We start from the raw sequence: 144,179 nt of genomic DNA, 5'->3' as shown, positions 1-144,179 counted from the left end.
TGCGAGTCCTCATTTTGTAGGTGTGTCAGACACAATAACACATTTGACCCAGGTTATACCCTTCTTGGGGCTTAAGCAAGGGTAACAACAGTTAAATCAGGCAAATCTTGACAAAATGAAGGTCTTTAGATTCAGTTATTAGTGCCTGCACATCTTGGGGTTTTTTGTTGTTGACAAAATGTCTCAAAATATAAAGTTTCAACATTTGTGTAATTATATTACTGTTATTTAATGAGTCTTACTTCTCAAAATCAATGCACAAATTGTCTGACCTTCACTAAGCAGAATGATGTGTGTGCAGATTTTGACCCTTGAAGAGTTTATATTAATCTGCATTAATATAATTGCATCTGCAATCTGCAGTTGAACTTAGAGATTCCTGCCGCTGTCATGTGATTCAGTATGATCATCAGGCTCAGTCTCGACTCTGAATTCCAAGAGGCAGCAGCATGTCTCCTTGTTGAATGTCTGCTTTGAATTTTGGGTTGTTTTTTTTTGTTTTGGTTTTTCTCCTCTGCTACTACCAGAAGTTGTCTGCACCACACCAGGGCCTGTGCTGCTAGCATAAACCAACTGAGCCTCAACCAGGGCCTGTGCTGTTTTCTGAGGCCATCTGCACCGCACCAGGGCCTAGCTAGACCCATAGGCACCACACCAGGGCCTTTACTGCTGTGTAATCAATTACTGTAAATGTACATGTTATCAGGAAATGATCAGACGGCAGAGGGTTTTCAGGAAACACTGTTAAATGTTCAGTTTCTATTTCATATGTTAAAACAAGATCTAGAGTGTGATAAAAGTGGTGGGTGGGTTCTTTTACATTTTGAGAGAAGCCAATTGAGTCTAATAACAGATTAAATGCCATGTTGAGGCTGTCATTTTTAGCATCTACATGGATGTTAAAATCACCCACAATAATTATTTTATCTGAGCTGAGCACTAAATCAGATAAAAGTCTGAGAAATCAGACAGAAACTCTGTAAGGCCCAGGTGGACGATAGATGATAACAAGTAAGACTGGTTTCTGAGTTTTACAGCTGGGGTGGGCGAGGCTAAGCATCAGGCTTTCAAATGAATTAAAAGTCTGTCTTGGTCTTTCGTTAATTAATAGGCTGGTGTGAAAAATTGCTGCCACACCGCCCCTCCGCCTGTGCTTTGCGATTTCTGGTAGTTAGAATTACTCGGGGTGTTGATTCATTTTAACTAACATAATCATCCGACTGCAACCAGGTTTCTGTAAGGCAGAGTAAATCGATTTGTTGATCAATTATTAAGTCATGTACTAACAGACTTGGAGGAGAGCGCCCTAATATTTAATAATCCACAATGTTTTACTCTTTGGTTCAGATGTGGATACTGTATTGTTCTTTCTTTTTTGATTTTTTTATGTTTAAATTGTTTTTGCTGGTTTTAGTTTGTTTTGTCTGTTTGGGAGCTGACACGGTCTCAGTGGAGATGGGTTTTGGGGGTAGCAGGAGGAGAGAAGCTGCAGAGAGGCGTGTAAGACTGCAACTCTGCTTCTTGGTCCCAACTCTGGATAGTCATATTTTGGGGCTTTAATAAATTTGTCCATATTTCTAGAAATGAGAGCTGCTCCATCCAAAGTGGGATGGATGCCGTCTCTCCTAACAAGACCAGGTTTCCTCCAGAAGCTTTGCCAATTATCTATGAAGCCGACATCATTTCTGGGACAACACAGACAGCAATTTAAGGAGAAATGCAGCTAAACAGGTCACTCCTGGTCTGATTGGGGAGGGACCAGAGAAAACTACAGAGTCAACATTGTTTTGGCAAAGTTACACACTGATTCGATATTGATTTCAGTGACCTCCGATTGGCGTAACTGGGTGTCATTACTGCCGATGTGAATTATGATTTTACTGAATTTACGTTTACCCTTATGTGGTGGCGCGAATGAGGAATAACCGGGACGGTAACTAAGATGTTGACAACGCCACCTGGGGAGGAGTTACACCCAGGAAAGATATCTCTAGCCAATGTAAGTGTTACACTGGCAACCAAAGCCCACAGACTTGTTATTAACGGCAAAGGTGAGGCAGGTGAATTTTACAAATCAAGGTTTATTAAGAAGAACTACTAAAAACATAGAATTATAAAATCAAAGAGGCACCTAAGGTAGCAGGGTTGAGGACGGCAAAATAGTTAATTAAAACGACCAGACTCCCTACCACGATGCTACCCTAAAACAATCACAACATGATAAAGAGCAACTAAACAAAATGGTGGAGACCGGCCACTTGAGGAGGCAACCTACAGGGAGGAGTGCCCAAGGGTGCCACCAATTACTCACCCATGTGATTTCACTGCAGACCTCACTCACACTAAGCGGTGCAATCTACCTATGCCCGGTGTGTACACTCGCATGCATCGGGAGGGATTCCACCTCACGTGCCTAGCCCCTCAACAAGCAGCCACACCTCCACTAAAGCAATAAAAGAAAGCATAAAACATTAAACAGATTAGTAAAAGATCTACATAAAACAAATACACCCCAAATTACTGTTTGTTATAAAAGCATTGCGTAACAAACAAAACAGCATATGACAAGACAGCAGTAGTATAGTGCAAGCCTGCAACAAAAGAGGGAAACAGTTGTCAAAGTCCACCCTACTATGCCACGTTATGATGAACACAAGAGTCCCACTTACCACTCTCTAAAGGGCAATACTAAACTGAGTAACTTTCCTGGAGAGATCTGCAGCGCTTAACTGCCTAATGCTCGCAGCCACCTTGGATGGACAAGACTACCAAATGACTCCTTCTGGTAGTGAAGCGCAGCTGTTTCTTATAAGCCTGCTAATTGTCAACTGGGAAGGTGTGGATGTTAGTGGTGCGTTTGTGGACATCATGTAAAATCCTACCCCAGAATCTACTTCACTACACTTAGCCAGCAGTTTTAAATTTCCTTCAATGTCGCCTGCTCTGGCCCCTGGAAGACAATTAACTATGGTTGCCGGTGTCTCTAGCTTCACATGTCTGAGAACAGAATCACCAATTACCAGAGTTTGACCCCCAGACGGGTGTGTCGCCGAGTGGGGAAAAAGCAGTTAGACACATGTATGAATTTGAGGAATGGACCCAAAATGCAGACACAAAGGAACGTGAAAGAAAATTTTAATATTAACAGAAAGCAAGCTGTTTATTAAGGCTGGTAAAATAGGCAGAACCAGCTTCCAGTTTGGATTCGGGAGACAGACACTATCTCTACTTTTAAGATTAGGCTTCAAACTTTCCTTTTGCTAAAGCATATAGTTAGGGCAGGATCAGGTGACCCTGAATCCTCCCTTAGTTGTGCTGCAGTGAACGTGAGCTGCCGGGGATTCCCATGATGCACTGAGTTTTTCCTTTCCAGTCACCTTTCTCACTCACTATGTGTTAATAGACCTCTCTGCACTGAATCATACTTGTTATTAATCCACAGCATGTCTTTATCCTGTCTTCCTTCTCTCACCCCAACCAATCACAGCAGATGGCCCCGCCCTCCCTGAGCCTGGTTCTGCTGGAGGTTTCTTCCTGTTAAAGGGAGTTTTCCTTCGCACTGTCGCCAAAGTTCTTGCTCATAGGTGGTCGTATGATTGTTGGGTTTTCCTCTGTATCTATTATTGTGCGATCTACTGTACAATATAAAGCGCCTTGAGGCGATTGTTGTTGTGATTTGGTGCTATATAAATAAAATTGAATTTAATTGAATTAAAAGATTACAAAACAAAAGGCAGAAGTGAAGCTAAACAATAACCTAACCTGGGGACAAACCATGAAACCTGACATGGATACAAACATACCTGGAACATGGAAACGTGGCACCAAAGACAACAGATGACCTGACACTGAACAAATGAGGACAGGACTTACAGTGGCTTGCAAAAGTATTCGGCCCCTTGAACTTTTCCACATTTTGTCACATTACTGCCACAAACATGAATCAATTTTATTGGACTCGCACATGAAAGACCAATACAAAGTGGTCTACACGTGAGAAGTGGAATGAAAATCATACATGATTCCAAACATTTTTACAAATAAATAACTGAAAAGGGGTGTGCGTAATTATTCAGCCCCTGAGTCAATACTTTGTAGAACCACCTTTTGCTGAAATTGGATTCCATTAAAATTGATTCATGTTTGTGGCAGTAATGTGACAAAATGTGGAAAAGGGGACGAATACTTTGCAAGCCCTTGTAAGTACACAGAGAGACAATGAGGGGATGAGGAACAGCTGGGACAAATCAGACCTAACAAGACAAGGGAAACAAAACTAGACTCACTGCATATAGGACAAGGACTTTCACAATAAAACAGACATCACAAGGGTAATCTAATAAACAAATGAACTTAGCTAACCTAAAGAACTTATAAATAAACATCGACATCCAAACAAACTAAAACTTAAAATGCTGGGTCAACAAACCCAGGAAAGTGACAGTAAAATCATTTATTATACACATTATACTTATTTTCTTAAATTGCTTATCTATTATCTGTATTTTCACTTGAGGGTCTAGGGGTACTGCTCTTCTTTTCATGACAAATTAGGACATGTTTATGATAACACACTGACAATATCAGGCCAATTTTGGCATTACTCCATCAGTGAACAGCATGCCCATGCTAACTTAAACTAGACCAGCAAGCTAACCACATGTGTATTTAAGTGTTACTTAAGAATAGGAACCAAACAAATTAACGGAACGAAATTAACTGTAACAGCAGTTTGCAAAACACTGTGACACTTCTCAAGTGTTCCTACCTCAAATACAGCGAGTGTTGCTGTGTTTTTGTTGTTAAATGGACGAGGAGAGCGCGTGGCTGGTGAGAGGATGCGGCATTTCGTCAGTGGAGCATAGAACGACGTCTGTGATTGGACAACAAGTGAGTAACGCTGCATCTGATTGTTCGAAAGCCTCAACCAAAGAGCTGCTGGTCACGGCAAGATACAAACTCGCCGGAGCTCTGAGTGAACTGCACATCCGGGACCTTGAGCACTCAGCAGAGATTTGTCTTGACGTATGTATTTACCTTTGATATCCATGACTCGACGCACATTTAGCAAGGTAAAGTTGTATGTTTAACAAGCTAATTAACGCTAGTTAAACGGAACTAAAACAATACACAATCGATTTGAACAAACTGTGTGATGAATGATGATAAATGCTAAAAATTACTTAAGATTTATCTTCAACAATAGATATTAGAAGTTTAATTTAACTGTTTTAAATTCCCACTGGAGTTAAAGGGACCTGTGGCCTTGCACGTGCTCTGCATCTTCAACTGCACAGACAGTCAGTCTAAGCTCTTTTTAAGTGTAGCTAACTGCAACACACATTTTTTTCAACACAAGATATGTTTGGGGGATTTAAATGTTAATAATAATGTTTTCGTATTTAGCACAAACCAATAGGGTCTGGGTCTCTGGCCCAGCGTTTCTGACGTTATTCTAAGGTTTTGAGTTTCTTATGTTTAGTGGCGGGTTAGTTGAGTTTGGCTTAACGTTATTAACATTGTTTTAAGGAGTTTATGTTAGGGTTGTATATTACAACGTTTGTATTTTCATGCCATTTTCCTGTTTTATTTTGAAAGAGTCTGTTGTGTTCAGTTCATTAATCTCACTGACCTGTTGTGTCAATAGAATCATTTGTGCCAGCTACTTCCTGCTCTCCTTCCATCCTGTCTCAACCTCCAACAGGAAAGTAGAAGTCCTCATATGGTAGGACCAGTGATTGTAGTGTGTGTGTTACACTGTCCTCATATTGTTTTAAGCTGTGAAGGACATGAGTGTGTTTCAGTTGCCTTCCTCATGTGGTTGGATCAACAACTCTAGTGTGTGTTACACTGTCCTCATATTGTGGGTAGCAGAACTGTACAGTGTTAAGTTTCTTTAGAATCTGGTATAAGGAAGTCGGATCCTTCTGTAATAATGTTCACTGATACAAATATGATCTGTAGTTAATTATCTAGTCGGGATTTATACTAGAGAATGTTTCTGACGTTATATTGTTGTCTTTTGTTGCAGACACCAAGTGCTGAGGTCCTGTCTCAGCCTCATACTTACCCACTTCATTCTTCCAACAGGTTACACATCATATTTTGTATTTGGTATCAAGTATATGTGTCAGATGGGCCTAGTGCATAAATGAAATGCACTTTAATTGTATTAAAACAATCAGTTTCAGTCAAAGTTAACCAAAATCAACATTAGCATTAGGAGAAAGTAATTGTCTATACCATTTGTTAGTCCAAACTTTCCGTAAAGCATCAGCGTGATCTTTATTCTGACTACATTTGATATTTTTGTCCTTTTACACATGTTTTTGTCCATTTAACCTCCCGCTGATCAGTTTACATGATTTAATTTCTGGGGAAATAGATGCCTTTAAATCAGTGTTGGGTTTGGAGCTTTTATTGACAACAGCAGAAGAAGTTAGAAGTCAGGAACATGAACTCTACATGTGTTCAGTCGTCATGTCCTCATATTGTTTTAAGCTGTGAAGGACATGAGTGTGTTTAAGAAGAAGTCCTCATATGGTAGGACCAGTGATTGTAGTGTGTGTTACACTGTCCTCATATTGTTTTAAGCTGTGAAGGACATGAGTGTGTTTCAGTTGCCTTCCTCATGTGGTTGGACCAACAACTCTAGTGTGTGTTACACTGTCCTCATATTGTTGGTAGCAGAACTGTACAGTGTTAAGTTTCTTTAGAATCTGGTATAAGGAAGTCGGATCCTTCTGTAATAATGTTCACTGCTACAAATATGATCTGTAGTTGATCATCTAGTCGGGATTTATACTAGAGAATGTTTCTGACGTTATATTGTTGTCTTTTGTTGCAGACACCAAGTGCTGAGGTCCTGTCTCAGCCTCATACAGACCAATCGGTGAGTGACATACCCACTTCATTCTTCCAACAGGTTACACATCATGTTTTTGTATTTGGTATCAAGTATATGTGTCAGATGGGCCTAGTGCATAAATGAAATGCACTTTAATTGTATTAAAACAATCAGTTTCAGTCAAAGTTAACCAAAATCAACATTAGCATTAGGAGAAAGTAATTGTCTATACCATTTGTTAGTCCAAACTTTCCTTTAAGCATCAGCTTGATCTTTATTCTGACTACATTTGATATTTTTGTCCTTTTACACATGTTTTTGTCCATTTAACCTCCCGCTGATCAGTTTACATGATTTAATTTCTGGGGAAATAGATGGCTTTACATCAGTGTTGGGTTTAGAGCTTTTATTGACAACAGCAGGAGAAGTTAGAAGTCAGGAACATGAACTCTACATGTGTTCAGTCGTCATGTCCTCATATTGTTTTAAGCTGTGAAGGACATGAGTGTGTTTCAGTTGCCTTCTTCATGTGGTTGGACCAACAACTCTAGTGTGTTTACACTGTCCTCATATTGTGTGTAGCAGAACTGTACAGTGTTAAGTTTCTATAGAATCTGGTATAAGGAAGTCAGATCCTTCTGTGAATAATGTTCACTGCTACAAATATGATCTGTAGTTGATCATCTAGTCGGGATTTATACTAGAGAATGTTTCTGACGTTATATTGTCTTTTGTTGCAGACACCAAGTGCTGAGGTCCTGTCTCAGCCTCATACAGACCAATCGGTGAGTGACTTACCCACTTCATTCTTCCAACAGGTTACACATCATGTTTTTGTATTTGGTATCAAGTATATGTGTCAGATGGGCCTAGTGCATAAATGAAATGCACTTTAATTGTATTAAAACAATCAGTTTCAGTCAAAGTTAACCAAAATCAACATTAGCATTAGGAGAAAGTAATTGTCTATACCATTTGTTAGTCCAAACTTTCCTTTAAGCATCAGCGTGATCTTTATTCTGACTACATTTGATATTTTTGTCCTTTTACACATGTTTTTGTCCATTTAACCTCCTGCTGATCAGTTTACATGATTTAATTTCTGGGGAAATAGATGGCTTTACATCAGTGTTGGGTTTAGAGCTTTTATTGACAACAGCAGGAGAAGTTAGAAGTCAGGAACATGAACTCTACATGTGTTCAGTCGTCATGTCCTCATATTGTTTTAAGCTGTGAAGGACATGAGTGTGTTTAAGTAGAAGTCCTCATATGGTAGGACCAGTGATTGTAGTGTGTGTTACACTGTCCTCATATTGTTTTAAGCTGTGAAGGACATGAGTGTGTTTCAGTTGCCTTCTTCATGTGGTTGGACCAACAACTCTAGTGTGTGTTACACTGTCCTCATATTGTTGGTAGCAGAACTGTACAGTGTTAAGTTTCTTTAGAATCTGGTATAAGGAAGTCGGATCCTTCTGTAATAATGTTCACTGCTACAAATATGATCTGTAGTTGATCATCTAGTTGGGATTTATACTAGAGAATGTTTCTGACGTTATATTGTTGTCTTTTGTTGCAGACACCAAGTGCTGAGGTCCTGTCTCAGCCTCATACAGACCAATCGGTGAGTGACTTACCCACTTCATTCTTCCAACAGGTTACACATCATATTTTTGTATTTGGTATCAAGTATATGTGTCAGATGGGCCTAGTGCATAAATGAAATGCACTTTAATTGTATTAAAACAATCAGTTTCAGTCAAAGTTAACCAAAATCAACATTAGCATTAGGAGAAAGTAATTGTCTATACCATTTGTTAGTCCAAACTTTCCCTTTAAGCATCAGCTTGATCTTTATTCTGACTACATTTGATATTTTTGTCCTTTTACACGTTTTTGTCCATTTAACCTCCCGCTGATCAGTTTACATGATTTAATTTCTGGGGAAATAGATGGCTTTACATCAGTGTTGGGTTTAGAGCTTTTATTGACAACAGCAGGAGAAGTTAGAAGTCAGGAACATGAACTCTACATGTGTTCAGTCGTCATGTCCTCATATTGTTTTAAGCTGTGAAGGACATGAGTGTGTTTAAGTAGAAGTCCTCATATGGTAGGACCAGTGATTGTAGTGTGTGTGTTACACTGTCCTCATATTGTTGGTAGCAGAACTGTACAGTGTTAAGTTTCTTTAGAATCTGGTATAAGGAAGTCAGATCCTTCTGTAATAATGTTCACTGCTACAAATATGATCTGTAGTTAATTATCTAGTCGGGATTTATCCTAGAGAATGTTTCTGACGTTATATTGTTGTCTTTTGTTGCAGACACCAAGTGCTGAGGTCCTGTCTCAGCCTCATACAGACCAATCGGTGAGTGACATACCCACTTCATTCTTCCAACAGGTTACACATCATGTTTTTGTATTTGGTATCAAGTATATGTGCCAGTTGGGCCTAGTGCATAAATGAAATGCACTTTGATTGTTTTAATACAATCAGTTTGAGGAAAAGTTTCCCAAAATCAACATTAGTATTAGGAGAAAGCAATTGTCTATACCATTTGTTAGTCCAAACTTTCCTTAAAGCATCAGCTTGATCTTTATTCTGACTACATTTGATATTTTGTCCTTTTACACGTTTTTGTCCATTTAACCTCCCGCCGATCAGTTTACATGATTTAATTTCTGGGGAAATAGATGGCTTTACATCAGTGTTGGGTTTAGAGCTTTTATTGACAACAGCAGGAGAAGTTAGAAGTCAGGAACATGAACTCTACATGTGTTCAGTCGTCATGTCCTCATATTGTTTTAAGCTGTGAAGGACATGAGTGTGTTTAAGAAGAAGTCCTCATATGGTAGGACCAGTGATTGTAGTGTGTGTTACAATGTCCTCATATTGTTTTAAGCTGTGAAGGACATGAGTGTGTTTAAGTAGAAGTCCTCATATGGTAGGACCAGTGATTGTAGTGTGTGTTACACTGTCCTCATATTGTTTTAAGCTGTGAAGGACATGAGTGTGTTTCAGTTGCCTTCTTCATGTGGTTGGACCAACAACTCTAGTGTGTGTTACACTGTCCTCATATTGTTGGTAGCAGAACTGTACAGTGTTAAGTTTCTTTAGAATCTGGTATAAGGAAGTCGGATCCTTCTGTAATAATGTTCACTGCTACAAATATGATCTGTAGTTGATCATCTAGTCGGGATTTATACTAGAGAATGTTTCTGACGTTATATTGTTGTCTTTTGTTGCAGACACCAAGTGCTGAGGTCCTGTCTCAGCCTCATACAGACCAATCGGTGAGTGACTTACCCACTTCATTCTTCCAACAGGTTACACATCATATTTTTGTATTTGGTATCAAGTATATGTGTCAGATGGGCCTAGTGCATAAATGAAATGTACTTTAATTGTATTAAAACAATCAGTTTCAGTCAAAGTTAACCAAAATCAACATTAGCATTAGGAGAAAGTAATTGTCTATACCAGGGGTGCCCAATCCCAGTCCTCGAGAGCTACTGTCCTGCAGCTTTTAGATGCATCCCTACTCCAACACAGCTGAATCAAATAGTTGGATTACCAATTCGGCATGCCATCAAGTCTGGCAAAGGCCTGATAACGAGCCATTCATTTGATTCAGGTGTGCTCGAACAAGGACGCATCTAAAAGCTGCAGGGCAGTAGCTCTCGAGGACTGGGATTGGGCACCCTGGTCTATACCATTTGTTAGTCCAAACTTTCCTTAAAGCATCAGCGTGATCTTTATTCTGACTACATTTGATATTTTTGTCCTTTACACATGTTTTTGTCCATTTAACCTCCCGCTGATCAGTTTACATGATTTAATTTCTGGGGAAATAGATGCCTTTAAATCAGTGTTGGGTTTGGAGCTTTTATTGACAACAGCAGAAGAAGTTAGAAGTCAGGAACATGAACTCTACATGTGTTCAGTCGTCATGTCCTCATATTGTTTTAAGCTGTGAAGGACATGAGTGTGTTTAAGAAGAAGTCCTCATATGGTAGGACCAGTGATTGTAGTGTGTGTTACACTGTCCTCATATTGTTTTAAGCTGTGAAGGACATGAGTGTGTTTCAGTTGCCTTCCTCATGTGGTTGGACCAACAACTCTAGTGTGTGTTACACTGTCCTCATATTGTTGGTAGCAGAACTGTACAGTGTTAAGTTTCTTTAGAATCTGGTATAAGGAAGTCGGATCCTTCTGTAATAATGTTCACTGCTACAAATATGATCTGTAGTTGATCATCTAGTCGGGATTTATACTAGAGAATGTTTCTGACGTTATATTGTTGTCTTTTGTTGCAGACACCAAGTGCTGAGGTCCTGTCTCAGCCTCATACAGACCAATCGGTGAGTGACTTACCCACTTCATTCTTCCAACAGGTTACACATCATGTTTTTGTATTTGGTATCAAGTATATGTGTCAGATGGGCCTAGTGCATAAATTAAATGCACTTTAATTGTATTAAAACAATCAGTTTCAGTCAAAGTTAACCAAAATCAACATTAGCATTAGGAGAAAGTAATTGTCTATACCATTTGTTAGTCCAAACTTTCCTTTAAGCATCAGCGTGATCTTTATTCTGACTACATTTGATATTTTTGTCCTTTTACACATGTTTTTGTCCATTTAACCTCCCGCTGATCAGTTTACATGATTTAATTTCTGGGGAAATAGATGGCTTTACATCAGTGTTGGGTTTAGAGCTTTTATTGACAACAGCAGGAGAAGTTAGAAGTCAGGAACATGAACTCTACATGTGTTCAGTCGTCATGTCCTCATATTGTTTTAAGCTGTGAAGGACATGAGTGTGTTTCAGTTGCCTTCTTCATGTGGTTGGACCAACAACTCTAGTGTGTGTTACACTGTCCTCATATTGTGTGTAGCAGAACTGTACAGTGTTAAGTTTCTATAGAATCTGGTATAAGGAAGTCAGATCCTTCTGTGAATAATGTTCACTGCTACAAATATGATCTGTAGTTGATCATCTAGTCGGGATTTATACTAGAGAATGTTTCTGACGTTATATTGTCTTTTGTTGCAGACACCAAGTGCTGAGGTCCTGTCTCAGCCTCATACAGACCAATCGGTGAGTGACTTACCCACTTCATTCTTCCAACAGGTTACACATCATGTTTTTGTATTTGGTATCAAGTATATGTGTCAGATGGGCCTAGTGCATAAATGAAATGCACTTTAATTGTATTAAAACAATCAGTTTCAGTCAAAGTTAACCAAAATCAACATTAGCATTAGGAGAAAGTAATTGTCTATACCATTTGTTAGTCCAAACTTTCCCTTAAAGCATCAGCGTGATCTTTATTCTGACTACATTTGATATTTTTGTCCTTTTACACATGTTTTTGTCCATTTAACCTCCTGCTGATCAGTTTACATGATTTAATTTCTGGGGAAATAGATGGCTTTACATCAGTGTTGGGTTTAGAGCTTTTATTGACAACAGCAGGAGAAGTTAGAAGTCAGGAACATGAACTCTACATGTGTTCAGTCGTCATGTCCTCATATTGTTTTAAGCTGTGAAGGACATGAGTGTGTTTCAGTTGCCTTCTTCATGTGGTTGGACCAACAACTCTAGTGTGTGTTACACTGTCCTCATATTGTTGGTAGCAGAACTGTACAGTGTTAAGTTTCTTTAGAATCTGGTATAAGGAAGTCGGATCCTTCTGTAATAATGTTCACTGCTACAAATATGATCTGTAGTTAATTATCTAGTCGGGATTTATCCTAGAGAATGTTTCTGACGTTATATTGTTGTCTTTTGTTGCAGACACCAAGTGCTGAGGTCCTGTCTCAGCCTCATACAGACCAATTGGTGAGTGACATACCCACTTCATTCTTCCAACAGGTTACACATCATGTTTTTGTATTTGGTATCAAGTATATGTGCCAGTTGGGCCTAGTGCATAAATGAAAAGCACTTTGATTGTATTAAAACAATCAGTTTCAGTCAAAGTTAACCAAAATCAACATTAGCATTAGGAGAAAGTAATTGTCTATACCATTTGTTAGTCCAAACTTTCCCTTAAAGCATCAGCGTGATCTTTATTCTGACTACATTTGATATTTTTGTCCTTTTACACATGTTTTTGTCCATTTAACCTCCCGCTGATCAGTTTACATGATTTAATTTCTGGGGAAATAGATGGCTTTACATCAGTGTTGGGTTTAGAGCTTTTATTGACAACAGCAGGAGAAGTTAGAAGTCAGGAACATGAACTCTACATGTGTTCAGTCGTCATGTCCTCATATTGTTTTAAGCTGTGAAGGACATGAGTGTGTTTAAGTAGAAGTCCTCATATGGTAGGACCAGTGATTGTAGTGTGTGTTACACTGTCCTCATATTGTTTTAAGCTGTGAAGGACATGAGTGTGTTTCAGTTGCCTTCTTCATGTGGTTGGACCAACAACTCTAGTGTGTGTTACACTGTCCTCATATTGTTGGTAGCAGAACTGTACAGTGTTAAGTTTCTTTAGAATCTGGTATAAGGAAGTCGGATCCTTCTGTAATAATGTTCACTGCTACAAATATGATCTGTAGTTGATCATCTAGTCGGGATTTATACTAGAGAATGTTTCTGACGTTATATTGTTGTCTTTTGTTGCAGACACCAAGTGCTGAGGTCCTGTCTCAGCCTCATACAGACCAATCGGTGAGTGACTTACCCACTTCATTCTTCCAACAGGTTACACATCATATTTTTGTATTTGGTATCAAGTATATGTGTCAGATGGGCCTAGTGCATAAATGAAATGTACTTTAATTGTATTAAAACAATCAGTTTCAGTCAAAGTTAACCAAAATCAACATTAGCATTAGGAGAAAGTAATTGTCTATACCAGGGTGCCCAATCCCAGTCCTCGAGAGCTACTGTCCTGCAGCTTTTAGATGCATCCCTACTCCAACACAGCTGAATCAAATAGTTGGATTACCAATTCGGCATGCCATCAAGTCTGGCAAAGGCCTGATAACGAGCCATTCATTTGATTCAGGTGTGCTCGAACAAGGACGCATCTAAAAGCTGCAGGGCAGTAGCTCTCGAGGACTGGGATTGGGCACCCTGGTCTATACCATTTGTTAGTCCAAACTTACCCTTAAAGCATCAGCTTGATCTTTATTCTGACTACATTTGATATTTTTGTCCTTTACACATGTTTTTGTCCATTTAACCTCCCGCTGATCAGTTTACATGATTTAATTTCTGGGGAAATAGATGGCTTTACATCAGTGTTGGGTTTAGAGCTTTTATTGACAACAGCAGGAGAAGTTAGAAGTCAGGAACATGAACTCTACATGTGTTCAGTCGTCATGTCCTCATATTGTTTTAAGCTGTGAAGGACATGAGTGTGTTTAAGTAGAAGTCCTCATATGGTAGGACCAGTGATTGTAGTGTGTGTGTTACACTGTCCTCATATTGTTTTAAGCTGTGAAGGACATGAGTGTGTTTAAGAAGAAGTCCTCATATGGTAGGACCAGTGATTGTAGTGTGTGTTACAATGTCCTCATATTGTTTTAAGCTGTGAAGGACATGAGTGTGTTTCAGTTGCCTTCCTCATGTGGTTGGACCAACAACTCTAGTGTGTGTTACACTGTCCTCATATTGTTGGTAGCAGAACTGTACAGTGTTAAGTTTCTATAGAATCTTGTATAAGGAAGTCGGATCCTTCTGTGAATAATGTTCACTGCTACAAATATGATCTGTAGTTGATCATCTAGTCGGGATTTATACTAGAGAATGTTTCTGACGTTATATTGTTGTCTTTTGTTGCAGACACCAAGTGCTGAGGTCCTGTCTCAGCCTCATACAGACCAATTGGTGAGTGACATACCCACTTCATTCTTCCAACAGGTTACACATCATGTTTTTTGTATTTAGTAATCAAGTTTATGTGTCAGTTGGGCCTAGTGCATAAATTAAATGCACTTTGATTGTATTAAAACAATCAGTTTGAGTCAAAGTTTCCCAAAATCAACATTAGCTTTACTTCTTTGTGAAGATCTTAGGAGAAAGAAATTGGCGTACCATTTGTTAGTTCTAACTTTCCCTTTAAAGCATCAGCTTGATATTTATTCCTACTAAATTTGATATTTTTGTGTTTTTGTGTTACATTGTCCTCATATTGTTTTAAGCTGTGAAGGACATGAATGTGTTTTTGTAGCCTTTCTCAATTGGTAGAACCAACAACTCTAGTTTGTGTTACATTGCTCCTTTAAAGTGCTCCAGTAGAAAGCAAGGTTTAAGAACATTTTGTATTCACATTATAAACTATAAACTAGAATATTTTCTATCTTTTCTTGCATTCACATTAAGATATTTTCTTTTGTTTCCATTTATGACAGCTGGGAAGGTGAGAAGCAAGTGGACAAATGATGAAGTAAAGGTTGCTGCAAAGTACCAGGTAAAAGGAATGTGACTGCTGCTTCCAAGCAGAGCCGGCAGCTCAGAAAGGCAGAGACTGGGTTGCCATAAAGTACTACATCCACAACAGGATCATTGCATTAAAAGAAAGATGCAAGGAAAAAAAGAAACAACCAAGAGAGATACTTTGTTGCTTCCACAGTTATGTCAATATTGTAGTTTTCTGTATTGCATTGTTCTTACTCATAAATCTGTGGTTTATGCTGGGTGCTTTTTTCAATTAAATGATAAGAAAGGCAGATAATGTTCCACGTTTTTATTGACATGAACATTCACTACAAAATGAATTAATGCATTACAATATTAAGACTTAAAAAGTAGACTGACCACATTTGACCTATGTCTTTTTAAGTCTCTACACAGCTCATATTTACTGTTTTATTAACACATAAATGTCTGATATTTCTGTCAGAAGTTACCCGACTGGTGAGCATTACTATTGTGCATCCATGCCTATTATATTGTAATCTCAAAAGGAGCCAAGCTTAAAAATACAGAACCTACCCTTACCTGGTCCTTATAAGTCATATATACTTGAAAATTATGTGTTTCCATGGGCTTCACAATTCACCTAAACATGAAATATCAGTGTGTGACCTTATGGTACTCATAAGTCACATAAACCTGACAGTGTCCTCACAAGTAGCATTAAATTCAGGTTTGACCAAAATTTCACCCTAGCCAAAATCTCAACAGATGGGCGTGTTCCTGGAAGCATGGGTCAAACTTTGTGTGATTCCCATGCCTCTAGGACCTTCAGAAAGGCACGTTCCCATTTGTCACATTTTTGTCATAGGTCCTGATATTTCACGAAAACACGTATGTGTGTGTGTGTGTGTGTGTGTGTGTGTGTGTGAGAGAGAGAGAGAGAGAGAGAGAGAGAGAGAATTTCTTATAGTGTGAATTGCTTTGAGTGGTCATTAAGACTACTAATTACTAGCTTTGGCATATTAGTTAAACTTTAACTTAGACTTTGAGGTTAAGTTATTCTACACCTAACAAGGCATTTTACATGCATAAGAGTAAAAAAAAAAAAAAAAAAGAACAATAACAAATAAAACAATAATTAAACCATCAAATCTGCAGACATATTTGTTTTGATAGCTGTAAATCTACATATTGATTTTTCAGGTATGAGGCCATTTTGAAATGCTTAACAACTGTGGGACAGGGTTGCAGTGGCAAATGGGGTTTGGAGAGCAAAGTTTAAAAAAAAATTATCATGAATGAAGACTGCTCATGCTGTCGTGCTAACCTTTATTTCACTAAAATTAGTTTTGAACTTTGTCTTCTGTAGGGGTGCACACCAGAAAAGCCTTAGAACCACTGACACAGAAGCTGAACTATTCCAAGTCACTTTTGTCAAAATCATCTGGCAGATATTATAATGGAATGTAATTTGATGTTTTGACTTTCTAAAAGCAATTTCTGCTCATGATTACCTGGAGTAGCGCGCCAGCACAAAACTGACCAACAAGGGTTTGATCTGATCCCAAATGGCATTAAAGTCAAAATACAATCTGGGATCAGAACTGATAAGACCCGGTTAAACAAATGTCCCTTCATCTTGGATGTATTAAGATTTAGCTTTAGGTAAGACCACCATCTGGTTCTGACTACTAACACAGATACACACTTCTGATAACGTCCTATAGAGAAGAGAGAAATGTGGATATCGACTACATTCTTTAAAAATTTGTAATTGGGTGTTTTTATTATAATGTTATTTTATTTTATTTATTATTTTTTTTTAAAGGAAAAAAAGAACACATAGCCAAGTAAAATAATAGTACCTGGTTATCCCGAGTACCTGAGAGAGAACATTAAGTCCTGACCACCTTGCACAAAGTGACAGGCCACGAGAAGACAACTGTTCCCCCTCAGGCAGAGCATGCATTTCTCAGCAGATATGTATGTTTACGACTTCTTATCACATTGTCCTTCTCACAAATGTTCCCTCTTTCTCGCTCACAAACATACATTCCTGTCTGGAGAGCACTGCCTGAGAATCATGCCAGTGATAGAAGAAAGAAAATAAAATCGAAGAGGACTGGGAGTTACAAGCGAACATGGGCAAACACCAAACATGGAGACAAATAACGGAGGCCCAGCTCTCACTGTAAACACAACCACCCACCACGTGCAAACACACACACACCCACACACACAGATGGATACAAAAACAGGAAAGCAGAGCTAGCACATGCTTTAGTGATGAAATCATTTGTGAGAACTAACAGATTGTTAGAAAAAAGAGAAACTGACTTTTTTTCTCAAGGCATGGATGGAAAACATGGCCGTGTGTGTGTGTGTGTGTCTCTCTCTCTCTCTCTCTCTCTCTCTCTCTCTCTCTCTCTCTGCTTGGACAAAAATGAGAGCACTGAAGGAGAGATGAAAACAGGTAGAGTGAAAAAAAACAAAACATAAAGGACACAGAGGAAGGTCTGAATCCAAAGAGATGCACCCCGCCAGGAAATAACTTCAGAGTCAGCAGAGACCCAGAGGATCATCAACACACTGTGTACATTTCTAAAGCAACTACACACACGACACATACCGTACATGCACACACCATTTATTTCTAGGGTTTCAGCAGGGAAATAAAACTGTTCTTGGTTGTATTTCAGTAAAAATTCAAGATGGACACAATCAAGCTTATGTCATAAATTCATGTGACTGCTTCCCACAAAATATATCTTGCAAAGAAACATTATAATCTGTATGTATGTGCTTATTAGATGCGTAACAGACACACTTGGTTGGTATACGTGTAGGAAAATCTGCTCCTGACTTTAGATGAACATGTTTTGTTTCCCAGATCAAACTTTGTTGACCATTCAGCAAAGAGTATGACACAAAACTGACTCATGGAAACCAGCAGTGGTCTCACGGAGATCGTAAACAGAGACTCTGGCAGCAGCACGGTGCGCTACCAGACATGCTTCTTGTAGCTCATGATTCCCGGTGTCTCTTCCTTCTAATATTAAAAAATGAGTACAGTAACAGCAACACAAATCACATCAGATCTAATCTTTTCAGATCTAACTTTGTCCACTTCCGTGTATCATCGTAATTCAGATGAAGATCTAATTTTCCTTTTTGCATCACACTCAGTCTAAACCACTTTTATTTTTAGCTCTCGATTAGTTTACTTGTTTGTGCTCTAGCAGCTGTGGAGCAAAAACACCACTCCACAGAAAAGCCATAATTTTATGTCTTTATCATCCATGCAAGTTCATTGGCTTCAATGGTATCTTCTAATGACTTGTCTCTAAAACTGTAAATGTTGGTTTCTGTGGCCTCAGTGTTTTTTCCTGTACAATAGCATTACTCATGTGACGTCTTTCAGGCCTGTGACCAGTGCACACTGGAATTTAATACTGTGGCTTTATTTTAAAAAACAAAAATGTGAACACCTAGAGGAAAAATATCTGGTGTTGCCACTGACTGTATAAAAGTTTTCTACAGTCATTGGGTGTTAGCAAGAAACCTGAACTGTGCACCCAGGACTGCAGTTTGAATGTTGCCTACAAGACTTCTAGTTGACAGAGGAAAAAGTGACAATTGTCTGTTAAGAGTCTAATTTTTACACAAAATGTTGGTGTTTTCCCACACAATAAGAGAAAGTAGCTGATCAGACATATGGTGTCAATCTAATATACTTACTATTTTTGAGTCAATTTGTCATGAACGAGCTGTGTGCACACACGAATTGAACCCAAGTGCAAACTCACCAAAACGAAACTTAAACTCAAAAGGGCAGCTTTATTTGCTGAAATGGAGGAAAAGGCGATACAAACAATACCAAACTAAACTGGGAAATTATTAAACTCACACGGGGAGGCTCACGAGGAAACACAGCCAAGAGGGAGGACGCCACACGGAACTGAGTGAGACGCAGACATAAATACACCGAAGGATAACGAGGGACGTGGGAACACACGGGGAACACAGCTGACACTGATAATCATAACAAGACAGGACAGGAGCAAACAACGTGACGTACACTGATGGGAGACTATCAAAGTAAAACAGGAAGTACCCAGAGACGCAGACAGGAGGCAGAGAGAGAACATGGGGAGAGCACAGACCTAACGGGCTGGGAAAGGAGGGGAAACAAGGCATAAGAACTGACCGATACACGGAGGGAGACACAGGGGGTAAGGACACAAGGGGAAATCTAATAAACGACATCTAAACAGAATAACCTAGGAACCCTTAGAATAAGCAGTAGACCTAAAACATAATAACACCAAATGACAAAAATACAGGAAAACACAAAACACCGGGTAGAAGTCCCGGGACCATGACATCAATTATCACCTAAACAACAAGCTATATCATTTTTTCCTGTCACTGGAAGAGCTTGAACGTGACAGATGAATGAACAGACAGCACACCAGGTTCTACATATTTGTGACAAACATGTCTTGAGAAGACAAATAAAGATTGGGGTGAGTTGTTTACATGTCTTTTCAGCTCTAATGCAGCACAAAGCCAGGAGTAAAGACCGGCTGGAAATCCAGCAAGCTATCCATAAGTACTGATCAAATTCAAATCCAAATGTCACTGAAAATCAGCTCATATTTAAATTCCATTGTATACCGTTGTTCAGATATCCAGAAAATGAATGTTTTAACAACACGTGCACTTTTTGAGTTCAAGTTTCTATTATGCTGTCCTCTTTTTAATTGGACTGAATTAAAAAAAAGAGTCTTTCATTTGCAAAATCATTTTCATACTGCATCTTAGAGAAAATATGGCCTTTGGGTTACACATGAGATAACTATTTTACTATCTTACTACTTTTAAATCTGTCAACGCCTTTATTAAAGTGTAAATTGCTGTTTAGTGAGGGTAGCGCATTTGCAGTTTGGTGCCATTCTGAGGATGACCCATCTATCTGCTAAGAGCTCTGCTGTCAATGGAGGCAATGCACAAAGTATGTGATACAACCAGTCTGTGGGCTGCTGTTGCTTGTGCTGTTTTGGTCCATCAGCAAGTTAGAACATACAAAGAGATGAAGTAGAAACTAGTGTTAACTAAACAACATTTAGCAGATGCAAACGTCATCCACTTTCAGCGACACATAGATGGAATTCTGAAGCACTGCGCGTGAGCATGTCTGGTGTGGATGAAAACCCTCCTTACTCGCTGTATGAACGGTAAGAAGTACTGAGACGGACACATTTTGAGGGACATAAATTGCGCTTAGAGTGAGGATCCTACCAGATCTTGTTGTTTGTTTTAGCTGATCATTGACCGAACTGCAAAGATGTTCAATTTACAAATATACCAACCACATGAAATCACTGAATTGTAGCATATATCAATTCACAACCACAAGTAACTGACTTCACATTGTACAGTCACAAAAATGGGTTTTGTAGTAGGGAAACATCTGTAGGTAAAAGGCAGATATTATCACTTGAGGTCTTCCCTTGCATAGCGGGGTCTTGCTGTCCTAAGTTGGATAACTGTCTCCACCAATTTTGAAACCAAATGTCACCCTGACTATGAAACAGAGGAACATTGCATGCTCATACAGTAAAAAACGTGTCAATCAAAAGGTATTCTCATCCTAAAGCACATCCAGGTTTATGTTTCTACGTTCGACCAAGTCTAAGGACAGCAGTCTAAGCAGATGTACCCAGATTTCCGTCTCCCTAATGACTGAATCTTCTCTTCTGGGAGGTCACCAGTTTGTCCCTAAGCCAGCTAAGATATGGAATCTCTCCAGCATTTCTTGGTTCTACCCTGTAGCTTCCTCCAAGAAGGATACAAATGAAAAAAAAAGAAAGAAACTCATCAGGAAAGGATCCAGGAGGCATCTTAGTCAGATCCAACCACCTCAACTGGTTTCTTGTAGGTTGACCTGTAAATCAACAACCTGACCTTCATGCTCAATTCTCTCTTCACCATAACAGACGAGTATATGGTCCATAACAGTGCAGAAGCCAAACCAATCTGTCTGTCAATCTCCCACTCCGCTGTTCCCACACTCATAAACAAGACCTTGAGATATGAAAGCAAAAATTTACAACATGTTGTATAAAATAAAATAATGGATTCAGACTATAAAGTCATCGGGTGTTTACTGAGGTCTTAAATTAAGCTAACTATAGAGTTCTACAATCGTACTTCTTTTTCCAACCAGAGGAGTCACTCCCTTCTGGCCAGTTTGAGTCACCTCCCACCTTCTTCCTAAATGGGGTGGTGTCTCCAGAGATCAGGTTTATTTCATAGCATTTTGTGGAGTTTTAATTAGACTAACATCTTAAGATTGAAGAATCGGGGTCGGTGCCTTCAGCTGTTTTTCACGTGTTGACACACTGAGCTGTTTTTGCAGTGTGGAGTTACGGAGGGCAGTGTCATGGCTTCATGAAGGCATGTTCATTTCTATTCAGTTTCATTAATAAAGCACCAATGTACAACAACAGTCACCTCACACCCCCTTATACTGAAAGGTAAACATCTAAATTATAACAATAACCTGATAGCAGAGCCTAGCGACACTCTGAAGAAGAAAAAAAACCCTCACTTTTAGTAGAAGGACAGTTAATGATATGGAGTTGCGTGTAACTAAATCAGGATTGAAAAGAAGGTGACAGAGAGGAAATGATATGATTGGGCCTTATAATTTCTCTCCAGTCATATGTGCCTAGCCCATATGCTTAGATGGGGTGCACATGCCTGGATCAGCGACATTCACTTTACTTGTTTTAATGTGGTTGCTGATAGATGACTGATGTTAAATTCTTCAAATGATGGGAAATTACTTGAAAATAACTTAAATTAGTCCTGTCTAATCTATAGATGGAGTATTAGTGGAGCCCACAGTCCCATTGTTATTGTGATGTCATAAAAACGGACCTTCATCTCTGAGAAACTGCTACGGCCTCAGGGAGGACCACATGGGGGACATTATTCATGTAACACACCTGCCAATCCGGCTGCGTGTGCGTGTGTGCATGCGTGTGTTATGCCCTTGCATTCTCTCATCATAGCAGGATTAACTCCCACTGGACAGATGGCAGTGTGATGCTCCTCCTTCCCACGCACGGTTTGTCATAGACACACACCAACACAAACACACACTCAAACAAACCACAGCTCTGCACAGAACGGTGGCATCTTCAGTAGACGAGCTGTGTCATCATTACGCCACACTGCCAGAGGCTTAAACACACGTAATCACACACATACACACATGGACTGAAGCCCATGTCAGCAGATGATGACTCTGATGGCAAAAAAAGCACTCTATTCTGTCTCCACTCTGCACGTCTCTCACTAAAACACTCGTGTGGTTGTTTCATCCTTGAATGGCTCCATTCTCCCAGCAGGATTTATATTTGGAACTCCCTTTGCGACTGTGACTATTTATGCATATTTGTGGCTATAATTTACTGTAAACATGATGAGTGTGTTTTAAGATTTTGGGGGCTTTTTTTTAGAATAAGACCCTGTTTGTTATCAAATGCATCTCCTAAGGCAATCAAAATGTTTTCTTATATTATACTTTGTGTTCTCGATAACGTTCGTCCTCGGGTCAAATTCACTAAAGAGGCTTACTATAAAAACAAAAAACAGAAAATCTGATGGCAGATATAAATGCTATGATAAATCGAGACTGGCAGAATTAAAATGTAACTGCAATGAATATTTTGGAGTTTTCTTGAACTGAAATTCTTGCCAGCTGCTGGTAGTTATGGCATATGTTTATTTTTTCTTTTGTTGTTTATTTGTTTTTGGTGTGTGTTTTTTTTAAGTTGAATATGTCGGTACTTACCAAACTATAAAATAAAGTGGTAACACTGATGCCAACTTAAAGCTACAGAAAAGTGTTCATTTTATCACATTCAGGATATTTAAGAAAATGTAATATGACATATTTTTAATATACTTAATTTACAGAAAACAATAACTGGACAGGTACGGTTTTATAAAATAATAGATACTGTTATTTTAAGTGAGATGGTGATACCTGATTAGGAATTTTCATCTTCAAAATATTTTTAATGCACTTAAAACATCGTGTTGTCTGCATTTTAAAAAAAAATAAAATTTCTTTGGCAACAAAAATTGCCAAATTCAGTCTGTAACAACTTCTCTACAAATTTATTTAAAAGGGGCATTCGTTTTAGTTTTAACAGTTAAAGCCTGATCCTCGTATAGAGGCGTCTTGTGTGATAATGGTTAAGCTGGCCATAAATAATGTGGCTGTGCATTGTCTAGACTGCAGCTCAAACAAGCAGTGCTGTTCTATTTCACAATCTACAACAATCTGGATTGGACTCAAGCTCCACAACTTCATGGGCTAAAAAAGATGTACCTAAAATACCAAGAAAAGAAAAACGCAGTAATAGCCACTTGGGGCTGTTTCGAAAAGTAAGTCAGTTACAACAGACTCCCATTAAAGCACAAATTAACATGGTTACAGTCTGGTAGGAAACCTTTTTTTGGGACTCTAAAGGCTCATTTCTTCCTTCCTAGTAACAGCTGATAACTGGTGGATTTTTTTTCTTTTTATGGTATTAACCAATCAGCCACTTCGGTTTTTTTAAGACATGAAACATAAACTCTTTTTACCATCGGCCTGACGGTGGGACGATTTTACAGGCACTCTTTAACGACCGTAACTCTGTTACCGTTTGTGCTACAGAGAAAACTCAAATGGTTTCAGAAAGAAAGAGAGGAAAAGAGATGTTCTGTATAAGGATAGTTGTTGTATCACAATAGCACAAACAATTCACAAGGTACTGCTCACTTAACACACAGACAGAGGAATCAGCTGGACATAGTGTGTGCTTTATATTTCCATAACTCCTCAACCATTTTGGGCTAGAGAGAAAATGTAAATGGTTCAGAAAAAATGAGAATTATCTTGTAATTTTACAGCCACAATTACAACATAGGTCCAGGCAGTCTGTGTGATACTTGGGTGAAAAAGATTTAATAGGGTTAAGGCTGCTTTTGCTGTTCCTGACATGAGTAGCTTTAGCCACTAGCTGTCTGCCAGGCATCACCTCAGCTAATTTTATTAACTGGAACTCTCGGCCACATTTGTGGCTTTTCTGCACTCAGCTGTGCTGACAGACAGTCCAAGAAGGAGTCAGTACTCGAGCTGCGTCATCAGTCCATGGATGCACCTTGCTAGCCAAGCTAGCTAGTCACATGATATTGGCTACATATATCTTTTTTTTTTTATCTCCCAATATAAGTTAGAAACACAAAAAGCTCTTTAACAACACATTTCTACATATGATATGTGGAAAAAAGTATATAAGCCATCTTACAATGCTGTGATTGCAGCCATTCCCCAACTCTCTGTGAATGGTACTCATGGCCATTGATCAGTGTTCTTTGATCAGTGGGTTTTGGTCAGTGATTGTTGATCAATGGTCATGGGAATTTGCATAATTATGATTAAGGAACTGACCTCACAGCCCATTGTTCCTTCAGTGGGCTGGTTTCAGTCATTATGCAAATGTACTGTTTATAAGGTTTGGGGAAACCTGCAGTCAGCTGAGACTGAAGAAGTCACTTGGATGAGTGACGATACGTTTCTCCCACAAAACGCTACGTCCAGATGAACAGATTCAACTTTTGGAGATTTACTTTCCTGGATGATTGAGAATGCATCAAGATATATAAGCTATGGTATTCAGATCCCTTAATTTTTCAGCTTTTTTACTATGTTAGAGATTTATTTTCAAAGTTAGTATAGTTCAGTGTTTGCTGATTAATTCATAATAAATAAAATACTGTTTTTTGCCAATGTACATATTTTACTTTCACAATGGATGTGTCCTGAATCCAATTTACTCTATACTGAAGAACGAGTCATTAACTTATTGGAAAGTATCTTCAAATAGTTAAAAGATCTTTTTGACAACAGAACCTATGTTGTTCAGACTTGGCAACAAGATTTCATGTCATGTTCAGACTGAACAAATTCCCATGATCATGATTTAAATTCTCAGTTATCACTTCTATGGATTTAGCTCTGTTGGGCCAAACTTCTGAACCAACAAGGGAAATGATATTCATGATATTCATACTGCTGCACACAGAAGTGATGTGCAGAGCTGAACGGGGACCATAATGGACTCCAACATCACGTAATAGGATTTCGGTGCCACTATGATATAAAAACTGCGCTCACAGTATTAGTTGACAGATTAAATCAGACATGAAGTGGAGGGTTTTAATCTAAAGCTATAATCATTTTTTATAGAAATAAAAATAGCATTTTCTGCATGTATAGTTTCACTAAATATAAGTGCAATATTGTATTGTCATCTGATCGGCTGCCGTCTAAATTTGGAGCAAAGCATGCTGTATTTATCACACCCAAGCCTGATAAACTGACTGAGTTTGCTCCATCTGGCTCTACAGCAGCAGCATTATGGGTTTTTTTCCTCCTCTCTATCAATTAGTACCATCAGCATCTTTTTTCAGACCTCCCTGTTACATCTCTGTTGGGAGATAATGGCTTAAAAATGTTTGATCAGTGTGAGTTCATTTCTCTGTGGCCTCAAGTCTTTCTGGCTGCTTTCACTTAACATTCAAGAGACAAAGCAAGATTAATGCAGCAGTTTATTCTAGCAAAACCTTGGGCAAAAAGATTTACTTTGATGTGCTGCATTAGACAGTTTGCTGGTGAAACTGCCAGATGCCACTGTTACGCAGGTCTACAAGTGTTTCACCGCCTCCTCCTTCTAATCATGAGGTTAATCAAGGATAAACAGGTAACATATTTAGTTTGAAGAAATCCTTCTATTGAGAGTACTCTTTCATTGCAGCATAGTTCTCCTTTGTGATTTATGATTTACTCCTGCTGATTGTGCACTTGACTTAAGGAGACTCTTCAATTTGGCATTTGAACAGTGCTGAAAACATTACAAAAAATAAGCATGGGTTGTTTTTCAAATGTTTCCTGTTGCTGACAGGAGCTATGACAGATGAATACACAGGCAAAGCGCTTGATTTGGACATCGTACACTCGGCTTTCATCACTGAAATTTTAGTTGTTTTCCAAACTATGGTATTATCGAATACAATGTGGTTGTTTATTTCTAGGGCTACTTTTCTGAACTGCATTGACATAAGCAAGAGTTTCCTGGTGTGGATGGATGGGTCTACTAACCCTTATTCTTATACTTTGAAGTTATGGAGATATTGAGGTTTGGTGCTAAACTACAGGAAGTGCTTCCAAAATTAACATAAGGAGGATGACTACCTCTGCATTTCCTAGAAGAGTATTTTGTAGTTCTTCAATGGTTTCCATAATGTTTCTGGGCACAGCTGTCCCCCAAAGATCAGTTTGTTCAACTAGTGTGATAACTGCACAGTTAAGCAAATCATGCACTCTAGGAGTCTGTCTGTAGTGTGACCGTTACAAGTGTCTGACCAGGGATCTGCTACCTCTGTAAAAATCCTCTTGTTAATTAATTACCAAATATGTAAGGAAACAGTGTGTCAACACTTCCCCAGCTGAGCTTCAAGAGTGCATAAAAGAGAAAGTGAGCAAGTGCAAGAGAGCAGCTAACATAAACTGATGTGCACTCAGGCCAGATTTTTAAGGCAAGGTGAGCACAGTCCAGCAGGAGAGTGGGGAGGAGGGATAGTACAAGGCAACCATGCTGAGTGTGAGTGCATCCTTACAGTCCAGTCTCAATGTTTCTACCAGCAGACTGCGGCTGATGTCAACCAAGTAAATAAATAAATAGCAATACCCACACCGAACAGCAGAACAGACACCTAGTAGATACAGGCCAACACAGAAATAAAAAGAAAGAGTATGTTTCAGTTTAACAGAAGGACACAAGCACAACTTGTGAAAGATAAGTACTTTCAGCTGTGGCTTTATTTCCCAAGGCATTGCCATAGGGTACTTCATTGTTTGATTTGGCACAAATTTTATGCCAAATGCCCTGCATGCCCCAACCCTCGAGTCTCCTCCAGTCTTGGGAGAGACACTGGGAGTGTACTAGCTTGTGACCCCCAGAGGCTGGGTTTGTGTCTCAAATCAGGGATCTTTTTTTTTAATGTAAGGCAAACATTTTTAAACCACTACACCTTAGAGCCAGCACTGGTGAAAATGGATGTTAAACATAGTTTCTTCTACATTGGAGAGCAGCTGAGCATAGTATTTCCCCATTCTGCTTGGCTGCCTCTTTAAACTCTGTGTAGTAGCACCAGCTCTCCAACTATTGTGGGTTCTGTTTTGAGTCACCCTCCAGTTTACAGCTGATCTCCAGAGCAGAACAAGAATGAATACGACATAAAGATGAAAGATTCAAGACAGCACGAGAACCACAAGAAGAGCAACCTGATCAAGCTGTAGGAAAGTACTATAGGGTGAGGACTGGACCTATTTGGTTGGTAGTAAACTTGGAACAGAACTTTCAAAATAAGAGCTTAAGGATTGGCCAACAATTTTACAATGTTGACTTGAATAGATCTTGTCCTTTAGTTTGATGAGTTCTTTCACTGTGATAGAAAGCTCTGACATAAATAGATTCCTCTGTCAGTGCGCCCCAGGGCAGCTGTGGCTACAATGTAGCTTGCCATTGCCAGTGTGTGAATGTGTGTGTGAATGGGTGAATGACTGAATGTAGTGTAAAGCGCTTTGGGGTCCTTAGGGACTGAGTAAAGCGCTATACAAATGCAAGCCATTTTTACCATAGATTACTGCAAACCAACACAAAAGAAAACAGTGTGTGTTTAAAGATGTTATAAAGCTTCACAAACTTCAAATATACTGGAAACTGTAGTGTTGTGAAATGTTTAAAAAAAAAACATTTTATCAAAGGAAATTGGATTTTAAAGTTAAGTGTTTCTTTAAGTATGCTTTTGTGTGCTGTAGGTGGGGAAAAAGATGCTATCTAGTTTGTATCAAAAGAAAAACAACAAGAGAGGAGAAAAAAATGAAGACAGAGAAAATACCTTTTGAAAACAAAGAGTGATACTGTAAACCAATAAGACCAAACAGAACACATATGCCTTAAATCAATAGAAAAGCAGAGCTGTCTCCCTATTTCTCCTTTATTGGATCTATCTATGTGGCACAGTACAGAGTGTGTGTGTGTGTGTGTGTGTGTGTGTGTGTGTGTGTGTGTGTGTGTGTGTGTGTGTGTGTGTGTGTGTGTGTGTGTGTGTGTGTGTGTGTGTCATCCAACTGCAATCCAATGGCCAGTAAAGCTTTAGCTTTATAGAGCATTTTCAAAGCAGACCAGCGATATTGAAGCACAGATCCCTTTCTCTCTGCTCCCCTGTTCTTCAGTCTGTCCTCACTATAGATGCAGCTGATGACACAGTGAATTCCATTAGCTAATACAACTGTTTGGAGAGAGCATTCCTGTAATACAGGTTGTTGACAAGGAAACTTATCAACAGCTTGTTCATAATACCAGGAAGCAACCTCAGTGTCTTTCTGCTCCATTACTAGATGATTTAGAAATGCAAACTTTAACATAGAGACACATTTTCACTTTACAAATTAAAATTAGAAGTCTTTTTTTTCAAGATATCTTTTTATATTTCCACGCAAAACCTCCAAGGCTGGAAAATGAAGATAATGTTGAAATACTGAAAACTGCAGTTCCTCAAATAGCCACTTTAAATTCCCATAGATTCCCACATTAAAATGTTTCAATAGTTATTTTTCCATGTTAAAATAACTGTTGAAATAAGCATTTTTACACCCTGATACATTTTTTCCCCATTCATAACAACTAGACTCTTTTATTTGGATATTGGTGAGGTTTAAAGTTTGAGTCCTGGCAAGTATGTTGCTGTCTGCTAGACTTCATCTCCATAACTAACTGGATCCCTTGGAAGTATGTGACAATATGACGTCTGTGCTCCAGTCTCAGAGTGAAACTCTGGGATACTAATTATCTGCTATTTCCCACTAATTGGCAGGTGTACCCATATGCACCCATATGCTTTATAGATGCAGCATGCTAAGCAAGGTTTGTTCCACTCCACTCCAATTAGCACTCCATCCTTTAAATACTTCTGACTCCAAAAAACACATAGAACAAAATAGCTACAGTCTAACACCTGACACAGAAAACAATAGGTGCCATTGTGGTGGATCGGTCCATCTTTATGGTACAAGCTATAGAATATATACACAGGGCTAGTTACAGTGCATGACAATGAGGCTTGCTTCTAGTGGTCAAAGGGAGGTTTTGAAATCCATCCGTCCATTTTTATTTTAGACATTAATACCATATTCATGCGAGTAGGATGGGAAGATTATTATGTTTAGAAACTTGTTGTCAAAGGTCACTGAACACAGTCACATCATGAGCAGCCTGAGTCAGTGGTGCCCAGGCATAGGCCTGCAAATGTACCCCACTCCCCCACCGCTCCAGTAACATCAAGACTTCATGGTCATTTTAATCCTTTTCTGACATCAGATGTGTAACATGAAAGGATTTTATTTTGCTCTCTCCTGTTTTCTGTCATGCATATCCTGCTACACTGGTGGATGCTTCTATCAAACATGGCTGAAGTTTCATATAATTATTTTAGGATATGTGCAAGTTGATGCCAAATGTCTGAGCTCAGTGTTCAGACTATTTTTATTCTACTCTAGCCTCTGTATAAGATCAGTGAGAGAGGATATCCCTAATGTGGATATATCACTGACTGTAAGCTATTCACCTGCTATTCATACCTGCTATTTAAACTTTGTTTACAAGGGGCAGCCAATCAGGAGACAGTTGGTTAAAAGAGAGTGGGAAAGGAGCAAAGAACAGCTTGTTTCATACAGTGGATGAACCAAGGGTCAAACATAGATAAGGATTATTTTTGAACTGTCAGTCATGCAAAGCAACTCTAATTAAGCCCATACCTGCAACAGGATAAAGAGAGCCACAGTAGGCACTTTTTATCGCCACCTGGCAGTAGAATAAATGCTGTATAAAGCCCGAGATGCAGGCAATTTTTTCCCCACATGTCACTTCCCACATAGTTGTGTCCCCATTATATGTAACGACCTCCTATGCCATTAAATCACCATCTTCAGTGTGTTTATCAGTTAATGCCACCACCTGCATTTAAGATGTGCCGTGTTTAAAAGTCTCGCTTCACGGCTTCTTCCTAATGAAAAAAACATCCATCATTTTCATCTGTTTGCATTTCTTTCATATTTTTCATGAGTTAGTGTCTCTGTGCGATAAATCTGTCTTTCCTTGTGGTTATTTAGGTCTCCTGTGGTCTACGGTCATTTAGGATATAGTGAGTGAGCCGTTTTCATTTGTGTCTTTATTGTCAGCAAATCCCAATTCATGCTATTTATGTTTGCTCTTTTGTTGTAAACTGTTCTCTTTGTTGGTGGTCATTTTAGCTGTCTTTTCTTTGTATCGTTTAATCATCTCTTTGTGGTCATTTATTATTTTCATCCATTTGCTTTTTTTTGCACCCTTTTGTAGTGAGCTTGTGTCTCTTTACAATCATTATTTCTTTCGTCATGGTCATGTCGGTCTCTCTGTACTCATTTGAGTCCCTTTCTTGTCTTTTAGTGACCCTTTGTAGCAAACAGTCCAAACCGATGCAATCTGCTGCAGGGACCTCCTGACACCTTAAGTCTCTGTTTAGCAAGCCCTTATTAGTTGTATAGTTGTAAAGTGGTCATGTAAGGGTTAAACATGCTGTAGACTGATAGCTCAGAACTATTATGAATGATACGCTTTCACTTCATTGGGCAATTTGATGGCACAGCTGTTCTACCTTTTTAATCGAGCACTCCCATCATTTCCCATTACTTGTATATAAGAAGCACTCTGTTTTAGTGAATGATATCAAGCGGATGCTAAGAAGAAAAGCTCATCCCTGCGGTTTTGTGTTGTCCACTGCTCTTGCAACATTCATATTGATTGAGGAATCGATACTGTCCTCTAGAGAGAAAATACCAGACTGATATCCTGCCATTTCTTCATCCATACTCAAACAGAGCAGGCTGCAGGTGACCGTGACAAGGTATGCTTGTTTCTTCTGGACGATATGAGGGGTGAATATTGCCACAGAGCAAGGAGGGAGAGGGGATCTGACCATTTAAGCTGCTCTCAGGCAGAGAGAGGGAAATATCTGTTCCAAGTTTTTTTTTAACAATACCTAAAGCAGTTTTTCTAAGTCCAGCATGAAACACCTCCATTATAGAAGACATTTAATCTGACATTTGATTAAGTTGCCTCTTTGTCACGTACACACACTCCCCGGGAAGGCTTATCAGAATAACTTTCTGTAGCTGGAAGCATTTTGCAGAGCAATTCAGGCCTAACCTGACCTTGACACGACCTGACCTAGACATCAGTGACTATACTAGTTCTTGTGTACTTTTATAAACAGCAAACACATTTTTCTTTTCATATAAAATGTTTAACTTTTATCATCATGCATATGTGATGTGGGGCTTCCATATTGCTATAAAAGTCAAGAGGGAATTAACCAGTTGAACAGACAGTGGGTGGAGTGACTTTTCCCCCCAGTATCTGCTCTTTGCTGTGTAATTTCCCTTCCAAATGTCATTCTTCACTTTGCTCCACTTATTAGAGGTGTCATTACATGCAATACCAAAAGTGATTTTTATGATAAAATGTGCATGTACCATTGCCTGTGTTGGAAACCTTTAAAAACTTTTTGCTGAACATAGATGCAGCATAAGATCAAAAGATTAAAATAAAAACGTTGCAGTCTACTACTACTACATCTTTAATGCATTAAAAGATAATGTGCTAAGAAATACAATGGTACAGATTATGTTTCTACACCTAAACTTCTCAGAAGAGATGCTTTCATATCTATACATAATACTGAATGAGTTGTGGGGCTGGAATTTCTTTACCCTCTCTGAATCTCCACCTTTTCTCCTGTTAGGGTTTCCCAGTGAAACCAGACTAAGAACATGTATGAAGATGAAGATATCAAATGATCAAGTCAGCCCACCTGAGACAGGTGTGCCAGGGACCTACTCTGGTGCCAGTTCTGGGCAAGTGACACAAAGAAAACCACACGGTCCCCATGAACCATATTTGAAATTACTGCATACTCTCTTTTTGCATGCATGCGCGCAGACACAAATATGTCCCCACTCGGATGTATTATTAAACTTAACTGTTGCTGCAATCCTTTCTAGAGTACACACTAGCACTGTGTTGTGTAGTTGTACCATCTTCTCCTGCTTGCCTGTAGCTGAGCAGGTGACAGTGGTTTGTACTAATTAGTGCTTCTACAAAACAATGCCTATTCTTTTCTTCTTTTTTTCGGGTCAGGCTTGTGTCTTTACAAATATGTTAGCAGAACCCGTTCAGACTCTGGAGACATTAATCAGAACTTAACACCTTAAGTCAGCTTTGTTTAAGTTTTCTTAAGAAGTGTGGTCACTTCTTACTTTTTCACTTACTACTCAAACTCACTCAAATTTCAGCTTTGCAACCAAATCAAATTTGTCTCAGAAAACATCACAGGCAAGGCGTCAGCCGTGCAATGGCTGAATCACTTGGTTGATGCCAGCTGAAGGAGACTCGGGTGTGCAGCTCTAAAGCAGTGACCAGTCTGATGTCTGGGCTTTAAAATTTAATGTCCTCCTTTTAGAAATATGTTTACACTCATGCAGCCAACCAAACAAAGCTGTGTAGTACATTACACTCATGCATAACCGTGACTTACTATTGTAGATTCCATGTAATATTCCTGTGTACTGGTTTTCGATTGCACCAAGACAATTAAACTAACTTCTACCATTTTTTTTACATAAAATATAAATGCATAACCTCAGGGTGTTCAGTCTTTTTTTTTTTTTTTTTTTTGCTTTGGCATTAATTTACCCTCATACACTCTAACAATAGAGCCAGGTATCATCCACAGTGCTTGGGTTTACACGCAGGTGAACATTTTACACTTAATCCCTGAAGAGTGAGATTAGTTAACTAATATTACAAGATGTAGGAACCAATACAGATCTTAGACCCTGCATGTTTTGGCCTTTGATCACCACAACAGTGATATGAGAAACAGTACAACAGGTACGATTTGAACTGTAAATTCTCGCAAGCTGTCAATCCCCAACTTACTTGAATCTTCCCTGACAGTGCTGGCACTGATCCCCGACCCAGCCGTGGTCACACACGCAGGTCCCGTTGATGCACTTCCCTGAAAAACAGCTTTTATCACAAGACTTGGAGACCGAGGAGGCTTCCGCGTGGACCACGAGATGAAGCATCATCAGTATTCCCAGGTATATTTTTAACACTTCCCGGGACCTGCTCTGTGAAGACCTGGTCCAGGTGAGCAGACGTGTCTCGCTAACAAGGACCATGATGGACGCGGACAGACTTGTTTTTTTCCGAGGCTGCAAGCTGAGAGAAAGCGAGCCGTCACGTTAGGCTGTGAGGTGATGTGTTGTCATGAGCTGAGGTGTCACTTGGCTCAAGCAGCTTACCTGTGACGCCTGTGGGAAAGGCGCAGGAAAACAGCAGTTACGCTGTCAGAACATGCCGAGCTGCGGGAGAGAAGCTGCGGGACGGGACAAAGAGGTGAAACTTTGATGGAAACTGCTCCGACGTTAAAAACCCCGTGAACGCATTTCCTCTCGTAGCCTACTCATCCACTTTGACATCGAAAGCCCCCTTACGCGCGTCCAAGCAACTCTTCCAGATAACTTCCAGTGTGCAGTTTCCAATGAATACACGCGATCGTGACCGGATGATGCTCTCTCAGCGCGGAAAAGCTGTAATCCAGGAGATAAAATCAAACCACGGAGCTCAGACGACCGTGCGCTCCTCTCCTGCTGGATGTGTTCCCAGACAAAGACGCGCCCTCCCCTCTGCCCGGGTTTGTTCTCCTCCGAGGATGCGACAGCCGCAGCTCCCCCCGGATCGTCGCTTCTTCTGCTTCTTTCTCCTGCCTGCTGCTCTCGCTCTTCAGTCCGCACAGCTGGTTTCTGACAGGGGGAAACTCCAGCACAAAGCCCCGAGCATGAGCAGTACGGCCACGCGGTTAAAGGGGCAGTTCCCTTTAAACGGCATGCAGCAGAGACAAAGCCGGTGACATTCGTCTGCAACACCGTCTGTCTCAGCGCGTTTTTACACCTGAAGCGCATGTTCGAGGCGAACAATGAAAGAAGGAAGAATGAAGAAAGACATTTTGCACAAAGAAATATTTTCCCTTTACAATAATTATCTCTATGGGATGCATACCTAGACTTTTTCCTTACCTAAACCTATACCGAGAGATAGAGAGAGACCGTTATTGTATTTCCAAGTCAAAATGATGCACCATGTGCTGTACTGTAAGTAATCAGCTAGGATGGGTTTAGGGGTTCCTTTACATTTATTTCTATTATTTTTCTTTCTTCCATTTAGAAACTTAATTCTTGTAGCTTTTTTTCAGTCTCACTGATCACTGAGAGCTTTGGCTATCTGCAACTACAGCAAACTTCACCAGTAAAACAAAAACTGCACATGTTGGGAGGAAAACAAGGAAAACCCATCATCTTTCTGTATTTTCCTGACCACCAGCTGTCTCCTGATATTCCCTCAGCAAATCTAGAAGAAGCGTTGTGAATGTGGACCTTTTTGGCCCTGGACATCATGCAGAATGACCTTGATATCCAGCAATTAGGCCCCCAAGAGTACATTCATGCACACTGTATAGACCACTAATGTATATGCTGTATGATGCATATGTCAAAACAAAATGCATGCCTTGTAAAGGACACGTTATCACCCGAAGCATTACCCAGTGAGGCTGCAAGTCTGTTATCCATATGATTGTCTTTCTATTATTTCTTGTGTCTTTTTCTTGATGAAAAAAATTAGCTAATTTTCTGGTTACTCAAAAAGCTCTTAATTCTTTTCAGCAAAATCCAACACTGGCTGTTTAGTTTTTCAAGGCTGAGTAAATTCAGCCATAAAATCAAAATCCAATTTTGTTACTCATTTTCGACAGAAGTTTTTCACGCACGCACACACTGGCGCCTTCACAGAAACTTATGAGAAAGGGTAACCACAGGGAATGATCGCTAATAAAACTGCAGCAAAATGGTAATTTCTTCTAGAACAATTGTCCCGAGACAAATTGGAGACAGCATAACAACCCCCACCGAATTCATTCTAGCAATCACTGGTTCACTTTATTGCTCAAATAGTTATTATCTATGTAACATACATTTCAAAACCAGCTGGAAACAGTAAAAGATGTGAAATCCTACAGTCTTTCTATTTCAGAGATCAATCAGTGTTGATTTAAAGTGCAAAATATCTACAGTTGAGAAAAGATCCTTTCAAATAAGAAACTAACCTCTTTCTTTCTACCTAAGCTCTCGGTGCATTGGTTGGACACATTTGGATGCATCTGAGTCGATTCAAAGACAGATATGACAGCAACATTAAAACCGGACTGACACAACAGAGGCCTAATTCCCCAAACTGTCTGCCTGATTTATAACTTTATCTCACTCTGAAGGCTTTAAAGACACAAAGATGTTCTTTAGAGCCAAGCGGTGCTTTTGAAAAACAAAGCCAAGATTTGCATCTGGGCTCCCCGAGGGCTCACAAAAACCATGCAGCAAGCCAAAAGACGATAATCCTCAAACCGAAACATTGACTTCTCTCAAGCAAGATATTACTCTGCTGCAGTGTGATGAAAAGAATCACACTGTTTCAACTTGAGATATTGGTTACAGCAGTTACATATGTGTGTAGACACCTGGTGTTTAACAAGGTGAGTCTCAACACTGCAGTGAGTTATTTGAATCCAAATTTCTTCCAAGCTACAAAAAGGGACGGCCAAAATTTGCCAAAAAAATGTATTTAATGGCTAAATTATACTAATAAATAAAAGCTAAGGGTATTCTGTGTTCAGGTGTGTAATACGCAAAAGCACTCCAAGTCATTACTAACTGTGCAGCTTTGTGAGTCTCTTTGATCTTACAGTTTTGGGGTTTACAGCTTATTTGCTGCAAGGTTCGATCTCACTGCCCTCACCAAAAAGCTGTTTTCTGCAGGAGCACGTAACTATTTAACACAAGCTCTGATAGATCCACTGCACGCTGTATTCCTGCACAACAAACAGACAGGCAAAGTTAGCAGTCAGCAGATGATGGAACAGGAACATCTACAGAGCGCGTAAACGGTCATAAATTACTCTTAATAATTAGTGGAGAATATAGATTTTACAAGCAGGTTAATAAACGTCAAAAACCCTGCCTGATTAAAATTTGACTGTAATTTAGTTCAAAGTCTTTTCAGGCATGTACAGACAGCTTCTCTCAGCTGTTTTTAGCAAAAAAAAGTCCCTTTGTGACCACTTATACTGTGTGCTCAGCGATTTCACCATAAACCTCAAACGTGCAGAGAGCAAGTGTATCAAACTGACCTGAATTTCATGTGAAAGGATCACGGCTGGTGATGAGATTCAGGTCATGCTGCAACAACTGAGGAGTGGGTCACACCAGCACATTCTTCTTTCACCAGCTGTACCCCAGATTTTCCTCCCTTCAGCTTCACCCACTTCCCAAAAATAAAAAAATCAAGTTGAAGAGTTGGCCTTCTGACACAATGGGGGAGATCCAACACAGATCTCAGACGCACAAGTCCAAGAGACATAACAGCACTTCCAATGAGAGATCTAAAGATAAGATTGGCCAGATTTAAGTAGATATTTTTATGGACCTGGACTTTTTGATCATACCTCATGTAAAGCATGGCCACCCCATGTCACCAATGTGATTGTGGGCTACTGTTGTTGGCTTTAGCACTAGTCTGTGTGACTTTTTTGTAGCCACAGGTTATTGTATATGACCATACAGTCTAATGTCAACATCTACATCAACAATGATATAGCAAGCTAGCTAACATAGCAGCTCAGCTGACCAGAGCAACAGGGGTGTCTACATCCCAGCATCCTCCATAGTAACTGCAGGTGTAGTTTGATACACAGAAAATAGTGTCTTTACAAAACTTCTCAGAACAAGAGTTCATCTTTCCCCCAAGTAGCCAAAATAAAAAAGAAAGCAGCTTTAAATTAAATAAGTCTCCCACCTGAAAGATCACCAGATTTGCTCCTACAGTCTGAAACGATTTCTTTTAGCATTCCTGAAGCAACAAAAAGAAATGTTTTCACTTTAGAAATGTGACCATGGAGGAACGTGGCACAAACACACCTGACTTTCAACCATGAACTGGAGTTCAAGCTCATCTGTGACCACAGTTAAGTTTTGCTTTCACTCAGTGTTGCTTTGATTTTCACTTGCTGCTTTTTTAAGTTCGGGTATATCAAGGAAAACATCATATTTTGGGTAAAAATGATCCTTTTCATGACATTAAGTTCTTGTAACACTGATGTGAGAAACTTATTTTATCAGAGGGTGATCATGATGCTCCTTGTGATGCATTACTTATGGTCCAGTATCAGTGTCCACCTGTGTAGTACAAACATTTTGCTGAGTGACACCATGATGATGCTTGAACAAGACAAGGAGAGACTGTCAAAGATCGAAAAGCACACATGGACTTCAGCTATTACAAATAAGTCATTCACATAATATTACTTCTGTCTTCTTGAAAGGGTCTAAAACACACTATATGGACCTACTACCTATACATGCATACGACCTAGTTTCATAGGTGAGTACCGTTACCACTACACACACACATACTGGTGGTGGCAGGTGTCTATAAGGAAGTATAGGCCAGGAGTAAAGGCTACAAGCACACATTTTACATCCTTGACAACGGGCTTATAAATAAATCTCTGTTAGGTCAAAAGCTCAAATTAGCACCAATGTAACACGACCTTACATGATGACATTTACAAATATCATTAATGCAAATATAACTGATGAAATATTACTTGGAAATGTAAATAAAGCAACCTCTAAGACAGTGAGCTCAGAAGAAATCGTTGAGTCTGAGAACCTTACTGGGTGCAAAAATGTCCTAAACCTAAATGATAATTACAGTAAGTTGACACATAAGACAGCTGGTGACATTATCGCACCAGAACAGCTTGCAAACATCCATTTAGAGGCTTTTCTGGAGCTTTTTTCTTATTTCCTATGATCCCCATAAGCCATTCAGGACTAACATTCACATAAGTGATACTTACCTCAAGACTTGAAACTGTTTAGTCGAGGTTAGGAACGGATCCGCACACCAAGGATCCAAACTTTGGTGTGCGGTGTTCACTGATTTACGAAATTTTAAAATTAAGAAAAACAAAAGAAGATGACTCTGAAAAAGATAAGTGAAAGCCTGCAGTGTTCAGCAAAAACACCGAGCATATCTTACAGTGTAAAAGATCCATCAGCTACATATGATTGGGACTGGTTTTATATGGGTTTGATACTTCACACTAGGCACATCAATCAACAACATTAAATGATTTTAACAGCCTATTTAAAAAAAAAAAAAAACCACTCAAATTCATTTCTAGTGCCTTCGGGTATGTAAAGAATACATTTGGCTCAGAAAGAACTCTTATTTGGACTTGGTTTTATCTGAGAGTTGCAGGTATTCCGGCAGCCAGCCATTTCTTGCGGAAACAGCTGTTTTATTGCAGGCTGGTTTTTCCCTTTCTACACCCCTCCTGGGACACGCAGCACTACCTCCTGCTCGTAGCAGAGCACCTTGCTGCTGCTGATGCTTCTGCTGCTGACATACACTTATTTCTCTGCCCCAATTTCGCAACTCTATTGCCAGCAACAAGACCATCTGCTTTGCTTCTAAATTAGGGAGAGTATTTATCAAATGTCTTCCGATGAGAATACTGATCTGGGTTCTGTTTCGCCTCAGAAGATGAGATAAATGACAAGGTCAAGAATATGGGGGTGTGCACCTTTTTCCATATCAATATTCATTAACTTTCTAGCAGGACATGAAGTAGAAAATTAATTGTTTGTCACAGTGCGGTGTCAGGACTGTCAATGTTGTAACTTTAACTAGATGCTTTCATCCCTGGTGGTGTTTCTGAGTGAATAAATACAAATGAAAGTTACATGTCATCATTCTTTTAAAACATTTCTAGGCTGAAAGGCCTAAAAACGCAAACTGTCACCTCTGTGTTCACATTTCATGGTTTTAAGCTACAAGGGACTGCGAACGGTGGTGTTAAACCTCACTGTTAGCCTGTGGGAAATTGGTTTGGCTCGTTGTTATTCCTGCTGCTTGAGTTGAATCCTATTATAGATCGTTTTTAACCTCCCCCCAAGGGCCAAACTAGGATTATTGATTGGCTTACACAAAGAATCCACTTTGAGGGGAAAAATGAAAAAAATAAATAAACCAATATTGATTTTTGACAGTTTGTTTATAATTAAACAGTGCAATAACTAAGTGGTGCGGAGGGACGGGGATGAGTAAGGATTATGCGGACATGCAGGATAGAGAGAAGGTGCATCCAGCCTATTTGGTTTGCTGCCCATCAGCTTCCTCTCCGTGCTCATATTAATGTTTTTCACTACCAGCTGTGGGGTGTGTAATAACGCAGATGTGCCTCAAAAATGGCTACAGATTGAGAGCTACTGCAGCCATTTCACCGACATAAAAAAGAAAAAAGACACACTAAAACACACACTGACGTACAGCGGGAGGGTGGATGATAAAAAAGAAAGGGGAATTATATTGTCCTTGGGAAGAGATTATAAAAACATTAGAAATGTTGATTGATGTTTGGTGCCCCCTGGTGTTTAGTAGCTGCTAAGGCAGGTTACATAGAAATTTAACAACCAGATCGGTGAAAAATTAATTGTTTAATTTGGAATCAATTATTCTAAGCTCAAGGACAAGGTGAAGTTATCAGTGCGTGATTTGAAGCTAGGATGGTGTCCCTGTGTTCAGTTTCAGCCCTTCTAGCCATCACAACAGTGTAACGCTCCCTAACATTAACAAATACAGCTGGTGCACTGACCCGACACATTACAAACATGGACTAAACATTTATTTTCTTGTGAAGTCTTCAATAATATGTTGGTTTTCTAACTTGGCACTCGGTCCTTGTGAGCTTTGAGAACTCCCAGTATAAAGATTTCAACACTGATATATATTTTTCAGCTCAGAGTCAGACTCAGACTCAAGATTGATAGAGGAACACAAACAATATCCAGTTGAAAAGAATAAAAAATAATGATACAGAAGACACAGAAGGGCTTAACTGGAGGCTGAGTGGGGTTTTCCATCCTGCTTAGGGCTCCCAGAAGATGTGAGAAAGTCATGATTGACTCTTTGTTTAATCTCTTTGTCCTTCTTGAAAAATAAACGCATGACAAAAGACTGTGAAATCATGGATTTAGGACATCTGTGACTGAGTGTGTCAATCATTTGGAAAATGAGAAGTGAAGACTTGCCCTGTAAATATGATATAAACACATACCACTCTGAAAAACAAGGTCATAAACTGTAAGAAAATGAGATTAGTTTCAACTAGTAATTGTTTAATTTCATTTCAAAATCAAATTTCTCAGTTTCTCAGAAAGATTGCTGTTTTACCAGTAAAAGTAGGTAAGTAATGGAGAAACTGACTTATACGACTACAGGAAGGGAAGAACAACTCAGAAAGAGATGTAAACATCTTTATTCAATTTTCTTAGATGTCAGGGTTTTCGTGTTTCTGAAAGTAGGAGTGGCAGGCAGAGTCTTCAGCTATCAGGCTCCAACCAACTCTCTGTTTAGCTTTGGCAGACAGACTGTCTTTGCTTATAAGACTATCTTAAAACTTTCCTTTTAGATAAAGCTTATACAATATTGGCATGTTTTATTATTTTTAATGAATTTATTATTTATCATTCAGCTCCCAGCCTCCAGGAACCATAGCTGGATAAGCAGTTAGGGAAAGGATGGATGAACTGTTACTGGAGATGTGAATTTTTATGTTTGGAATATATGTCAAATTCAATAAAAACAAATTAGTAACAGTTCCTACAATTATTCGGAACAGTTTTCCATCTTTCTACAGTCTACCGTTTCTCCTCTCTCCTGTTGAGAACTTCCTCTCTGATCCATAAAAAGAATTTTCCTTTCATTCCTGCAGCCACTTAAAGTGGAAAAATGTTCAGGACAGTTATTTTCCTGTAGCCATGGGGATGTTACTGTCCTAGTGTGACCATAGTTACAGTTGTGATGAAGAGCCTATCCACTGTTGCCAAGCCATGCTCGTTTGATTTAGATCCGGCCGAGTGAGAGGGGAAAGAGGGCAGGACGTGGCCGGAGTCCAGGGGATTTCCTGTGCGTGTGATTGATTCCTATCTGCAGAGCTCAGAGACACATTGGCTGATGTGCTTAATGAGAAAACAAGTTGGAGAAGTCTTCGACAGAAATACATTGTTCCTTTTAAACAATGATGGAAAACCACAGAAAAGAAGAATATTAGATTCACTGCTGCAACCACCGACCACAGTCGTTCCTCTCTGCAGCAGCTGAAAGATTCATAAAAGGAAGCTTCAAACTCTTTTCTACAATTGGAAGACAAAATTGTGTTTTCACATCTATAACAATATAGACTGAGCTTCCACCAAGTGCTCGCTAGACACAGCAAATAACATCTTTCTGCAGCAGTTTAACTGCTGACATTCCCACATATTTGCTTTCAGTTGTATGTCTTTATACACTCAAAGCATCCAAAGTATCTGGATGATGATTGATTTCTTTCGAAGAAACATTTAAAGCTTATAGTTGTCTTATATCTTCAAAGGTTTGTCAGGTCCTCATCACTTTGCTAATAATCCAAATCTCTGTTGATCCTTATGTATCATCCCTCTCTATATATGTAGTAATATTTTACCTTATAGTTCTTATTAATGGTTCCTTAGTGTCTGGACTTTCTTTTTCCTTTGTTAAAAATTAAACAAACCACAAGGCCAGATTCTAATATAATATCCACGTGTCTGGCCTTGTTGTGGCTCCATCCCTTTTTTTTTTTTTTTGACTTTTTGCAGTAAAGTTGCCTTAACATTAGCACTGAATGGAATCAAATGTTACATTAATGTTAAGCCAACATTAACAGCTATTGGTAACATGAGTAACAATGCACTTCTTTCAGATCAGAGGTGTCAAACTCATTTTAAACCGAGACACACACATAGCCTAATTTTATCTTAAACGATTTGCTAATATTCTACATTTAATACATTTAATAAAATGTACAAACCTGAGGATTAAAAACCTAAGATGGCTTAAAAATGTTTCCCTGCCTGTATGCAAGTATGGTTCCCTCTGTGTGTGTTTCTTGAAATCATTAGGTCAGTATATTATAAGTATATGAAAAAGTCTCTTTATTTTTCAGTCACCTTGTAATTTTTTAGGACACTGAAAAAAAATCATGATAGTAATACGCTTGTTCTTGTATTTCTGACACAGAAATGACCACGGTAAGAGGCTGCAAGAGAATTAAACTGGGACAGACAGTGTAGAGTAATTTACTTTCTATGTCCTCTCTCAGAAGCAGTGCAGTTTATCATTTTTGCAGCTGGTGGGAGGTGCCTGAAACTTGAAATGACAAACAATCGACAACAGGGGTCAGCGATGTTCAAGGTTTAAGCATAACAGATCACTTTCACCCTGCTCATCTGAGTATTTCTCAATATGCACCTTTTTTCAGTTAATCTGCACCCACTGTATATTAATGTTCACTTTTGCATAACATGGCCTAAATTAGGCAAGTAAACTAGCCTCTGACAGACTTATGATCTGCAGATTGTAAAGATATTTTGGAGTCTTCTCAAACTTCCTCATATTTGAGCTAAAGAGATGAAGACACATCACAATAAAGGTTCTCTGTTTTTGTAATTGTTGTTGCACAAGTATTCAAGAAAAGTGAACTTAAAGAAAGAGACCAGCTGTTTGAAAACAGGTCAACACTGTGAAACTGTTTTTCTTGTCTAACACATTAAACAAACCCAGTGAAAGCCTATATTTGTCCTACGTATTTGCTAATAGATAACAGAGCATGTTCACTCTCTATTAAAAACTGATACCAGTCTGATATTTTGTCAGTGTTTTCAGCTGGTCCAGTGCTGAAAACACTAAATGCTATCTGCACGTAAAGGCATCCTTCCCTTGTGTAAAATGTGAATTGCTCTTGGTGTTGTACTGAGCCTGTCAGGTATGTGTGCTCCTGCACTAAGACAGATCCCCGTGCATGCGGTCACCTTGTAGTTTCTGCTGTTAAATGAAGCAGACGCCCGACTCTTCTTCTACAATTGTTCCAAATAAAACTAAGCTTACAGATAAATCACATTTGTCATCTGTGCCTCGGGAGAAACAGACTGCAGGTTCTGTGTCAAATATATAAAGCATTTGTCTGTATATATGAGAAGGTAGAAAATCTAATTCCTCTGTGTCACATGCTGTGTCTGGCTCCTTGCAAGCACACCGCTTCATTTTTACCCTGGAAGGAATTCAAACAACGATGGTACAGTTTTAAAGACTATGGAAACTATGAAGACTCATGACACAATTTTGCAAAACTAATTAGAGTCCTGCTAGAGCCCTGGCAAACATTCATAACTTGCAATGCAGTCTTGCAGGTGCAAAGTAGGCAATTACTCACAATTTGTGCATTGCATCCTTGGTAAACCAAAACTGAAAACTGAAATGTTGCTTAATGCTGTGAAAGCTACTTGAGGCTGCAGATGTTTTAGGTTATATTTTTCTGCAGTGCTGCACACATCATGCTGCTGATAAGTAACATGGCTTTCAGTCACCTCTTTTAAATTCCACACATGCCTCACATATCCCTACATTCATCGCCCTAAGGTCCCATCTTTTTATGGCCTTGGCAAGTGGCCTTTATTGAGTGAATGAATGTTCATAATTCTGCACCTGGACCTGCAGCAAAATGAGTGGAGACGTGTTTCTTGCATCCACATTTCAGTATTTAACGCCGTTGTTGTTTTTCTGCACACACACCTGTTTTCCTGCATTAATAAAACAGCTTTATACGCACGCCTATAACTGTGTAAACCTGCACTGGCTTCTTTATACAGCCCTAGCCTTGCTCAAGGGCACCTTGGTGAATTGTTCGGGCTTTTGTTTCTGTCTTCATATTCATCCAACCTTCCCCCCCAGCCCCGCTGCTCCTAAACACCTCCCCAGTCTTGGTTGCGTCGCACTCCCCCGTCTGTCACATCAGGCTCCGCTAAATCTGACGTGTTTTTCGCATTTCCTGCACCAGAAAGAGAGAGAGCGCGAGAGAGAGACGGAGACACACAGCGGTGTCGGGAGGCTGTGTCCACGGGAAGTTAAGCTCAAACAGCTGCACTGGACTGACACCAGGCCGTGCACCAAGCAGCAGGAGCCTGTTTTGACACATCCACCCACCGCCCCCCTTCTCTCCGCCCCTGCTGCGGTCGTTACCGGCCGCTGTCTGGTTCGCAGCTCTCCGGCTCGAACATCTCCAGTGCGCCGCGGCGGCTGGCAGCAGGTATTTGGAGCCTCCCACCCTCCGCACGGTGCAATGCAACGCAGGCCAGTGCTTCCAGGGAGCCCCGCTGCAGCTAACAGAGCTTTTTAATACCTCGAAGGTAAACACCATGACAGAGCGACTCACACATCTGGGGCCTCTGCTCGTATGTGCGCCGTAGCTATTCACGTTTCTTCCGTGCACTTCTGAGGAAGGCTTCCCGGGCTAACGGTCGCTTTTCCGCCACTGAAGTTCAGTTTCTGGGGGGAAATTTTGTAGCATAATCGACAAGTGCAGACGTTTCGAGACACGACAGCAGTCCCGGTGTGCTTGGTGACTGCACTCTCTCCTTCATATCGGAGTGGAAGGAACACGCTCTGCCCGGAGGACCACCGGTTGAACGGAGCCGTTATTCAAAGCGCTAAAGCACGGGCAGTGTGTTGATTTGGGGGTGTTTGAGGAGAAAGGTGTCCTGTGGTTTTACTGGAAACACGTTTCATCGCCATGGTGGTCTTCAACGGGCAGCTGAAGATCAGGATCCGCGAGGCTCTGGACCTCAAACCCACAGCTTGGTCCCTGCGTCACGCCGTCGGTCCCAAGACTCAGACCTTCCTCCTGGACACGTACATCGCCCTTAACGTGGACGACTCTCGCGTGGGCCAGACGTCCACCAAGCAGAAGACCAACAGCCCCACGTGGAACGACGAGTTCATCACGGAGGTCCACGACGGCCGCAAGATAGAGCTATCAGTCTTCCACGACGCACCCATTGGCTACGACGACTTCGTGGCCAACTGCATCATCCAATTCGAGGACATCCTGCAGAACAGCAGCAAGCACTTTGAGGACTGGGTAAGACACCTGAAGCACACACAGTGGGAGTGATAGTGGAACAAGGTGCTCAGACCTTCTCTCACGTAGGTAAAGGGACCTCAGTGGGAAAGTTTTCCAATGAATCAGTTAATCACTCTTTCTCCAATGACAATTCTCCCGGGAGTCTGGCAGGAAGCAGACTATAAGTAGTCATATAGTTGCAGGGATTTACACCTAAAAATACAAGCTGTGTGTTCCATCATATTACATAATCTACAGACTCTGTATAATAAGACAGGACCAACGCTTAATAAGGCAGCTTAGCTAATGTTGTTTTTAATTTAATTTTATTTATATAGCGCCAAATCACAACAGCAGTCACCTCCAGGCGCTGTATTTATAATCTAAAGACCCAACGACAGGGGTGTCAAACAAAACTGCATTCTGGATGACTTTGGAAAATGTGAAGGAGGGGATGAATTTTGAACTTTTAACAAGTTTTCCAGTTTTTCCTACTGTTAAAGACTTCCCCTCGGGCCATTTACGATACACCAAATTGAATCCCAAAGAGTCACACTCACAGATTCCTTTCATTTACTACAGCAGCATTTTTTTTATAATGTAGAAAAACTAAGACATACTGTTAAAATTGCACTTTTTGTCTTCTATTAAGATATCTAATTCATTACATTTTTATTTAAACTTCTTCACACTAACAGAAATTGGAGTTTTATCAATTTCGACCTTTGTCTGGAACATGATATCAAAGTGAGCTGTATGTGGCCTGCAATGAAAAATGTTTTTTATGTGCCTGCTCCACAATAAATGAGAGAACACCCCAACAGCCCCCTTTGAGACAGGACCAAATAAATAAATAAATAAAAGAAAAGATGCAGTGTGGAAAAGAGGCAGAGACAAATAACTAATGAGTGCATTTTTCAAAAGAAAAGTGCAGTTAACCAAAATTACCTACCATAAACGTGCATCGTTTTAGGTTTTGACATCCTGATGCCTGAGAAGCTCTAACTGCTCAGTATTTAGTGTGTTATCTTGATAAATGATTCATATTCCGAACGAGTAGGAGTCAAGTAATAGATTAAGTGAAGATCATTTGCTCATCATCTCAATTTCAAGTTCAATTTTCAAGTTCAAGGGAAAGATCCCCATCCCAGGGTGTTAAATACTGCCCCATGGAGCTGGCATCACACAGATGCAGCACGGTGTCCTTTTGCATGGTCCTTGGCGCATGTGCTGCAGCATTAGTGGATGAAGAGAGAGAACTAATGTCTTTTAAAAAGCTACAAAGGCTGCGTTTGGAAAATGGAGAGGTGGCAGTAGATTAAGACCATAGACTGTATGTAAAAGATGGTCAAAGACTGATTTCAGACTCTACATTTTGAACTCTCAGCGTTAGTGTTTCCTCAACCCGCATGCTGCTTTTTTGGATCTGGAAATGATGAGCTGGTGGAGCGCTAAGTTATTAGCCCAGGTCTGCGAGCTGCATCTATAAACTGTACAAGTGCAACGTACAGACATGGTAATTAATGCTAAGTAACCTAAAAATAAAGTACAAAGGTTTTACTCACAAAAACCTAAACACAGTTTTTTATTTGGGGTAGTATTATTTTTAAGATAATTTCACTCCAAAGGCATCAGTACCAGTAAGTCAGTTTCAGTGACTTCAGTTAGTGGAGGTTAGGCTCAGCAGACGGCTGCTGGCTACAGAGCCTTGTGTGGGCACACCTGTCAATCAAAGCCTCCATGTTCCTAGGTCTAGGCTGCACCAGTATCCAGATGAATGAATTATACAAAATTCTCATCACCCAAAGAAACCCATAACTATTTATCATAACAGAATGTAAAATATTTATTTCTGCTTTAATTTAGGACATTTCAACATGTGAGGACTTCTGTAGCTAGCTTCAAGTGGCCATAAAAAGAAACTTTCTTTTTTAGCCTCGGAGGTTTTTGCTGCAGAGACTGTGGTTTGCATTTTAGCTTGTTGAAGAAAGACATGGTAAAAGAAGAAGAGCAGTGCTTGGGTTAAAAAATTAAACTCACCTTCTCACCACTGATGATGTACGTTAAATGACTTATAATGTGATTCCAGATGGTCCTTTGCAAGCCTCCGTATAGGACAAGTTGGGAATATGAAACCCTATTCACTATTTCCTAATGCAGCGATGGGACACCTTGTGCGTATCTTTGAGATGTTTGACAAAACATATGAGATCTTGAAATGACTGTTGCTGTGAACTAGGTAAATAAAGTTAGATTGAACAGATCTCAACCTGCAAGTCAACTGAACTAAGCAGATGACATGGAGCATAAGAGTTTAGCATGACGCTAGCTCATTAAAACATTCAAAAGTACAAACAAATATTTATATTTATTACAAAATTTATATTGCAGAAGCTCATGTTCTTACCATGAGCTGGTACATTAGTTTCCTTGACTGAAAGTTTCTTTGTTCCTCTAAAATGAACAAGTGGGAAAGTGACATAGTGTGTTATTAAATTGTTATGCTGTGTTAGCGAACAGTTGCTTATTTACACATCCAGCAGACATGGAACAATATGCTGATTCATATGAAGTCATGTTTTCTGTGAAGAGAACCAAACCAAGGGAAATGTCTGGCTCTGCTTACATGCTCCTCTAGCTAACTTGACTGTCTTCAGCAGCTAGCCACATAACACTGAGAGCAGCTGAAAGGTGGTTAAAGACAAAATGCCAGGATGCAGGGACTTGTGAGCAGAAGCGCCTCCAAACATGGTCACTGTTGGTGTTTCATCCAACTCTCACATACAGATATACAGTATATTGATACATCTACTAGAAAGACCACAGATCTCAGCTTTATAAACTGTGCAAAAAAGATTACACTTTTGTTGTACACTGCAGGATTTCTGCAACCCAAACTCTGCTGTCCTGCAGCTAAGTTGAGCAGATGCACAACAGGGTTCGCTACACACACAGTATAGGTCCTATTGCCTTTGTTGTGCTCTTGTTAGATGAACCAGTGACCCACGGCAGAGCTACAAAGAGTGGATGCAGTTAGGCCAAATGCATGACACTCATGCACACATTCGCAGAAGCATTGGGGAGCCGTTCATTGTTGTCTGAAGCCGCTGAAGCAGATAGTTGGTTGATTGTATTATTGATGAGGCCATCAGGTCCATTAGACACAGTGAGAGAGAGCTGGGAGAAGGACAGGATGAGAGAGAAAGCAGTGGATGGAAACCTTTACAGAATGTTGCACTGGGAAACTTTGTAGAACAGAGATGGTTGTTCTGTGGGGGAGTGTGAAGTCTCATGTGTTTATCACAGTTAAGATTAAGTTCTTGACAGAAGGACTCGGAATAGGAGACTCTTAGTGCCTCTTCTGATGGGTTTAAATATTTCTGAGCTGTATCACATGTGCTGCTGGGGGGACTGTGCATTTACACTATTTCATACATTTACATTACATTTATTTCTGCTCGCTTGTTTGTTGTTCAGTCTCTCTGCGCTCCTCTGTTTCTGTCTTTGCTTTCCTCTCATCCCACAGCCGGTTGTGGCAGATGGCTGCTCCTCACTCAGCCTTGTTCTGCTGAAGGTCTCTTCCTGTTAAAACTGAGTTCTACCTATTAACCATGGCCAAGTACTTGTTCATAGGGATTATCGGATTGTTGGAGTTCTCTTGCCTAAAGTATAAAGCAGCTGGAGCTGACTGTTGTTGTAATCTGGCGCTACATTAAAAACATTTAATTGACCTTAATGTTGTAGAATGGACAGGAAAGAATCAAAGGGGATGCTGTTATGACTGCTCTCCTCACTAGTCATTAGTAACTCAAATGAGATAAAATTCAGTTAAATTAAGTAGTAGTATTACACAATGTGCCTGTTGAAACTTTCTGCTAGTCATTATGAAACATCGAGTAGTTTATCAAGTTCAGGTCTTTTTTAAACTTTATTAAGTTGTTATATCGAGCAAAAAGTAAAGCATCACATTGACAAATCTCATTTATGGCACAATATTGAAGCTACTCTAGCCTGCAAGTGGCAACCTCCAGAGCTCAAAAATGAAGCCAAAAAAGTGTGTTTCCTCTTATAGCCACTCAAGGCTGACTCCTAAAGGCAAATCAAACCTTTCATGTGAAAATGCCCAACCTTTCAGCATCAAAGTGCATGTTAACCAACAGTATGGCCACTGTTGATAACTTTAGCTGCTAAACTAGAACCGTTTGTAGCCTTATAATAAATTATCTGGCAAACAACATGCGAGGCACAGCTAATCCAAGAAGTTTGTGCTTCAGTTTTGATGAGTGAAATTTTATTAGTGTCTGTGCATTGTACAGACACTTGCTACTTGTTGGAGTTGGAGTACTTGCTAAAAGTGTTTGCTAGCATTAGCATTGTGTTTGCACTTGTTTTAAAGCACTCCCACGGGCGAACATGTCTCAACTTAAGCTACATCAAGAATTATGTCAGCTTAGACAAAGAAAAACTAGATAACAGCGTGTGGGAACTAAGACTGTGTAATTTCCTCATGAGTAATGCTAACGTAAGCTACTCAACAAAGTCTGTTGTGGAGTGTTTTTATCCTTTAAGCAGAGGAATTGAAAAGGCTCAGAAAGTTGATGTTTACTATAGTAGCTTCAAACCGATTCTTCACGTCAAATAATTCCAGAATAACAAAACATGATTTGCTTAGACTGGATTTCTTTCTCACTCCCACCACTTAGCGCTGCCCTTATGGCTGAAATCAATACCGGTCTGAAGTAATCACCAATCAGTGAGTTGATTAGCTGAGGCCATGTGTTGTCTCTTATTGTGGTGAGAAAGAGGAAACTTGTAAAGAAAACTCTTGTGTAAACCAACATGTCCTGTATCATGTACCAACTAGCTACCCTGCATGCCTGTTGATCCAATCTTATTCCATTGGATTGTATCGTATCCCATTACATGGTACCACATCTTTCTGTGTAATGTTTTATTATATTATGAACTACGAGATTCGTTCAGTGTGACTGCATCTGGTGCAAAGTCAACAAATAATGTTTTTTTTCCACTTGTTCTTTCCAAATATTGCTTCAATCATGGATACAGGGAAACAATAAATCTATTTAAATATCAAGAATATGGCATAACATGCATCCATAATAATATTAGACGGTAAAATCAGTAGTGGAACCTTAACTAGATTTCATCGTTAGGTTGATGGAGACTTACTTTGCTCCAGACTAAAACAGTCCTTCTGATACCAAAGAGTGATTTATTTGTTATTTCTGGGCTCAGGCTCAGTTGCAGATTTGTGTAAGTTCCCACACAAAAAAGAACTTTATTATTTTATTCTTCAGCATATGACAGACTTGAAGAAGTATGAGATCTTTTTAGGAGAATGATACTCAGACTGCTTAGAAAGTCAGAAGAACATTACCACAAATCAAAATGTGCACATTGTTTGCCTCACAGTGATGTTTTATTATACACAGTATTTTTCAGGAGAGCCGTGCCACCTGTCTGTGACACCCAAACACGTCTTCCAGGAACTCAGGCAGAGTACTTACTGTTAGTCAGCAGATTGTTTTTGTATCATACGTCATCAATCATGAAACACAACTTCTTACTTTTCCCTGAGTGTCATACAAATGCAGTCTGTGCTTTGTTTCTGGAGCTACATGGTTCTCATCATTTTATGTTTAGATGACCAAAGTGTGTTAGAGTAAGTGCTGCAGTGTCATCTGCTATTATTACCAACACCGGGGCCCCATGGGGGAAGGAGACTGATGGTATCTCTCCAAGTTTATTTACTCTTTATACTAATGAATTCAAGACTAATTCATCTTACATTTTTGTGAAATTTGCTACTGATTCAGGGATTGTTGGTTTGAAAACAGGAGATGAAAAAAATGTTGTGCGGATTGCTTAAACACCAGACAATAAGACCCGAAAATAAATAATATGTGATTTCAGAGTGAGCAAAAGCCTAACAGTGGTGGCTGTATAGAGGATGTAAATTAATATAAACATTTTGGGACAATGAAAAATAGGCCATAGGACTCAAACACACCTTTAATTTAAAAGAAATGATGAGAATAATGATTGAATATCAGTGTTAAATTAGGAAACTGAATCCGTCAGCATGATAAAGAGACAGTGAGTGTCTGTTTTGTGTGTAAGGTGACAAACGGCTCAACTTAAACGTGTCTATCCACACTTGATAAATTAAAAGAACTGAATAGACCGCCCCATCGATTGTTGCCGATGGGAAATCTTTTGTCACCATCTAGCTTTTTGGGTCAGGATCAGACTGATGCGCATATCAGATGGTGCCTCGCTACTTGTCAGTAGCCAGTAACCACAGGCACAGAGAAAACAAAACAAAACCCAGGCTGCTTTCTATCTAAAGTTAGCAGTTATTGTGTTGTCCAGTAATTCATCAACATAATGAGTTAAAATGATTTCTTTGCCACATAAAAATTACTCAGGCGCATTCAGAGTCACTAGACTTACCACAGCCTTTCATTTAGATCAGGGGTCTTGAACTCCAAGCTTTGAGGGCAGGGGTACTGCCATGCAGGTTTTAGATGTGTCCTTGATCCAACACATCTGATTTAAATGGCTAAATTACCTCCTCAACATGTCTTGAAGTTCTCCAGAGGCCTGGTAATGAACTAATCATTTGATTTGGGTGTGTTGACCCAGGGTGAGATCTAAAACCTGCAGGACACCAGCTCTCGAGGCCTGGAGTTCGAGACCCCTGATTTAGATGCAGTCACTGGCTATAAGCATCATTTTGCAGTGTGTAGGGTTAATATCATGGAATGTTGCACGATATTAATAAGGTTTGCTTTAACAAACCTTATTAAACTTTACCAACAAACACAAAAACATGAGTGAAAAGTAATTGGAAAAAAGTGCAGAAAACAAAGCCCCCACCTGGGACTCAATCCAGGGTCCACTGTTCTTTAATGCTGCAGACCCTGGATTGAGTCCCAGTCGGTGCATCACAGCACCAACACCAAAGGTAACCCTGCGTGTATTTCTGTAATGCCAGCAGTATGTGACAAGATGGATATATTTGAAACCGTGGGACGAGAACACACTGAACTGTCCCACAATGTCCCACCTGAATGCTTTACTGTCCTCCTCTGTCTGTGTCTGTGGCTTCTGCTTTCACACACTTTTGTTATCTCTTCATATCTGATAATGCTTTCTCCTTTAATCTTTTATGAATTTTATGAACTCCATTAAAGAACCCACACAGTTCTCCACTTGCAGTACATACAATAGCCTTTTTATTCATGGCAAAGGAACATCAGCGAGTTAAGGTTTTTGGACAGTTTTGTCCTTTGGCAAGATCTTATCCCATGACGCAAAATAGTTCTGCAGCAAACGAAAGAGGTCTTGGAGACACTGATGTGTTGTCTTTGTCTAATGGTGATACAGTATCCACTGTGCCTGGAAATCAAAAAATCAGCAGATATTTCATTTGACAAAAGCATGTGAACTGAAACCTAATACCCGTGTTGTGACAAGTAACAATATTAATACAACAACAAAAAAACTGGGCATAAATCCAAATGTGTCACTGTATTCCCGCAAGCCTTTACAAGCTCTGTGAATGATCACCTTCAGGAGAAAGTCATACCTGCCGAGCAGGTCACATATTGCGCGCGCGCACACACACACGCACACACACACTGTCATAACAGTGAGTTCACATCCCAGAAATTTGAGCTCATTATTCAAGCATGCATGAAGAACAGTATTCAATGATATGAAAATTGTTGTGTAATGGATTGTGCAAAGTGTTGACTTACTGAAGTGACAGCATTTGGGTACTGACCATTCATTCAGTTTCCGAACTGCCAAGACATAATAAAGTATGTGGCAAATTGTAAATAAACTCGATAATTTCAGAATTAATGAGAGAACTGTGCTTTGCCTTGCATATCCAGCGCCTTGCCCACATGTGATTTAGCAGGGCCGGTCACTGGTTGTTCTATGGTGAACATGATTTATGAATTAATGCTACTTCAGTCCAGCAAATATCAGTTTGATATGTGGTTTTGGCTAAGATCGAGAAAAATCTGCTGGAGAACAGAAAAAAGGTGCAAGAACTGATGTTCGTTTGACATGAAAAGGAGATCACATTCCTAAATCTGTCAGGAATTTCTGTTCTCCTCTGAATCATGTGTAGGCAGCTGCCTTGTCAGAACTTGTCATTAAAGAGAGAAGTGCGGAGAAGGACATTCAGGGTTTGGTGTTTCTGCCAAACAGGCAGCGATTGAGGGGAGGTAGAGAGGCAGTCAAGAACAAGACAAAGAGGGTGTTGAAGGAAGCTGTCTGCTTTTGAATGGTTAAATGACTGAGGGATGGAGGGGGAGGACTGCAGCAGCTGTCAAACTCATGTTGAGGATTTTAGAAATGCACATCAAAATGAAAGTTCTTATGGATTCCATGGTTGAATAGACATTTTCTATACCATAGCACTGGTGATAGAAATGCTAGAACCATAACTTATCTTTTTCAGCTAAACATGTTCTTACATATATCAGTCCTAGTTATAGAAGTATAGTTGCAAGCGTTTCTTGTGAAAGTAAGGGATATGGTCAAAGTTGGAGGTAGAGCTGTGTAGACCTCTCCATACATTGGGCAAGGGGAGCTTAGGGTCTAATGGCATATGAGCAGCAGCCCACTCAATTAACTTTTTTCCTGTTTTCAAATGCCTGTGGTGTCTGGCAGAGGACCTCAGGGTACTGTGGATTGCATGATGGAGGCTTTGTGGATCAGTTTTATTCTAGAACATCCCACAGACTCTCACTTGGATTGGGATATGCACTGTTTCAAGGCTGGCTCAACACTTTGGGCTTGTGTCATGGTTTTTGTTCCTATTGTCCTGCCGGGGGACATCTTTGCCATGGCTTGGTTGAAAACAGTGTTTAGTTTGGTGGTACGTGCCAAAGCAAGATCCTTAAACCGTGTATTTCAGATGTGGTAAAAAAAAGTAGTTAAAACCCAAAATATGCATTTGGGCGGCATCTTAAGGGTTTTAAGAAGAACAAAGAACACTCGAGATAGCTACACATGGTAAACTCTTATGATGCGGAAATACAGACGCCGTCGGATTGGCTACTTTCAAACCTCCCCCCTCCGAGTACAGGGGTATTTATTTGTGGAGGATATTTCCATGAACAATTATTAGTTAGGTTCTAAGAAAAAATCTGCAAATGGCTGAGGCCACAAACTCTGAACTGCGACTTGGCGGGATTGTACTGTAGTGTACTGCAAAACAGAAGGAGGGAAATGAGATATGAGACAGTGAGCATTGGTATTGCAGATTAAGATTGCGCAGGAAAATGTAAAGATCTTGCTCTCTCTTTCTGTGCCTTGTGTTTATTTTGGAGGCACCTGATGTAATGAAAGAGGAGGAAGTAGCTAACCGATGAGCACGAATAGATATCATTTGCTTTGTCCAGCCATGTTTTAGTCACAACTCTTCTCATTGTTAGGTTCATCAGATTAAGTGGTCTGCACACTGTAAAAGCCCATCTCACATTGATACACTCGAATGAAAATGCTTCACATAATTGAATTGTTTTTTTAAAAAAACATGGACATTTGGCCTCTCTCTGTTGTTCACTCTCTCCTGCTAAGACTCCCACCTTCCCTCATTTGTTAGCAGTGTAAAGGGTGTGATGTGAGTAGCAGGGCTCGCAAAATCGCTAGCCCGACGTCCCGGAGCTAGCGATTTTTCCAGTCGGGCTACCAAAATCTACCTCAGCCCTGCCCGTCGGGCTATCATAGGAAGGAAAAATATGTGTCAATGCTTTTGCATTCTTTCGAAAATGTAGCTGAGTAATTATGTCATTGGCATCGATGAGCCACTGCCAATATGTGACATATTGAAATCGCGTTTGAATTTGTGCTTGTTTTTTGCTTTCACTTTCACTTTGCGATCGCGCGAACTGTGTGTAGAGAGCGGCAGCACTGATTGGTGAGTGACGATTAATTGCGCACCAATTCCTCTGACATCGTCTTATCACTCATTAGCTTACTATTCAAACGTGACAAGTGAAATCTCCCACAGCAAGCTTAAACATGTGAGAGGTTGATTGCGCAGAGAATCGCTGACCGTTATGTAAGTACGTGTGTAAAAGCAGCAGGATTTACGCCCGTATTTTAGTTCTGCTGAGCCAAATAAGACAGGTCAGGGTGAAGAAGGGGCAGCCAAATAAAAGCCTACCACAAAACGGAAAACTTATGACAAATCAGACTATGAGGCAAAAAGAAAGCTCAGCTTTTTTGGTTTCATGGACAAAAGAATTTATGTGGCTGGAATATGACGAGCTAAATAACATGATGTTCTGCCGGGTGTGTCGTGAGTTTCATTTCATTTGAGTCGACAAGCGCCTTTGTAACTGGGACCAGTAATTTTAAGAAAGACCCCATCAGAACCCATGAGAAATGCAAGAAATGCATTATTGCCCAGCCTGCAATATCTTTCCCAGAACAAACAGCAATTGCAAAAAACATACTAAAAATAAACCAAGCACAAGAAGAAGTCCTGAAAAATCTTTCAAAAGCGTACTATGTTGCAAAGAGTGAACTACCATTGTCAAAATTTAGCAGTCTTTGCAAACTTCAAAAAGCAAATGGCCTCGATCTTGGTTCCACTTACCCCTTACCCTTGACTTCAGTGGAAATTTCAGATTCAGGATCTGACACAGACTGATTCATGTTCTACACAGTTCTTGCAAGTTCATAGAAATTTCTGTTCAATTAGAACTAGGGATGGGTATCGTTTAGGTTTTATCCGATACCGGTGCCAAACCGGTACTTTTGAAACGGTGCCGGTGCTTAAACGGTGCTCAAACCGGTGCTTAAAGAATGGAGAACACAAAATTGGTCCAAAAACCTCTCATGTTCAGCTGTTTTTTGTAAAAGATAACAATGTTAGCCTTTTCTGCAGCTATAGGGCATATATGGTATCACTCTTGGCTGGAAGCAGTACTTAAACAATGGAAAAACACAAACTTTGTCCAAAACCTCTCATGTTTAACTGTTTCCCACTTTTTCTTTGGTCATTTTAGCCTTTTTGGCCAGGGTGAAGGGAGTATCTGCCATCAAACAAGAAGACAGCCGCATGTAACTACGAAGGTGTTTGCTAGTTCACCTTACATGCATTAATGTAATAATGTGGTTAGCGTACTCAACGTTAATTACACACGAACAACATGAAGCTACTCACGCAGAGGAGAACGGCTGCTGCTGCCATCATCATCTGTCATCATTTCTGCTACGCTGACAGGGCTAGGGGCCAGGACTCTCCTCTTTGGGTTCTTGGGGGATGTTGCTAACTCCGGGTCCGATAACAGGCACCACACCCGCAGTAGATGTGCACAGTGTGAGGTCTCGCTGCAAGCTATCAAACACGGCGCATTTCTCGGCTTTAAAAAAAACACTATGCGTCGCCAGGTGTTTTATCACATTTGAGGTGTTACCTCCTTTGACAGTATCACAGTATCAGCTTAAAGCACTTGTTGCAGGCTGCTGAGTTTGCATCTTTTGCTGTGAAGTACAGCCAGACTTTTGATCGCTTCGCCTTGGGCATTTTTAATCTGTAGCTCTGCTCTAAAAGAACGTACGTACCTGGCCCCGCCTACTATCCTCGGAAACGTAAAATGATTGGCTAGAATTGGCTCAGGAAAAAAAAAACACCGAAATAAAGCACCGAAATGTGCGCTGCTTTTCGGTCTGGTTACTACCGTTTATGTCAGAACCGGTACCCATCCCTAATTAGAACTAAGTATTTGAGTTGATGACTGTGATTTTTATACAGTTGTTGTGATTTGTATTTTAACAACTTTCTGATTAATTTTTGTTTCTGTTACAATATTATACTTTAATGTATAATATTGTAAAGGAAACAAAACATTAAAAAATTGCTCTCTTTTTTATTCGGGCTACTTAAATTTATTTTGGGCTACCAAAAACTGAAGAGTGCCTACCAGAGATTTTGAAATTTTGCGAGCCTTGGAGTAGTGTTGGCAGGAGCTATATCTTCTTAACATTGGTTCTGTGCCAAATGGATTTGGCCAGCAGCTACCAGAACTGCAATGAAAGACACTACAATTTATTCTCATTTTCTACTTTCCTGCATCGCTTTTGATTAGCAGTTATCATTCATGGACTCTGTGCAGAGTCTAATTCTATTCTGGACATGGAATACATGATGAAAAAAAGTCTATGAAGTACCAGTGCCAGTTGTAGACTATGATAATCTGTGTGTAGCTGAACACATCATTCTAAGAGGGGTAGGAGGCGGGAATACAGTGACTGTAGTATATTCACATGGGATGCATGCACTGCAAACGGTACAGGTTCAAAAACATTATAAATCATTCAAACATGCTGGGATAGCTTCTTTGTGATTAGCACAGAATTAACCGTAGAACCGTTGTAGATACAGAAAATAAACATGTGCAAATATTCTTCATCTTCTTCTAAGGTAGAGGTAAGATTGTACAAAAACTACATAGGTGAAGTAACCTCCTAGGGCCTGGCCTCCATATTTGTGGACAACACATTTTGGGTTATTTAGACCAAAATACTCAATTTTGCTTTACAAGGGCCTGATACCCACTTACGAGGACATTATACTGCTGCTGTTCCATCGAAATTTTAAACGAATATCATCATATGTGGCTCTCATTTTTCTTAGAAACAAAAATCTGGTAATTCTTTGTTTTTACATTCATCAGGTCCCAATATGCCCAAATATCAAAGAGAAATGAAAAATGCATGCTGTGGAAGAGTTAGGGTCTTAGGAGCTTAAATGAAACCTGTGAAATTATCTGTGAAAATGTGGGGCAGATCAAGTTCATTTTCATTAAGACTGCACTCTCCAGGGATGCACTGATCCAAGTTTTTCCATTTGCAATCTGATACTGATACATCGGTTGAGGGGATCTGCTGATTCGGGTCCCCCCCCCCCCCGACCCTGAAAAGCAAAAGTGGAATAGAATCGATGGATGGATGGATGGATATAATGAAAGCTGACTGATAAAGTTTTTTAAATGGGAAAATATTTTTTTATTCAACCGGTAACTATGCTGTGTCTCCCAGCTCTCTTGTTCCCAGCTGTGGCGCTAACACTGTTTTTGTGGTATTGCAACTGTGACAAAGCCAGATTGCTGTGTGGTTGTCTGCGGTTGAAACGACTGTGGTTCAGCTGCTGGAGCTGACAGAGGAGACACACGGGAAAAGTCTGCCGAGGCGAAAACAAGTTCAGCTCTGACTGACGAGTTAACGAGTGCGACACACTTCAAGGCTCATGTTGATGAAGGCCCCAGCCTGTGATTTCTGTAAACAGTTATATACTTTATGTCCAGTCATCTGAGGAATGTTTCATGCAAAAACAATTGTGCACTGGAAGGTCTGTGTGGAAAGTAAAATTCACCTCATGTTGTATAATTTTAAAGAAAGGCGTTGCCCTAGTGTGCTAATGCAAATGGCCGTACAAAGGTCAAAGCACACTTTTGCACTGATTCTGGATCAGGCTTGTTGTCTTGCTGAAAGGCATAGAACATTTTCTGTACTTTCAGCCCTGTTGAATTCAGTACTTAACCCTATGAAACCCCTGTCATGGTTGAAATTAATATTCATAGATGAGATGATAAAGATTTTGGGCTGATTGTTTTATGCAGTGTTTCATTTTCGCTTTTTCAGAAAGGAAATGACAACTTCATTCTGACAGAAGAACACGATGTAAAGCTGTTCATTTTTAAAGTTCCTCTTCAGTCTAGGATACAATTTACAATGAAAGGTGAGAGAGAGGGAAAAAATACCTGCATACCAGTATGCCTGTGCTCTGATATGACCATTGGGTCTTGCTCACTCAGCAGTTTTTATTTGTACGTCTGTGGTGAAAACTGCGCATTCAAAAGTGTAATTGGTCAGAACAGACTTTCAGGGTTTGACCTAAAAAATAGCAGAAGTGCAGGAAGTGACCCAAATCTGCATAAGGATATAACTAGCAGAGGATAGTGATCAAATTAATAATTATACCAATGTATTTGCCAGAAACTGGCATTACTTATCGCTATTGCTGTTACTGAGCAGTGTTAGTGCTCTGACCACGTTAAACCATTGAACTATATGTAATCACATCTAGACTATTTGGTAGAATATATAAATCTTACTAATCTTATATTAAATCATTCACCTAAACTTTTATACAGTGAACATTTCTACATTGGTGCAACAGTAGAAAATGAAATCAAATGATAATCCCTGAAAATGAAGCCACTTAAAAATTAACAGTCCTTGCACCATCTCAGGTGGCTACAAAAATATAAGGCTGTCTGCATGTTAATGCATAGTTACACCATTACACAATAAAATGTTATACAGTCTGTAGGAGAAGAAGTTTCAGTAAACACTGTGAAATGACATGCATATCTGTGTTTTACATTGGTTCTGGACCTGGAAGTGTCTTGCTGAAAGCCTCTTCAGCATTTTCAGTGCAGTGCAGTTTGGCTTCCGTAGCCTCTGTAAACTCTCATGCAGAGAGAATAGAGGAAGAGCTTGGGCCTGCTCTCTTCTTGACCCTGTTTGCCTGTGGGCTGTAGTAGAGGGGTGTCCTCTGTATGGGCTGAAGGAAACGGGGGCAGGGCTGTGCATGTTTATGTGTGTGTGTGCGTCTAAAAATAGAGGCAGTGTGTTGGAGTCACACGGCTGGCCCTACTTCCTGTTTTCACTGTCCAAGTTTACTTCCCAGAGAAAGAAAGGAAGAGGGAGAGGAGAAAGATGGCTCTCCAGGTGCCCCGCCGTAGCTTCTGTTATCATTCATTTTTCTGCTGTGCTGTTCGTGTACACTACAACACAGTAAATTACAGTGGCACAGATGTAAGGAATGCATGATGAAGAAATAAGCCACTTGTGATGAAAGCTTTACTGTTTCTCCTGCAGTTCCTGTCAGCAGCACTTCATAAAAACACTTTTCACAAGAAAAGAACTGAAGCAAGAATTACTTTGAAATTTCTTCATGTCGTTGTGCTTGCCACACGTGGGATTATTAGCATTTATATCATGTTCTTCTCTATCGACTGATGAAGTTTCCTGGTCTCTTTCCAGTGTGTTTCCGGTGCTCTATTATTTGCAGAATGGTTTTAGGCTAAAACAGACACATTCATAATCTTCCCATATAATCAAAATAACCAAGTAATAATAAAAAAACCCAAAAGACAAAAACAATCTATTTGTTGTAGGATTTGTGCTCAATATTTGAATGATGCATCAATCCAACTGCCATATTGGTCAGGGAAGCAGTGACTCTTAATGCATGGATGTCTAACCCCTATTAAAAATCATTATAACATGCTAAACTATTAAGTGACTTTCAAGCAATGTGTGTGTTGCAAAAGTTGGATGTGTAGCTGTGATAAACCACATTTAAAATGTGGGTTTTCATATCTAAATGCTAACAGTTAAATACAGAACAAAACTCTGAGGACGTGCCAGAACCTGTAGTGTCACCTGAGCATGGGGGCGGAAAAGAGGCATCTCACAAGTCTGGACACAGGTACTGATATCAGCATTAGCCTGAGAGAATGCTTCTGCACGGTTCTCTGCCCAACCGTCTTCTAGTTAAAGTAGCAGTAGATCTCCTAAGCATAACAAAAGCAAGCGTTACTAGCTAGCTGCTCAGCTGTATCTGACCTTTCAAAGTAAGTGCGAGGGGACTGTTCACTAGTAAAATGATTGTGGATGGCACTGGGAGGATTAAAACATGGTGCTACCTATGTGTGGCTAACCTGCTGAATTGTTAACATTACATTAGCAGAACACAGAAATGTAAACATGGGCTCTCAGAACAGGAAAGGAAGAAAATCAACTGGAGATTTGATATATACCACACAGAGGTACTGCAGAGCTTATGTAACAGCCTGATGAAGTCTGTAAATCATAATTTGCAGTGTAGAGGTCAAGCATCTGTGGAATGTCTGCAACGTAAATCACCGGTGAGCTCCGCACAACAGAATTAAACTTAGTAAGGCACCATCTACATTTCCTCATAAACAGGATGAGAGAAGAGAAAACACCCTGTTGTTCCATTCACACAAACACAGAGTGGACGTTTATCAAGCTTTCAGCCAAACTCAAGGATTTGAGTGGCTTATGATGCTGTGATCAGCTACTTCTGTATTACACAAATACATGTAATTGGTTTCTTTTGCTTTTCGTGGTCTTCCACTTAGCTATTTATGTAACAGTTGGGCAAAGGTGTCTGTAAACGTCTAGCCATCAAACTATCAATGCACATAATTAAGTCGAAACTCAGTATTCTGGATAGTGGCCCCGCCCCCTGGAAAAAGCAGAGCAGATCAGTCAGGTAGAGTTGGTGTACCAACTAGAAGTAACTATCAGTTTAATCGAAATATGACAACAGTTGTTGAGCTGTGAATCATGGGTAGAGCTGAGTTTACTAAATTAAAACTTTTTGGCTTCCAAAGCGGTCTACTTCTTAAGTAAGGCAACGTGATGTCCTGGGGAATAATAAATCATGTGTCTTGCTAGATTTAATAAAAGCTTCAGAAATCTTAACATGCTTTCGAAGCACAAGCAGCCATACAGGAATGTACCTAAATATGCACAATGCGGTATATAACTGGACAATTATGGGAAATTTAGTCTAGGAGACATTCTTAGTAAAAGTGCAAGATAATTCTTCTCATTAGTTTTCACCTTCATGAAACTTCTCCTAGTTGATTGTATCTCTGTGTTTATCTGTGCTGGGTTCCTGTCCAAGTGTCAGTGAGTTTGTAGCTGTAGGTCTCTTTGAGGATACATGAAGCCACATGACTTCAGCTTGACTAAAGCTCATGTGATACCGTAAAGGCTTTGGGACAGTTTTCTCTCTCTCTCCCCTACGCCAGAGGAATGCATCCCAGTGTGATTAGGTTAAGATGAAGCTCATTAAGCTTCAGTTGACAACATGTGACATTAATAATTGAATCTTTGAATCAACCTCATAGTCAGAGATAGACCACAAATTCTTGGAGGTATCCAAACTTCTTTTTCAGTTGCCTCCTTCGCCCTTTGCTGATGCTGTATAAACAAAATACAGTGGTCCCTCGTTTATCGTGGGAGTTCCGTTCTAAAAATAACCCGTGATAGGTGAAATCCGCGAAGTAGCCAGTTTTATTTTTTACAATTATTTTAGATGTTTTAAGACTGTAAAACCCCTCACTACACAGGTTATACAGTTTTCTCAGACAGATATGAACATTTTCACACTTTTCTCTCTTGTTTAAACACTCTAAAAGTTCAAACCTTTGTAGAAAAATAAGTCCAGCATTTTAGAATGACACCAAAGATCAAACCGTCTTTTCAGGTCCAGAACATGGGAATAGAGCAGCTGCCAGAGAATTCAACATTAATGAATCAATGGTAGTAGTTGAAGCAAGAAGAATGAGTTGAGTAAAGTTTGACTTATCTGACTGTTTTGTTTCGCTTAATGCGCCTTATGGTCCGAAAAATACGGTAACTTCTACCTTCCTTTATCATGTCCAGAAGTCCAACTTCTTGTGCAATGGTTAGCACTTGGATGGTTAGCTTCCTCTGCCTTTTGGGTGCTACCACAGGTGCCTTTGATGGTGCAAAACGTTTCGCCAACATTGTTTTGTTTGTTGGGAAGAAAACTTACAAACATACAGTACAGCACTTCAGAGTCACAGTGCTAGCGATCGAAGATTTATGTAAATTTGACAAGCTGAACGCATTCTGTACTGTATAGGAGACACGGCACGGAGGAGATTGGTTGACAATGGTCTACAGCCAATCAGGACGCAGAACACAATGCGCTCTAAAAAACAACAACAAAAAAAACATGCAAAATTGCACACAAAAAAAAATCTGCGAAACAGCGAGGCTGCGAAAGATGAACTGCGTTATCGCGAGGGACCACTGTAAAGCAAAATGAAAAATAAAAAGAGTATATTTACTACACCTTTGTCTTGAGGTTTCTCCAAAGCTAAGGTTTAGCAACTTATAAACCTATATATTATAAAGGTAAACTTGCAACAACATTTTTGAATCCAGCAAAATTAAACCCTCTACCTCAGGGGTGTCGAACTCCAGGTCTCGTGGGCCGGTGTCCTGCAGGTTTTAGATGTGTCCTTGATCCATCACAGCTGATTTAAATGGCTAAATTACCTCCTCAACATGTCTTGAAGTTCTCCAGAGGCCTGTGCCGTTTCTCAATATGCGTACTTGTGCGTACTTGGGTTCTCGTGTACTCGTGATACGTCATCAGTCGGAGACCAAGTACTGTTCCAATTGGCACGCATCAAACCGAGAACGCGAAAAAGTCCCGGATGTGTTCTCGCTCCGCCCGTTTTATCGAGCATGCATCGATGGTGACTTGTGTGGACTTGGTACAGCTAAATATCCCAGAATGCATTTCGTCCGAAACTCAGACAAAGGCCTTTTCTCAATTCTCAAGTACGTGAGTACGCACTCCCGTTCTCGGCGAGTCCGTATCTCCGTGCGTTCTCGCCAATACGCACTCGCCGAGAACGCGAGTACGCATCTCGCATTTGAGAATTGAGAAACGGCAATGGTAATGAACTAATCATTTGATTCAGGTGTGTTGACCCAGGGTGAGATCTAAAACCTGCAGGACACCGGCCCTCGAGGCCTGGAGTTCGAGACCCCTGCTCTACCTCAAATTATAGACGCCATTAGAACCCCACCGATGTAGGATTTATGTTCTTTCCGACTCTGCAGTTATGACTTTAGTAAACTCATTTGTGGTGAAATTATGGTCTCAGTCATTACTTGCAAGACTTCTTCAATACATCATGTTTATTTTGTAAATTATGGTTTGATTTACATTAGATGTAGATAAAGGGTATGCCAGTATCCCATTTCCAGTTACGATTCCACCAAAGCTAGTGCTAGAAATACTGAACCAGCTTCACCAGCTCCTAAAAAATGGTACATGAATGGGAAATTCAGTTCTGTACATCAATGTTCTTGACTTCAGATGTCATCCTTTTCAGAGCTAACATCCAACGTCTGTGTTCTTTTAATTTCTGTCTTTTTCAAGAATTGTGAAGTTCCTTTCGACAAATTATTACGTTTTCTGTGTACTCCCTTTCTCTCTTGTTGTCTTCTGGCTGCCCGGTTACTGTTAAAAGCAAAGCCCCCCCCCTGTGACGGAGTGCTTGTTTATAGTGGCTCATCTGATTCTTGGCGTTTTCTCTCTAGTATTGTAGGGTGTTGACCTTACAATATAAATCACCTTGAAGTGACTGGTTTTGTGAAATGGCACTACATAAATAGAGTAGAACTGAATTGAACTTTAGCTTCTTTTTTTGTTCCTGTGCAACAGGAGAGTGCATATAAATAAACTATTAATTTTAAAATAACCACAGTGTTCACTCTGACATAGAATAGATACCCTGTTACCTATTTTCATATGGTGCCAGCATGGGTCTAGATTTTCGACAAACTGCTGTTTTATTTGGTCAACAATGTCTAACATTCATCTTCCGTTAATCAAACAGAGATAAATCTTAAGTCACATGTTTCTGGGTATTTCTTATAGTAGTTTCTTCATCCAGAGCAGATGCAGACATCGTGAGTAATTCGGGTTTTTTTCAACTTGTAAATTTACAAGTTAAGATGTTTGTCATGTGGTGTGTTCAAGGCCTTCAGTACAGGGCTGTGTTCTGCAGCCTGCTGTTTATAAAGGCCAAATAGCTCTAATATAAATCTTTAAGTGGAGCTAATGGTCGACTAATGCTTCAGGTATGTTTTGAATTAGTGTTGGCGGGCGAGGACAGTATGATATACTATGTGTGTACTGTGAATATGCGTGTGTGTGTGTGTGTGTGTGTGTGTGTGTGTGTGTGTGTGTGTGTGTGTTTGTGTGAAGTGTGCACAAGATAACCCAGAGACAACCTGTTTTTTTAGCAACATGACAACGTGTTCAAGCAGATCACACAGTACAAGAAACCTGGAAGAACACCAAGACCATAATATAGGTTGGTGCATGCAAAACACTTTCTTGCACACATGTACATGTGTGGCACAGTGGATCTATAATACCATTAGGTTGGAAAGCTGTGGTGTAAATGCTAATACTAATGCATAATTTGTGTCTGTTTTACGTGCTTTATTGAATGTAAATGTATGTATGTGTTTTGGCATGTGTGGGTGTGCAGTAGTAGTAGAAGCAGATGGGTGTGTGGGCGGTCTCTTCCTCTCTCATCCACTCATGCTGAGAGTGACAGAGCAATAAACACGAGTATTATCGAGAAGATGAACTTGTGCAGTGTAGTTGTGTTTTTCTGCTCTGTAAAAGAAGTTTGTAATTTTCTTGTTGCTCCTCCCACAGTCAGTTTCCCCTCAAGGCACAAATTCATAAGGATACATGCAACATATTCTGCAGATAACAAGTGTCTGTTAACACAGAACGCACAGTAAGGGCTCCGGGCAGTGGATGTGTTTTTTCTTCAAGAGAAAGTGTCTGAATTTAATTAATGAAATTGCATTGAAAGAGTTTCATTCAAAATCTTTTTTTTAGGTTGTTCATTCACTGTGCATGATTTACTGTAATGGACATAATATGCCAAACTAGTATTAATACACAAGTGTGTCTCTTTCAAGGGACATTTTTTACTCAATTATGTTCAGTGTTTGCCTGAGTTATAACATATTTATATTTTAGTTGACTTTTAGAGACAGAGTTATAGACATCTAAAGTCTCAATAAACATGTCCAACAAAGCATCATCAGGTAAGTTAGGATAACAAATTTTACCTGCTTAAGAAGTACTAAAATTAAGGATACTACCTCTATCTTATTTCCAGGTTCCCAAAACCATTTCAGTTATTTTGGCTTTTTTTAAAGTCTAGTTTCTATTTTGATTTTAATTAACTGAAACATTTTTCTTTCACATCTAGTTTTTTTTTTAATAATTTTATTTTCAGTTACAACAGCATGTTAATGGCCATACTTTGAATATACAGTACTTTGTTGTTCTATATGTACAATACCCCAAAAGATAACAGGAAGAGAGAAGTTAAAAAACAAAAACAAAAAACCCCTACAAAACAACACAAAAACACAAATATAAAAATAAAATGTATAAGGGACACTCAGTGTACAGTTAACTACGATAGTGATGTCGAGATTTGGTATCAGGTCACGATAAGGTGATCATTTTAAATGTTTCCATGTACATTAGAAATGGCTGCCATGCCTTAAGAAACTTAGTGGTTGATGAGTGTATAACTCATCTTTTCCAAATGCAAGCACCTCATGAGCTCTGCAAGCCATGTTCATGTGTGGGAGGAGCTTCCTGCTTCCATCTTAAAAGTGAAGCAAAGACAACAGAATTTGAATAGTATTTTGAGAGAGTGACATTATGAGGTATCACTCCAAAGACAGCCTAAGAGTAGAAGGATCAAATTTAATGTTATATATCTCTGAAAAGGTATTAAATATAGACACCCAATAGTTATGAAGATTGGGACATGTCCAAAAAGTATGAAGGAGTGAACCTGTTTCTGCTTTACATCTGTTACACAGGGGGTCAGCTCCCGGATAGAACTTGGCTAACTTTTCCTTGGAGATAAGTAATCGGTGTAGGACCTTGAATTGGAGGAGCCCATGCCTGGCACATATAGAAAAGGAGTGTACCCTGTGGAAGAAAGATTGCCAGAGTTCATCTGTTATATCCATCCCAAGGTCTTTCTCCACTTGTGCCTTAAGGATGGCGAGAGAAGGAGATTGAAGATCTAATAATATAGCATAGATTTCTTTAATCGCCCCTCTCTTATGAATTTTTATATTAATAATTTTATCCAAAGAAGTTTCCTCAGGTAATTCCGGAAATGAACGAAATCTTGTAAATAGCAGAAAAAATCCTGTAGAGGAATATTAAACTGCTTCAGGAGCTGCGTGAATGAGGCGAAAATTCCATCTACAATAAGGTCCTTTCACATCTAGTTTTAGTTTTTAGATTAGTTTTGGTTAACTATAAAAACCTTGGTGTTTAAGTAGAAGTGACCAATATTGCTGGGTTGTATAGTTCTATGTGTGGTGTACTGATCTGAATTTCATTCACAATATGAATTTATTGTGGACTTTGTAGTTGCCTAAATATTTATATATTTGCAGCCATTAGAAGTGCAGTAGAGCTTATGGAGAAGAGGCCTGTATTACTATAACCAAGAAGTAATAAGCCAAGAAAATTATTTTTAACATTATTAATGTCACATTTATAAAATTACAGAGCTGAAGGAAATGCTGGTAATGCTAGCTACTGGATGTTAAAATATGAGAGAAGAAATCCTGCAGACCGGTTTTTAACAATGAAGCCAGTTGTGTCTTCCTTTTTTAGAAAATATTTTTATTCTTTTAAATATAAGAATCATTTTGCTTATTTTGCTTCATTGCGCTTGTTTATCATTGTGCTGCTTGTGTGATGGACTTCACTGAGGCAACTCAGGAACCAGGTGAGGCAAAGATAATGTTTTAACCCAACGACAGAATAACTGGTGCCACAGAGGAAGAATTAGCTCAAATGGAGTTTGTTTCAAAGCTACATGTAACAGCCGTGAGTTGGAAATACTAAAGGTAATGAGCCAGATGTTGACTTGCTTTAAAAACAGTGGCAGCAGACATTACAGCTAACCAAAAATCATAACAAGTCTTTTAAGGACTGGCTCTGAAGCCCTGTGCCAAATATTTAATTGTTGTTGACAGAGCCTGAGAGTGGAGCATGTATTGTTTTAGCTGTGTTTTATTGTTTTTATGTCTTCTTTGTTTTTTTATGAGGACACAAAAGTTTTTTTTATAAACTCCAAAGAGAAGAAGGAGTCAATGCAAACTCAAAAACTCAGAAGATATCGTGACACAAATGTTTGGAGATACTGCCCAGCTCTAGTTATGAGTATTAGATTTTACGTACGGTTTTTCATTTTCTTTTGATATCTGCACCGGCCTAAAAACGTATTATCTCTGTTAAGTAAATGTCTTCAGATACATTTGTTAACATTTGGTTTGGACACTGAGGCGCTGTGTGGCAGTTAGTGGTAACTGTGAGTATAGTTGTCTCTGAATTTCATGCATCCCCCTCCAGTATTGTGTCTGTCTCTTTCCCCACTTCTCTTCCTGCTCCCTTAGAGCGTCATCCACCCTGCCTCGAGTCAGTTGGAGGTTAATGCACATGTTTCTCCTCAATCTCTGTTTTTCTCTCTTCCGTTATTCCAGGCAATGATCTCTATCTCCATCTGTGAGAAACCACAACTGCTGCTTTTTGCACAGATGCACTTGCGTTCAAATGGTACACACAGATATTGCCAGAGAGGGCTTCTAAGGCATCTGCATAGGAACACTGAGAGCGATTTGGTTATGGAAGTTTGTTTCAAAGCTACAGTGTTCAGTGTCCCATTTTTGCCAGTTCGCTAACTTAATGCTTTAAATTCTTATGCTGCAACTAGTTTATGGCTGTGAAACATACAAACTAACATGCAGTATATTAAAATTCTGTACTGTCAGTCCAGCAGTTGCTGATATATTTGTGGAGGTGTGTGTGTGTTTGTGTGCGTGTGTGTATTCTCACTAAATTTACCTGTTTGGTACAGTGTTTGTTTAAAGCCAGATAAAAGTGACAAACTAAAGGACCTCAGTTAACCAATCAGAGGAAGTATGCCTTACAGACTGTATTTGCACAATCAAGTAATTTACGCTATAAATCAGTCCACAGCCTGTAATGTGCACAATGCGGTGGCTGAGGTGAAAATTCTATTTAATTAAGTTCAGTTTTATCAGGAAGAAATCTCCAGCAGAACTAGGCTCAGGGAGGGGCTGCGGCATGTGTCGTAAACGGCGGTGGGTGAGGGGCGTTAGACAGGACAAAGGACACAAAGTGAAGGAAAGCCAGAGATTAATAACAAGTAGTGGTGTATAAGTATAGATGAGTTAAAAAAAACATTACAGTGTAACAAAGTAAAGAGTTACCGGATCCAACTATATGCTTTATAAAAAAGTTTAAAGTTAAAAAGTTTTAACCCTAATCTTAAAAGTAGAGAGTGTCTCTGTGTCATGAATCCAAAGTGGGACCTGGCTCTGCAGAAGAGAGGCCTGAAAGCTGGAGGCTCTGCCTCCCGTTCTACTTTTAAATACTCGAGGAGCCACATGCAAGCCAGCCGTCTGAGAGCAAAGTGCTCTGTTGGGGTGTTACGGTACTATGAGCCATGATTAATTAAGCTTTTGTTTTAAATTTGAGCAACATGTGAGTAATTTAGTTAGCATGGAAAAGAAGACTTTAACACTCGTGCTTTGTGAAACACTAATTAACCATAAGATCTTCATGGCATCTCTGTATTCTGTATTTGCTAGTAGAGCGCTCAACTCTTGTGATGCTGTGTTTTGGCTACTAAACATTTTCTGTTGATTAATATAGTAATTAATATACAGCAAATATATTAAAAAATTTTACAAAAAAAGGGAAATTTTCCCAAAAAAATAGGCAAATTGAATTTTTTTAAACCATCTCACTTCCACTTTTCAATGTAAAGTTAGAAATAGAAATAGGAAACCACCAAGTTCACACAAAAATTCAGCACAGAAAGTGCAGATATGCTTTGCTATATATTTATCCAGTGTGCCAAATGTGCTATATTTTTAGATGATAGACATTTTTAACCTACTTTGGTTATCCCAGTGTGTACATTTATAATTTTGCCTCATTGCCATCTCATTTATTCATCTGCTATTTTGCATATGCTGTTATTAACAGTATGTTGAAGTTTTACATTTTCTTTGTGGTTTAAAAAAGGGAGATCTAAAAAAACATTTAGTGTCAAGATAAAGGTTTGAGCACAGGTTATGCTGACCACGTCATCCATGGTTCAAGCTTCGCCATTCCCTGTCACTATTTTCCCTTATTTTCAGTCAAGACTCGACACTTTTGAATTTACTCCAAATGAAAGTCACCAGCACACTGATTGGAATATTTTCAACCACTTTTTTAAAGTCATGGTTCATTATTCATCTATACCAAAAACCTATTTTCAGCAAGGAAACGCCTTGACAATGGGTCATCATAAACTGTGACACAGTCCTGCATATCATGTGGTTGTGTTCTATTTAGGAAATAGAAGTAGGCCACTAATCAAAAGTCACCACGCATCATTTAGACCAAGCCCTATGCCCATGCCTGTGTAAGTGTAACTTATGGAGTAAAATGGTTTAAGTGATCGATAAGTATAGAAAAGCTCATTTATGGTGCAATTAGGCAAAGTTTTTGTATTGGGGAATGAAACATACTTCAGACGGTGGCAGGTTGTTGTGAGAGGATGTTCTAAGTACGGCACTTGCTCCGACTCTCTCTATGCCAGTGAGTATGTGGATCGACTAATTGGCTGTTCTGCATTACTGAGACAAGTACATCCATGTCCATAAATATTGATTGGACTAACCAGGATAATTTAGTTTTTCTTCAATTATTCCGGTTTCTTGTTACATACAGCTAATGCTGGATCATTAATGACAATAAATGGGGCAACTCTCCTCTTAAAAGCTTCCGATAGTGAAGGTTTTTACAGTTTTGGGGAGAAATCACTTGTGAGCTTAACTACAGCTCTTAAAACTCCTCAAACTACAACATCTCTGTCTCATCTTTCCCCGGTTGTGTTCATCTTACAAAGCTGATGAGCTGCATCAATGTCTTTGTTTTGGTTGCTCTCCTTTCTTTTCCCGACCAGCTTCTAAATTCCCGAAACACTGAAACAGGCTTGTAGTTTTCCATGAAGTTGGAGAAAAAAGGTTTTCTTATTTCTCTAATTTGTTCCTGACTGTGTCCTCTGTGCTTTGTACCCCTGCCTCTGACTTGGAAATCAGTCTCAGCACGCCATATTGAAAGAGGTCTTAACTCCTAAAATACATCTGGAGTGGAGAGGACAGAGGAAAGGAGGCTTGCTGGAGGAGCAAAGGTGCTGTTTTTGTCTTCATCATGTTAAAGAGGGGCGACACAGGTGTGGAATATACAAACCACAACGAGAGGATAATTCGTTAAACAACTCATCCTTTAAATTCATATCACGAGCATGAATTAGGCTGCAGCAAAAATTGTATGGTGCATTTGTGCCTAATGTCACAATGAGGTTAGAAGTCCCATTTAGAGGGATACAAGTTGCCTCGTCTCCTCTCCTCTAATCTTTGTGTGAGGGGCGTGAGTGAAGGATTTAAGGATATGCAGCTTGGAAAACGAGGAACGGTCCGGGTCCACCTCTGTGGTGCTTTTGGCTGATCAATATGCAATGGATCAAACATTATCAGACAAATGTAGCTGTGTGTGAGAATCCTCTGCATTATTAGTGACAGTTTGCAGCAGTAGATTAAATTATGTAAAATACCCACAATCTGACACTGAATTTAATATAAGACACTCTCTTATCTTCTGTTATTAAGTTAGAATTTGAATGAAGTTTTAGGTCAATAAGAGCAGAATATTGGGGATGACATATTTGTCTATGAATATTTAGTTTTCATGAAACTAGAAAACAAAAGTAACCTAAGTACAAAAGTCTTATTTGAAAAATAAATCTCTGACAGGTAATAAAGTAAACCCTTTTAAATGCATAACTCTGGTGGAAATAGTTTATATGAGGCAGAGAAACTGTGTCTCTGTGTGCGTGTGTGTGTGTGTGTGCGTGCGTGTGTGTGTGTGTGTGTGTGTGTGTGTGTGTGTGTGTGTGTGTGTGTGTGTCACCATAGCTGCTTAGTTCACAATGCTGCAGCATCACTTATTCAACAGGGACAAATTAGGCAAAGACAGAGGCGGCTAAAGACAAGGACAGTAATGAATGGGAACTGACAGGGGCCCTGTGTGTTTAAGTGTGTATATTTGTATGTTTGTCGCAGTTTTGGTTTGTTTGAAGTAAATCCAGTTCATTAGTAGAAACAATCCAACTGTTTAAAGTCATTCTCTGGAGCCAGAACATATGTGTGCTCATCTTACTGCTCGGGTTTAATGCCTCCATTTGTTTGTCATTAATTGACTGCAACAGTAAAAGATATTATTTACAATTCGTCCTTTACTCTGGGTTATAGAGTCTCTATAGACCTTCAGATCTAAACAGAAACACCTTTTTTTCATTGCATTTATACATCATGCACTAAAATGGCTTTTTCACCACAGGCTACACCCGTTCGTGCAGCACTGTTGCTATCACACACACACACACAACAAGGAACAAATCACAGGCAGTTTTTGGAGTGGAGTGTCTGGTGAAGTTGGAACATACCTTACAAACAGTGGGCAACCTACTACAGCTACTCAGCATATATGGTGCAAAAAGTCTGTGCTGAATACACCACCAACTGGTTTGTCAAGTCTGAGAAATCAGATATGATGAGTGAGTGATGGATCTGACTGCGACCGTACTCGCTGGCTACCAACTATTGATTTATGTGTTGGTAGACAGTGAGCGTGTCTCAGATAATGCTTCTTTCTCTCACTTAGAATAAATAATATATATAAAAAAAAGAATAAGAGAAGCTATAAACTTATCATGAAAGAGTTCAGACCAGAAGGATGCTTTGTTATTGACTTCCATGGAACTGGAGATATGTTTGCAACCATACGTATTGTCTGTATATAATCCAGATGGGACTTGGACCCACAATCTCCAGCTTCAGAAGCAGATAGCTTTTCCATTAGGCCACTGGGCGTCTTTACAATGTGACCTAATTTGCTGGTTGAGTGAGAATGAAGTTATGAAACCCTTTTGAAAGGTTATAGGTTTTGTAAATTTTGTAACGTATTAGAGATTTTCAGATATTTGTTGGATAAGGATTTTGTTTTTCTGCATGTTTCTTGTAAATGTGGCAATGTTTGCCATCTCAGCTTGTCTACCTCCATCCATCCCATGCACAACAGTGATACGCATGCATCACTTCATTGTTGACATTTTTTCATAACTTAAAAAAACTGTTTTATTTGTTTATATTTATATTAATATTTATTTATTGTCTTATCTGTTTTTATGACCAAATTTGTTTTCACTAGCTTTTATGATTCTGGTAGTTTCATGACCCTTTTTGCATTATTATATCTAATGTTACAATGTCCCTTTTTCGGTCACGAAAATGGATTAATGCCATAATAAAAAAAAGAAATGAAAAATTAAAGAAATTAACTTAGTGACAAAGTGGCTACACTGAGGTGAACTGAAGCATGATCATCACTTTCTTAAGAAAGGGGCACGTCAGGCCAACAAGCTGAAACGGGACAGCCAGGTCCTGAAACTGAAATCTGAGACAGTTCTTTGGAGCTCTTAGACCATAAGAGCAAGCTTATACCAAGCTTGCATGGGTTTATGTTAAGCATGTGTTCAATAGGGGCTCTTACAAGTTTAGCAGTGTGTCTGTGTTTGTGTGTGTGTGTCTGAAGGTTCTGCAGTGTGTCAGTCCACAGGGGCCGTGTGCTCTCTGTCACGGAGAATAGATAAAACACAATGTGCTCCCTGTTCTCGCTCTCGCTTTGTCTCTCACTCATTATCACTCAGATTTTTTCTCTCGCAGTTGTGATTCTCTTCTTTCTTGAGACCACATCCACGCTTAATGCTTATGACTGAATATGTTTTATAATAGTTTTGTCCACACTGAAATGTGGCCACATTTAGTGTATTTTTTATACACTCCATAAAAGCTGTACATAGCTACCATGATGTTAGGGATTGGTTTGAAGAATTCCATTTTTATGCTTTGAATTTGGGCATTTTGGTTGATCACATGTTGCTTTTTACACCAGAAGTGACCATATTTGCCTGATTAATAAGAAAGACCTAATGCGGTTTTACTCAGCTGAGTTCAAATGAACTGAAAAGATTTTCTGTAGCAGGCTGTAAATGTTTTTTCCTCCTGTTAAAGAGGGTATTTTACCATGGGAGTGCATGATGTTTCACTCGGTTTTTCTAGTTTGGTAAACAAGTTGACTGCACAGATAGATTGGCATTGAAAGACTTTGATACTGGGTCTTAGTCTTGGGCAATCCCCAGTCACTCCTGAGTTACTAAAATACAACATGATTGTACAACACAATGATTTTATTGTCAGTTTTCTCCCTGGATTATAGTATTTCATTCATGTTAATTGCATGAATTTAGACCCTAAAATCAGAGTGACATATATTATTACATTACCATTGTTGTTTTCATGTTGGAGGAGAGAGCGTTAGAGTGTCAGCGTACAGCGTGTCTGGAGCGACTTAGAGCCAAGAGTTCACCAAAGTCATGTGATTTCACTTCAACCTTGACAGCCCGCGGGGCTGTGTGTTTGTGTGTGTGTGTGTCTCTGTGTGTTTAGAGAGCTGGCAGGTGTGGAAAGGAGTCATGACTTGTTGAAGGACCTTTATTTTGGGGCCAGTCTGGATCACTAGGAGTTCACACTTTCTCACACATGCTCATACACAGTAGAAGCTGCACAGCAATATACAGCTGAGTCACACTTTTGCCCCTTACACCCAGAGCTATTGTTTGAAGTTTCTACCTGGGGAAAAAAGAAAAAGAAAAGACCCAAATTTAGTCAACAGCTGCATAAAATAACCAATCTGCTCTGTGGATAAGATACATTTTGATCAATTTATGATCAAAATATACTCCTGCTTAGTAAATTGCAAAAAGGATAATAAACAAAAATTAAGCTGTTCAAAAAGTCCTTAATTCCATCTCTAATTCATTTGATACAGTAGCAGTGAAGTAACAAAAAATCCCCACATATGTTTTGGTCATGGTAGTTGTAGATTGTCTCTTTTTTTATGATAGTGGCTCAGCCAGTTGGCTGTTGGACTCCACTAAGGCTTCCCTTTGTTCCAGATTGTGTTAATAATTTTTATGGAAAGAATTTGCAGGTATAGGATCTCACCTATGCTAGTAGTAGATAATTAAGTCCTGTTGGCTTCATCGAGTGACAGCCTCGAGCTCATACTGGGGCAGTTTGCAGCCAAGTGTGAAGTGGCAGAGTTGAGAATTAGCACCTCCAAGTCTGGTGAGTGGACGAGTTAATGCATGTTGGGGTCCTGTTCATGAGTCGGGCAGAGAGTGTAGCAGGTGTGTGAGAGCACAGCAAACGCAGAAAAAGGATAATTGTGATGAACATTCATGGTGTTAAAAGACTGAACAGAATGACTGATCATCTCAGCACTTCACAGTTATTAACATAAACCACACACACACACACACACACACACACACACACACATACACACACACATGCTTTTGATGCATTAGGGCAGATGAGGCAGGATGGAGGAAAACCTGCTCAATTGAGTTAAAGGCTTCAATTTAATTTTCCTTTGTGCGCGTTTGTTTGTCTGTGTGTGTCTGTGTGTGTGTTTTTTTCTGCTATAAGTAAGTGTACAGTTTAAGGCTTTTTGCAAGAAAGAATATATATATTAAATTTGACTGCTTGTGTGATATACAACACAATATGCACAGTAAAGTACTAACGGTTGGCCAACTGACGAAAACCATGTGACGTTTGATCTGCCAGTGACATCAAGTAGCAGATATACAGTATTGTTTTGTTTGTTTATAACCAATCAAATCTAGATTGGATTAACATACATCTCACATCTCATGAAAACTTTCATGAAAACTGAAAATGGATTTGTTTTATGTGAAGTCATATGATGAAGTTATTCCCTGATTAAACTTAAAATATACCTTTTACCAGTCAAACTCATAAAATTGTGGGCTGTCAGTTAAACAGTGATGACAAGTAAATCTAGAGCGTGTGCCATGTGTATGGGAGTGAATGCATAATAACAAAACCAGCGGACATACACGCATACACACTGAAGGGCCTTTTCCTTCCTCTTCAGCATCTATATTTAGTGACATCTGCACCTGTGAGTTTGAGCACGCTCAGTAAGCAGTAGATGAATGGAGAGCTGTGACCTCAAAGGAAGAAAGGCACTGTGTCCATGTATGCTGTGATCTTTGAGGTCCTGATGGACACAACGCTTTCCATTCCCAGGCTCTACACCAGTGTTTGTACTTTTGAATGTTTGTTGTGAAGGTCTCTGTTTTTAAGTTTGGGGCTTCACATATTCTTTTATTGTAAATGTAGAACTAAAATTACCCACACTTTGCTTTTCCAGCCAAAAATTATGGACAATCTCGGATTGCTAGGGAAAATTTGTTGGCAAGTGATGTGAGTAGTCGTGTGCATAGCATAACATAGCAAGCGTAACATTTTATGCTAGGTGACAAATCGTTGGTATATTACACTTCCGGGCACCCAACACGTCCCCATATTACGAGATCAGAAAAATTAGGAAACATGAGAACCATTTGGAATGAATCTACACATGTACGTTCGTTTTACTTAAATTGCTTTGGAAAACACTGTCTAACGTCATTAAAGGGCTTGTTAAGGTTAGGGATAAGGTTATGGTTCTGGTTAGGGCTGGAATACATGGCTGGAATGTGTATTACTGCGGGAGCATCATTCTACTGGATTTCATCCATAACCCGGTGTGTAGCATAAGAACGCGGAAGGTCACCTTTCACGTTCCTCGGGAACGCCTTGGGACTTGACAAATCGTCAGTCTATTACGGGAGTGAGAACTGGCTGGAAAATGTCTGCAAACATTTGCCAACTACATGCCAAACAGTAATTGGGAATTTTAACTTTGAAGGTGATTGGTCTAGAGAGGGTTTAGAGAGAGTGCCTGGTTACCTGGCCTTTGCCTCTTGGGCCTCGTCAGGCACATCCCAAATAACCAGCATGGACCTTCATAAAAAAACTTGGGTGTGTGAGGAGTTTTTTTAAGGCCCTGGAGCAGGGCTTTTGGCTGCCCTCAAAGAAATTCTGGCAAGCCATCAGATGACTAGGGAGGGAAAAATCATCTGGTCACACTATGTACAGCGGGGATGGAGTTCTGCTGACTTCCATTGTGGATATAGTTGGGTGTTGAAGGAATACTTGGACGATCTCCTCAACTGCTTCCATAGAGGAAGCACTCTTGGAACGTGGGGGGTACCTTATCCATCACTAGGGGTGAGGTCACTGAGATAGTTAAACAACTCTCATCCACCCAAGTAGAAGGGGCCCTGGGGTCAATGAGATTCATCCTGAGATCCTTAACCCTCTTGATGTTGTGGGGTTGTCTTGGTTGACACATCCTTGCACAGAGATCTGCCACGATGCCTCTGGATTGGCAGAACATTGGATGGTTCGCCTTTTTAAGAAGGTGGAACAGAGAGTGTGCTTTAATTAAAGGGGGATCACAGTCCACAGCCTCCCTGGGAAGATCTGTACCAGAGTCCTGGAGAGGAGAGTCTATCCATTAGTTAAACCTCAGACTCAGGAAGAACAATCTGGTGATTGTCCTGGTTGCAGAATGCCGGATAAACTGTTTATCCCCTTGAGCATGTATATGGGTGTGTTGGGGTGTTTTGAGAGTATGGGGTATCTTGGGGCGGGGTATATAGTGGGGGAATATTGCTACAGGCCATTCCCAGTTGTGTTGGTTTCCACCAATGTTGCCTTTCGTCACCAGTTCTGTTAAAAAAAATGTATGGAAAGGGGAATGAACACCATTTTATCAGAGTAACCGAGTGATGGAAGGTTTGCACTTTCTCAGGATCTGGTTTCTGCTTTTTGCATTGATCTCTCAGCTGGCTTGAGAACACCTTGTTAGCCAGGAAAAGGAAGGTTACTAAAGGAACTGTTACCTCCATGACCCAGGCTTGAATAAACAAAGGTGGATGGATGAACAGCCAGATTTTTATACTTCTGGTTGCAAAAAGACTTCGGGTCCTATAGCAGTTATGGGAAACAGCCCCTTTTATTCATCAAAAACAGTTATCATTGGCCTGCTTTACTGCTGCTTCCAAACAATCTGCATGACTTATAAGTACAGTCAATGTCAATCCCTCTCTATAAAACATTTTTACCCAGGGTAATTTTAGTGCGTATGGGTTTAGAAACACAACACATCCCCAATACACTTGTCAGTACACCTACATGTTCTTTCCATATCTGTCAGAAAGACACTTTCTTTGCTTGATTGACAGAGGCAACAAAAACAGCCCAAATCTGAGTAATTTCCTTGTTTATAGATCGTTCAGTCTTGTCACCAGAATGCAACTGTCCCTCCTCTGTTAGTTTCATGGTAATTTTTTGCCTCTCTCATCTGTCCATCTGCCACAATGACTTCCTTCCTTCCGTTTGTTCTTCGAGAAAATGCAGATGGATGAGAATAATTATCTTGTTAAACCTCAAAATGTTCACAGTGTACTGTCCTGCCTAATGATGAAGATCCATTAAGCGGGGAAAGAAAAAGAAGTGCCATTCCAGGAACAAGTACTGGATATAAAATGTGTTTTAACAACTACAACTGCAAAAAAAAAAAAAAAAAGGATCAGGAAGAGTACTACCCTCTTCCCCCTCCGCCTTCTCCTTCACTGTCGTACTGGAACGAGCCAACAAACTTTCTCTGTCCTCCCCCTCATCCGTCTCCCTCTCTCTGCTTTCCATCTCTTACTGTATACATTACTGAACCCACGCCTGTTCGCCTTCACTGCACGAGTCTTCGCTTACTGCTGTTCACAGTGTGCGTGTGAATGTGTGTGTTCACATTGGGATTATCACCACCGTGGGTGGTACAATCTGCTGGTAGAAACTCAGTGAACCCTTCAGCCAGTACCCACTTTCATCAGATTGCTCAAGTGTGCTAAGGCGCACACATACATGCTTTGATGTATACTGTATGCACACACACGTGCAGGCACTCAATACTCTCCACTTCCCTAAACTTCTCCCTAAAACCATTCAGACTCCTCAATATTTGCATATGGGTCTTATGCGTGTGAGAGTGTGGCTGTGAGTGTTTGTGAGGTATATATTTGACGTGTGGGTGTCTGACAGGATATGTGTCAATCTGAACTGCACACCACAGCATTTTTTTTCCTTGAACTTTCTTGTACGTGTTGCCACATTGCCAGTGTGTCTTGCAAGTGGCACTGTGATATTTTGGCCCAACAGGATGCCACAGTTGTACAGTTTCTCACAGGTTAGTAAAAGTTTTTGACTGCGTTGCTTTTTTTTTTTTTTCCAATACCATAAGCACATAACGGAAAATACTTTGAAAACCACATGTGAAACAATCACAGGGCTGTCCTTTGAATGATCCCCTATTTAAAACTTCTTTTGGTAGGGTTTGTGTTTTTTCATTGCATAATTGTGCACGCAAGAGAGCAACATAGCATGCAAAAACATTTGACAAAACAGACCTCACATTTACATACCTGCCACTCTAACTGTAACTGAGACAAGGTGACAGAAACTTTGAAGAAGGGAAGGCAGAGCAGGGTAATGCACTCCCTGTTCTTGCTCCACTGATCTCTGCTAATTAGCTTGCAGTGATGGTGCATAGTGATAGCAGAATGAGAAGCAGTTTTCCATCAGACAATGTGCCCCTTGTTTAAAAGTCTGGATTTTTGATGCATTTTCAAACTCAGATGGTATCAAATCTGGGAAGTTCTTGGTAGGGCTAGGTGGCTGGAAAATTATATTTTAATTTAATTTGCAGTTTTGGTTTCCAGCAGTATCGGAATAAAACTAGTAATTCTAGGAAACTCTTATTTTTTTCCCATTGTGTTGTGAGTCAGTGCACCTTTTTCCTTTACTTGATTGCACTTTTGACCCTGCCTGAAAGTTAGAATTCACTTGATGTTTAGCTCAGCTCCAGCCTAAAAGAGAGTCCTCAGTCAACAAGAGGTGTTTAGAGGATGCAACACTCACAAGATGACTTCAGGTGAAGCTGTGGAAAGATTTTTAATGCTTTCCTTTGTCTGCATCTCACTTTGCATCTCTTGCCCTGTTCGCTTGTCAGAGTAACAACTTTGCAGCTGGTTTTAGCTCCCTGTCGCGCGCCCTGTGGTTTCCATGTTGGTCTCCTGAGGCACGTGAGTCCGCTGCAGCCTGGGCCACCTTCTGCTTCCGCCTTCACTTGCAGGCATTTCCTGGATGATGGTCTTATAAGATGTACCGTTTGGTCAAAGACGCACCCTAATCGGGGCTTAATTCCCTACCAAACCTGTGTCCCTCATCTTCTCACCTCTTCATTTAATTTATTTCTCATTTGAATTATATCATATATATTTAAATGGTTTTACTGCTGCATGAAGTTCATGCATTTTAAAAATGTTAGCACCTGATTGTTATAAATTGCTGAGTCACACCATTTAAGAGTTATCTGAGCACATGAAGCTACGGGTATCATTTGGTGTGATTTTCCGCTTACTCAGGATATCTAACCAACATAGATAGCGCTGGGCGGTATAATCAGAAATATCTTGCAGTTGTTTTCTCTCTGCGAGTCTAGCAGCTTCATATTTTGATAGATATTATTTTTGCATCAGTCGCTCTTTATAAAGGTTTGCAATGACTCATTGTTCTATCAGGAGTATATAAAAAAACCCATTTAATACTATCATTTAAAAAAACAAAAAAGCATAAATACAACACAATAAACAACCAAAACATTACATAAGCTACTCTTATAGACTCTGCTGACTAGCTGCCCCGGAAAACTGTGTAGGATGAGTGAATGGTCCTAACACGTAAAGAAGTAGAGAAGCATTGTTAATTAATTATTATTTATTAAAGAATCATTTTCTTATTTTCAGGAAATAATTCAGTTTCATTTAGTATAAAAGGAATGAAGTTGACTCCTATGAGTACATTGCAGCATGAGCTGCTAATTTGGCATCGTTTAGTACGAATTTGTCTACATTTTTTTCTATTTGCCTTCTCTTCTTTTTGTCTTGTTCCTATTTTATTCCTCATTACCTTTCTCTCTGCAGATTGACCTGGAGCCAGAGGGCAAGGTGTATGTTGTTATTGACCTATCAGGATCTTCCAGTGAAGGTAAGAACTCAGTGAAACTGTTTTATGACGCTCATTAGGGTCTGCCATGTATGTAACACAGAGTGACTGCTCTCAGTCTCACTTATCTCTTGTTAAAAGCTGTTGTGTAACTATCACAGGAGCTTTCAGTGTAAAGTGATGATCTCTGTCATTTCATTTCTCTGGATTATCTGCTGATGATGAAGATGTTGTATTACGAGGCAAAAGCCTGTGTTTGTCAAGTCACTGTGACTCTCACAGCTAATGCTACATTCACACTTCCTCCTCATTGTATTGCAGAAAACCAGTGTTGCCACATTCAGATGTATTAAAACAACTTGCATGTGTGCAAAGTCCTTATACATATCTGCAGCATGTATTATAAACTTTAATAATTATTATATCTTATTATATAATAATTATATCAAAAAATTCAAATAAGCTCATATGACAAATATTGAAGACATATAGTATATTAATAACACTATCTTACAGAGGAGACAGGGTAATAGGATACATAAACATGTAACAACAGTTCAATAATTTGTTATATGTTGTTATATATGTTGTTATATGTGAGTACAATTCAAAGGTATGTCAGAGCTAAAAAAAAAAAAAAAAGCATAGACTACACCATTAATCTCTTATCATGCAGTTAGACACAGTTAAAAAGTTAAAGTTTCTACCTGCAGGAGCTCAAATATACCACTTTGGCCCTCCTTGTTGTGTTGTTAAGGTGCATCCTTTGGACTTTCTGGTTGTATTGCACAGAGACAAATACATGTTATGTAGTTTTAAAATAAAATACTAGAATTGTACAGGCAGTGAATGTAGTTAAAAACAACCTAACAATATTATTTTAAGTGCTAGCAAAGGCACAGACATGAGATCCAGTCAGAGGATGGAATAAGTGCATGTAAAGTGTCGAAGACAGCTTTGGCTTTGTCACTTAAAGAAGTATGCACAACTCAAAGCCTTCCTAAAATTTAAACTGTCATAAAAAAAGAAATTACAGTCCATATAGTTTTTCTGATAAAGAGGTAAAATAGGTAAAGTAGTGATGTGTAAAGTCTCCCAGAAACACAGAATGATGGCAAAATTGTAAAAACATCAGCAAAGTTGTTAATGCTGCTTTTTTTATTTCATTTTTTAAAATGGGTGTTAAACAAAAAGTTTGAACCTCTTGATTTGCAGAAGTCCATCAGATTAAGGAAAAAAATATCTAATATAAAAAAATAGAACAGTCTCCACAGCCTTTGTTAAATGACTGCACTTATACTGATCGTCATTATAGTTTCACATCCTTTCTCCAATCATCTTAATGATCAGTTTTTGAGCTTTTAGTGGGTATTAAGTGAAAGGAAAGTGAAAGCAATAATGTAAGCATAGTGCTCCATTTGTATTAAGAGAAAGTAGGTTTTTGTTCTATAATGCAGCATACACTTTAAAAATGACAATTATTTGGAATTAGGAATAGAGGAACAAAGAGAATGTAAAAACAATGTTGGTTAGATGAACCAACAGATATGTGTGTTTAGTTCTAAGTTACTTCTCTTTTTTTGTTTTTGTTAGTCAGTGAGAACGTGAAGTCAGGAGTGAGTCACCCTGTCACTGCACGGAATTTGCAGCATTACATTAGGAAATAGATGTGTCAGATTCCCTATGCGTTTCTATGGCAATGATGTCATGCAGCCAGCGCTCTATCGTATAAGTTAAATGATGCAATCAGTGTTTGACTGTAAACCTCATCATTTAAGATATGGGACACAGTGCTTCGAGAGAGCCTCAAGCTGTAATCTTGTACTCCTACGTGTTGCTGTATGTTTCGCTGCAAAACAGAACAGGCTGTGGTTGAGAAGGAGTGCAGATACTGATGTGATATACAGAACTAGTACTTACACTTGCAACAAGACTATAATCGTTGATGCTTTGACTAAATGCTGAGGCCCCATAGACTGCATGTAAAAGATGGACATAAGGTTCATGATATATAAAAATGAAGAACTAATGTGTTAAATATTCGCACATGATAAAATAATCAGCCCAGCCCAGTTAGGGCAAGAGAATCACTTTCCAATTTATCGTGGTTCTCTTCCCTTTCAGTAACCATTACTCTGCAACCACACTATGCTTGACTAAAGTAAGCTGACAACCACTAACCGCTTCACTTTTCTGTTGCTGCAGCAACTTCTCACTTGTGGAGCAAGGTACTTCCCGCAGCAAACTGCTTCCTTAGTCATATACAAAAGTATAGTTAGGCTGTTGTTACAGTGTTGAGTGAAGCATTGGAGACGGGCAAACTGTTGATGAATTAATACTTAGTTTAACTAGAAAATGCATTTTCTGAAGAAACTGCAGTGTGGATGCTGATAGCTGAATGTTTTGAGCTGAAATGAAATATCTGCTGAATGTTAAGTTAAAAATGTTGAATGAGATGAAAAATTCAGAATTTTTCACCTGAAAACTAAAGTTCAGAAATGTTGAAAGCTGATGTTCACACAGAATGAGAAGTTGGAAAGTAGGTGAACATGTTTAAAATGTAAATTAGAAAAAGCTGAGTAATATCAAAAGAAAATTTAGAGTCAGAAAACATCTGAATAAAAAATTGAAACCTCATTTTATTTTAATCACTGAATGACTGAAATTTGGGAAAATCCACTACAGACAGCTAAATGCTGTAAGTTTTAATCATTCAGTCAGAAACGATGATTCTAAAAGTCATGAACTGACGCCAAATGCCCAGATCTGAATCACCTGTGTGCAGAAGACAAATCCACCAATGAACAATAAGCTTGAATTTAACAGGCCAATCAGAATAGCCTATTTAGTTGGCCTGCACTAACTACTGGCATACTGTTATTCTGTGGGAAAACCCTGTCAAATCTGCCTTGGTGCACCTGTTGAGAAACTGCATCTAAATCAAGGACCCTAACTCCCATCAAAACAGCTTTTGAACTGTGAGGATCCCAAGGAATTGTTCTACACAGAAGTGTCTCTTTTATCCTTGGGGTGTCAAAAATATGGTCACATGAGTGATTTAAAAAGTGGGTTCTTTCCTGCTGTTGAGATAAACTCCTGACTGAAAATATAATGTATTTCTATGGGTCAGTTAGAAGGTTATCCTTCTACTTGGATCCACACAGTTTATAAAGTTTACATCTCTGAGCTTTGAAAGAAACACTGTTGGAAAGAGAACAACGATGGCTACGTTTTGAGGGTAAAATAATGGCTGTAGAGCAAACACTGTGCACACAGCAGCAGTTGAAACATACGTTTTTAAGGTTAATCTTGGCAGTGACAGACAGAGCTCATTAAGCAGGCAGGTGTGAGCCTGGCTGCTATAGCGACTCCAGTCTGTGGCACCACACACGCGCGCACACACACACACAGACAGCAGCCCCTCTTTTCTGCTGCTTTAAATAAACAGAAAAGTGATTGTGAAACAAATGCTTCCCAAAAAAAAACCTACAAGTCGTATTGACAAAATTCTTTTACCATGAGCGGCAGCAATGTCTAGTCTACCGAATTCTGAGTTTTCATGCCTGTGGAGTTTATTATATGGACGTGATGACAGTGTAAAGACAGCCTGTACTTCTGATTTTCAGACGAATTTTGGGATCAATTTTAACATTGGACTCTATGGAAGAGTTGGAGGGAGAAGGCTGTGCATTGGTGACATTTAGGAACGAACCATAATACCTAGTACAATAATAACACTGGATGAAAGAGGACAGCGATGGCTACATTTTGAGGGTAAAATCATACCTGTAGAGCGAACATTGTGGACACAGCAGCAGTTTAAAGAGAAGATTTTAAGATTAATTTTTTCCCTCCTCCCACTCTAGCAGTTGAACTGTCTCACTCTAAACGCCAACATTCCGTCCCATACACACCCATTATAAACTCTGAAACGGCTGAAAAAAGGGATGAAACTTAAACTGGAGCTGAAGAAAAAGTATACTAGATATTGAAAAGATAAATACAAGTTGAATAGTTGAATGTCTTGTCTTCGTTTTAAGGTTTGAATGCTGGCTCTAGGTTAACGTATGTGGAAGTAGTTAGAGTTGAAACAAGAGTAAGTTGAATGAGCATTTGAAGATTCTCCCATTGAAATACATTATAAATTTTTGTTGAATAAAGTTGAATAATTTAAAGAACATAGAAGTTAAAAATGAGAAAAATACAAGCACACATGTCCAAAAGAAGAAGAATCTAACGGTGGTTGAATGGTTTTTCTAAGTTAAACTGTGTTGAAGGAGATAGATGCCGAAAAACGTATGGAATATGAAAAGTAGAAGAACAATACTGTGGATGCTTAATAAGCATTCACACTAATTATTGATTAATTGTCTTCTCTTGCATTGGTTTTTCCTCTCCATTTTGAGCAGCGTGAGCTAACAATAGCACTGCAACTGTGTTGCTCTACACTGAGCTTTGATTTACAGGTGTGATTTCAGTTTGTGCACGGCCTGACTGAGTTACTGCAGTATAAAAACTGAGCATTGCATATCTGATGTTTAATAAATAAAATAAAGCCGAGGATGATTTTGACCGGTAGAATCCATTTTTCAAATTTTCAATCAATTTTGCAATATTATTGTTTTTGTGAATTATATTTGCTATCATGCAATGAAAATCTGAAATTATTACACCGTCGGATGGATGTAGCCATGGTGACATCCTTTACAACTTTGTGGATTAATTTGTTTTGAAATGCCAGTTCTGCCAGTTTGGGTGATTTGTAGCAATACCTGAATATATTTGAACTCGATTTCGGAGCGCTAGGACTTCAGTTCTTTATGATTTGCTGTGTTTACAGAGATGCTGCAACATGAAGTTATCAGAAGTCTGTTTGGTTGGTTTTTAGCTGGTTACCCCTGACTAGTGATGAGACCTTGATATATCGGATTCTCTGTCTTTGTAATTGGCTTGTACCATGGCTTGACATGCAGACATGTGAAGGTTCTCAGTCATCCAGGTCATCGTAGTCTAAGGAGCTTGGAAAGAAAAGCGTCTGGACTTCTTTGAGTTGCTTGAAGACGTTTCACCTCTCATCCGAGAAGCTTCTTCAGTTCTAAGGGTCAATTGGTGGGGAGTCAATTGACCCTTAGAACTGAAGAAGCTTAAGAATATGTCCCTATGATACAGACGACCCAGATATTGCCCCCTGGTGGCTATTAAAAGAAATGGTTGAAGTCGCTTCCACATTTTCTTCACTTTTCAGACCCTGAAGCTACATCAACCTTTTATTCAGGTTTTTTAGTCATGTGACCACTAACCATACACTGTTGTGCTATTGTCTGCTATATTGGATATGTGATCCTGTAGTGTATAAGGCTTCTTTCACACATTTTTTTCCTTCAAGACTGGTTGGCAACCATCTGGCAGCCACCGCTCTCGAGGGAAAAATGTTTGTTCCCTGACTAGTCAGCAAGTGATTTGCTAGTTTGCAGACTTTCAAACTACTCTCCAAGGAGTAGGGAAATGCAGTACTGATGCAAACTTTTATTTTAAAGGCGATTGTTTCTTTTACAGATTTTCCTAGCACTTTTCTAGTAGTTAGCAAGTGTTGCAAACAAGTCAGTCTCTTGCAACCAATGCAACCATTTTCATCTGGCGAATGCAACCATTCGCCAACTGGTCAGGGAATATAGGCCTGGGTTACTGCAGCCTAGGTGAAAGATAAACCTTATTGATATTAAACATAAATGAGATAAAAAAGTGATAATTCACATATATGGCAGTGTGCGAGTATAGTGTCAAAAGTGTCAAAACAGTTTCAAAAGCTTGCTAACCAAGATTGCTTTTAACTTAGCGCTTTAGCCTCTAATCTGCATAACTTAGATGAACATGGTCGATTGTGTCTTTAAAAAAACAGACTTTGGTCAAAATATGTTCAAAATATGTTCACTTTAGGCTTTAAGACAAATCAAAGCAGCTTAGTGGTGGTGATGTTGAGGTGTTGAATATATTTCTTAATTATATTACACTGGAATTTTAGTGAAACTCCCATATGAGCTGCACATCTCATTTGGCATCTGAACTACACAAAGGAGTTCAATACAGCATCCGAATGCTGCCAACTATTGTTGGCAGCATATTGAACTCCTTTGTATTGAACTAACTATGGGGCTTGAAAACTCCAAACGTGGCTCAAGAGTTGGGAGTTTGCCTTGTAATTAGAAGGTTGCCGGTTCAACCCCCGGCTTGGACGGTCTTGGTCGTTGTGTCCTTGGGCAAGACACTTCACCCGTTGCCTACTGGTGGTGGTCAGAGGGCGCCAGTGTTCAGCAGCCTCGCCTCTGTCAGTGCGCCCCAGGGTGGCTGTGGCTACAATGTAGCTTGCCATCACCAGTGTGTGAGTGGGTGGATGACTGAATGTGTAAAGCGCTTTGGGGTCCTTAGGGACTAGTAAAGCACTATACAAATACAGGACATTTACCATTTGTGGAGATGTAACTACTGAGTGATATGCGCATGTAAAATGATATTGCAAATCTTTTTTTTTTGTAGAAAATTTTATTTTGAAATTTCTCTTCACACTTGTGGAGCTTTTCACTTGGGCAGCCTATTAACAGAATTTTGAACCAGAGGTGAAATGTTAACATTGGTACATCTAATCTGTATACCTAATTACATTTTTACAGTATGGTGGAGAGACATGAGAGACTGTGAGAGAGAAGACAGAAAGGGAGTTATCCAGAGGTCGCGAGAGGAGAAGGGGAGTGGTTGTGTGGTGATAAATTGATTAGTAAAGTGGAGTGTTCGCTAATGGACCAGTTACATCATTGAAAGTGAGAGAGGGAGATCAGTGGAGAGTGACAAAGAGGTCTCATTAGGTTTTTCTGCAGGAAATATTAATTTTCCTTTTCCCTCTGTTTTTCATAAATTGACTCTAAAGCTATATTGCCTGCTGCGACTCTGCTCCTTGTTGTTTCTTTGCAGTGGCATACAGTATGTTTATGTGCCTATGTGTTTGTGATCTACTGCAATTGCAGTCATTACTTAAATGTGTTTGCATAGCAAAGAACACATGGGTGAACTGTCAGGCCTGAGAGCAGCAATCAGCCTATTAGCTTTAATACAAACACGGGGTTGTTGAAGCAGGCACACACACACCTACACCTACACACACACACTCACAAAGCCTTGTTGTCTCCAGGATCATACTCTGCTGCTAAAATCAAGTGTAATGTGAAAGTTTTGTCTGAACCTTGTTGTTATCAACTATTAAACTATCCTTCTGTGAAAGTGATGAAGAAACTCAGTGATGCTTAAGATGCATATGCTCAACACAGACTTGTCTGTTGGCACATGGGAGACCATATACCGCTAGTGGATCACCTCACTTTTATGTTGACTAAATATTAACATTAATATGAAACAGATAAAGAAACAATAACAACAGCCAAAAAAATAAAATAAAATTGCATGTAAGCACTGACTATTCAATTCAATTCAATTCAATTTTATTTATATAGCGCCAAATCACAACAAAAGTCGCCTCAAGGCGCTTTATATTGTACAGTAGATAGCACAATAATAAATACAGAGAAAACCCAACAATCATATGACCCCTATGAGCAAGCACTTTGGCAACAGTGGGAAGGAAAAACTCCCTTTAACAGGAAGAAACCTCCGGCAGAACCAGGCTCAGGGAGGCGGCCATCTGCTGCGACCGGTTGGGGTGAAAGAAGGAAAACAGGATAAAGACATGCTGTGGAAGAGAGACAGAGATTAATAACAGATATGATTCGATGCAGAGAGGTCTATTAACACATAGTGAGTGAGAAAGGTGACTGGAAGGAAAAACTCAATGCATCATGGGAATCCCCGGCAGCCTACGTCTATTGCAGCATAACTAAGGGAGGATTCAGGGTCACCTGGTCCAGCCCTAACTATATGCTTCAGCAAAAGGAAAGTTTTAAGCCTAATCTTGAAAGTAGAGATAGTGTCTGTCTCCCGAATCCAAACTGGAAGTTGGTTCCACAGAAGAGGGGCCTGAAAACTGAAGGCTCTCCCTCCCATTCTACTTTTAAATACTCTAGGAACAACAAGTAGACCTGCAGTGCGAGAGCGAAGTGCTCTAATAGGGTGATATGGTACTACAAGGTCATTAAGATAAGATGGGGCCTGATTATTTAAGACCTTGTATGTGAGGAGCAGGATTTTGAATTCAATTCTGGATTTAACTATGAGCCAAATTACTTTTTTATTGGCCCAGAATTAATGCATCCCCACTAATGGGCTTCCTCCAGGACACACAACATTTTAGTGAGTTCTTTATTGATAATTTATTGATAAAGAATCTTATTAACCAAATACAGACAACATGAATTAACCAACCAAATACTTTGTTAGGTATACCTGCTCAGCTGCTTATATGGCAGAAACCCAGCACATTCAGGCATATAGATATGGTCAAGAAAGCCTGCTGTTCAAAGTTCAAACTGAGCATCAGAATAGAAATAGGCTAATAGAGCAGGTTAAAAATAAAGCCACACACAAAAAAAGCACACAATGAAAAAAGAAAGATGATATAGTGACTTTGAACGTGGCATAAGCATTGGTGCCAGATGGACTGGTCTCAGTATTTCAGAGGAAGCTAATTTACTCTGATTTTCCTGCACAACCTTCGCTAGGGTTTATAGAAAATAGTCCAAAAATAGAGGAAAATGCCCAGTGAGCTGCTGTTCTCTGGGTGAAAATACCTTGCTGATGGCAGAGGCCAGAGGAGAACTGGCACACTTCATTGAGCTGATGGAAGTCAATAGTAACTCAAATAACCACTCATTACAGTCAAGGTATGCAGGAGAGCATGCACCTCTTAAGGTACAACTCATCAAACCTTGAAACAGATGGGCAACAACAGCAGCAGAAGACCACACCAGGTACCAATCTTGTCAGCTAGGAACAGGAAAACCAAAACCGAAGAAAAGAAGATTAGATTGCCTGGCCTGAGGAGTCTGAGCTTCACATCATGGATGTGGAGCCAAAAGATTTCCAGTATATTGTGACAGTATGGACTAAAATCCTTGCAACAATGAATATCTAGATTTTAGATAAACATAACTTAGCTTTGCAGTTGTTGCCTCCCCTCACCCAGGAGGTAATGTGATTACTTGGTTTGTCTGACTATTCATTTGCCAAATTACTTGAAACACTGTGGATGCATTTGCATGAAAATGCAAGCTTGGCTTTTGCCCAGCATAAAAGTGTTGAACATTTGGCATTGATCCAGGTCAGTGTTCTTCAGACAATGTTACAAATTAATCTGCATCCAGATATCCTTCTGGATTCAGAGTTTTAAGGCAAGGAGATGATGTTCAGATTTATTCACAAAATTCTTCAAGCATTTAATCTTCAACGTAACATTTGATACTCGTGTGCTGCATCTCAACAAATATCAGACACTATCTGTCAATATGTTCCTGCCAAAAAAGGTAAAGGAGCTCATAGTACGATGCAAGCATTGGCCTATTTATGTCTAACTTTTGGGGTCATGATAAGGACATGACAGAGGAGCAACCTTTCTGCTGCTGCCAACCTCCAACCCTGACCCCTTCCCTAGTGTAAGACACCAAGTCTAACACTGTTGCCAGGCAGCAGTCATCAGTTGCTAGGCGATGCTGATGGCAAAGGGGCTGAAGGAGTAAGACTGATGACAAGCAGAACATGACAGGCAGGAAGGAATGTAGAATAAGCCTTTGAGGCCTAAGAGAGCAGTGCTGCTGGAGATGTAAAGTTTGACAGGGTGGTGATACCAGAGGACAGTTCATCTTCTGGGCAGTGTGAGCATGCTCATTTAGAGGGTCAGTTAGTACATCACCACAATCACTGGGGTTCACTCTGAGAAAACACAGCAGAACTCAAGCTAAGTTACACAAACCAGCCAAATTTGAATGGGAAATACGCACGTGAGTTTAACCACAGATCTTAAATTGTTCTGTTCTTACTTCAGATTGTGATTTGCATTTCTCCCCCAGCTAAAACATTGCTGTCTATGTCTTTATTTCAGTAGCTTTCTTTCTCACTTTCTCTGTTCTTTTAGTGTCTTCCGTCAGCTGCCACCGCATAACAGCAAAATCTCTTCATGTTTGCGGATACTAATTGTCTCCTTTTTTTTGTAACATCATGACTCTTCATCCCTCTGGCCTCCAAGAAAAAAGCTCTAAAAGACATGGCAACTGTTGTATTTGACCTTAACTGTGATTGTACTAGTTTAAATGGTCATTAATGGCATATTTTAAGCTAATAATGTATTAAAACAGGCATGTGCATGTCTACTCATCTAGATGCTTAAATGCTGTTGCCAGAAATACTGGTCGGTTAAACATATTATTCTTATAGTATTAATCTACAACAGCAGTTACCTGTTTGAAGATGTCATCATCCCACTTGCTACTACCTTCTCTCCCACTCTGTCTGAATGTAAGTCATAAACAAGCACAGGTTATGCAAATGGTTATGCAGGAAACTGTGCATTTACAATCTGCTCAGTTTTAAGTGTCTTCTGTCTTTTAGACTACTCGGCTATTCTTATTGTTTGTTCTGTCACCTAAAGAACGATCAGATTAGTCCAGGAACTCCCCTAATTTAAAGAAATAGAAATAAGTGTAACTATCTGTCGCATGTTTGGCTCTAGTCTTTGGAGAGAGAGGCAAAATGCTTCACTGCCAATCTCTCAAACCTCCAAATACATGAGCAAACATCCTATATGTGAACAAGAATCATTAAGTGTAACAGCATTCAGTAGGTTCCGTGTAAGTTGATGTAGACGTGTCTTTTTTTAGCTAGCAAACCAAGTTTTCATGCATTCAAATTCATGTATTTGCGGGAGCATTGGGAACTCAGAGTCCTCCAGAGGGAGGGAGATAAAGTGCTGCAGGTGTTGCCAGTGGAAAAAAAAAATTGAGAACAAAGTGCAGAACAGAACAAGCATCAGTGACAGCAGATATGACACTGATGTAGTCAGAGCATTAAATGGAAAGAGGGAGATGTGGTGGGGTTGGGATGCAGAACAGCTTGCAGATGGGCATGCTGCAGTAGCTTAAATAGCTTTCCCTACTTGAGATTGTCCAGTTGGGTGTGTTGAAGGATATCAGCTGAGTCTGGGCTGTCACTGGCACCAGCTGTTCTGTCAGGGTCCCAGATGAGCTTTGCTCTTTGCTTCACTTTCCTACATGATGAGCGTTGTTGAATGCTGAATAATGTAAGATCAAAGAGAGAGGATGTTTGGAGTTCTCAAGCCACGGCTGTTGAGGAAACTGGAAATGCATACTCGACAGCACATGTGGCCAACAGAGCCAGAAGACAGATGTTCGCACAGCGTCAGTCATATCAAAAATGCAAATCAATTATATCACCAGACTGAATTATTCAATTGTTCTTTTTTTAAACATTCTCAGTGAGCGGAGAGTTCGAGTCGTCTCCAAAACATACACACTGTCAGGCGGAATGTAACACACAGTACTCGGAGTTTAGTTGTGAGTGATAGTGCTTGTAGTTGGGGGAAAAAAGTCCACATGGAGTTCTTCTATATAAATGACACAATCGGAGAGATCTGGGTGTATTAACACGTCAAATTGAACAATTTGGCCTATTTAATAAATACAAACTACCTAATTTCTATTTTTTTGTAATTCTCATCACCTCTATTTCTACAAAGTTTCAACCTGAAGTCTTTGTTCTTTCCCCTTACTCCTCTTTACTTGACTATAACTGACCTCTCCTTTACCTCTCTGTCTTCCGCTCTCACTTGCTCATCCTATGAAATGTGTGTGTAATTAACAAGTTCAGGCAGTAACTGAAACCTCTGCACTGCCATTGGGAAACCCCTCAGTAATGAAACCAGAAGAAAAGCAGAGGTCACAAACAATGGGACTTGGTTTAAGGAAAAAGGACTAATGCGTTGATTGTCACCAAAGGGACACACTGCCAGCCCTGCAGTGTCATTGCCATCTACTGGCTACTTGATGTAAATGCAGTTTTTATTTCTCACCAATCGTGCAGGTGTTGCTCATTTACATGAGATGCCAGCATGAGTAACCAACAAAGATTATAAAGTATTGACTATCAAAAAGCGGAATAAGTGGAGCTTATTCACATTAGTTTGGTTTAGTGAAGAGACTGGAAATAAAGCCATAACTGTAACACAACATAACATCCTTCCTGTATTTTTATTGTGTGTTTTCATACAGCGGCGGCAGGCTCTACCGAAAATGAGGAGCGTGTGTTTCGACAGCGGATGCGTCCCAGGAAGCGTCAAGGTGCCGTCCGTCGGAGAGTCCACCAAGTCAACGGACACAAGTTCATGGCCACCTACCTGAGACAGCCCACGTACTGCTCGCACTGCAGGGACTTTATCTGGTTAGAAACACATCCACGCTCATGTCTATAGAGTGATTAATATGCACACAGTCATTACAGTTCAGCAGAAAGAAACCTGTAAATACATAAAGAAAAATAATCGACAAACTGTAGATGAGACTGTGTGCACTGAAGACAGGACGGGAATGTGGCAGCAGTGCAAAGAGATGAAAGCAAGGCTCACTTGTGTGATTTGCGAGTCCTTCTATCTAAGATTAATGAATCCAGAGTCTCTCACTGAAAATGCCAAGGTTGGTTCAGAGTGAACGGATGAAGTGGTGATAGGTTAATAGAGAAAAAAAATTCTTAACTGACCAGCTGTATGTAAACATCATTTTTACAATAGCTGCCTTTCACTGATGTGTGTTCACTGCTTCACTTCATTAACCCAATTTTCTCCCAGTAATAACCTGCTCTCTTGTTTACACGTAAGCACAGTGGATGCTGTGAAGTGGGGAGTAACAAACAAAGCCAGCTGTGTTTGTTTCCATCCCAACAAACTGCTGTTAGCTTCACTCACATGGAAACCATGTGGCCTCGGTGCTCCGCTCGCTTTCAGCTGTGCTCTGAAAGAACGTTTGATGTGTAATCAGAATCACAAGGGAGCTGTGTTTCGGTCTCCGAGTGGTCAGGGTCTGTGATGTGGTGAATCAGCAAAAAAACTGCAAGGAGTCTGTTTAATTTTTGTGTAAGCTCACTGTTATATCCTGAAATAATCACTAAAAAATATGCTCTTTCAGTGGGTTTGAGAACAGCTTCACTTTTCGTGTCTTGGCCGTGTATAAATGTGTCGGAAGTCAGCATAGACTGCATCATTTTGCAGAGGCCGAAGAATCCACTGGATCTTGCTGCAAGAATAATACTAGACTCCTGGTAGAATTTCACAAGAAGGAAAACTTTCAACCTCTACCTTCCTCATGTGTGCAAAAAAAAAGCCAAAAGAGAAAGAGAAGATGCTGCAGAATTTGCATGAGGTTAAACACAAAAAAGCTTTTTCCACAAACTGGCTTACAGCTGCGCTTCTTTCTTTTTTATTAAGTGAAACATATTTGCTTTAAATTGGAAGTAAAGACACACAGTTTTAGACAAACAACCAACCTGGTTAATGACGTAACTGAGAAAGAACTCCCTTTTAACAGGGAGACACTTCAAGCCGAACCAGCCTCAGGTTTAAGTGCCTGCTGTAGTTAGTTAAGCAGGAAAAAGATAAGTGGCAACAAACAGGACAAAACCCAAACTTTGGAACAGAGTAGACAAAATCAAAAAATGTGCAATTATTTGCTCAATGCAAGTAATTGCACATGTGCATTGAGCAAATACAATGAGACCTCGTCATTCAGGACTTTATCCTGTAAAGAGAAGTTAATACAGGTGAAAGATAAGCCGTCTTTCCAGGCCCTGGTAGAAACTCTGGTTCTGGCATTGGAGCTGATGGACTAGTTTTCCAGCATTACTATGGGACTGATAATCATTCAGAACTTGATGTTAGTCGATGCTCACACATAACCTTTGTGGGGCTTGCAATAAAGCTTGCCTTCAAAATAAAAGTACTATAACGATTCTAAATAAGATATCCTATTAATTTATTAAATACAGCTTGAATAATCTTCTAAAATTGTGACATAAACTTTGAAAAAGGGAATCAGAGTTTTTAAATTATGTAAAAAATATGAAGACAGCAGTCACACAACACTTTTTTTAAACATTTCTCTTATCTCTGTCTCATTGTAGGGGGGTTTTAGGAAAGCAGGGCTATCAGTGTCAAGGTAAGACAATATTTACCTTTACAAGTGGCTGCACTTTAATCACACGTAAAACCTGTTAATGCATGCGTTGTATATGTGTGTACCTGCTGCAGTGTGTACCTGTGTTGTCCACAAGCGCTGCCATGAGCTGATCATTACCAAATGTGCCGGCATGAAGAAGCAGGATGACATGGTCGGGGAGGTATGGATATGAAACACTTTAACCTACGCACAGATTCCTAAAAGTTTCAGGGACCACTGTACCTTTAGATCCTTGCAGGTTTGTCTTACTGTCCTTTGGTGCGTCTTACAGGTGGGGTCTCAGAGGTTCAGCGTCAACGTCCCGCACAAGTTCAGCATCCACAACTTTAAAGTTCTCACCTTCTGTGACCACTGTGGGTCTCTGCTGTGGGGTCTGATGCGACAGGGACTCCAGTGTAAAGGTACAAGCGAACACCTGACATTCTTTAGTTTAGTTTAAGTGTAAGCAAATTAAAGATGTCTGTATTTTATCATTCGGATAAACTCTTTCTAGAATCTATTCTGAAACTGTTCTTACTCTCCTTGCTTTGTTGCCCAGTATGTAAGGTAAATGTACACAGACGCTGTGAGAGTAACGTAGCTCCAAACTGTGGCGTTGATGCCAGAGGGATCGCTAAAGTCCTGTCTGACCTCGGAGTCACTCCAGACAAGATCTCTAACAGCGCCCAGAGACGGAAAAAGGTTTGGAAATATGCCAGAGTGTTCTCAAGAGGCTTTACATTTATTCTAAATTTTTTATTTAAGGGTATTTAAAGAAGGTTTTTCTGAATAAACAGTGGAAATTAATTGAGGGGCGTACCGACTGGGGATGTGTCCTTCAGAAACCATGTACTTAAAAGTTCGATCTACCCACTATGGTGTCAACCGCTGCTGTGTGAAGTCCTGCTATGAAGCCTTTAGATGAGCATTTTCACAGTCGCCCGCATGTGGTGTTAACATACCGACCGTGAATCATAAGTTCTTGATGAAAATGTTGATGGGGACATGTTTTCTGTGAACAGCTTACTCAGGCTCAGGATCCTCAGCAGCCGTTATCAGGGATCCCTCAGGCAGAAGACGATCGCTCAAAGTCTGCCCCCACCTCCCCGTGTGATCAGGGTAGGCACATTCTCTGACTATTAAACTCTAAAGAGCAAACAGAATGGAGACACACACCACAGCTCTTATTTTTCTTGGTTTCTTGCAGACGTCAAGGAGCTGGAGAACATCCGGAAGGCTCTGTCATTTGACCACCGCGGAGAGGAGCACAAAACACACCCACTGTCTTCCTCCTCGTCTGTGGACACGGTAACGTGTGACACGCACACAGGAGGTGATGGGAACAGCGTCGGAGAGGAAAGCGAAGAAAGTCAGGCGAATGGCGAGGTCAAAGGTCACAGCGCTCCAGAGGCCAAGAGGATGAACCTGCATGACTTTGTGTTTATCAAAGTTCTGGGGAAAGGAAGCTTTGGAAAGGTGGGCTCACTTCCTCTGCAGCTCTGTTTGTGAAATTCAGTAAGATGTGCAGTGAAAAGGATGGACCAGAAAACACAAACAAGTTTGTGTCATGTGACCAGGTTATGCTGGCGGAGATGAAGGGCACAGACGAGGTTTATGCCGTCAAAGTGCTGAAGAAAGACGTGATCCTGCAGGACGACGACGTGGACTGCACCATGACTGAGAAACGGATCTTAGCATTGGCCAGAAGACACCCCTACCTGACACAGCTCTTCTGCTGCTTCCAGACTAAAGTAGGGACCCCACACACACATACACACACACACACACACACGCATACGCACACAAACATGCAGACATTATTTGCACCTCCAGGGGGCAGCATTGGAATTAGAATCTGTACCATCTTACATCGACACTGACAATCTCTCTTGGAGAAAACATTTGCAGTTTGTTTCTTGATGAAAACTTCAAAAGTACAACAGGTTAAAAAGAATGAAAATACAAAAATTTTAAAAAGAGGGAAACTTTCACCCAACAAGTTTTAACATCAGAGGAAAAACTGAATCGAACTGTATGCTGTTCTCGAGCTTTTTCTCTGCTGTTTTTCTTTTGAACATCTTTAATCCAAATCTTTGATCATTTGTTTCTGCTGCATCTTAAATTTGAAGAAATAAGATAAAAATAACTTACGTGTTCAGGATAAAAGATTTTACTGCTCTTGATGATTTAGTCTTATTAGATTATTAATAAAGGGGATAAAAGATCATTTAAAACCTAAGAAAAACTGTTAGGCAGTCTTTTGTTAATTCTTTTGTAATTTCCTTTTGTTTTCTTCCCCTCTCCTTAATAGAAAAACAATTGTTGGGTTAAACTGCGTACGTCTTGTGTTCACACTACAGCTGTTTTCACACGTGCACTGCAGCAGTGTACTTTTCTGCCTGGCAGGGGATTATGTTGGATAGAACATTAGCTGATATTTAACCTGCCTTATTCCTAGAACAAAGCCCGAGTGATGTTGGATTGTTCAGAGGTGCAAATGGTGCTGCTAATAGTCCGGTGCATTTACCACCGGGAGGTACGTGCCTCCTTCACACTCAGGCTCCTCGCCTTAGGTCTCTTGGCTAAAACACGTGGAGTGTTTCCACCAGTGCAAATGAAGTGAGGTGTGATCAAAAAGTTTCAGTGATGGTTCTCCAAACATCAACTTTACCTGTTGTAAAGACAGTGGGTAGCTGAAGTTCCATTCAAGCACGCCACCTTGGCCCTTGGACTTGTTACGCTGTGACGTCTGCTGGATCTGCTTCAGGGTCAAATGTGCAAACCTTAAACTTGATTTATTTTCAGAAAGTGGACAAGTCACGGGGATGGATATCTGGGTGAGAGGTCAGAGGCGAATGTGGGTTGCATAATCATTTTGCCCTGTGCTGACACAAGATGGCACTGTGACATGCCGCACCAGTCTTACGATCAAATGTTCTCCCTCAGGATGCTGCAGTAACACCACGACAACTTAACCTGGGGTACAAATTCTTAGCGCACAATCCTGTGAAAGTAAAAAAGAAAACAATGCTCCCTTACAATGTGGTAGGTCTAGCAAAACGATGAAAAATTCTCAGTTGTAGTGGGACGCACAGTTGGTAAATGGCCTGTATTTATATAGCGCCTTAACAGTCCCTAAGGACCCCAAAGCGCTTTACATATCCAGTCATCCACCCATTCACACACACATTGGTGATGGCAAGCTACATTGTAGCCACAGCCACCCTGGGGCGCACTGACAGAGGCGAGGCTGCCGAACACTGGCGCCACCGGGCCCTCTGACCACCACCAGTAGGCAACGGGTGAAGTGTCTTGCCCAAGGACACAACGACCGAGACTGTCCAAGCCGGGGCTCGAACCGGCAACCTTCCGATTACAAGGCGAACTCCCAACTCTTGAGCCACGATCGCCCACTGTGATCGTAACCAGCGGCGATCTTCCACATGAAAGTCTTGTCTGTTTGAAAAAGACGTTGATGCTAGCGAGTTTGAGGTCCACAGAGATATCACAGGTGCCAGACCAGGACCTCCAGAGTGTGATCCAAAAATAGCTTCATTGTTGGAAGCTGCCTGGACATCTCTGAGAAGATGATTTTGAATGAGAGGTGGGTCAAATTTAGGATTTAAGCAGCTTTGTGGAGAAAATATCCCAACTTGATCCTCTCAGAATTCGAAGTTCATGTGTGAAAACTGCCTTAAGGCCATTACCTGTTCAGCCCTTGACCTAGTTTTATTTTAGCTTCATTATTTTGGGTTAAATAGGCCCTAAAGGAGAACGTGCTAACAGCTAAACATGCTGGGTAGGTTTGTAAACACGTCCAGAGCAGTAATAGACTGAGAGAACTATAGCACAACAGTCAACCTATACGAGAACTATAATAAGAGAACTGCTCTGTATTCACTTCTCAGAATACATCACAACTTCTCGTTATGTTTTAGATCACATCGTCTCCAGGTGTCATATTTTATATCTGCCGAATACAACATTTTATGAACTGTGCTGTTAAGCAGGCATCTCTGGAAGACCTTTAAGAAGATATTTCAAGCAGCTTTAACACTAAAGCAGCGAAGCACCGGTCTTCAGGCTTCTTGCTCCCTCATTCACAGGTTACTCGGCTTTCATCATCTCCACTTTTAGCCTCTTTATCCATCAATACTTTAAGTTGGCTGTGACAGACAGACACACAAAAGGCAGCTGTGGGTGGGACGCCCCTACATGGGCAGTCCTTTCAGACTTCTGTATGTTTTGTCTATTGTGCGTTACATAAATGTTCCTGTCGGGAACCATATAGTGGCTTTGTACATCCACATGTGTGAGAGTTTGTGTATTTATGATAAAGCTACTTCCAGGTGTGTCCTTTCTATAATGAAGAGAGCAGGACACATGATTCGCTGATGTGCAAACTTCTTTCTGATCAGCTTTAGGAGGTTCAGGTGTTAACTTTACACAAGCTGCAGACACAGTCAGCGAGGTAAGCATGAAAGTTTGAGAGGTTTTGTTATTTAAAAGAAAAAAAGCTGAAACCTTAATTTTTTTTTATTACAAAACATCATCCCTTCAGCTCTTTCCTGAAATAGCTAAAACCACTCATCAGTGTCAATGTGCCTTCACGTGTGCACTTTCACAGCCTGGTGGAGCTGAGTGCGAGAATGCAAATGTTCTGCTGGAATTTTAAATTCCTTGCAATCCCTCTTTACTACAAATTACAATTTAATGTCTAATCATGCCCATGTGCGAAAAGCCGAGGCAGCTGTCCAGTGAATTTACACTGAGTGAGTGAACGCCATGTGTTCTGCCTCCTGCACGCTCTTTACCGGACCATTTAAAGTTAACACCAAGGGTGTCAAACTCATTGTAGTTGGCTCAATTTGACCTCAAATGGTCTAGACCAACCATTGTTCACCTTTAATGAACCATCGTTTTACCAAACAGACGAAAGATAAGTACTACTTTAACAATCTCTATTTTTCTACTTTGAAAAAGTGCCAATACATGCACATTAAAATTTATGGATCACAGTACATCTACAAAAGTTGCTGTGCTGCTTATTTATGACCCATGCAACTTCACATTTGGAAGTTTTTTTTTAAATGTGCATGTATTTTCACTGCTATTTAGCAACACTAGTGACCCCACATCAATACTAGCAGCGCACTTAATTATAAAATTGGAGTTATTAATGATTTCTCTGCTCTTTTCACACTTTTCAAAAAGCCATCCAGTGGACTTTTGTTCTCAGGGCCGCATGTTTGACGTTGCTGGTTCAGACCCTTGTTTTAACCAAACAGAGTCTTTTGAGTAGTGAGGATGCATCTGATGCAGAGACTTTCCTGTCATGTCTAACATGTGAGAAAAGGCAGCCTGCTGGCTCTGTCCCATCCCGGGACAGAAGGCGTAAAAGCTTTTTCCTGTCTATCTATATTTGAGATAGACAGGAATCAGTAGTATGAGATAACACAAATGCAAAATTTTTGTGGAAGGTGGAAAATAAAAAGAAATAACAGATTAGAAGTAAGATCAGATGCTGGAATTAAATGCTTGAAAACGTCTTTGCAGAGCTCAGCTGAAGGTCCTGAAGGTGCCGTTTGACGACATTGGTTTCAATATCTATAATGTTAAAACAATCTTAAAAAAAGTTACACTACATGTTCACTACATACACTGTACACTATAGGTCTGCTATAAATGAGGCATTTATTTTAGAAGACTTGCTGTGCAGTTCTTACTGGTACTAACAAAGCCTACTTCTGAGAATTCAGCTTATGTTCCAGGAAATGATGCTTTGACAGGAAATGGAATATGCACATACTGCATATGTGTGTTGTCTGTATAGCTCTGGTCACAAGTTCACAGACACTTGTCGTGGACATAAATGTCATGGTAATTTTGGGCTTTCTGTGATTTTTTGGGCATGTCCTTTTTGCAGGGTGGAATGATTCTATAGCATTCAACTTTTATGGTTTTATGAAACAATTGGATGCACAAGTCTGACAATATTTAGAATTTTTTCTAATCCACACCGGCTCAAAATTATATACACACACCCCAACTAATATTTGGTTATTAGTTGGTTATTAGTTGGGGTATAATTCTAGATGAATATTTGATCACCATTTTTGGCAGAATAGGTAGAGTTCATTCAAAATATGGCATTTTAGGAGCCTTTCCACACCGATGGTCAGGTTCCATTGCATGTGAGTTTTTCTCAGTTAGTTATATTTCATATTTCAATCATACCACACCATTGAACTTTACTTATGTGGAATCCTCAGTTTATAGAAGTATGTGCCTCTGACATCGACTGTTGTCAGTTCAGCAGGTAGCTTTCTATCTGCAAAAGTGGATGGATAAAAATAAATGCATGGATTCATTCTCTTGCTCCTCTCTACATTCTTTTAGGGATTGGTTTGCTGAAATAGTTTCCTTATCTTCACGTGGCATTGTTTTTCTTCCATTCTTTCTGTCATCATCTCTGAAGAGATCTGGAAAGAATCAACATTTTTCAGAGTTTCAGTTAAGTTTCCACACTAGAATTGAAACCAACCATCTTTAAGTTTTGTGATCTGGTCCAGCTGTCGTCACTGGACCGAAGTTCAGGGGAGGTTTCGTGCCTGAAAGTTAGGTTAACATCAAAGTAAAAAGTCAGAAAGTCTTCACGAAAGAAGTTAAGTGTGAAAGCAACCTCAACCTTCTCATTTAAAGCAACATGACGTCACTTTTGGGAATAACTTTCTTTGATAAAACAGCGCTTCTTTGTTCTTTTCCTTTTCTGTGTCAACAGACCATCAATCGAGCAGCTTCTCAAGGTGTGTTTGCTGCTGCCAGTGATCCATATACATACTATTTTTAAGACATTTCAGGGGGCTGCATTAATGTTTTGAAAGGAGGAGTGTCACCATAATCACCTTCTTTATAGTCAAAAATCTAGAAAAACTAGACGATTAAAGAAATGTTTGAAAGGAAGAGAATTATGTCACATTGGTAAAGCGATTATTTTACCTGCTTCTGCTTCTACTTCACATGTTTGAACATACATTGCAAGATATGCGGTGAAAAATTTAGAATTCTGCAGGGGACCAGTGGGAGCCAGACATGTCAGGGAGGAGGCATAGAAGATATTTTGCAAGCTGCATCTTGTGTTTATTTTCTCTGAATGCTCTGGAAAGTCTTACTCTAATTGATGGCGTTTCCTGTTCAATTTATTTATTCCTGTTATTTTCCTCCGAAGCAAACACAAACGTGTGTGGAGTCGACAGAGACAGAGAGAATGACAGAAAACGTCATAGTGAGACAAGACTGCATTACGTATTTGTGTCTTGCATTATTTCGTCTTTATTTTGTTCTTCCTATTTTTTTCTTATCAGATTCATCCTCGGATGCACGCACACACACACACACACACACACACACACACACACACACACACCAGGGGTTATTGAAACTGTGTTCTTGATTGAGACAAAGGGACTGCGATTCTTATGTAACAGCTTTGATCCTTATCAGCGATGTGTATTCCATATGTTGTGTGACCCCCACCTTCATCACCTGCCTCACCCAGCTCACCCCGTCTACTTCCCCTCACCCTCCCACCCCACTCTTCTTAGAACATGCACTGAATGTTCTGAATTCGATTTGATTACTGTAAACAAACCCTCATATACATCCTGCATATACAATGATACACAGACACAGCAGCTGTGTCACTCTTCGCCTCTTGCAGAACGCTGGTTCCACTCAGCCTTTCACTGGGCTGATCCGTATCGACTCAGTGTGCTAGTCTGACCGTGACGATACAACGTGGCACTGATTTAAACTGAAGAATTTAATCCGAGAGATTGCTTCTGCCATTTATTTTAAGTTTCTGCAGAAGGATTTCTGTTTCTTGTGGTGTTTTCAAACTTATGATATAGTGTAGAGCATAATACGGTAGTAGTGGTGTATTTTCAGCATCATTTGGCCAACAACAATGAAATACCTGTGAATACTGACGTCATCCATCCGTCTGTTTTCCACTACTTGGAGTTTAAGCAGAGGCGCCTAGACCTCGCTCTACTCAGCCACCTCCTCCAGCCTCGCTAAGGATGTGTTCAGGAGGTGTGTTAATCAAAGGCCTGAACCACGTCGACTGGCTTCTTACTATGCAAAGACATAGCGGCTTCCCTCTGAACCTTCCCGAATCACAAGCTTCTCAACCTTTTTCTTGGAGAAAGCTTCACCACCTGTATCCACAATCTTGTTTTTTTGATCAGTAACCCAAAACTCATGGCTATAGGCGAGGGAAGGAACATTGATCTGCCAGTAAATCAACAGCTTCCCCTTTATGGTCAGTTCTCTCTTCACCACAGCGCACTGATACACTGTTTGCACTGAAGACGCTGCCTCCAGTCCATCTTCTGTCTTCCCGACTTCTAACAAGTTCCCGAGATATTTGAAGTCCTCCTTGAGGCCCTGACTCATCTCCTTGTCCAAATGACAACTGTGCCTTGGTTTTGCAGATGCTACTTGTAATATAGTCTACTAATTACTTGACTAAGCTAGAACCTTTACTACATTTTAAAATAATAATTATGTTTTTTTTTAAAGAACCCCGAAAAAATCTTATCTCACCCCAGTAACCAGGTCTGTCCCTTCAACTCAGTGAGGTCCAAGGACGGGATTAGCTTTGCCCCGAGTTCATCATCAGGTCATGATGATGAAATTCGATGACGATGAGCAAAGCGCTAACAAGATTGAAAGTAGAACTGAATGTATCTCTCTGTATTGGCCCTGGACAAATTCCCAGTGGGAAATTTCTTGAAAATTATCATATTGTGGTATCTTATTGTGTAACCAGCAGAAACCCAAATGATGTTAAGTTTCAGTTTCTATGTGTGGGACGCTTCAGTGGCCTCTACCTGCAGGCCTTCAGTACACAACCCTGTCCAGACATGTTGTGCCGTGCACAAATCTTCGACGATGAATACATGGAACGTGGTTATGCAAGTGTTTGTGTGTCTTTCTGTCTAAGGGAGATTGAGCTAATTTGAAATATTATTTTCTTTGTAAAGTGATAACTGTGAAAACCTCAGTCCATCATTTTCTTTGATTTATAATATTTATAGGATTTTTTTTATTTAGTGCTTGTATTGATTCATTTTATATAAATGTAAGTAATTCCAAAAATTTATGAAAACTTTATAATTTGGATTTTTTTTTTATTTTACTACCGGTAATTGTTTAAGTTATTTTATTTTTTTATTTTTTAAGTTATTTTATTATATTCCATCCATCCATCCATTCGCTTCCGCTTATCCTTTCCAGGGTTGCAGGGGGCGCTGGAGCCTATCCCAGCTGTCATAGGGCGAGAGGCGGGGTACATCCTGGACAGGTCGCCAGTCTGTCGCAGGGCCAACACACAGGGACAGACAACCATTCACGCTCACATTCACACCTAGTGACAATTTGGATTATCCAATTAACCTATCCCCTCAAACTGCATGTCTTTGGACGGTGGGAGGAAGCCAGAGTACCCGGAGGGAACCCACGCAAACACGGGGAGAACATGCAAACTCCACACAGAAAGACCCCGGCCTGATGGTGGAATTGAACTCAGGACCTTCTTGCTGTGCGGCAACAGTGCTTTAAGATATCCCAAAACCTGAAGGAGGCACTGAGTTCATGGTGACATCACTATGCCTAAAAAAGTCTTTGTACTTTGTGTGACCTATGTTCTACCTACAACTGCCCCGCCCTCCTCGTTCTTCTTAATCGACTGTGGGATCACAACCGTTCCCCTATCGGCCTAATTACCGCTGAGAAATGTAAATAACATTATACAACAGTAGCGCCAAGGCCTCGTTCTGCTCCACACACTGTGAGGCCGAGAAGTGAAGTCAGAGAAGGAGAGGACGAGGAAATGCAGATGGCGAGGAGAGCAAAATAGGGATGATGAGGGGAAGACGTGAAAAAGTCTTTTTTTCAGTATTTGTGATAACAAGATGGCTGGTGGTATTTGTGTTGTTGTTTTCTTTTTGCCAAAGCGAAGGAAAGATTACATAAAGAGAAGCAGACGTTGAAAGGGATTGGTTAAAAGGGAAAAAAAGTAGCTGTGATGTAAAGAACCGGTTAGATTGCAGTGGAGAGTGAGTGTTTTTTAATGAACTCTAAGAGGGAAAGATCAGAGGAAGCAGGGATGGCCAGAAACCAGGCAGATACATTAATGAACCTTTGTTGTTCGGTGCTTAGGACAGAGAGCGACAGATGGACTGACACAGAACGATGGAAGGACAGATAGAGATGAAGACAGCCAGAGAATAGCAGACACAGACTGAGGTTTAGAAGACTGAGAGCAGAGATGAAAATCAGTCAAACTCAACCCATGTGTCTTACTTTTTAACATCTGTTATATCTGCAACTATTGACATTCACGTGTGGCGACATAAAAATTATTTGGATTTATCAATTTTTGTCCTATTGTATGTAAAGTGACCACCTTTGCTTTTGCATGGATAAAGCAGTATGATAGATATCAATCTTTCAACCTTGCTTTGGTCGTTTATGTGTGACACCATGTCTCAGCTGAGCATCGAGCTCATTACCACTCCTACTACCAGTACTTAGGATGTACTAGATGTACTAATTCATCCTTATAAGCTCTGCTTTTGAGGACTTTAACCTGTCATGACACAGCGGATGTCCTTTTTGTCACTGCTGACACTTTTCTCAAACTCTTCAACAGCAGTGTTGTGCACAGGTCAGCTGAACACGGCCCCCCGTAGGTAACGCAGGACATTATTCACATTAACTTCATCACAGGCTTTGTGTCAGGGTTATGGCTGGGTCATATCTTACCCTTTATATGGAATTTATACATAATTTAGTAATTGAAGAATTGCAAGGCCAAACTGTACCTCGGAGACTTTGATTGGAAGATAAGATCTTTTTGCTTTTGAAGCTATGCTTGTTTAGCATAAAATTGTTTTGCTAAAATGCAGCCTAACCCTAAACCTACCCGTGTGGTTTAGCAGTGACCTGAAACTTTGTTTAGACCATGCCTAAGAGCAAAATAACGTTGTGTGCATGAGGTTGTGGGTGTAATATCTACATCTACAGGTCCTTTTATGTAGACAGTAAACAGTCATAATATCTAAATACAGACAACCTAGTAGCTATTTGTGGTAATAGCAAACTTATTTTATTGTGAAATTTGGACCTTTCTTGCAACTAAGCAGTCGAAGCTAAAGATGTGTTTGCAGTCTTTAAGGTCATGTGAGATGTAGACGGTGAACTAGAGCATAATTTGCAGGATTTCGATCTTAAATATAAACTAAGACCAGCACCTGATGTTACAAAATACAAATCTAAGTTGCAAGACCTGTTTTTGACACCCTTGAACTGACCCCATCTCTTCACCTTAGATTGAGTGTAAACACTCACACACTCACCCAAAAAAATTTCTATAGCGAACATATCCACCCAGACAGCCTTCCCTTCCAGGAATAGTCTACTTCTTATCATTATGACAAATCTTCAGTGGTGTTCAAGAGAGCTGGGTGATAGTTAGACCCTTTACAAGTCACTGTGACACTATTATGTGAATAGAAGATGTCTTCTGAGCGTTTCTTCTGGGCAAATTAGCTTTTCGATAGACGGATCAGTAGTAACGACCAGCAGCCTGATGCCAGCTCTGTGTTTATCACCTCATCAGTACAAATTATTTGGATGTGTGTGTGTTCTTGCACTTCTTGTGCAACCTTTAAAATGAGAGCATTTTGTCCCGTCCTCTTTTCCCCAAAGAGCTTTTTTAAGACTTAAGGCGAGAGTTGCAGTGGGGTTAAAAAAGCATCTCTGACACAACCATTAACCCGATGTCAACAGTGTCATGCTGCGCCTTTCTTTGCACGACAGATTTTACTGGCACCATTTTTGCACATTTTCAAATGAAAGCACTGGTAACATTGAAAGTGCTGTTATTACAAATCCCATCTTCATCCATCCATTTTATAACTACTTATTCGACTAGGGTGGAAGGCAGCTGGGGTCTAGCCTAGCTGGGCAGAAGGGCTCAGCCTCACCAGTCCATCACAGGGTTTTTTGTTGTAGTGAACTAATGTAGGTAAACTATTATTTTTTATGAAATATCATCTTCTGTCTCTCCCTCAGTTTATGTTTCATACCTTTTGCCCTTTTGGGTTTCTTGGTACTCCTGTTTTCTATATTTTTTTGCCCCTCACTCTCTGACTGGTTGCAACAGATGGCTGCCTCTCCTAAAGGGCCGTCTACACAGAGATGTAGCTGTTGGTTGGTCACTAAAGCACAGTCCAGGCTCCGGTTGCCTAGGTAACCCTCCAATGTATTTACCACCCTGCCATATGTCTGTCAACAGTGTCCTTTGCTCTCATTGGTAGTTGCTTTAGTTGCTAGCTTTGAAGTTGAGAAAACTTTAAATCACATTAGGTGACGGTCTGGTGCAGAGGTTTTGTGTTACTTTCTGTGTTTTCTTCTCGCCATGTTGCTGCTAGTCACTTCCTCTGTTGTAGCTGTTCTTCCTGATTGGGAATTTTCACATCACTGGGGCGCTCTGATGTTGTACGATCATTACTTTAGTACATAAAGTAACTTGAGATGATTTTTGATGTGTACTTGGGTTAATTTCACTTTGCAGGCAGTCAGAATTTGGCCTTAATATAGCATCCATCCCCATGGTTGTTAGGCAACACACTTTTTGCTTGTAGAGGCCTGCCCACAGGTTTGTGTCCTCAGCTTTTACGTTGGTTAAATTCCCATAATCCTGCTCCTAGAGAAGGCAGAGGGAGCCATAAATACAGTTTAATATCTTTGAGCGTTCAAGAAAACCAAGAAAAAACATGTAGGAAACGGGAGAACCAACAGGTGAACCTTCTCCAGTGGAACCAGTGCACTAGTGTGCCGACCCATCAAAGTACATATCTGGCTTAAAGAGCAAAAGTGGTTAGAGGCTTCATCTGTCCCACTCTCTTCTGTTTTCCAGTTATCCTAACATCCTTATTTTGCCACTTGTTCCCTCCATCCTCCTCTCTTCCTGCTGATGTGCTGCTGACACGTTCTCACTCTGTCCACACATTCAAGATGTGCAGGGAGTGCTCACACATGTATGGATGAACATTGTCCTCACAGCACCTTTTTGTTGCTTAGAGACAGAAAAAACCTTAACACACAGAATCATCTACCTCTTTGTCCAGTTCAAAATCCCACAAAACACACACGTTGCATAGTTCACCTGATCGCGCCTTTTATAGTCACCTGACATTCCTGGAAGTCTGTTTCTCATTAAATTAATCACAGTCAACTACTTAGCTTTTTTTTTTTCTTTTGACCAATGAAAAACAAGTTTTTCTTGTCATTCATTTATTTCTTTATTTCTTTATTATGGGAACGAGGAGTAAGAAGATATTCTGTGGGAGAACCAGCAGCCCACAGCATGTATTTAACTTCTGTCAGAGAACTACAGTGAGGGCGAATTTAGTGTGTGAGAACAATAAACACACACAGGCACAACATTCAGGTTGCCTGGCCAAATATGTGTCAGCCTTGAGCAGTGCAGAGTTGTTCTTTACAAAACTACAGTCATTAGTAGAGGTATGTTTGCTGTTCTTGGGTTGCAGTTCAGGCATAGACAAACATGTAATTTTATACTTGAAACCCTTACTGACATAATGCATTCCTTAGACCTCAGACTTAATGTTTACTTACCTAAACCTAACAGTGGTAGAGGTGGCAGGTCAGAGAGGATTAATATAAATCAGTTTTGATGTTAAATCTTATATAAGTTTGTCTTTAGTTTATGATGACATGTTGTTTTTTTATGTAGGTATTGACATTGTTTTTTACATATCTGTGCCAAAGACTAAGGCACTTTGCTGAAAAGCAAAGTGTCTTAAACCTGCATTCTTCTTAATGGCCAGCAGGGGGACAAAAAGTCAGATTCTAAAAAAGTCTGTAAGAAAATTACTTTTTTGATCTAGTATCTCAGGTTTTTCTAAAAAAACAAACAAACAAAAAACAAAACAAAATTATGGTCCAATTAGTGGAAAATAGAAAATAAATCGAGCTATGCCTTAGTGCATGTCTCTCTGTTTCTCAGTTAGAGCCTGGCCTATATAAGCATTTTTTAAGAGCGACACCATAAATCACACACTACCATGTACAGTTAAACTAAAATGAGCAAAGTGTGTATTTTATGTCTCTGCCTTTAAATGATCATTTATCTGCCATTATATATATTTATCATACCACCGTCTTTTATATACAGTCTACAGTCTGTCCACAGAGACACATACATCTACACACAAATAGTGTGTAGTTTCTCTTGCAGAAACTTTTAAATATTTGGTTTATTTTTATTTATTTAAACATGATGAAATTATTAATAATATATTAATATTTTCACCTTGAGCCACAGCTTGTTAAATGTACATGTCACTGTATTTAATTTCTGCTATTTGTAGCTTTTCATAACATGGGATAGCAGTAGGACATTTGGAATACAACAGACATATAAAATGATCAACATTTGTCAACCTTAATGTCCATTTGAGTAAAAAAAAATATGTATATACATTGCCCTGTATTACTGCTGTAATGTGTTTATATACACATGCAGTGATTGATATATGTGAGGAGCTTTATTTAAGCTTTAATTAAATTAAAGCTTATGGAGACTCAAGGCATGGAAGTCAAGAATGCAGGAATGATGTTTCTACTTATAAACACATTAGGGTTTAATATGTTTAACTGATTAGAATGCAGAATTTTTGAAAGGAAAAACAGGTTCAGTGGCCACACACACAGAGTACGCTCTGTCCTCCAATTACAATTATTTCCTTCTGCAAGGAGAAAAAAAGGAAAAGTCCAGCTCTTCTCTTCAAGTCAACATCTGTGAAAAACACACAAATAAAATAAAAAGGGGAATAAAAGGATGAATCAAAGTTTTTCTGAAGAGTCATTGTCACATCTGGAGTGAAAGTCACTTCTCAAAGTTACTATATAGCATTACAAAAACACAGATTACCACAAAACAAACTCAGGACCCAGACTCTGTTGTATGAAATCACCAAGTGAATCTTTACTGGTTGCCTCTGTGTGGTAATGACCAGCAGCCAAACGGTAATGGCTCATAATGTTCCGAGGAAAATGGGGCAGCAATTGAGTTTTTTTGTTCGTGCATGGACAAAAGTTCAAACCCCACTTGTTGTTTTTTTGTTCCCCGTTTTTGTCTGACTTTGATGAAAGTGTTTATTTTAGCTTCATGTCAGCCGTTCATATTTTCAGGAGAGGAGAAGCAGTGCGTTACAGCTAACATTTCAACAACCAGAGTGGTGAAAAGTAATTCAGCGGATGAACTCATCTTATCTAACATTTCTATAATTAGATTAGGATCTCAGTTTTAAGGGCAATGTGAGCACATCAGAATTATTGTAATTTAATAAACAAATACAGAAAAAACTCCTCTACGCTGCACACATTTACCTATTTTTCTTCCTTTCTTTGATATATATATATATATATACATATATATATATTAGTGCTGTCAGCGTTAATTTCGTTAAAATGACGTAAACGCCATAACTGCATGAACGCAGCAAATCTCCATTAACGAGTTACCGTGTTAGCTCATTAACACGTTGACACCATGCAGTCCCATGCACGGGGCGATCCGCGGTAAGTCGTTATTGGAGATTTGCTGTGGCGTTAATGCAGTTATGGCGTTAACGTCATTTTAACAAGATTAACGCTGAAAGCACTAATACATATATATGTATATATATATATATATATATATATGTATGTATGTCTGTGTGTGTATGTGATTGAATGTCTGGTCACAGTACAGACAGTATGAGGTAATGGTTTGGGCTTGTATAAGATGCAATGAGATGCAAGTTAAGACTTGTTTAACATACATTACAGCCGGCTGGCACCAAGAGGGCTCATACACACAAACTTTAGAAACACGCACACAAAATAGTCAGATAACCATCAAGACGTTATTGTCAGCATTGTGTAGTGGATCGTCTGGCCGTGTGCCTCTAAAATATGCCCTGACTTTGTCTGTGTGTGTGTGTGTGTGTGTGTGTGTGTGTGTCTATGTGTGCGCGCCGTGTGTCAGAAATGGGAAGCCAGTATCTGTACATTTGTAATTACAGTCAGGAAATGTTTATTCATGTTTGATTGGGTGGGACCAGCTGGGACTTTGGGTACATTTAAACAAACTATTTCAACATCCTGTTTAAAGTCGCTTTCAGGAGGAGTGGAGGGAGGAAAAAAATTCTCTCTGAGGTGGACTATCGGCCACTTATGTAACACGAAATTTTGAGGCCTCTTTAAACTGATAGCAGAGGGGAGAAAAGAGCCTGAGGTCAGCTTTAAATATACATGGCATGAATGTGACGTGTTTGGTGAATGGCTGAATTAATTCTTTTAATCAGTTCTGATCCAACTAAAGAAAAGCAACAATACACTACAGACAGTATGACACTTCATTATGGAAGGTACTTAAAACTCAGTAGCAATCCTGATTTCATGGCAGTTAAAAAGGATTAAAAAGTGTATTAGTATAGTAAAATATACCCACTGGTATTCAGGACCCTTTGCATCACATTTTAATGTGTACCTAATTACAATCCGTTTTTGACATGTTAGGCAGTGCTACACAACAGTCTCTTGCCTGAAAATAAGGTATAACATCTACATAAGGGAAAGATGTTGGTAAGCTAAGAAGACATGATTTTCAAATGCTGTTTAATTAAGTCTATATCCAATTCAATCATTTAAACCGCAATCCCAACAGGTCAGCAGACCATAATATCTACCAACATCTGGTACCCTTATCGTACCCGTAGATATGATAAGCGTTGACATATTTCATATAGAGCGTGATATTTTAGCTCCCGTGGCCTGCATATAGTTGCTACACAACTGCAAACTGCTTTGAAGTCGAAGGAGTTCCATTGTATCTGTTATACTAACCTGCCTGCTGGAAATAATGATAGTGCATTAACCCTTTCACGCATAGTGGTCACTACAGTGGACAGCTATTCAAAGGCTGTTTTCTTGTATATGTGTCAGTGTTGATCGTATACTTGCACATCAACCAGTACATTGGACACTGATGTGTCACTCCATACCAGATTCATAACATATGTTGTCCACCTAAGTGGATATGTAAAAAAAACTCTTTGAAAAGTACATGTTTAAAAAAATGAAGTTCAAAAATCTTTTTTTCATGCCTAAAGATAAATAAAAATACTTCACAAAAAAATCCTGATTGAGGTTGTCATAATTCATGCATGAAAAGGTTAAAATGGTCTTATGAAGTATCTGTATATGAGAAGTTATAAGTAAAGAAAGTTTGCAGTCATGTGCAAAATACCTGCTAATGTACAATTTTTGCATCCAAACAAAATTGGACTTCCTCGTCGTCTAGATTCGGCGAATCTCATTGAAGAACAATCAAGTCTTTGAAGCTCTGTAACTGCATTCAGTTCAATTTAATTCACTTCAGCTTTTAATAAAATATGGCACCAATTTACAGTATATGTCACCGCAAGGCACTTTACATCATAAGACCCTACAAGTTTAGAAAGAACACTTAATAATCGTATGATTCCTTATGAGCAAGCAATGGGCAACAATGGGAAGGAAAAACTCCCTTTTAACACGAAGAAATGGTGGTGTATGGCACTTGGATTGGCACAAGCAGGTTCATCATTGGATACTGATTTTTTTTCCAATTTAACTGTGGGAAGTCAAAAGTTGTGATCAATATTAAAATTTGAGAAACAGGTAGTTTCCCCATCTAACAATGACCCTCACCCTTGGGAAGCTTGCCACTTGAATTATAAATTATTTTTATTTATTTTTGTTAAAAAAGGGGAACCAGAGGAAGGTTAATGTATATCGGTAGAAAGGAAGCATAAAATTGGTGACAGACTGTTGTTTTGTTTGAGCTGCCATGGTTAAAATGGAATTGCCATATCTGGTTAATATTGCTATCAGAAGACAAAAAAAACTGCACTGTTTTATAAATTTTCAACATTTTGAATTGAAAAAAGTTACCACAGTGTTTCCAAGTGTCTAAAACTCAAGTGGGAAGAATCATTGAGAAATTCAAAGAGAGCCAAACAGTACAGAACAAGCCTGGCAGAGGTAAGAAGTGAAAGATTTCAAAGACTTTGGAAAGAAAAGTAGTGAGAAGGTGTCTAAAGACCCCAGAACAAGTTGGGAATTATAGTCTCAAAGATCACTAGACCCATGGACAGGAAGGGACTGCAAAGCTGCTTACTAAGAAAAACTCCACTTCTGCAGAAGAAACACCCTCAAGCCAGACTGAAGGTGAAGCACAACCTGGAGAAAGATTATGGTGAAGATCTACCTCCAAAAGACCAATATGAAGGTTACTGACTGGCCTGCATGAAGCCCCGACTTGAATCCCAGTGAAATTTTTGAGGTGAACTGAAGATCACGGTCCATGCCAGAAGACCAGCAAATCTTGAGAAGTTTGAAAGATTCGCCAAAGAAAAATGGGCTGGAAGTACTCGGGAGAGATGAATGTGAGACTTGTTGAACACTACAACAAATGATTGTACTACAACATAACTGTCTATTAGTATCACAGGGCCTAATCATTTTGACACTGGTAGTTTTTGATTTTTCTCAGATCCAATTTGTTTCTGTGCAAATGTAAGCATCCAAAATAAAACCAACATGTTTGAAAAAGCTGTGTTAAAATTCTCTGCTCTATTTAACATCACTTGGGAAATACTTAAAAAAAATCATATATGGAGGCTAATAATTATGTCCTCATCTGTAAGTGGGTTGGGAAAACTGGGACAAAGTGGTCAAAAAACTGAAAACTTGTTTAGTCTCTAATTTTAGATTTAAGAAACACGAGTCTTTTTTATGCCTAAACTTTTTCAAGTCTTTGGCTTAATGATGCTCTCATAAATGTCTAGTGTCCTTCTGTATTTGTTTACTTTAGTCCATTAGACATTTACAGTCGCCTACAAACCTGCAAAGACTGAGCTGCACCTGACAGGTTGATTGTGTCACATTAGCTCCGGGACTATAAACCAAGACCAACTGCTTTTTTAAGGTATTATAAAAATGTTCCAGCTTTTTGAAATGTTCGAATCAACAAATCAAGATGTGTCTTTCTTTTAGAGTGACAACTACCTTCAAAAATTTTCACTAGTTCAGGATCAGCAACTCAACACTCCGTCTCTTAAAATGCAGTCCAAAGCTCTCAAGATGTGTCTAAGAATTGATGTGTCCTGTGGCCAATTATGAACACTCATTATGGCCAAACATACAGACAGTTTTTTAGGTGAACATGCCCCAAATATCCAGCTGGCGACAGGTTTGACGTGCAACTGATGAGTTAATGGAGCAGATGCTGTATAAAGCCAAAGATGTTCAATGTTCGTGCTTAATCACTGTTCCAATGCTAATAAGGAGAATTCAATGGATGCGAGACAACCACAAAATTTCTACTTCTTCTTTGCTGTTGTCTTTCTTGAATAACAAAGGGTAGAACATGCACAATCATTGTCATGCAAATTAAAAATAAAGGGCATGCCTACACCCATTCACAGCTAATTGCGTCGGAGAGGAAACTGTGGTTGTTTGTGCAGCTAGTTCCACAGTTTTAGGTACATGCAAGAAACAGAAGTTTGTTTGCTCTCGATGTAATGAAACGCACACATAGAAATGCATTTGTCTTTGTTCTAGAGAGTTTACGGCATAAATCGGTTTCAGGTTGTTGTTTTTTTACCTTTCCACCGCAACATATTCTGTTTACATACTTCCTGTGTCTCAGATTCAGTCTTTGTCGCTCTTTACAAATCCTATATACGCTTCACAGCCAGGGGTCTCCTTTAATGTGGTGGAAACACAGAAGCTTCAGATCTGTAGCTCTGTGTCACCTTAACAGCTAACGATGTGAACCCTGAGGCCTCACACAATGGCTCTGACGGGCTCCTCCTTGTTTCTTATATACCCAGCTGTTTATATCACAGCACCCTCACTGCACATACTCTCTCTCTCTCTCGCTCTCTTATTTCCTATATGAAGAAAGCGAGCTGGAATTCAGGAAGGAGGCCGTTTGTTTCCCCACGGAGCCCATTTTCATTACCAAGAGAATAGAGCTTAGAGGGCGTGGTCTACAGCAGTGTGTGTGTTGTTTTTCGCCTCTGTATGTGTGTGTATCACAGGAAGGGGTCCTATGGAAGTAGAGACAATTAGTGGTTGTCACATAGCAATCTGTATTGTTTTTCTTTCTCTACCCAGGGAAGTTTGAGACAAAATCCAAAGTGTCTTGTGTTTTTAAAAATGGGTTAAATTTACAACTAAGATTTTCTCTCCGATTAATAAACAGTTTGTGTTCCATTTATTGTTTTCGTCTAATGTCTTGATTTAGGCAGATGTGATATGAAAAAATTGTGATAAACAGAATGTTTGAACAGCTGGTGGGCGGGGCTGCTGTGCTCATAGCCAGAGCTGTGTACCTGTGATGATCATATGAGAGACTCCAGGATGTCATGTAGAATCAAGAGCAGAAAAACCGTTTGAAAAGGGAGCTCTTGGCTTTCAGGGGTTCTTCGTACATCCACCGATCTCATTATTTGAAACGTTGGCCATATTTAGTATGAACATCCACCAGTGTAATGGTATTCATTAGACAGAATTTTGTTTTAACAATTTTTAACAATTTTGTTTTAACAATATTTTGTTTTAATGACTGTATATGATTTATGAGTTTAAATTATTTATTGTTAATGGATAAATGTAAAAGCACATTTATCAGTGAATTATGTTGATATTTTTGCCATTTTCGAATTGCAATATTTACACAGTTCAGACTGAATAAAGTTCTTCTTCACTGTCTTCCCGCAGGACCGCTTGTTCTTCGTGATGGAATATGTCAATGGAGGAGACCTGATGTTTCAGATCCAGCGATCGAGGAAGTTCGATGAGGCACGATCTCGTTTTTACGCCGCCGAGGTCACATCTGCCCTGATGTTCCTGCACCAACACGGAGTCATTTACAGGTAACCGTGATGTGTTTAAATGGTCAACAGGCAATCATGCACCTTTTCATGGTGTATTACCACATTTTAGCGGGTGTAGCAGTGTTTATCACACCAGTCCTCTTTCAGGACTTCTGCATATTTCAGTCAAAGCCTTTTAACTTGCCCTTCTTTAATCGTTTGACTGTGAAGCGTGAACATGCTGCTTGTTCGATTAACAGGAGACATAAGAGAATTTCTGACAAAAATCAAAGAATGAAGAAAACTGCTGCAAAGCCTTCCTTTGCTGAAATGTACATTGGTCTGAGTAGGTGTCAGAGCGCTCATGTTCTAACAGCACATAACATGTTTCCATTGTTTGGACAGTCATTCAGGGGTGTGTGATTCACAGAATCACTGAGCACATAATTTGTGAACTTTGTTTTTAAACTGCTCAGTGGCTGCACATCATCCTGCTGGTTTGAAAGTTTCTGAATGCATGTACCATAAAAGGTGGAGTGGTAGGTTCAAAAATATATTTAAGAACCTTTAAGTATGTACTTGTACTTTACTATTATCTATTTATTGATAATGCCTTTGGGGCAAGAACCGGTCCTTTCAAATTTTGCAATACGGTGCTAAGTAACCATTTAATTGGACAAAAATGCTGCATAACATCTCTTCTGTGCAGTTTGCATGCTGTCACCATGCCTAATCTGGTTTACCTTGCTACTGAAAACATACAACGTGGATTATTTTGTCATTGCCCTTGGCTAAGGCACTAGCATTCGTCCGAAGTTGGTACATGAGCGCTGCGTTGCAGCAGTTTGTAATGCTTAAAGTCAGAGAATGAATGGAGAATCAACAACTGCATACTTTAAACAGTTTGTCCTGAACATTTTCTAAACACTTTAAAAACAACATCTAATATATTGTCTGTTCTGAATGTATTTTCTCAGTAAATACTGGGTGGATTGAAAAAAACACTTTGGTCTGTTTGAGAATAATAGCAAAGCCGTGATTCTCATCAAACTCAAAATCTTGGTAACTATTTGTTAAATATCAATATGTTTTCATTGCAAAAACCTAAAAAAAATATGGAAACTCCAGGGCAGGGAAAGATTTAAATAACTGATTTTTGGTAGTCTCAGTTCTATTCACCAGCTATGTTTGACAAGGCTTTGATTATTTTTTTCTAACTTCTTTCCGTTCAAGCTAAACTCAAGTTTAGTTCAAGCATCATCAGTCTTGGGCTGCACATTGTCAGCTTTGTAAACAACCACAGAAAATCTTAATTTTCCTACACAAAGGCCTATTAAGATAGAAAGTGATTCACTCAGTGGACTTTGCTTTGTAGCTGACAGTTGGTAACTAGTGGACATTCATTTGGGTAGATAACTCTCTAATGGATTTATTTCTCAGTCATGTGTCAGTCAGAAGTTTTCCTACCGATAGATGCTTCAGTCATTTGCCATGTTGCTAACGAATACTTTACGCGGTGATGGTAAGTCAATGTATCTGGTTGCTGTACCATTCCTAGTTGGTTCTGTGGAGTAGTGCTGGGCGATATGGAAAAAATATTTATCACGATATGAATTATTTTATATCACGATAACGATATATATCACGATATACCACCTGACCTGTGGTCATCTGGAAAGTATGCAGTCTTTAAACAGCGAGTGGAGAGGGTGCAGTCTTTGTTTTGAGTTACTGTAAAGCATGTCGCAAATCCGGGTGCACGTAAAGCAGCACCATGTTGCAAAACAACAAGACAGAGTTTCTTTGCGAAAAATGTCATTTTTTTATACTTTATTTTCTCTTGCATAAAGTTAAGAGTATGTAAAGTGAGAAGACAACATTAATATATTTGCACAGGCTATTTAACCCTTTAAGACCTACCATAGAACCAAGTCCACCAGAGCTTATCTTAAAATTTATTTTGAGTGTCTTCATAGTTTTATTTTTGAGATACACAAATTTTTATATACTACAGGAAAAATGAAAATAAATAAATGCAAATTTGCAAAACACAGCATGTGCATCAAAATAAACGATTTACAGCAGTGTAATTTGACTTCTAAGCATCCCAGAAACGATACAGAAGAACATAAAGTCAAACATGACTTTTAAAACCACCAACATAGGCTTTGAAGCTTAAAAACTACATTTTCCGCGAAAATGACATCACTTCGGTTTCGGACATGTAATGGCGGACATGCGATAGTTCGCGCTGAGTTATATTCCAACGTAGAAAGTGTTATGAACAGCTGGTCGGATCGGCAAAGCCTGTTTCTGGAATATTATGTTTTGTTGCTGCAAGTCTGGAATATTATGTTTTGTTGCTGGAAGTGCTTTTATGCAATTTTGCAAAGCTATATGTGGAAGGAAACCGTGACTTAGGGCAAGCTAATGGAATAAGATGTAAGTACAACTCCTACCGTTTCATATGCAAAAAAAACATTATTGCGCTACCTTACGTGGTTACAGTTCTACAGGGATTTAAAAATAGTTAGGGAAAACGGAGTTTGCCTGCTCCGACCGGTTTTAAAGGGTTAATGATATATTTTATGTAATAATTTGTAAAATTCGGGTTAGAAACGATAGAAACGATAGAAGACAAATGGCACGATAGAAACTTTTCTATCGTCCACACGATATATATCGTCATATCGCCCAGCACTACTGTGGAGGATGGACACCCTTTAAGAAAAAAAACATCCTCAAGCTTGATCAGCAGATTTATAGTAGGTGTAGAACAATTAAGCCAAATATGTGAGTGTAGTTAAACTTCATCCAGGCATGTTGAGTGGCACTGATGTCAGGTTGCACAGCTGCTGTTGGTTTGGATCCCTCAGAACACCGACTGAGAGAGGAACAGCTCAATTCAACACAGTGTTGCTTGTTGTCGTGTACTCACAGAGTGTTCTTGTGTTTGGTCATGACCCTGGAAGTGCTCTGCGTTCATACATGTGTTGAGATTACCTCACTGTCCTTTTGCTCCAGGTATTTTCTGTCTGCATGGATCCATTCAGTCATAATATCATTGTCAACCAATAGGAAACACACAATTGGTCCCAAAAAATCCACACAACTTGAATCATAACATCATTGTGATTGGATGGAGCCTCGGAGAAGATTTTGGTTGTTTGATCCAAAAATATCACTGATGGAAGAAAAGCATGTTGTTCTCTCTGCTGTTTTCCCAGATGAATGTGAACTTTAATTTGCTGTTTAGAGTCTCTCATCATGCAGCCTGTGCATGAGTTTGCATGTGTTTATGTCGTACCATCTGTGGCATGTTAGCAGAGAGAATTTTTGTTTATGGCATTAAGTTTCCAATTCTCTGACACCTGTATGATCCTCCCAACAGCAAAATATTTAAAACACATAAACAAGCACACATCTATACCTACAGGTTTGTTGATATAAAACATTATCCTTAGTTGAAACCTCATGTCAGTCCTCACAGCAGTCTGTCTAGCCTGAAGCTAGACTAACAACCGGGTCTCTTTGAATGCTTTTAAAGAAAAAAACTGTTAAAACTGTTAAACTGTTAAAAAATACACTCACTGTAAGAATCCGAAAGAATATATATATATATATATGTATACTACAAGCCTCATTCACTATTGACCTTCCAGTCTTACACGACCCATAATTTTACCTCCTGAGGCACAGCAGCCTCAGTGTGCCCATCCCTGGTTTAAAATAGAGATGGCACGATACCACTTTTTTATGTCCGATACCGATATCATAAATATGGATATCTGCCGATACCGATATGAATCCGATATAGTGTGTTTTTTAATATCTTGCTGCATTTTGTATAAGTTCATACTCAAGTTTAAATAAACAACAACACTAAAGCTATTCTGTTATACCTGTATGTAAAAAATACACTGCACCCAAAATATTTCATAGTTCAGCAACACTGATCAATCTAATAAACTTAAACCTACTCCATCCTCCCTATTCTGGTATTTTAAAGAGTACTTAGCAGAAATATTAAGCAACCTAACTAATAGGGTTGCAAACTCCCAGCAAAAAAAAAAAAAAAGGGGAACCACCCCCCACCCTCCACCTCATGATGCTTAATCGATGATGCAGGGTGAAAAAAAATGCACAGAAATAAATTATTTTTCAAGAATAATTAAATAGATTCAACATCTTTCTTCAACAGAATTGCGGAATTCACAGATGGTACCTTCTCAAAGGAAAAAGTACTATAGCTTACTAGGGTATATTAGACTTAACAGTTACTATATACAGTAATGGACTTCTATACATTTTACATCAGATTAAAACTTTGGGTGTAAGATTCAGATAATTATTTATTAAAAGCTAGACATTTTAAATGAGAATAAGAAAGAAAAGTATGTCTTTGTGCCCCCTTTTCCCTGTTCATGCCCTATCGGCCCCCCTGGCTAAACTTTGCTAGATCCGCCCCTGCACAGTTACCAGCCGTCAGCTACGTAGAAAAGGATCCTGGTGTAGAAAGTAATATTAAATAAATTCTAACGACAGCTTATCAAGCTTAAACGTGCTGCTGTTGTTTCGCCGCTGGTTTCCTCTTTCTGGTGCAAAGTGGGCCAAAAACAGACAAGAGAGACGGACTCGCGACAGAAAAGCCGATCAGCTGATCATTAAGCAGTTTCATGATTGAAGTAGCAGCAGGAGAGAGAGAGAGAGAGGCAGTCGCTCCATATATCGGTTGTTAAGCTTAACGCTGGAATGCTTTACAAACATTCAGAGATGAACTTACACACTTGCTTTACTTCTCTCTGGGATAACTTCCTCGGAGATGAAATGCTGGTTTGGTAGCGAGGCTACAAATACACACAGCCGCTCTATCACGTGAGGCATACTGCTCCGACGTGCTACGGTTATGAGCCGAGTTACGCCATGTCGCAAGTTTTGTGAGGTGTTTTTTTTTTATATTTAATGGATCGGATTACATTTTTTATTTCTCTCCGATATCCGATCCAGTAATTTAGGTCAGTATCGGACCGATACCGATACGTAATATCAGATCGGTCCATCTCTAGTTTAAACATTTCCACGTGTCGTCCTTGTCTAAGACCATATATGAAAATATCATGTCCATATACTTGATCTTTAATAAAAATGTCCTGAAACTTTCAATACTCCCACTTTCTAAACACATTTGCATGTACGTTTCATGAAGAGTTCATAAATACTTTTATAATCAGAAATAAAATGTCTCTAACTTGGTGATGACAGGATTCTGACATGTTTGCTTCAAACATCTCAGCCTAGTTTATTGTCAACAGAAGGAAATACAAGAAATAAGGAGATAAAATTCTCAGAGTTGAGACGTTAATTTAATGATTGAGGCACATCTCTGATATTCATATTTCATCTATAAGCCAAACAAGTTTTTTTTCTCACTGTTATCTTAAAAGCTGATTGTTCCACAGCAGAAAAGATCAGTGTAGCAAGAGAAAAACAAATAATATTTAAAAATGTTAAATTCTGACTGGTCACAGTGTAGTGGAAGGTTTTTCCTCAGGAGCTGAATTTAAGAAGTATGCAAAAGTGGTCAATATTGAACCCTAGAAGGCTATGTGAAATCGGGCAGACTGTCAAAACCTTGACAGTGTGGAGACTGTCAAGGTCTTAGGTTGTTCCTGTCAATGACAGAGAAAGAATAACACAACAGCTTTGACCTATCTGAAAAAAACTACATAGCCCTGATTATTCCACCCTGCCAAGGTCGGCCAAAGAGTACTGGGATAGTAGAAGTTTCTATTCAGTTTCAGATTCACCCTGTTTTGCTATCTGATATACTCTACAAACTGAGCAGAACAATGAAAACCGTTTCATTGTTTTGTCTTTTCTCAAGAAAAGTCTCAAGAAAAGATAAGTACACTGGCTACTTTTACTTGTTATATATTTTGCACTCTTTTGAATCAGACATTGATCCTTACAAAAAGATTAACATGTTTGTACAGGCTGGCTGCGGGTTCTTAAAAATCTTAAACACACATTTACTGATAAAAGACATTGAACAGTATCAAACTGTCATTTCGGAGTTTGGATAGATTCTGCCAGCACAAACATTTCAGAACTGAATGCTACTATTTTTGACCCCTCGACACATTTAGATCACATAGTGCAACGGCATTGTTAAGAGTGTGCTACTTTTGGAATGGGCGAGAAGATTGGACAAAATGTAAAAAAACCTGTTTGCTAACTAACAAAAAACAAAATGCTTGTTAGTTGACAGGAAAAGGAGAGATTTGAGATTTGCGAGTAAAACTATACATTCAGTCTTGGTAGTTGCTTGCTTATCAACTTTAGGACAATGGGGTGCCATTTAGGAATCAGGGTCATTTGTAAAATTGACCAAATAATTGCATTTTACCTTGTTGTTTTTAACCAATACCTACAGCTTAAGGAAGTTGTGTAAAAAATAAAGTTTTCAATGTAGGTCTGTGAAAAACTGAGTAAAGCCTTACTGCTTCCATAGAAGAGGGTAGATAACAGTACACTGCTGTGGGAGGCCACAGTCTTTACCGGGGTTGCTGTACAAGCAAATTCACCAGAAGATCAGACCATTTAATGCTCAGTCTGAACCTAAAAGCCACATATGAGACTCTGAAGGCCTCAGTTAGCATACTGAATACTAAAGCTGACCACACAATTAGAAAAAGACTGAACAACTATAGCTTGTTTGAAAGGGGTGCCAAATATCTCTCATCAAGTGGAGATGTTTGGCCATAAAGCGTAGCACTACTTCAGGCGAAAACTCAACGCAGCATAGCAGGATAAACACCACGTGTCGACACCTCCAGCGATGATTTGGGCTCACTTTCTAGCCACAGGACCTGGGGACCTTGCAATTAAGTTGACCATGCACTCCAAAATCCAAAGTGTTATAGAGTCAAATGTGAGATCATCTAGCTAAATGCTTGGCCTAAATTGGCTCATGCAACACAACAATGGTCCCAAGCACAGCAGCAAATTTATAACAGAATGGCTGAATAAGTTGTCCCTGTGGACAGACCTCAACCCGACTGAAATATTGTGGATGGACCTTAAGAAAGCTGTATATAAATCAATGCCTGCAAATGAAGCAACATTGCAAAGAAGAGTGGGCCAAAAGTCCTCCACGACGATTTTTCTATTTGCATAGAGTCCTGTGAAAACCTTCTTTCTCACGTGAAAGTATTTAAACCTGTAAGCACCCTGTCAGAGCAGACAAAACAGTTTTATGTAAATTAACAGTCAATGAAACCAGTGACTATCCAGTAATTGGTGCAGCTCTACAAAGTTACAGTAACTTCTAAGCCTATGAAAGGGATAAACACGAGTTAATGCCAGTCTAAACTAAAATAGCAGCCTGGTGATGCACTTTCAGTTTACTCTAAAAAAAAACTTATCTTTGAACCCAAACTTGTTAATAATTCCTGATAAATACAGCAGTTGTTCACAAATAAGCAGGTACCCTGGCTGGTTATGATGTGAGAACCTCCAAAAACTTTAAGCCTTTAATAGTCTAATTAACTGGTTCCAGTCTTGGCATTAAACATTGGGGCTATTATTAAGAGCAAAAAGAACCACCACTGTTTTGGAAATGTCTCTGAGTTGTTCCAAAACATGTCCCTAAAATAAAAAAATGCCTCTGTTAAAATTATATATCATTTATTACAATAACAAATACTGCATTAATATGAGATGTGGTTGTTTTGGTTGCAGCTTATCCCAGGGCTGCTGGTTGTGTGTATGTGCACGTTTACTGTCGTGACTTTTTATTGTCCATGTGTCTGCCCTTCAAAGCCATGAATACAAAATGATGGGATGAAATCCTCATGCACAAACACACAAAAACACAGTGTGAGCACAACGAGGCTGGGAATTTGCTCCTTTGCCCAGAAATTAAAGGTCAGTTCACGCCAGAGATGATGGTAAACTCCACTTGCACAATGCACATTCTGCCTGTAATCACCCACCTTAAATTCTTGTTATCTGCCCTTTCAGTCTTTTGGTTTCATTTCCAGAAACCTACCAGCATGTTGTTTTTTCGGGGGGGCGGGGGTTCTTCTTCAACACCCCTCTAAAAATTACTCAAAAAGTCCTAACTATCAGATGAATATGTGCAGAAAAATAATGGTTGCAGGAAACTGCTTTAAACATTCTTACTTTGTATGAATCCTGTTGTTTTGTTGCTCCAACAGCTCATTTCTGCCAGAGGGTTTAATAAAGTCTCATTTTGTTTTAGCTGATCACAATATTGCCAGGTATGTTTTCATTGTTTTGCTCTTCAGACAGACAGGATGAAATATGACTACCATCAGCTGAGTCAAAGGAGCAATAGAACCGAAAAACTTTTTGTCCCTTTTAGTGCATCTACTGAAAAAAAACTTTTTTTACTTGAAGTTAATATAACAAATCTTAGTGCCTGACATGTTATTTAGTTTATATTTACAGCATTGTATTGTCAGTAAAGCATTAATAAACCTAAATATAGAAGATTTTAGTTGAAAATGTAAATATTTAATAAATCAGATGTGCTTTGAAGGAAAAACATTCATTTCAAATGAAAGAATAGGATAAAAAAGAACAAGAAATAAATGGAGTGGCCCATTTTTTTTTGTAATTCCAGAATAATAAGAAAAAGCAGAAAACAAATGTGAAAATGAATCAACACAAAAAATAGTTTCTCTCCTAAGCATCCATCTGAGTATGATAGTGTGTGAATGCTAGATAGAACACATTTACATAGAAAAAGCATAGAAAACAGTGCTTGTATGAATGAGTGACTGAGGCAAGTTTTAAAAAGCACTTTGAGTGAGATGATGGTAAATGTTGTGATGTCACCTGGTTTCTGGAGTCCTGTAAAACTACACACTGATTTGGCAAGTCGTTAGCCAATAAACATAACACAAATAATCATCTCTAAGACATGATATGAACAAGACTTAAAAAAATTGATTGTAACCCATGGATTGAACTCTTAAACTCACCAGGAAAGTGTTTGTTCGACTCAGGACTGGTCTTTTTATAGGCATAAAAAAAAAAAAAAAGCTAATGTAAGGCACTTGAACACTAACATCCCTTTTTAAAACCTGGAAGTTACATCCATCTTTTATGCACTCTTTTTTTACGTTGAAATACAACAAAAAATGTTACGGTACCTGCCGGGTGCTAAAGTTAAGCCAGTTACAGCTGTGTTTCCCAACCAGGGGTACACGGAGAATAACTGTGTGTATTTGAACAAGTTTAACCAGTAATGGATTATGTCATGGATTATGTCACCTATTCACTGAAGCCTTTGACCTTTTGCTCTGTGTGTGTGTGTGTGTGTGTGTGTGTGTGTGTGTGTGTGTGTGTGTGTGTGTGTGTGTGTGTGTGTGTGTGTGTGTGTGTGTGTGTGCGCGCGCGCGCGCTCATGTGTGTGTGTGTGTGTGTGTCTCTGTGTGTGTGTGTGTGTCTCTGTGTGTGTGTGTGCGCGCGTGCTCGTGTGTGTGAAGCAACCATAGGTTGCAAACATTGTAAAGAAATAATGCTTACAATGGTTTAAATTAAAGCACACAATAATGGTCTAAAAGTGAAAGTTTCTAAATAGCTTTTAAAAGTAAGAATCAGTACGTCATGCTTTGGAAAGTTACATTGGTAGTTACATATAATAGATACATCACTTGATATATGTTTTTCTCAGTGAGCTAAAATATTAAAATATCAATATTAATTAATATGAATGTTAATGAAAGTGTTTTGCTAAAACTAAGCCAATGACTTGGTATTGTTAAAAAGATATCAGTTAAAGTTTTTATTACTAATGGTATTAAAAAAATAAAGCTAACTATAATGGGTAAACAAACTAAACTAGTAACTTATGAAACATATAGCTGTTAAATTGTAGCAGCTACAGAATGAATGCCTGAAATAGTACGTTATGGTTGGTTGAACATCAGATTAAGAATATGTAGAAATACTGTCAGAACAAGGACAAAGAGACAAAGAGCAGAACTGTTAAACATAATGGAAAACTAAATATGAAGAAAGAGCAATAAGCTATTACATAAAAACGAAGAAGGATAAAAAAGGCAACACTTGTGTAACGTATTTACATAATTTACAAACAGAGGATGTCAAATACAGATTTACAGTTTTTCATACGTGGTTGTTTTGGATACATGATCTCAGACAAACAAATGTCCCGTCCTGTTGGTGCCTGCTAGAACAGGACTCATTGTTTCACACAGCTTGTGTTACAATGGTTTTATTAATGAAGGGGGAGGGTCCAATCATACAATTTCAACTGTGTGACCATGTCTATGTGTTTCTTTTGGTTGGCACAATGGTATCCAAATCAGTCATCAAAGTCCTAACCAAACACTCTAAGCTTTATTGTCCCATGTTTGGTTTTTGTTGCTTTTGGCCTCATAATCACGCGTTAAAGTGAAACTCCACCCAAAGTCCACCTCATGAATGGGGTATAATCTTGTAAAACACAGAAATACTTCTAAAAGATGCACAACTTTTTTTTTATAGTATACTAATTGCTGTAGAGCATCACTTGACAATAAGATTCATGTCCATGTTTGGACATTTTTAAGTAGGTTGTCAGAATAATACTTTATTGCTTTAGTTAGCCTTAGCAGGATTGTTGCTCTGTATCTGAATTCTGCATTTTTGGGGAGAAAGGGCTTCCAAGGCTTTGTTGACTGCTCCAGCTCAGTTTCATGTATCATAGAAGGTAATTTTCCACTGAGTTTAGATCACAAGCATATTGAAATGCATCATAATGGAGAATTTTTTTTAAAGTTCCTGGCTCACCTCCAGAAAGAATTCATTCCCATTCCCAGGTCAAACTGACTCCACTTGGCGTTCACGAACATTGAGATTAATGGTTCAGTCTTTCAACAGTGTTTTCTCAGTCATGCTGTTTTGATAGTGAATATTACTCTGTCAGAGGTTGGCAAGGATGCGCACACATTGCGTGTTAATTCATGATGGCTGAGTTGACTAAGCTACCACTGTGTCTTTCTCGCCACCTATTCCTCTCACTCTCTCTTGTCCCTGACCCACTTTATTGAACAGAGGAAGATGAACAACAAGTGTTTTGGGAACATTACGTCCTGGCTCTCTTCCTCTTCCCCCTCCCTCTCCTCGCCATCTCGTCTTTTCTCCCATAAGCCTCTCATCTATGCTCCCATCACCTCCACCACCACCACCCCGCACTCATAAAGAAAGAAATATTTTTAGACTGCAGCTCACGCTCCCTTCTTTTCAACTTTGTTATGTGACCAAATGGAAGGTAATGTTTGGAGGTGATACTGTTGACAGAGCAGGTTGAGACTGGTTTAAGAGCAGATATGTATCTGTGTAAAGTAAACCTATGAATATACACCACAGTCTTTAGTAAAACACCATCACACGGCATCATACAATAGTGGGAACAAAGACCTAGATGTCACACCTCACAGTCTTTTGAGTCACAGTCAGCATAATGTTATTAGGATTGAATGCCTGACCTAATGAGATAGTCTGTCTTTCCAGTTGGCCATTTCGTCCATTTTAACCTGTATTATAGTTGAATCAGTTCTATGGTTGCTGTTAGTTATATGGTTAGTTATATTAGTTATATCCTATTTTAGCACCACATTGGAGGTATTGTACATTTTGTTAGAGATAGCTCTTCAGCTGCTTGTTAATGCAGTTGAAGAGGTATAGCCTTTTTTCCTGTCTCCTTCTACTCTCTCAACTAGTCATAGCAGATGGCCCCGCCCCTCCCTGTGCCTGGTTCTTCCGGAGGTTTCTTCCTGTTAAAAGGGAGTTTTCCTTCCCACTGTCGCCAAAGTGCTTGCTCATACGAGTCAGATGTAGTTGGGGTTCCTTTTTAATAGTTTAGAGTCTTTAACTTAGAATATAAAGTAACTTTTGCACCATTTGCAAAAACTGAATTGAATTGAATTAATGCCAGTATCTGAATGGACAATCACATGGCAGCAACTCATTGCATTTAAGCATGTAGACATGATCAGGATGAACTGCTCAAGTTTAAACCGAGCATCACAATGAGGAAGAAAGATGATTTAAGTGAACATGTCGTAGTTTTGGTACCAGACGGCCTGTTCTGGCTATTTCAGAAACTGCTGATCTACTGGGATTTTCCCACGCAACCATCTCTAGAGTTTACAGAGAATGTTCTGAAAAAGCGAAAATAGCGACAGTGAGTGGCACTTCTCTGGCAAAGATGTCTTGTTTATGCCAGAGGTCAGAGGAAAGAGGCCAGATTGTTTCAAGATGACAGGAAGGCAACAGTAGCTCAAATGAGCATTCGTTACAACTAAGGTGTGCAGAAGAGCATTTCTGTAAGCACAACACATTGATTCTTGAAGCAGATGAGCTGCAGCAGCAGAAGACCACACCAGATGCCCCACCTGTCATTTAATAACAAGAAGCCGAGGCTACAGTTCGCACCGAAATTGTAGAAACAAACATTTTGGTCTGATGTATCTCTTGCCACATTGGGGCGGTGGGGTCAGAATTTGGTGTGAACAACATGAAAACATGGATGAACTGTGCCTTGTGTAGTCTAATGGGGTGAGGGATATTTTCTTGGCCCTTTAGCACCAACTGAGCATACTTGAGTATTGTTGCTGACAGTTTCCATCCCTTCATGACCACAGTGTACCCATCCTCTTATGGCTGTTTCCAGTAGATCACATGTTTCAAAGCTCAAATCATCTCACAAATCATTTCTTGAACATAACAATGAGTTCACTGTAGTTAAATGGCCTCCATAGTCACCAGATCTCCGTCCAATAGCACGTTTGGAATGTGGTGGAATGAGAGATTCACATCGTGGATGAGCAGCCGACAAATCTGCAGCAACCTCTGTGTGATGCTATCATGCCAGTATGGACCAAAATTTCTCAGGAATGTATCCAACACCTTGTTAAATCTGTCCTGTAGAATAGCAGATAGCTATTGCTATCTTCTATCTGGATAGCTTAAATCAGTGGTCTCGAATTCCAGGCTTCGAGGGCCGGTGTCCTGCAGGTTTTAGATGTGTCCTTGATCCAACACAGCTGATTTAAATGGCTAAATCCTCCTCAAAATGCCTTGAAGTTCTCCAGAGGCCTGGTAATGAACTAATCATTTGATACAGGTGTGTTGACCCAGGGTGAGATCTAAAACCTGCAGGACACCGGCCGTCGAGGCCTGGAGTTCAAGACCCCTGGCTTTAATGAAACTGACAAACAAATATGCCTCTTTTGGACAGTATCACAGTAGGGAAGTTAGAGGAAATCTGGGAAACATTACATCCAAATAAAAGAAAATGGGATAATAAACCTGTTAATTATTAAATGCAATAAATTAAGTTCACTTTTGAATTATTAACAGGATATGCTATTAACTTAGGAACATGAATATGAATACGTAAAACAACTAATGCTACTCAGTTGTTTACAGTGTAGCGTTTGATCGAAATTGCTTGCCCTGATGCTAAAACGGAACACCATATACAAGATGTAATAACATTGCTCTTTCAGGGTCATCTTCTTCTATAGTTCTAGACTCTTTCCAGACCACTTAGTGAAATTCCCACTTTGACCACTCATTCCACTTGTTCTGTGCACCCTCTTACATTTGCACATGCTGTCCTGCACATGTGCCTTTTTATCTGTGTCAAAACAGCTTGTCTTCAATTTGAGTGTCGATTATATTGTTGTGTCCCAATTGATCACGTTCCTGTCCTGATGCAACACTTGGTCACCACAAAATCTTGTTTTGAACTCTGCTGTTGGGTGTCTGGGTCAAACCTGAAGACCCAGATCTTTTACTAGTAGCGATTATTGCACATGCACACAAACAAGTGGTAAAGATATGACTATCTGAGAGGAATCCAAAAAAATAAGCAGTCGTAGTAACTGAAATTAGGTAAGTTGTTTTCTTTTTTAATAGGTAAGGTATATTAGGTAAGGTTTTATTTCTTATGAAGAATTTGCAAGTTTTAAATTCTGCTTAAAAGTAATAAAACTCTTTCCTTAATATCTAACTTAAGTATTTGAGTGCTACTCTGTCACATATGGCATGGTTGCTTGTTTAAAGTATAGTTGCACAACCTAATATTCACACTCGCTGACATCAATATAGTTTTTATAGTTTTTCAAATTAATCCTCAAGTTTATTGACTTTAATATCCTCCCAGCCTGATGTGCCTCTCTTGCAGTGATTCCACAAAGAGAAAATATACAGTGGCAACAGTCTGTGTGTGTTTGTATGTTTGACCAGATGTGTGTTTGGAACATATAGTCACACAAATGAGGAGATGGAGGGATGGGGGTAAGAGAGTTGGGAGAGAAGGGTTAGCTGTCACAGAGCATAGGCCCTGCCGCTGGGGACGTAATGGAAAAATCACTCAAGATTACCATGAAACACAGGAAATGCTCTCAATTGGGCCTAATTGCCTTGTGTGTGTGTGAACTCCAAATAGAGCTCCTGACAGTGTGAGCAGAGCAGCTCCTGTTTATTGGCACAACTTTTTGAGCGTTATTACAGCTCCTCTAAAAGAAACTACAGCAGTGAATTCCCTGCAGAAAGAAAATGACTTGATACTGATTTGGATACAATAAGATACAATTTTCTACAAAATTCCATCCCAGGAGAAAAAAGTAAAAAGTAAAATTTCTGTTTTTCGTAATGCTTTATTCTGTTAGTGCCAGCATGAAATGAATAAATAAATAAATATAATAAATAATAGTTTGTATTTGAAAATTTGAGTAAAAGCTTACCTGCTGCCTAAACTAAGCATTTTGTTGACCTCAGAGTTTGCAAAAGGATAATATCATAGATGCTGATTTTTGGAGCCAGGAGTAACCAGATCTGGACAATTGCACTGAATGCATATTATCAAACAGATACAGGTACCTGTTAGTTAGAAAAAAAGGAATTAAGAATACAAAAACATTAATATTGAACAACCTTCCTGAAGGTCCCTTTTTACCTTCCCTTTTTATTGAATCATCATTGGAGGCTTACATGTTGCTCCCGTTTTGTATTTCTGTTATTATCATGGGCAGTGTGATATGGAGCAACTTTATTTCTAAAGATGTATAACTTTCAGTCGCAATGCAACTTAAAAGTCTGTAAACAAGTTTATATTTGCTTCAGTACGGAGCTTTGGGGATTGGACACAATTGACACAATCTCAGTGAGCTACCCTGAAGTGTCCGTTTGAGTAGCTGTAGTGTTTTGCACTTCTGTGTTGGCTTTATTCTTTTTTTTACCTTGCAGATTACTACCTTGCATGCACTGACCCCCTCCCCACCTTCCACACCGTTTGATTCAATTGACTTTGAAGCTGCGAAACTCATTAGATTTGTATATCTCGTACACTCTGACCATCTACAGATGATACATTTTATCATTTGCTTTCATTGGACTTACTAAAAGACTGAAATACAAGCCATGGTACTTAAGCATTAACTGAATATTGGACTCTGATACTGCACCTTTTGATCTTGAATCTTTATGACATATTTTATGATTTTGATTATTGTGTTGTTGGAACAATACGAACATGTTTTTCAGACTTGATATTAAGTAGCACACTGTACGAATGAAACGAGCAAACCATACCATTTATTAGTAAAGTAATAAAGACATTTTAATGTGAAATCTCTATTGAAAGTTGTTCCTCCAAATAAAAAACTAATAAATTTGTGGGCTGTACTGATCGTTAATCTTAATAAAGAAGTTGGTTCAAAGCCCAGAGACCTTTTTTATTTTTTCATTCCAATCCAGGCTGCCGTGCATCCATTAACAGTCATAACACCATAATCCTACCAATTATTAACAGAAAGACTTCATCACTTGTGATAATAGCAGTGAAGATTTGTGCAGAGAATCAAAGTTTGATGATGAAAACGGATTCTTAATCTGCAGTATATTAATTAAAGATAAAACTATACTCACAAAGATTATATAAATTTTGTCTGTTTTCTGGTTTGCAACATAGATTATTAGCTCTTGTTTACACCCACTTCTGAGCCCACAAAGCATTTTCACATTAATAAATATCATTCCATTAGTGCTGCTGAACACCTGCAGCCACTTAATATTGAATTTCCTGCACCAGGGTGATGTGTAATACAAAGATTAACGTCAGCGGGCATTTAAATTCAATCAAAAATGCATTAAATTCATATGTGATTTTTGTACCTTTCCGCAGGCAGCTCAGAATTAATGTGCAGCGAGTCGCCTTGGGGTGAGATATGCAAACAGGCAGCCGGGGGGGGGGTCGCAGTTGTAATTTTTCATCTGGGAAAGTACAGAACAAGTGTTATTCTTTGCTGTGCCAGTGTGCCTTTTGGCAAGGCACAGCATCCAGCTCTTCAGTGGGACAAAACCGTGGTTGTTCTGGCCAGCTCAGCTCGGATTGATGAGAGTTTAGGGTTTCCAGTGGATTTCAGAGAAATGAAAGCAAATATTCATCAACAACAAAAAGCACAAAAACCACTAAAAAATTGATTTCTTGGCAGGCGAAGCTGAATGTTCTTTAATCACCGAGTGAATGTGAAAACAGCGCAGCATTAAACATCATCTTCTCGTGGACTACATTCCCCTCCTCAAGTGAAAATCACTCCAACTTGAAAAAAAGCACGAAAATGTTCAGTATTTTTTGTGACCTGAGCGTGACTCCAAGTGTAACTGTTATGCAAAAACGTGGTGAAACCCAGCTGTCAGGCTTCGCTGCATCTAACATGTCACGCTAGTTTTCCCATTAGCATAGCATTCGTGGCTTAACTTTGCACGAGATCCAGATGCATCTCATAACTGCTCGGACCTGTTAGATTACTGCTAAATACATCACATGACAAAACATTATATAAGTGTAGTTATGAAATATAACAGACAGGAACCAGATAGACATTTTTAGCATATCTGAATTTTTCGTAGGGTTTTTTTTTAATGCTCCGTCAGAAAAAAACACGATGGGACAGAAAAGAACAAACTTTTCAACAGCACAGGATTGTGCAACTCCCTTTTTTATTTTTGGATCTTACAAAAACAGAACACTTGCATAAGCTCTCGACCTGAAGCACGCACGCTCCGTCTCCTTTTTGGCTTGTCAGGGCGACTGTATTTATGAAAACACCTCGGGCTGAATGGCTGCAGTGGCTGCATCGAGGACATGTTGACATTTTTGTAGCAATCAACCATCAAGCCCAGAGCGGCTGCATTCATGACCAACCTTGTCATCTTTCAACACTGCTGCTCTTATCTCTTTGACTCTCTCATTTTCTCTCTTTTGCCTTTACATGCTTTCCTGTTCAACCCTTAACTTTCTCTCTTTGCCCCCTGTCCGTCCTCCTGCCATTCCCTGTATTATTTTTTTGTGACTATAAAACTGTGGCTATACCTTTGATTTCTCGAATATACACTCTTGCGTGAAATAAAGTGCATGATATAACTGTAGCTTTAACTAACATGTTTGCTTTCCGAGTCATTGCAAATGAATATTTTCTTCCCCTGTTCCTGAAAAGCTTTTACTATGCCTATATTTGACTGATCTTTCTGAATATGGAAACACGCTGTAGCTATACAACACAGATGTCTGTCATTATTTATCCGTACAACCTCTCCGCTCTGCAGAGACTTGAAGCTGGACAATATTCTGTTGGATGCTGAGGGTCACTGTAAGCTGGCAGACTTTGGGATGTGCAAGGAGGGGATTCTCAATGGAGTCACCACCACCACCTTCTGTGGGACACCGGACTACATAGCACCTGAGGTAACCCCAGAAACACTCAAATAATGCATAAACAGAGCAACAGACATAACATCTTCTTAACACTTGAGTTTGTCACTCGAGTATTAAACACTAAGCTGTGATTAGACAGGTATTTTTATAACTAAGCACGCCATCCCCGACAGTTTATTAAGATAGACGTTAGACTAAATAGGGGGACCAATGCTCGTCTTGATAAACTGTATATAAAAGCAATTTGGGCTTGAGAGGAGTATTTCTGGTTTTTTTTAGATCCTCCAGGAGCTGGATTATGGTCCGTCAGTGGACTGGTGGGCACTAGGGGTGCTGATGTACGAGATGATGGCAGGACAGCCACCATTTGAGGCCGATAACGAAGACGACCTGTTTGAGTCCATCCTCCACGATGACGTGCTCTATCCGGTCTGGCTCAGCAAGGAGGCCGTGTCCATTCTAAGAGCGGTCAGTTAGTTGTGGCACTGTGTCTTTTGCACTGTTGTCGACATCCAGCAAATGAGTTATTTAAGCAGTTTCATACAGATTAAATAGAAACAGTTCACCGACACCAAGGGTGTCCAACTCCAGGCCTCAAGGGCTGGGGTGTCCTGCAGGTTTTAGATGTGTCCTTGATCCAACACAGCTGATTTAAATGGCTGAATTACCTCCTCAACATGTCTTAAAGTTCTCCAGAGGCCTGGTAATGAACTAATCATTTGATTCAGGTGTGTTGACCCAGGGTGAGATCTAAAACCTGCAGGACACCGGCCCTCAAAGCCTGGAGTTGGACACCCCTGACCTACACAGTCTGCTAATGTGGATAATGCTGCGTCCAGACTTTTGGGGATTATTCTGAAGATTCAGAACCAATTTTAGATTCCACAAAGACAGAAAGATATGGTTTCCACATATCATGATAATTCCAGTGGTGACATTTTTGGATATTTAGTAAGAACACAAATTAACATCACCCTTTTTACTACCGTCTTCTAAGTCTTTCATGATTTTTCTTGTGTTTTTCCTTATGCTACATAAGATATATAATTAGATCTTATGTATATCTTATATAATTCTTACTTTTTGTTTGTTTGTTTTTAGCACTAAAACTTGCACTTTATAAAGGATTCAAGTAGAATGTATCACAATTGGACAAATGGAGCTGGCCGTGTGTTTCCATCTGTCCTCATGTTTCCCTGCTTTTGTCTCTTTTTCACATGTGAGTGAGGATGCTGCTTTTTTCTCAGTGTCATTTGTTGATCCATGTTTCCTGTTCCTCCACTAAAGCAACATAAGATAATTCCCTCTCTATTACTTTTGTCTCTGTGTGGTACTGGTTGTGTGTGCAGCACCACTTGTCCATTTGTGTATTTGTTCATCCAGTTTTTCCATCACAAGCTTTGCGTTTACCTTGGCTGTGGGTACAGTTTGACTGCAAAGCCTTGTGGGAAAGTGTGTGTTTATGTTGGACAGTGTCTTGGACTCTGACCGGTCACTTGACCGGTGCTATGGGCTCTGATTGGACATGTCATCCAGCTGAAGGACTTCAAGTCACATGAACAGCTTGTGCGCTACTGCTCCACTAGTTTTTAATTAACATACATGCGAAAAATCCTGAAGGCATTTTAATAAAAAACAATGGCTCTTATGTATCGTTTATATGAATAAGCAACTAATACTCCCAGAATTTCCCCTTTTCTGCTTGAAAATATGGTGATTCTTCACATGCTGTTTTTTTTTTAAACCTTTGGATCTGAACCCATCCTGAGCCTTAATGCTATTTTTTTGCCTTTACACGTAAAAGGTCGCATTAGAAAAAGAGCAAACAACTGTAATGCCAAAAATTAATTTCAGTCAGGAACACAATATTAAAAGAAGATTATTTCCATCAGTGGTAATTTATATTCGGCAGTATGTTCTGGGGAGCAGCAGCAAGACCCTGAAAGATTTTTAATTTTACCTTCTGTTCTGAAACAAAACTTTGTCTTTTTTAGATGTTTGTCAATTTTGGCCTTATTGTGTGAATCTTCCTCTGACTCAGTCTGAGATCTCTGAAAATGATACCTGTTAATTGCATCTTACAAGATTAGAATCAGGAAATGAAATAGAAATGAATAGTGAAACAGACTTAAAACCTTATCTTAGTTTTTTCTTTCCTTCACAAAGACATTCTTGTTCCCTCTTTAAATCATATCCTTAAAAATGTTCTTACTCTTTTTCTTTTTGTATCTGTTTCTCCTCTTTCTCTCTGGCACTTCTCAGTTTATGACTAAGAGCCCTAACAAGCGTCTGGGCTGCGTGGTGGCTCAGGGTCTGGAGGAGGCCATTAAACTCCACCCGTTCTTTAGAGAGATTGACTGGATGCTGCTGGAGCAGAGGAAGATCAGACCACCGTTCAAACCTCGCATCGTGAGTACACACACGCTAAGTAACTAACCAACTTTGGGGGAAAGCAACTGTAGACTGTTTGCAGAGGATGATGCAAAAATATGAAGATTATTACTATTCTGTTCAAAGGTGGAGAGAAGAAGTTAAAGTTAAGCCTTTGTTGCAAAAATGCAATTTTTTGGAATGACCAAACATTGATCTTACTTGTTAAAGACTGCTGACACTGCTGCACAGCCAGTCACTTCATGTCCAAAGGCTAAATCCACCAAAAGAAGACCTTATCTCTTCTTCCTTTCCTTCCAGAAAACCAAAAGGGACGTCAATAACTTTGACCAGGACTTCACCCGTGAGGAACCCGTTCTGACGCCTGTTGAAGACAGCATCATCAAGCAGATCAACCAAGATGAGTTCAAAGGATTCTCCTACTTTGGCGACGAGACCGAAGCCTAGACACGTACATGCCGATGTGTAACATTAACCACAAGCACCACACCACACCTGAAAAACTTTCAAAGACACAGTATTTAAAGAAGCACGGCCTCCTGAACTATTCCAGATTCTGACCACTCCAGGAAATATACTAGACCATTTGTATTACTCATTATGGTTTCTGTGCTCTTGTCGTTTGTCCATTTGTGCATATCCCATGGACCTCAAGCAGCATGCAAGTGCAGGTCAGTTACTGTAAGAAATGACCCGATGCTCCTTCGGCTGGTTCGGATGTGTTGTAAAAGCAGGCGGAGCGGCGAGCAAAACCAAACTGAAGTAGATACAAAGGCAAGGTCATGTTCTCCGTGTGTGAGAGTGAGAGAGAAATAATATCATGTGTGTACAAGTGTGCATGCATGTGTTGTTGCACACCTCTTCTAGAGAGAGTTGTTTCTTTACATGATGTGCTGCGTCCTGTGTCTCAGTGTTTAAACGGTGTTTTTCTTCCCTACGTGTATGTAAATGAAAAAAAAAAATCATTGAACCAATGATTGTATTTAAACACGAAATATCTTGAAAACTGTTTCATTCGTTATGGAAAGAAGTGTGGAAAGGAGGCGTGAGAAATCAGAGATTTTTCTGACGTTAAAAGTTTAGTCTCAGTATTCATCAGTGCATTATTACCTTAAATAATAACTCAAGAAGAGGCATCACTGGAGTGACACTTTGGCATTTTAAATTTGAGTTTAGCTTTATCTCAGCAGTTCTGCTGTGCTCCGTTACTAACTTTCTTTTAGCTTCTCAACATCGACATTCTAGTTCCTCGTTAAAAAATACAAACAAAAACAAATGGTACCACAAATGGTACTACTGTAGCTTTCTACTGGGAGTGTCCATTATGGCGATGAGGTTTGCTTACAGTGTTAACAAGCTGTTTTGCATATAACACGATACTTGACACGGAGACACTTGTCTAGTAAAGCCAAATAACAAGCTGAATCGGAAACGTCCGGGGTGCCCTTTAAAAAGACGATTCATTTTAGCTGAAGTGCTTGTTACTGATTCTCTCGATGCACCTTGTGGAGCGAAATCTTCCTGGGTCAGCTCCTTAAACACCTTTATGACCAGTTTATCCTTGAAATGCCTTGTGTGTGCGCGTGTGTGTACAGTAACTGTGTTACCAGTGAATGTACTGGACCTACTGTCTCTAACGTGACAAACCAAACCCCGTGATTCCACAGGAAAGTCGAGGATCGTACACAGAGGAGAATGTGTTCAACTGAATGTATTTGCTCTGCAGTGTGTGTGTGTGTGTGTGTGTGTGTGTGTGTACATACGTGGAGAGCCCGTTTTCTCTTGCCATTGAGTTGTACTTTTATTTTTAATTTTTTTATTTAATACATCTTTTTTGGTTGTTGTTGAGTAGTTTTTACTGGATTGTCTTGTTCTTTTTGCGTTTTTAGAAATCTTTAAATTTCATGTTGTAGATTTCAGTGAGACTCACTTGATCAGACCCTCCTCTTCCTCCCCTCTCTTGTACGGCCTAAACATGGAAGTAAAATAAGCTTCAAATAAGGAAGAAATTGGACCGATTTTGCTCCATGTTGCAGGTTGATACCTTTATAGCGAGCTGAAAAGAATCCACAAATGTTAAAGAAAACTCCATGTGCAATACTCTGATAGGAGTTTTGTTTTTTTATCTTTTTTGCTTTTTTCTTCCGTTGTTCCTGCGTTTGAAGAAAAGTGCAGTAGGTTCAGGTCACAGAGAAGTGACTATTATTCATCACCTTCTCTCAGAAACCATCAAATGCACAAGTTTCTCTCACATTCATATGTAATTGCCATGCATTGATGAAAGATGTTTGCCAAAAATAAATATTGTCAAGAGCAGCAAGTGCAGAAAGTAGCGTGATATTATAAAAAAAAAAAATGGCTACAGCTTGTAGCAGATTTTTAAAAGACGTTGCTTTTCATGTTTTCATTTGTTTATTAAATTCCTTCCAGCATGACAGCAGAACAAAGACACTTATAAAAAAAATAGTGAATGCAACACAGAACAAGGTTTTAAAGTAGATTAAAGCTTTGAAATCTGCCTTCAGATCCTATAAAAATGATCATTTATGTAAACATATCAATAAGTCACCCTGAGGGCATATTCAACAGAAGTGATGACAGATAAAGGCACTAATAAATGCACCAAAACCTAAAGTTTAAAGGGAGCCTATTTAATAGACTAATACCTAAAGTGTATGTGCTTTTTAATTTCCTTTGTACTTTTTCAGAAAGAACTGTGTAAATAATGGTCACAATTCCCAAATAGCTAAGCAGGAAGTAGTCTCTGTACCGCTGATGGGCTCATGCACCGCTAGCTGGAGCAAATCTAAACTCTCCTTGATGCTCAGTCCCAAGTGCACGTTTCATGTTGTGCTGCTATGTGAGTAAATGTGCAAACTTCAAATTCAATTTTAAGGAAATGTGCAACAATGAAGTGCTTGGAGGTCACAGGAGTTGGTATTCTTAACCTGTCCCGTGCAGGTTGTGGACATCAACACCTTTCTTAACTCGTCATGGTGACCATTTAGTTTGGTCATTTGTAGTCTTAGTCATGATTCTTACAAAACAAATAAATGACTAAATTAAGTGAACGGTGTGAAGGATGCTGGGCTGTTACCTTAAAGCCTGTCTGACAGGGGCAGCCTCCACCCATATGTGTAACGCCCCGTCACGAAGAGGCAACAACAGCTCCAGTAGGAAAGTACCAACACGGTAGCTACAACGGAGACAACACCTCGGTTCTGTGCTGAGAAATCCTTGGTTATCTGGGGACAGAAGCAGTTGCAGGTAATCTGTTAAAATATCTGGAACATGTTAGATCTTCTTGACAGATCACGGGGCACACAGTCTCAGAGCAAGAAGGTCCCAGGTTCAAATCCACCATCTGGCCATAGCTTTTCTGTGTGAAGTTTGCATGTTCTTCCTGCATCTGCATGGGTTCTCTCCATGTACTTCTTCCAACCATCCAAAGACATGCAGATAGTAGGGGTTAGGTTAACTGGTGATTCTAAATTGGCCGTAGGTGTGGATGTCTCCGTGTTAGCCCTGTCCAAAATGTACCCCAGCTTTCATCCCAAGGCAGCTGGGATAGGCTCCAGCACGCCTTCACCCTGAATTGGATGGATGGATCATGCTGACCAAAGACTTTGGTTTTGACCTTTTAGAGAAGGACATAACTACTGCACTGGCACTGGTGAGTTGCATTTAATTTAGAACTCACAAAATAAATAAAATAAATAAGAGCTGATTATCATGCTTTTGCAATTGTTGAAACAAACAGAAAGAAAATGCAGTTACAATTAAAATCCAATTCATCTCCGTGTTTTAGTGGCCTAACCTCGAGATGTCACACTGAAATTACAGGGATAGACGAGTCTTTTTCAGACACGCCATTCTCAGATCTGAAGATTTTGAGTGCTGTGTGTGAAAAAGCATTATGATTGGAGCAAGACTGGTCCCGGTAATACACCAGAGCCTGCTTACGTCCACTGAGCACAATGCTTCCACCAGACATGTAGCAGCACAGTTCAGAAGTATCTCAGAAGCTACTTTTGGTCTCTTTAAGGTAGCACAGAGTAGAGGAAGAAGGCAGGGTGTCAGGGATGTTAATGGCATAGAATAACTGTTCAATTTCCAAATTGATTCCCCATCCAGACTAAAGCCTCTGCTTATGAAGTGCTCGGACATTTCAAGGGTGATACTGCGTTTTTTGGACCGGTACCAGTGCCAGTCAGTCAAAGCTGGACAAACTGTGTGATGACAGCATTTTTAAATGTCATCAAACATCTTTTATGCTTTTTCTTTTTATGGTGTAAAAGAAAGAAATCTGACAACATACAGCTGTGATAGGCTAATATCAGCCAAAAGATGACAACATAGAACCTTTACTGCGAAATTGGTTTCAAATCGTGCTAAAAAGTTACATATGTGGTAATTTGTGGGAGTTGTGATCTAATTTTATTCACATGCAGATGACATTTAAATGAGTTGACTGTCCTCTTATCAATTATGCCTAATGAGCTTTCATTAAAGTCCAAGAATAGCACAACAAGCAGCACCATTCATGTAGCAGTAAAACCCATGCTGTAGCAGCAGTTTGAAGAGCTGAAGATGTGTTACTGTAAATACAGCGGATCTATCGATTAACATTATCCAACTTTTCTTCTTCTCTCGTGTCTCCTGTTGCAAGTTTGTTTAGTCTTTCATTTGAAAAAAAAAGTCAAACTATTTGTCCCACTACAACTAGAAAGGGACACCTAGTCCTCCGTGCTAAATCTGTTTCCAACAAAAACGTCCTTCATGTAGGAAACTCATTTTCACTCGTTCTCAAATGGAGGCGGTTGGAGATAAATGTAAAACACGGAGGCACGATGTTGATTTCAAACAGTGGATACAGTATTATGATGCATACAGTGTCAAACATTCATCTTCCCGCAGAGTGTTACTGTATGTTTATGCGGTTTTTGTTGGTTTGTTCACAGTCCCTGTATTTGTGAAGCTCTGTCTGTACATTTTGTTCATTGATGAATTATTTCCATGCCCTTCATTTGTGTTCATGTTGATTTTTTTTTTTTGCCCTTTTGCGCTACGTGCCAAATGTACTGTATTTTAAAAGGATGTGAAGGTGTATTTTAATTTTTTGAAATGAATTAAATATCATGATGTCAGAGAGAGACAGCTGTTTGTTTGGCGTATCATTTCAGCTCCTGTGATTTTTAATGCTCACTTTGCACTGATTTCAGATGTGTAAAAAAAAACAGATGAAAATATGTTTCATAATTTGCTCACTGTATTACATTACAGTGAGCAAAAAGCAGAGGCTACTGTATGTGTATCTTTTCTATCTGAAATATTTGAGATGTTGACTCAGGAGGACAATGTTAAACACCCAAAGCATTTATGTGTTTCTGAACAATGCGGTGCAACCTGCTCTTAAAACCACAGCTCATGAGAAACTTTGATGTTCCGCTCAGAATAACAACAATAGCTGTGACGCAGGCTGTCCTGCTTTATTCTGTCTACTTTGGTTTTTAGTTGTACACCTTACATATCCTAATTAGAAAAAGTGAATATTTAAACCCAGCTCTTGGTCTGTTCTGCAGATGCTTACACATAAACACAAATTGATACAGTCGTGTTATATCTACACCTGACAACCTGCAACATAGATAGAAATCTGGTTTGTAGTTCAACGGACAATGCCAGTAAATGACTCCCAAATGACAACCACCAGAAAAGTGCAAATGGTGAACTTGTCTGGACTTGAATGGTAAAAAATTTTCGTGATAAGAGATTCAATAAAAAAAAAATCCAAGTTTTATGTAAAATCCAGAACAAGATTTCAATTTTAACTGAGGCTAAAAGCAGGACAGCAGGGTGTTTTCATTATTCTATTAAAGTATGAGTGGAAGAAGTGAGTTTGGATGAGTATACTTTCCACATCTTCGCCATTTTGAACGTTCTGGAGCCTCGGTGATGGAAACACTGCTGTGGAGACTGACAGCAGATCAGTGATAAGAAAGGCAAACCGAAGACGACATGCGAGGCTGCTTCTCGTGCACGGGCCTCGGGACTGACTCCTGCCCTACTTAATCCAACTTCAAACTGTAGTAAAAACATTTACTACATTTTATACTTTTCAAGTTAACTAAGACCACACGACATTTGATGACGTTGCATGATGGGGACTTTTAATCTGGAACGAGACACAAAATGTCAAGAATTTTTTAATGAAGCCAAGAAAGAAAAACAAAACAGTTATAATTGTGTGTGTGTGTGTGTGTGTGTGTGTGTGTACATATACATATATATAAACTTAAATACATTTTGAAACTGGAAATTGTAATTGCCATCTGTGTTAAAACTTAACCTTCAAAGTCCATCCATCCATTCGCTTATCCTTACCAGGGTTGCGGGGGGCGCTGGAGCCTATCCCAGCTGTCATAGGGCGAGAGGCGGGGTACACCCTGGACAGGTCGCCAGTCTGTCACAGGGCCAACACACAGGGACAGACAACCATTCACGCTCACATTCACACCTAGTGACAATTTGGATTATCCAATTAACCTATCCCCTCAAACTGCATGTCTTTGGACAGTGGGAGGAAGCCGGAGTACCCGGAGGGAACCCACGCAAACACGGGGAGAACATGCAAACTCCACACAGAAAGACCCCGGCCTGATGGTGGAATTGAACTCAGGACCTTCTTGCTGTGCGGCAACAGTGCTAACCACCGTGCCACCGTGCTGCCTAAAACCTTCAAAGTAACAAAGTAATTTAACAGGTTGTGTAATAAAGTACTTACAGTACTACAAACTACAGCAATATAAATGTTGGTTGTATTTTGCAATGGTAGCTTTAGTGTGTTTCAAACAACAGATTGTAGATGCATCATAGTCACGACACACCTATGACATGCAGACTATGACCATGACATCACTCACTGGTTTTGAATTCCACATTTTGAAGTTTCAACAATAGCATTTTGAGTGTCGTCATGTGTTTTTTGTGTTTATTGAGTGAGTGTGGAGACGGTGGAATAATCAACACGGCCATCGCCCTGATTCCAGTATCTGGATGGATCCAGTTGCAAAAAGAGAAAATCATCCAACTCTTTGGAGGCTTTTCACCACTAGAAAAGCAGGAAATGTAAAAAAAAAAAAAAAAAAAAAAATGAGTTACCTGACTCAGAATCTGAATTTACTGACCAAGGGTCTCAAAATGTCAATTCACTTCTGAGTAAGACAAAGTTTTACTTAACTTGAAATTTTAAGTTATTAAGTCAAAGTTTCTGCAAACTGAGCCTAAATTTTTACTTCACTGGAGAAATTACCAGCAACTATCCTAAAGGCGCTCAGCTTTGGAGGTTGAGCCTTACCTGATTAGGATTTCCTAAGTTTAATACATGAACTATAAATAATAGGCAAACGCTGGCAAACTTAAGACTGGATTTTAAA

General features: G+C 39.5%; 2 protein-coding genes and 1 long non-coding RNA gene across 5 annotated transcripts in view; 2 read left to right on the top strand and 1 right to left on the bottom strand.

The window, feature by feature from the left end:
* Positions 1-35,415, bottom strand: part of atrnl1a (attractin-like 1a) — a 342,376-nt gene extending 306,961 nt beyond the window's left edge. Inside the window, exons 1-2 of one of the 3 annotated variants that reach the window (XM_039621670.1) lie at positions 33,756-35,415; positions 33,388-33,672 (exon numbers count right to left, since the gene is read on the bottom strand). In XM_039621670.1, coding sequence (XP_039477604.1) covers positions 33,388-33,632 — 245 coding nt within the window. In that variant the 5' untranslated portion in view covers positions 33,633-33,672; positions 33,756-35,415. Of the gene's footprint in view, positions 1-33,387 lie in introns of all 3 variants that reach the window. The other 2 variants (XM_039621672.1, XM_039621671.1) reach the window with 2 other exon arrangements.
* Positions 11,194-15,493, top strand: LOC120443316. Its single transcript, XR_005615339.1, has 3 exons — positions 11,194-11,206; positions 12,647-12,691; positions 15,217-15,493. It is a non-coding gene; the product is annotated as an uncharacterized LOC120443316 (long non-coding RNA).
* Positions 35,416-44,462: 9,047 nt separating the features above from the next.
* On the top strand, positions 44,463-141,900 carry LOC116309925 (protein kinase C epsilon type-like). Its single transcript, XM_031726649.2, has 15 exons — positions 44,463-45,562; positions 81,409-81,472; positions 93,652-93,820; positions 95,552-95,586; positions 95,679-95,767; positions 95,879-96,008; positions 96,146-96,288; positions 96,609-96,705; positions 96,794-97,062; positions 97,164-97,337; positions 116,497-116,651; positions 134,244-134,382; positions 134,632-134,820; positions 136,615-136,761; positions 137,044-141,900. Exons 1-15 carry the CDS (start codon positions 45,215-45,217, stop codon positions 137,188-137,190), a joined length of 2,295 nt encoding a protein of 764 aa, XP_031582509.1. The 5' UTR covers positions 44,463-45,214; the 3' UTR covers positions 137,191-141,900.
* Positions 141,901-144,179: the final 2,279 nt, after the last annotated feature.

Source organism: Oreochromis aureus, linkage group 13, assembly GCF_013358895.1.
Source record: "Oreochromis aureus strain Israel breed Guangdong linkage group 13, ZZ_aureus, whole genome shotgun sequence".
NCBI lineage: Eukaryota > Metazoa > Chordata > Actinopteri > Cichliformes > Cichlidae > Oreochromis > Oreochromis aureus.
This window is presented reverse-complemented; position numbering and strand designations above follow the sequence as displayed.

Excerpts from the sequence above, each read along its gene's own strand:
- LOC116309925 (XM_031726649.2), top strand. The coding sequence starts at position 45,215 with ATGGTGGTCTTCAACGGGCAGCTGAAGATCAGGATCCGCGAGGCTCTG. Across the intron at positions 95,768-95,878 it reads AGGATGACATGGTCGGGGAG|GTGGGGTCTCAGAGGTTCAG; the intron begins GTATGGATATGA and ends TGCGTCTTACAG. Across the intron at positions 116,652-134,243 it reads CAACACGGAGTCATTTACAG|AGACTTGAAGCTGGACAATA; the intron begins GTAACCGTGATG and ends TCCGCTCTGCAG.